Source organism: Halichoeres trimaculatus, unplaced genomic scaffold, assembly GCF_033239565.1.
Source record: "Halichoeres trimaculatus isolate MK-OKI-2021-1 unplaced genomic scaffold, fHalTri1.1 fHalTri1_scaffold_5, whole genome shotgun sequence".
Classification (NCBI taxonomy): Eukaryota; Metazoa; Chordata; class Actinopteri; order Labriformes; family Labridae; genus Halichoeres; species Halichoeres trimaculatus.
In genome coordinates, this window is record NW_027437183.1 from 32,708,712 (window position 1) to 32,814,380 (window position 105,669).

The 105,669-nt window shown below is 40.7% G+C and overlaps 10 protein-coding genes across 11 annotated transcripts; 3 read left to right on the forward strand and 7 right to left on the reverse strand.

Annotated features, from left to right (window-relative positions):
• Nucleotides 1-541: 541 nt before the first annotated feature.
• On the reverse strand, nucleotides 542-2,753 carry LOC141791036 (uncharacterized). Its single transcript, XM_074671224.1, has 3 exons — nucleotides 2,057-2,753; nucleotides 1,190-1,334; nucleotides 542-1,030 (listed from the first exon to the last, which is right to left on the reverse strand). Exons 1-3 carry the CDS (start codon nucleotides 2,481-2,483, stop codon nucleotides 703-705), a joined length of 900 nt encoding a protein of 299 aa, XP_074527325.1. The 5' UTR covers nucleotides 2,484-2,753; the 3' UTR covers nucleotides 542-702.
• A 345-nt stretch (nucleotides 2,754-3,098) lies between these two features.
• On the reverse strand, nucleotides 3,099-13,581 carry hps4 (HPS4 biogenesis of lysosomal organelles complex 3 subunit 2). 2 transcript variants are annotated; one of them, XM_074671223.1, is made up of 12 exons: nucleotides 13,173-13,213; nucleotides 9,703-9,793; nucleotides 9,484-9,627; nucleotides 9,257-9,364; nucleotides 8,976-9,092; nucleotides 8,442-8,536; nucleotides 8,268-8,340; nucleotides 5,820-5,944; nucleotides 5,040-5,706; nucleotides 4,835-4,961; nucleotides 4,175-4,286; nucleotides 3,099-3,873 (listed from the first exon to the last, which is right to left on the reverse strand). In XM_074671223.1, the coding sequence occupies exons 1-12, from the start codon at nucleotides 13,202-13,204 to the stop codon at nucleotides 3,702-3,704; spliced, it is 1,863 nt and encodes a 620-aa protein (XP_074527324.1). In that variant the 5' UTR covers nucleotides 13,205-13,213; the 3' UTR covers nucleotides 3,099-3,701. The 2 variants fall into 2 exon arrangements, with proteins under 2 accessions (XP_074527324.1, XP_074527323.1); XM_074671222.1 differs by lacking the exon at nucleotides 3,099-3,873 and adding an exon at nucleotides 4,477-4,503 and having other exon boundaries at nucleotides 13,173-13,581.
• A 3,046-nt stretch (nucleotides 13,582-16,627) lies between these two features.
• On the reverse strand, nucleotides 16,628-23,302 carry LOC141789872 (uncharacterized). The gene is made up of 7 exons (XM_074669377.1): nucleotides 22,980-23,302; nucleotides 21,099-21,273; nucleotides 20,901-20,971; nucleotides 20,648-20,827; nucleotides 20,478-20,575; nucleotides 18,915-18,989; nucleotides 16,628-18,834 (listed from the first exon to the last, which is right to left on the reverse strand). Exons 1-7 carry the CDS (start codon nucleotides 22,993-22,995, stop codon nucleotides 18,691-18,693), a joined length of 759 nt encoding a protein of 252 aa, XP_074525478.1. The 5' UTR covers nucleotides 22,996-23,302; the 3' UTR covers nucleotides 16,628-18,690.
• A 737-nt stretch (nucleotides 23,303-24,039) lies between these two features.
• cox6a1 (cytochrome c oxidase subunit 6A1) lies at nucleotides 24,040-29,786 on the reverse strand. Its single transcript, XM_074670625.1, has 3 exons — nucleotides 29,636-29,786; nucleotides 24,458-24,600; nucleotides 24,040-24,353 (listed from the first exon to the last, which is right to left on the reverse strand). The coding sequence occupies exons 1-3, from the start codon at nucleotides 29,733-29,735 to the stop codon at nucleotides 24,264-24,266; spliced, it is 333 nt and encodes a 110-aa protein (XP_074526726.1). The 5' UTR covers nucleotides 29,736-29,786; the 3' UTR covers nucleotides 24,040-24,263.
• Nucleotides 29,787-32,036: 2,250 nt separating this feature from the next.
• Nucleotides 32,037-33,385, forward strand: LOC141790344 (C-type lectin domain family 4 member E-like). Its single transcript, XM_074670166.1, has 7 exons — nucleotides 32,037-32,118; nucleotides 32,227-32,310; nucleotides 32,403-32,489; nucleotides 32,592-32,642; nucleotides 32,733-32,872; nucleotides 33,028-33,140; nucleotides 33,232-33,385. Exons 1-7 carry the CDS (start codon nucleotides 32,037-32,039, stop codon nucleotides 33,383-33,385), a joined length of 711 nt encoding a protein of 236 aa, XP_074526267.1.
• A 1,410-nt stretch (nucleotides 33,386-34,795) lies between these two features.
• Nucleotides 34,796-36,496, reverse strand: pla2g1b (phospholipase A2, group IB (pancreas)). Its single transcript, XM_074670660.1, has 4 exons — nucleotides 36,445-36,496; nucleotides 36,158-36,299; nucleotides 35,076-35,209; nucleotides 34,796-34,967 (listed from the first exon to the last, which is right to left on the reverse strand). The coding sequence occupies exons 1-4, from the start codon at nucleotides 36,494-36,496 to the stop codon at nucleotides 34,849-34,851; spliced, it is 447 nt and encodes a 148-aa protein (XP_074526761.1). The 3' UTR covers nucleotides 34,796-34,848.
• A 2,020-nt stretch (nucleotides 36,497-38,516) lies between these two features.
• LOC141790644 (phospholipase A2-like) lies at nucleotides 38,517-39,683 on the forward strand. The gene is made up of 4 exons (XM_074670659.1): nucleotides 38,517-38,630; nucleotides 38,790-38,946; nucleotides 39,048-39,175; nucleotides 39,481-39,683. Exons 1-4 carry the CDS (start codon nucleotides 38,591-38,593, stop codon nucleotides 39,603-39,605), a joined length of 450 nt encoding a protein of 149 aa, XP_074526760.1. The 5' UTR covers nucleotides 38,517-38,590; the 3' UTR covers nucleotides 39,606-39,683.
• A 474-nt stretch (nucleotides 39,684-40,157) lies between these two features.
• prkab1b (protein kinase, AMP-activated, beta 1 non-catalytic subunit, b) lies at nucleotides 40,158-47,422 on the reverse strand. The gene is made up of 8 exons (XM_074670658.1): nucleotides 47,067-47,422; nucleotides 46,660-46,786; nucleotides 43,369-43,538; nucleotides 43,183-43,276; nucleotides 42,944-43,058; nucleotides 42,627-42,760; nucleotides 42,456-42,524; nucleotides 40,158-40,297 (listed from the first exon to the last, which is right to left on the reverse strand). The coding sequence occupies exons 2-8, from the start codon at nucleotides 46,777-46,779 to the stop codon at nucleotides 40,220-40,222; spliced, it is 780 nt and encodes a 259-aa protein (XP_074526759.1). The 5' UTR covers nucleotides 46,780-46,786; nucleotides 47,067-47,422; the 3' UTR covers nucleotides 40,158-40,219.
• Nucleotides 47,423-53,773: 6,351 nt separating this feature from the next.
• On the forward strand, nucleotides 53,774-67,147 carry LOC141790202 (plasma membrane calcium-transporting ATPase 1-like). Its single transcript, XM_074669901.1, is given in 21 exon segments — nucleotides 53,774-53,800; nucleotides 55,611-55,872; nucleotides 56,173-56,370; nucleotides 56,802-57,059; nucleotides 57,512-57,637; nucleotides 58,060-58,191; nucleotides 58,633-58,788; nucleotides 60,112-60,326; nucleotides 60,581-60,641; nucleotides 60,644-60,822; nucleotides 62,339-62,580; nucleotides 62,665-62,902; nucleotides 63,059-63,238; nucleotides 63,580-63,667; nucleotides 63,796-63,902; nucleotides 64,338-64,529; nucleotides 65,010-65,223; nucleotides 65,327-65,538; nucleotides 65,611-65,718; nucleotides 65,855-66,040; nucleotides 66,983-67,147. Coding segments are annotated over 20 exon segments (3,408 nt in total). The 5' UTR covers nucleotides 53,774-53,800; nucleotides 55,611-55,676; the 3' UTR covers nucleotides 67,103-67,147.
• Nucleotides 67,148-75,892: 8,745 nt separating this feature from the next.
• msi1b (musashi RNA binding protein 1b) lies at nucleotides 75,893-99,745 on the reverse strand. Its single transcript, XM_074670936.1, has 15 exons — nucleotides 99,433-99,745; nucleotides 99,075-99,115; nucleotides 98,551-98,632; nucleotides 98,293-98,377; nucleotides 93,049-93,090; nucleotides 89,917-90,009; nucleotides 86,828-86,876; nucleotides 86,286-86,368; nucleotides 86,080-86,197; nucleotides 84,215-84,295; nucleotides 81,432-81,488; nucleotides 81,000-81,062; nucleotides 78,792-78,946; nucleotides 77,765-77,810; nucleotides 75,893-77,678 (listed from the first exon to the last, which is right to left on the reverse strand). Exons 1-14 carry the CDS (start codon nucleotides 99,489-99,491, stop codon nucleotides 77,769-77,771), a joined length of 1,050 nt encoding a protein of 349 aa, XP_074527037.1. The 5' UTR covers nucleotides 99,492-99,745; the 3' UTR covers nucleotides 75,893-77,678; nucleotides 77,765-77,768.
• Between the last annotated feature and the right edge of the window lie 5,924 nt (nucleotides 99,746-105,669).

The following is a 105,669-nucleotide window of genomic DNA, read 5'->3' on the forward strand; positions in this document are numbered from 1 at the left end:
TTTTTTTTCAGTTTTATGTTGTGCTTGATATTCACATATTTTTTCTTTACTAAATTATTTTTTTTCAACATTTACCTATTGTAATGTTTTTCACTTCATACTTTCTTGTTTGTTACTGTTACTCTGTAAATTCCCCACTGTGGGACAAATAAGCTCAGTATAATAAGCTGTCAATTGACCATAAAAGATTTCAGATGCAGGACAAAGTGGACTAAATTATGGATTCACTTTTTTCAAAATCAAACTAAAGTACAGAACTTGAGGAAATGCATTTAGTTGCGTTAAGTTACCATGTACAAGATTAGCACTGTCTCATGCCTTGATTCTGGGAAAGAGACAGTGGACCCAGGGAAGGCCAGTCTAGCTCTGAGGAAGATGAGTTACAAGGACATGGAGGGCCCCATTGACTGGGTTTGCCTTGTGCCCCCAAACCACTAAATACGCCCCTGCACACACACACACACACACACACACACACACACACACACACACACACACACACACACACACACACACGCTTCTGTCACAGTTCATCGTTGGGTTGAGCTTTAATAGTGAAAGAAAGCCTCCTTAAAGATACAGTATATCATATTCACTATTTACATAAAGGTTAATATAGTTAAAGATAACACATAAATTAATAGACTTTACATTGAAGTGCATTGAAAACTTTGCAGAACTCAGTCCTGTTCCAGCCCGGCTTCACCTGGAGTACAGAGCTATGAAAGGTGTGTGTATGAGGTGAACACCACCTGATCTGCAGGAGACCCCCGATCCAGCCTGACTGCAGCCCAAGACCAAGCCGAGCTGCAGGGGCCCATCCCCCCACACATCTCCATCAGAGTCCTGCAGAGCCCCCAGAGCGGCCTTTTCTCCAGATCCATCCCCTCTTGGAGAAAACACCACCCGCCGCATGTTCACCAAGCTGGGGCTCTCTCTGGCACCACCTGCCGCTTCCTGCAGGTCGTGGAAGAGGAAGAGCAGATCCACCCTCAGCTCCACCGTGTCACCGCGAGACCACAGACTGTACCTGCAGGAGGTGAAAGAAGACAGGGTTTAGAGCAGGTCTGTGAGCCCTTCAGGCTTCTTTCAGTCAGCTATCCAACACTCTGTGTGTCTTCAGAGGCTCTCAGGCTGATGGAGAACTCAGTGAGCGTAAATAACATCACATCAAGAGCTGAGTGTTTACCTTGTGGGGAGGTCACGCTTCGCCAAGGATGAGATCACAGGATGGATGTCCAGATGTTGAGGGTTGGCCAGTTGGAGGTGGAGCTCGGCTCGTGTTATTGTCAATGATAGATTGTCCCTGGTGAGGAGAAACTCCACATCTGTGTCTGAGGAGGAGAGGGAGGAGAAGGAAAGTCTATCAGTTTGGTTTGAGTGAGAGCTGTTTACATCACATCCTTTGGCGTCAGGCTGCACTGTGATAAATCCCAGGGATCAGAGTAATATCTCCTCCACATCGGGGATGTCTTCGCTCTTAATGCCTTGTTAATCTGTCAGCAGGATTTCTCCACACTGCTCCACAGAGACATTAAGCCAGCTAAGGCCTATTTGTATGCAGATAACATGGTCCTCCATACAGCTGAGTGAAATATGGAGGCTCAGCAGCTTTCACTTTTACATCTTATGACATTCCTGCAGAGTCACTATTCAACAGTGTTTTCATTAAGGCTTCTTTACTCTGTATTTTAAAGGAGGTGGAGCACTCTTTCATCCTGGCTTAGTGGGCATGCTCTCTGTATGGGCTCCTTTAATTTAAAGTGGGAGCTTGCACATGGCTTTAATAGCTGTTTACTCTCTTCAGCTGATCTCTGACTTCAGAAAAGTGATCCATCCTAATTAGGAACAAACTGACTCATTTGGAGATTAAATGGTCACAAGTTATGTGACCTTGATTTTAAATGTGATCATTTATGATGTTTGTCTGACTCGTTTAGTAAAAGGGCCTGATGCCTCATTTATCTGCAGAACCAACATAACCTTGTTGCATCCACAGCAGTAATAAGGAGGCTTCACAGAAAGCGTGTGCATAGCCGGCTCTCTTTTGTCTTACCTCCTCTCAAGCGACCTTGTATTCCCTTTACGCTCTTGCAGTTTAGTCCCTCCTGACAGCAGCGGTAAATCCTCCGAACAAAGCTGAAAAGATGTTTCCCGGGGAAAACCAGGCCCTGAGAGGCGCCCGGGGAAAAGGGTCGCACACGGAGCTGCAGCACTGTCGGATTATCCTCCTGAGTTTGTTTTGAGTTCTCCAGCCAAGGCGCTGCGAGCTCCGCGCACTGCTCCCTGTGCGTCCCCGTGACCCCGCGCCTCCACCGCCTCGACGCGTCCGTGCGTAAAGTTATCCCGGAGGATCCATCTGCAGGTTTGGGCGACTGTGACAGAAATCCAAGCGTGTCGACTGCGCGACCGAACACACCACTGTCACTTGTCAAAACAGGGAGGAGAAGTACAACAATCCAAATACAGCGCGAGTAAGCCATGGTGATGTGTCCAAATCCAGGCCCTCGGATCTTCACAGCGATGAACAGGCCGCTCCTCTGGTGCCAGGTCTCCAAAAATCTGCCTCCGGCGGGTTCGCCCTGTCTGCTATATACCTCACTGACAATGGGAACATCTTACCACTTAGAATTTGAATCCTGACCCTCCTCGCAGACCCTGCCCCTCTTTTTGTTCGTGCCCTTAACCACCCATTTGCCCCCCATCGCTTTCTTTTAATGCGCGTGCATAATGAGGCGCCCCGAAGAGCGCCGACCTCATCTATTCAAATTCAGTCACTTAGCTAATGACTCTAATGACTCCATATTCGGATCATCAAGAACGATCTTGTTTACAACACATGCGTGCAGAAAACAGTGGCACCAAACATGAGAGATAACATTTTGCGCGCTTGTGTTTGGCCTTTCCAAGAGAGGCTCGCGCACGTCTCTCTCTGCGGGTCTGTGGAGACCAGTCCGAAACAAAGACCCGAGCCCCGGGTGGAGAACAAAAGAGGAAGATTGAAGGGTCACATGCGGGCCGCTGATGACCCTAATAAGTCTGTGTAGCTCCTGTGGTTTCCAGCAACCATTTACAGAAAGCAGCTGACACAGGACTCAGGGGTGAGAGGATCATGGTTTCATTTAATATTCACTAACAACACTCTACAGAAAATCACAGTGCATCTCTTCTCAGTTCAAAATACAAATGAAGCTTTAAAAAGGCAAAACAGTTCAATAAAAATGGAAAAACTGAAATAAATAAATGTTTGGGACCAATTACTTTAGATTTTACGGATGTGTAGACTGAACGGATACAGCCTGTGCTTTAAAGGACAGCATGACTGTGTGCTGGAATAAAAAAAGAGGATGTTTAGTTTGAGTTTCCTATCAAATTAATAAGGTTATTAATTAATAAGGTGACAAAATGTGTGTAAACAGAATACAGCAAAAAGAAACAGATATCAAGAACACAAACAGCCTTTCTGTAAACAGTACTGCTACCCTCTGTGTCAGAGCCGTGTCAAATTAAAGTGGAAAAAAAAGCTTTGTTCTGGGTGTCAGTGCAGTAAGGTCATAAGAAAACACAGGTTGATATCTACGTCAGAGGAAAACTAGAGCAGCTACAAAAACACAGGAAGCTCGACGTCACGTTTTCAAGATGTCTCGGATTTAAAAGTTTACTCACAGGACAGTCCCTCCTACTTTAACACAGCTCCTCTATTACAGCAGGTTGACGCCGTGCTTCAGGAGCCGGTGCCGGGCTTTGGTGGGCAGAGAGAAGGCGCTGTCCTGGTGGTTAGGGATCCCAGAGTTCCTCACCGATCCTCCGTGCTGCTGGAAGTAAGTCTCCTGGGCCACGCTGCGGGTTCCATACACTGCAGCTCCAGCACTCCTGCAGAGAAATGTCCCACACATTTACATTTCAAGCATGTCGAATAATGAAGCCAAGCCGGTCGTACGATGAAGAGGAGTAAGAAAGACACAGAACAAAAGGAGAGTTGTGCTCTCAGTGAAAGCTGCATGCTGGGGAGTGAGGTCTGTGCAGGTCCGGGAAAAGAGCGTAACTCTGCAACGATGTGATGACAGAAAACACGACGTGACAAAACCGACCCCAGCCCCCGACTTTTACTGGAAGGGTCATGAAAGAAGGACACCCCCCCCAACCACCACCATCATGTCACTGCCGTACTGACCTGATAATAGCCTCCTGCAGAGTTTCAGTGTTATAGAAATGCGAGTGAAGAAGTGATGTGGCCCTCACAAAAGGACGCTCTGGGGCTCCCCCTGGTCGACCAGACAGGTTGGCTGCAGAGGTACACAACAACAAGAGAGTCAGCGCCACAGCGGCACGTTTACCTGGACAGACATGCCTGCTGCACTAAAGATCAGAGAGTCACTAATTAGTCATTAGCTCATGCAAAGACAAATATAAACAAACCATCTCTGAGAGGCCCTGTGCCAGCCAGGTAGAGACAGAGGAGGAGAAAATACTCACGCTAGAGGAAAGGTGAGAGCTGAGAGACTGGAAAAGAAAGGATGATCAGAGATAAGAAAAAGCAAGGAGGGACATACAAAGAGGGATTCAAGGTGATGAACATATGAGCGTCATAAGAAGAGGGGAATACAGAAGAGATGTGAACATGTTACAGGAGAAGAGAGGAGACATTTGAGTGTCATAGGCAAAGAAGAGATATTTATTTATGTTACGCAAAAAGAGAGACAAGTATGAGATTGAAAGATATGAGATAAAAGACATGAGTATTGCACAAGAAGAGAGATACATGTGTATGATGGGAGAAAAGAAAAGATGAATAACAAGAGAGAAGGAAAAAGAAGTGTTTCTGCTGCCTCACCTGTCAGTGTGCTCTGAATACAGTCAAAGTGGGCGAAGACGTACGGTCCTGGAGCCCCCGGAGCTACAGGAGAGACGTTCCTCAGATGGGCCTCCAGTCCGTTGAGGGACGCCAGGCTACTGTGATACTGAAACGGAAATTAAACTGATATCAGACCTTTAAAAATAAATCGCTCATGTTGAGTTGTTGGCTGGGTTCCTCTCACCACTTCCTCCATAGACGCCGTGTCGCTCAAGAAGTGCGGCTCTGCCAGCAGAGCCAGGACCAGACCTTTGACCCGGTGCAGGTACAGCATCATGGGGATCAGAGGACTCTCCTCTGGATTGTCAAAAGATTCAGAGCGAGGTGAAGGACAGCTCATCTCTGCCCTCTGCTCCTCAGAGCTCTCTCCTCGGCTGGCGTCTTCCAGACTTTTCTCCTCTTGTTCGTTTCCACATTCAGCCGCTTGGAAGTCACAGGCTGGCCCATGAGCTGCGTCTCCATCCTCCCTGTCTCCATTGAAACAAGGATTTTCTTCAGGCACTGTGCTGACTCTTTCCTGGTGCTCCTGGCTGCCTCCGCCTTCATTGCTGTTAAAACTGTGGTAATAGGACACTTCCAGCGCCTCCTCCTCTGCTTCATCAGAGTGATTTCCATTTGACAAAGACGACTCCAGCAGCTGTGGAGGGGGGCTCGCTGGGTCGCTGGTGCTCTGCGAAGTCGACGGGCTGAAAACTGAGCAGTCAGATAAATGGGGGCTGAAGGAAACCTTCATGTACGACTGGGAGCAACCTGGATCTGAATTCTCCGACTCTGTAAAGGTCATGTCGGACAACGTTCTGGACAGGCGGGTCCTGGTTGGGGGCGTGTCTTTGTGTGAGGACGAATGGGAACTGGAGGGTAGAAAACAGGATGAGATATCAGACACACATGAAGCATCTAAACAGCGTTTGTCAAGCACCTTCTGTAAACCTCTTCACTGACACTGGCTGAGGGAAGGGGGTACCTGAAGTCTTTGTCGATGGGGACGGACTGCAGGAACTGGAGCTCAGACATGGTCAGGTACACAGTTGTGTAGCAGACATCACCTCCAAACGGGCTGGAGGTCCTCTGTCCATTCAGCTTCTGAGCCTAAACCAACAGAAAAAGAGCAACAAAGACATCACATTATATTTACTCATGTTCCTGCAGCATCAGCTGCTGAACAAAAAAAAAAACGTAAAAATATTTTCATGAGCTGCATGACTGCCAGCTGACTGGTTGATGTCTAACACCAGACGTTCAGGTTAACTAAGAGGAAGCAGAGAAGACTGGACATGGTCTCAGTAAAATCATAAGACTTTGGGTTTAGATTCACAGATTCAGAGTCAATTACTCATCAGCAACACATTATTTACAAATCCAATACTTCCTGCCAGCTGTCGAAGGGCAGACAGCGAGCATTAGACTGATTTTCATCAGAACGACCACAATAAACAGCTGGTCATGGCTCAACATGTCAAACTGACTAAAGAGACCATGTCAACATTTAGTAACTCCATCCTGGACACCTGTGGTCTCAACAAAAACATACCTTTATTATAGGAATAGTCCAACATAGGGTTGCAAAGATGCAGAAAATTTAAGGGTTTTGTTGCTGTCAACTTAAATGAACCAAAAATAAAAAGCCAGAAATTTTTGGCTTGAAAATTTTGGAACTTTTATATTTTTTCTTGTAATGAACTGGAATGAGGCTTTAAAAAATAATTTGGTTAAATGACATGATTGAATAAAAATTCAACAGTGTAACACAAATCACATGCTCAAACAATTCCAAGATCATTTAATCATCAATCACTGCTTCACCAGCCCACAGCATTTCCACTGAGACCACATTTCTGGATTTGGAGTCTGGTATTTGATGGTCTGGTTTAACTTTAAGAAGAGGACAAATTCAAGTTAAACTATTTTCATTTTTAGAGGCTAGCTGAGACTAATATCTATGCCTGTATTCATGAAACTTGACTTTATGACTTGTTTTTGTTCATGTAAATGACACCATAAACAGTGAGTAACACAAATAAATGAAAGCAGAAAAAATGAAAACAAAACAAGACAATCATTTTCTAAGTTTCTCAGTTTACATGAGTGAAAAGAAGCAGGAAGAAGAACAAACTTATTTAATATCTGACACTCAGACTCAGTTTGGAAGAAATCCTGAAAATTCAGTTATGTCATTTAAAGATACTGTGTTAGGCATGTGTGTAGGGATGGGTACCTTTCACATGTGAAACGATACGATACCAATGCCCAGTACCTGGCAATCGGTACTGGTACTCAACAGTACCAATTTTTAGTACATTTTTGTGTTTATGTGGTAAAAAAATCAATTTGTTTAATAATAAAATATATTTTTAAAAATAAATTTAACATATTTATTCTTCAATGTATAACCTTGCAATGTTGTGTTCGTGTCCAGCATGGAAAATTGCCTACTCTTCCATCCCCTCACAGTCACAAGGATGCATTTAGGTACGTAAGCATGGTACCTTTTGATTTTACATGAATTGGTACCTGGTACTTTTGACAGAATTCAGTTGGTACCTATAAAAGTACCTGATTTGGTACCCATCCCTACATATTTGCAAGCATATCTGCTTACAACAAACCAAAATGTTTAATATTTATACATGTGTATGACCAGGTAAATTAAAGTGATATAAGTTACAGTTAATAACAGCTAATTTACAAAAAGTCCCATGAAAAGTTTCCAACTTTAAAAAATTCCTGGAATTTGCCATTCTAGCTCTACATTTTGCCATTTTATCATTCAGGATTAATAATTTTAGCATTTAGGAACCTTTATCCATAGCTACCTCATAAATAAGAAGAACACAACTGCTGAGACAGCTAATTGATTTTGTGCAAAGTCACAAAATGTATGAAAGGGTCAGGATGTTCCCCATGTTATCATTAAGTTGTTACACTTAATCAATTTTTTTGTTATCAACAGAGGTCTGTCTTGTGTTTTTGTACAGACTTGGACTTTTTTTTAAGTCTTAAAGCAGGGCGAAGTCAGCTCAGCTCTGTCTGTACAAGATATGCAGCACCTCCGAAGATCTACAGCACATGACAACATTTACTGGCAAACCACTGTTTTTATGGTTAATTATACAGATCAAACAGCCAAGATATAATGAGATAATGTGAAGTTAATTAGCTTTGGATGCTTAGCATAGCTAACTTGATGCTGGCTTCAGTTTCATATTGACTGCTCAGACCTGACTGATGAATTCATTTTCTCATCTAACTCTGAGCCAGGAAGTTGTGTGTCAAATTGTGTTAGCAGCGCTGCTCTTTGAGAGTGTTTTATTAAACTGTCCCTGAGGGAATCAGAGCACCGTGTTGATTCACATCTCCAGCCTGGCTCATCTGCTTCCTGACTTCACTCAGTGTTTCCACCACCCTGACCCACCTTGTTGTACGTTTCGTTCTCATGAACCATCACTTTCATGGTGAGCTGTGGACTCATCTGTGTGCTCACCACTCTGTGGGAAAGAAAAGGAAGACAAGACAGATTTGACAACCTGCCCTTTAACAGAGAGTATCCAGATGTCAGGTGGATGTTAGTGAAATTCAGAGGTCTCACCTTCCTCTGAACAGAATACAGCCTGCTAACACTAGAGGGCAGCGCTGGCAGGCCTGCAGGATGAGAGCCGCTTTGAGCAGGAGTAACGGGTCAACCTGAGGGCCAGAGTTAGAAATGTTATTCTTTCAGAGCGTGTACACGTTTATAAACCAAAAGTTGATAAATTTAAAGATTGATTATTGCATAAGATTTTTTAGTGGTGGTTTAAATATCAAGGTTTTCAGATTTCATGTTAACTATTTTATCTTGGCTCACACTTGACGTCTCTCTTTGTGTTTAACTGAACCCAGAGACATGACAGATAACATTTGAATAAATTATTTTAGCATTTTTTACTTGGTAGAAAACAAATGAAAGAAGACATCTCCCTCCTGTGTGTTCATGAGGATGAAGTGTGCTCTTTCACAATACCACAGATGTTAAGACACGGTCACATCCTGTCTGAAATCTGCACATCATGTGCGTGCAGTGACAGAAGCAGCACCACAGCCGTGTTAGCTAAGAAAGAGTTAGGAAACACAATGGAGAACATACATTAGTTGAGTCGAGGGTCCTCAGACAGCTGAAGATGTAGTGAAGCTCTGAGCAGCCTGACTGCAGGTGGGAGAGGTACTGAGCCCATCGAGCAGCCAGAGCCTCGTGACTGTTGAGCTGCAGATTAAGACAAAGGTGAAAATACTATGTAACGAAGAGCCAGTGTCCCCTGAAATGAAAACAATTTAAATGTGTGTCCCCTTTAAATAACTTTGGGCCAGACAAGTCTTAAAACGGGGTGAGCTTATAGTGAATGACTGTTATGTAATGGAGTAGAGCACCTGGTAGCTCCGTCTGACAGATCCGTTGTAGAAACAAAAGAGGTTTATGAGCTGATCCAGGAGCTCACACACACTAACAGTGGGGACTTCTGCTGAGCAGCCAAGAGCCTGAGCAAAATAAACAAAACCCACACTCAAAATAACGTCCACAAACTGAGGGGAGTGAGACATCAATGATCAAAAGCCTTCCTGAGACCAGCAGGTGGGCCTCTCGTCTGCTCACTCACCCAAACGAAATCATCTCTCATGCGCACAGCGAACTTGTTGCGGCGCAGCCTCAGCACGCGTACAGGGGAAAGAGACAGCTCAGAGACGCAGCGGGCCACGCCAGCCAGCTGACCACAGAGCAGCTCCTGCTTATCTAAAGAGGTCTGACAGAAACACACACACAACATCAAACATGATTCATCAGACTCATTAACCAGCACATTTCCTGAGGGTCAAACCTCTTCAGGGTAGAAGTAGCAGATCCCCTGTCTCGTAGGGTCGCCCTCTCCTTTGACCTTAGATCCATCGTAGAGGAAGAAATAAGTACACCTGTAAAACACAGCAGCAGGGCTGAGGTCAGAGGGTTACAGCAAACACAGTCACTGTCATTAGCTTTCGAGTAAAGTGGCTGGTTTCACAGAACAAAACACTGCTGTTTTATTCTTCTACTCTATTAAAGCTGAGATAAAAACAAATTTATGGTGTTTTGTGGCGGCAGCTTGGTTAAGGAATAAAAATGAAGTTAAACAGAGTTGAAATTCTAGGAGTTATGATTGATCATAAACTGTGGAAACTTCACAAAGAACACATTCAAACAATACTATCTCAGTCTGTTGCAGTCTTATAACACCTGTTTGTCAAACAAACACCTTTTGAGGAGGACATTTCTAAATATATAGTTTTGTTGGCTCAGTATTCCATAGTTAATGGCATATTGTGACCATAGACTTTAAAAAAAAAAAAAAGTTTAAAAGGACGTCATTTTGTCCAGCTCGAGGTGAGGTTGCCACGAAAACTGCTCCCCCTGGTGGCTGGCTGCAGTATAGGTCAAAAAATCCATCTCCCCAGTCATTGCAGATGGGCTGTGGTCAAACTTTAACAAATTAATATACCTCGCAGAAATGTTTCTCACGTCCAATTGTTGCGGTGATTTGAAGATATCATTTGGCTGCCTTGTATTCAAGTCCTCTTTTTTTCTAGGGATTTTTTTTTTCATTAGTTATCAGAGGTTAACACCAAGGTTTTACCTCATGTTTAATGATGATTGACAGCTGCTGTTCTTGTGTATTTTTGGGGGGTACTGTAAAATGTGTCTTGAGTTAGAGTCAAGAAGTGATTAGACTTTGGAAAAAAATAAAAAATTATTATTATTTTTGTCACCTGGCTCCACTCAGATTCTCCCAGAATCCCTTGCAGACTCTGGCTGCACAACAATCACCAATGGCTGCGCCTGTGACTGGGGAATTTTGGCTTTAAAACTGTACAATACATGATAGAGCCACGCAGTCGACTCTATATACAGTCAGTGACAGTGACATTTGTGATCTGGGGAAATGCATATTAACATATAGAGCATATCTTAAAACTCCAGGATAAAAGCTGTTTGAAGGATAAATAAATCTTAGTTTTTAGAACTATACAACTCCTCTATTCATCAGATCTGCACTTTAAGAAGTTTAGACCTTTTGTCTTTGAGAATATTAGAAAGAAATAATTACAAAATAAAAAAGTTAAATAATTTAAGATATTATTATCTAAAAGTAGAGGTCGACCGATATGGGTTTTTTGGGGGCCGATGCCGATGCTTTCCAAATTTGGGCAGCCGATGCCGATATGCATAGCCAATTTTTCCATTTTGATATTCAGGCCGATTGTTAAATAAATATATATTTATCACATTTTTGTGAAACGCAGCAATTTCTGAGCAACTAAAGAACAAGCCGTGTCCAGTCCTCTGAACATTTATTCAGCTTTCAAAACAATGAAATATTTTGTCTGAGTAAACACACAATGTAACAAGCAGTAGTAAACATTCACACTCTTCTTAAAATGTCAAAAAAGAAATTTAAACTTATTAATATAATTTGAACAAAAGTATGTAATGTATCCAAGTGGTTCCACAAGTTTGAGGTGCTCATCTTTTTTGTGCCTGATCAAAAATTGCGTCATTTTATACAATGGATCAAAAATCGGCTTTTTAAAAGAAAATACGGCCAATGGCCGATAGAGACACATGTCCAAATATCGGCCCGATATATCGGCCGGGCGATATATGTGATGAGTGATGAGTGATGAGTTCAAACTATGCGGTCATTAAAAGTAATTTACAACAAAAGAAAAATCTTTTGGTGTAAATTTCTTTCTTTCTTTCTGTTCTTAGTAATATTATATCACAGATTGTACAGGACAAACAGGAATGAGCTTTGGGTTTCAGCCTGATTGTTTTCGTTACTGTGTGAAAGGAACCAGTGTGAACTTGTGTTAGCTGTGTGATGTAAGACAGCTGTTCACACACACTGTAGAAATTTGTTCTATTAAAATTACAGGTAGAAATTCTATGTTATTTTACTAATTCATCAATCTGTTCATCCAATGCACATTTTGAGGCTTGTATTTATGATGTAAACCAGCTGCATGGTGGTGCAGTGTCTCACAGCAAGAAGGTCACCAGTTCAGGTGGGCCTTTCTGTGTGGAGTTTGTATGTAGTCTCTCATTCAATCAACTTTGTCACAAAGAAGAATACGATTATGACACATGCTTAAAAAAGAAAATACAAAATTTTAAGCTAGCTTGAATAAAAGGTCCCATAAAAAGTGTTAAATCGTGAATGGAAACTGGGTTTAAATAGAACAATAGAAGGTAATGATTGGGAAAGTGTATGTTTTAGATGTCACAGAGAGCCAGGATGTCAGGAAAGAGTTTGACTGGAAGGTTAATGTAAAGATCTTTGGGAGCCTGCTGAAAATGTGTGCTTTTATATTTTTTATATTTTAAGACTGTCTGAGATCAAGGAAACTCTAGAAACAGACACCCCCCTGGACCTGTTACTGCTGTAAATGTAGCCTGGGCACCTGTTCATGAAGGATCAGTGTTATACTCTGCTCATTTTGTTGATGACTACAGAGAAACAATCACTTTGTACTAGATGAGGCCTAATCCCCCTCAGTTGACCAATGGTTTCAAAAACATCAGACATGTTTACATGATGGTACATATGTCAACCAAACTATGGAGAACAGTCATTAATGATCTGAATTAGGACTTGAATGGTTTATTTTTTGGATGTATCCTTAAAAAAATCACAATATGTCGCCATAAATACATTTTTCAATGATAAAGTACATCAGGATAGGTAAATATTCGGCACATGTGTGTAATAGGTTTCTTTTGTAAACATGTCAACAATACAAGTAAAAAATAAAAAAAGTAATTGTCAGTAGCAATGTACAACTGGCATGTAAATGTTCCCCTCTGCGTGGGGCTACCCTCAGTTTGTATGAGGCCAAACCTCAGTGTGAGGCTTTTGTCTTTATGATGGTGAAGTGACTGAGTCTTTGAGCTAATGGGGAAAAAAAGTTACTTAAAAAAGGTTCAAAAACATTAAACAAGCTTCAAAAAATGCCACAAAACTGAATGATAATCTTATGATTCACTGGACCCTGAAACATTGAATGAACACAGCCATTGACTGTTACACACTGTGTGCTCTGGTCTCCATAAAAAAAAACATGAAGGTCTGCTGTTTGTTTCTCAATCCAAATTAACAAAATTAATATTATTAAGCTTATTAGAGGCTGGAGGGTTTAACACATTGCATATACATGGATCAGAGTGGTGGTTTATATTTCACCACAGAGCAGAGAGACTGGGGATTAGTTTGTTTGTGCAATAATAAACCAGAAACAGCACTGTCTCTGTTTATCTTACCTTCTTGAATCCGACGGCATCAGCTCAGCCATCACCGACAAACTGCCCAGATAACAGTCAAATGTTGCTCAGGCATCAGTTATCTCGTACCCATGTATTTCCAACCCAACAGGCTCAAGGTGCAGAAGAAGAGAAAAAGATGAAGTTTGTTTAAGCCGAGAAACTGTCGGCCTCCTCCAAACCGCGCGGGGCTTCCGTAGATCAGAGATGATATCAAAAACAGAAGTTACATGACTGGAGGTCTGTGGTGACAGTTTCTCTGCTCTGTTTGTTTTCTAGTCTTCAGTGAAAGAAGTCAGTCACAGACTTTCTGCTGCTGCTGCCACCTGAGGAATGTAGATCAGTCACACGCAGAGGGAGTCATGTGAACGGACGGAAGGCGTGCAGGGACAAACTAGTTCGCCTTTTACAACCGCTCTAAAACCCAAAACAACACCTGTGTGTTACTTTTACAAACAATATAATGTAAAGTCTGTATTTTTAACTTGCAGCCTCCTGGTTTTTGGTCAAATTTTGCTTTTCAAATTGGGACGTATGCTTTGTCTTGATTTCGATACAAGAGCATGGATATTAAAAACATAATGTACCCTAAACAAACAAACAAAAAAGTTTCAACGATATCTGAGCGCAGCGAAATACACAAAATATTCTGAATGTGTGTTTATATTTCATGATCAAGAGTATTTTCTTGATGACAGTATGTTTGAGGAACTTTGGGAAACTATTTACATACGAATAACAAACCTAAAGGAGCCACTGATGAATACAGAGAAGTGTTAAGGGCAGGAGACCTAACACTCCATTTTACATTTTAATTTTTTTTAACCCAATAAGAAAGGATATTAGGAAAAGTATCACAATGATATGTACCTGACTTCCCTAATAACTGAACACGGCACAAAGTAATAATTTCTGTCAAATACATTATAAGGTTAAGTCGTACTTTTTTTTTTAGAAATGATAATTTTAAATAAAAAGAATCTTCAAAGTAGACATCTGGAGGAATTCAGAGATGCTTTATATGCTGGGTTATGTTTCGTAGTCCATGCTAAAAAATATGGTCACATATTGGCGAATTTACAAAAAAAAAAAAAAAAAAAGTCCCAATACACCTAAATCCAGCCTATGACTCTGCTCTGCTTTTTAAACCCCCCTTTTAATAACGATCATGATCGTTATTAAAAACTCCAAATTTGGAGACCATGAGTAATGTCATATAAAATTCAGTTTAACAGTTAATCTACAATGATATACACTGATCTTTTAAAGTATCAACAACAACAACAACAACAAAAAAAAAAAAAAAAAAAAAAAAAAAAAAAAAAACACATCTTGAAAAATTGCATTTCTTCCTCTTTGTCGGAATCTTCAAACATTGAAGACCAAAACTCTTACTCAATCTTATATCTAGCATGAGCGTTTTAGCAACATTGTAAAAGTTTTTCTTAAAAAAGATTTTTCTGAAGTACCTACTGTTTAATGTTGCTTGATTATATGTCTTTTTCCTTAAGCATTGCTCTTCTTGTGTTGACCTGTGTAAATCGCTACATGCAGATTTACTCTTCAGTTTTATTTTCCTTCTCAACACAGGTCGTATGATTTAATACTTTCACATGGTAATAGAGGCGATTTATCTACCATTATTTTACACCTGGTTGCACTGATGTGTCGTTAGAATGCGTACATAACGTGTTTATTGTCCATCATACCTATGAAATCATGACAGATGGATCGTGCAGCGCTCGATTGGTGATGCCTTGTGGATGAGCGCGTGAGCGCGCGGAGCCTTATCAGCCAACGTCTGGATCTGAGCTCCGTCAAACCAGAATCAGCCGGTCAGGACAAAGAGATATTACACACGAATTGCAAACATTGTGAAAGAAAGGCTCTGGGTTTTCTGTTGGAAAGAGACTCGGTTATTGGAGGAACAATTATTTTACGAAAAGTCGCAACCAGTCCGCCATTTTGACTTGTGTGTGACCGCCGTGCATGAGTGCAGAGCCCTCTGAGAAACCTGCAGGGTCTCTGGATCAGGTCCAGAAACCGGCAGCACAGAGGAACTCTGAACGAACACACTGGGAACTGAAAAGTCCAGGGCATGTTAAGGTGTTGCTGTACGGCGAATAACCAGCAGATACACTCTCTGATCTATCAAGACTCTTTTTTAAACACACATCAGTATAAAAACTACAGCTGCAAGGAAAACTCCCCTGATCCTTACGTGTTCTGATCTTCATCTGTGTCACACCTGTACACAAACGATGTCTATAAGTCCATTATTCATAGACTAATACCAACGATTCTATATTGTTGCGTTTTTAATGGACACACCATGACAAAAATTAACAAAGGAGGGTGAAAAAGGGATGCAAACCCCTCAGCCAATGACATCTAAAAGATTCAGGAGTCAGCCCACCTGGAGTCCAATCACTGAGATTAGATTAGAGGTATGGTGAAAGCTGTCCAGTCCTGGTTAACACACATCAGATGCAAGTCCACTTTTCTCAAGAAGCATTACCCGATGGGAACCATCCCTTGCACAGAAGAGACCCAGGATGAAGAACTGTGGGCTTTCATAAAGCTAGACAGGGTTAATAAAGTATCTCTAAAAGCCTTGATGTTCATCAGCACGTGGTCAGACAAAGAGACTATAAATGGAGGAAGTTCAGCACTGTTAACTGCTGTCCCTGTAAGCGGCTGTTCTTCAAGGATGACTGCAAGAGCACAGAGAAAAATGCTTTTTATAAGGTGGAGAAGAATCCTCTGGTGTCATCTAAAAACTGAAACAAATCTGAAACATGCTAATATCTTTGTTGATGAAACTATGGTATGTAAAACACTAAACGAGAATGGAGATTATGAAAGGACACCATCAAGCTGCTGCTGTCCAAAATGAATATTGCTGCGTGTTTAAAGTTTGCAAAAGAGCATCTGGATGTTACACAGCACTACTGGCAAAGTATTTGTGGACAAATTAAAACAAAATTTGTTTGGCTGGAACACACAACTACAAAGCGCACCAACATCAAAACCCCATCCTAACAATGAAGTATGGTGGAGAGGGTATCATAGTTTGGGGCTGATTTTCTGCCTTAGGGACAGATTTCTATTACTGATCACATAAAAAATGAATTCCCAAGTATATAAGTCATTTAGCAGGAGAACTTGAGGTTATCTGATGAACAACTAAAGCTCAGAATATTGGTGATGCAACAGGACAATGACCCAAAACACAGAAGTAAATCAACAACAAAAAGACTTCAACAGAAGAAAATACGCCCTCTGAAGTGGCTCAGTCAGGGTCCTGACCTCAGCCTGATTGAGACGCTGTAGCATGACCTTAAGAGAGTGAATATTGCTGAAAAGTTTTTTTAAGAGAAATGGTTCAACATTCCTCCTGACCTCCTCCTGTGCAGGTCTGATTTAAAGACAGGAAACGTTTGGTTGAGGTTATTATCCATTTATCAAAACTAAGGGTTTACATACGTTTCCCACGCTGCACTGTGAATGTTTACATAATGTCTTCAATAAAACATGAAAACATATAATTATCTGTATGTTATTAGTTTTAACAGCCCATGTTCATCTATTGTTGTGACTTTGATAAGGATTAGAACACATTTTATGCAGAAATAACACTTGCTCTTAGAGCTGAGTATGGAGCATTGGACAGGATTGCAGATTTGTATCAAAAAATGTTTTTTTTTAATTAAGAACAAACTGATGACATGATAAATTATACAGTAGCACTAAAGTAAATAAATAAATAACACACATGACTGGCACTGATGTCACAGAGGAGATATCTTACATGTCAAACTAGCTTAAATATGAAACTATGATCTCCAGACAAATGTGAAAAAAGAGGAAGAGCAGATTATTAAAAGAAGTGAAAAAATCTGGCTTACACAAATACATTCAATGATGAATGAGAGCCGATGACATTTTCTCTAAGCGCCTAAAGGGTCATGATTATGGACTGACATCTCACAGCACATGAAGCTGAGGCCCATAACTTCACAGTGATGCAGTTTCCTATGCAAAGAGTAATGTCATTCAGGAGTCACACTCCATTTAGGCCTGGGACAACAGTCATTAAATCAATTAATCGTACGATAAGTGAAATGGACTCAATAATTTTGCCGGCCTCAATATATTGCCATGTACATGCATGTTTGTTTCCCACGTCTTTATCATCCAAACAGGCTGAATCATAATTATATATTTTATTTCAAGGTGCCTTTTAAGACACCAAAGGACGTGTTTGTTCTCATGAGAACTACAATTTCATTGCATTGAAAGGGTGTATTGCATTATTGTGATTATTTTTATATTAGTAGTTAATTTGGTCTCAAAATAATAATGTTTATGGGCAATAATTGTGAGACAATATATTATATATTATTATATCGTCCCAGGCCTAATTCTATTTAGTACCTCACTTTATTTTATATAAATGTCTCAGCGCTGGGACAAAAAGCCTGACAGAAAGTGTTTGAAAACAGTGGAGTTATTGCAGAGTTAACCGTCCTCAGTCCCAGGTTAGCGTGTATTTAACACGCTGCAGATCAGACTTCCTGAAAGTAACTTTAAAGTGAGCTAAAGGCAGAGGTAACAGCTCCAATAAGTGCCGATGTCCTGTTGATTGAAAGTATAACAAAATGAAAAAAAAAGGTAAAGAAAAGGGCATCAGCCTCTACGCTACTGATCTGATGCTAATGATACTGACCTTTTTAATGAAACATCAGCTGTTTCACTCATTCATTCATTCATCCAAACACAGTGAGCTGCAGCACATCGCTAACACAGACTAAATTTGTCTATCTTAAGGCATGTGATAAATTCCTCTGAGAGACGGGGCCTCACCTCAGAGATCCTTCCACCCTGAAGCCCACTGAGAAATATAAGCGAGTGTTGAAGTGTCCTCCTGCCTGATTTCATACAGCTGTTTTGAAAACACACATTCCGATCTTACTTATGACACCAGTTATCCTTTTTTTTTTCATTTTGTTTCCATGATCCTCTCTCGGATCGCTTGATCAGATCGCTTGCCTACCCTCTCTTCGTTTTACGTCACTGGTAGCTATGTTAATTTAAAGCAATTTAAATGCTCTACGTACACATCCCTACACACACATTCACACATCGCTCTGAGGCTGTGGTGCACACACACAAGGGCCTGGGATCAAACCACAGTCTACAGGTCAGAGGACGACCCACTCAGTCCCTGAGCCACAGCTGCCACTTTGTTTCTCTTCCAGTCACTTTTTCATTTTACTTGTTTTGTTTAATGCTCATCAGGTTTGTTGATCACTTGGACTTGCCTGCAGCTGTGAATGGGTGTGTGTTAGGCTGGTGACCTGTCCAGGGTGAGCTCCACCTTGTGCCAAATGACAGCTGGGATAGGCTCCAGCCTCCCACAGCCCCACGAAGGGAAAAAAAAGAAAAGATGATGAATGGATGGATGAACTGTCTGATCTTATTACGTTGAGCTAAAAAAGGCATTCCTTTTGAAAAGTCACATCAGCTGTTTATCCAGAAGTAAAATTTCTTTCTCCAGCTTCTTCATTTTAAGTGCTCTGAAAGCCATCTGCTGGTCTCGGTTCTCCATTTCCTTCCTGAGGTAGCTGCAGTAAAGAGCCTTAATGTCTTCTTTCCGCTTCTGTGACAGAAAACAGGGTCAGATGTGCTCACACTGTTCTTTATCTGCATCATGAACCAACGTGTCTCTGAAACCCTCACCTCTGCTGTCTGACCTCCTGCTGAGTGCTCAACAGCTGAGTTGTCTTTGTCCTGGAAGCTGCTGCTCTGCACATCCTGAAAATGGAAACATAAACATGCTACAAATGAAAAGATGACAACTAGGGATGCACAACATTATCAGCACATTTATCGGTATCGGCAGATATGAAAATTTCTGCCTATATGCACAGCTGATAAGGTGCTATTCAGTTAGGATTATTATTATTTTCCATCTGAAAAATAAGCTCCTTAAATAAAATGTAGCACTTCATTTATTTGCACTGCAGAGCTCTGTGTCTGTCACCAGGTTGTTACAGTAGCTCTAAAATAATCAAATGCAACTTGGTTATGTTTAAAAATGCATTGTACATTTAAAGTTCATGTGATCTAAAGAAATTATGTTTCTGTATTTCAATACTGAATGTCTTGAGTTTGAAAAAATGATACAGTTCTTATTTATGGTAAAATCAAATGTTTTTTCTCTTGTTTTATGTGTGTTTCTTAAACAAATAAGCCCGTCACAATAAGAGTAACATATAAATTCCAGTACAGGACAGACCTAGCTTTTTTTACAGTGACAAAAACAAACAAACTTGTGATTATCGGTATCGGTATCGGCCAAAAGGGGTTTCGATATATCGGCATATCGGATATCGGCAACAATCCAATACCGTGCATCCCTAATTACAACACAAAAAAACTAAAGAGAATGGGTTTTTCTTAAGTGTTTTGTTCATCATATAAATCAGGTCATAGGAGAGGAGTAGCCATTTTATTTTCTCAAAGAATCTTCTTTGAGCTCCTTTCAGAAACAAAGGACAATGAAGGAAGTTATTGACTTCTTTCAGTTAATGTATAAAGTATCAAAATAACACTAATCAATGTTCATGCTCCTCCTGGTAGCGATATATTGTTTTATAGGAAAATCTTTAATTTAATGACAAAAACCAGCTATAATTATACGTTGGGGGGACTGGAATGTACAAATTGACCTTAGACCAGATTCTTAAAAAGACAGTCCCCAAACCTCTCTACAAAAGAAACTTCAAGTGTACAAGTCAGAACTTGGTACAGGAGATCTTTGGAGGGACTTCTATCCCACAACAGGAGATTAAACTCATAATACTCACCCATGCTGTCTATTTCAGAAGTGATTTTTTTTTTTTTTTTTCACAAAAAAATTGTTTTAGAATTCATGATTTTGAGATCCCCAGCTTTGACTGGACTGATCATGCCCCCCTTTTGTTAAACTACAAATTAACACTGATTTAGGACAAACACTATGGAGGTTGAAGTCAAGTATACTTAATATATCACAATTTGAATTACAAATGAAAGCAAAAATAAAAACATTCCTTGAAATCAATAATTAATAAAAAAATAAAATTATCCAAATTAAATAAGGAACTGAAAGACCTTGAGACAAGGCATAAACCCAAATGTTATAAATTAAATGAAAAGATAAGAGCTTCAGTTTATCCATAGATTTTCTGACAGTCCTTGTACTTTCTCTGTTTTGAAAAGTAAACATCTATAACAAGTATCATCTCCAGCAGCTCTTACCCCTTCAATATGTGTGTCACTGACGTCTGTCTCGTCACTGCTCAGGCTCTCAGGTTCAGTCTTTGTCACAGGCAGTAGGAGGACCGGGTGACCTGAGACTGAGGACAAACACTGAGTTAGAACATGAAGAACTCCTTCAGGGGGTTGAAAAGGTGATGAAACAAACGTACCACTTATGAAGGAGCTTTCAGATTCACTCAGCGGTTCGATGCAGGCTGCTACAGGGAGGACTTCAGCTCTTAGCCGACTGTCTTTGTGCTGCAGCACATCCTCCTCTGCAGAGGTCAGTGACAGCGTGGCCGACCCCGCTTCCTTCTTCATCCTCATCACCTCCAACCTCCTTCTTTTGGCTGCAAAAGACAGATTTCCATGAGTAAACTAATACTTAGCTGAAATTAGAGGCTTGTAATGAAATAAATGTACCTGTTTGGACGATATTTTTGTGTTTGACTTTCACTTGCTGCCACGTCCTCTTGTAGCCACTGTCTGACACCCTGGAGAAACAGAAAGTGGTACGATCAAGTTAAATCGTATTATTGTGACATTTTGAGCACATCAGAATCCAAATGTTGGAAAACATGATACACTGATGAAATGTTTTCAACAAGGGGCCGCTCTTACGCGTTTATCCTATCAGCAATCCTCTGCCAGGCTTCCTCTCTCAGCCTGGAGGCGGTGGTTGTGTTGGATTTGGCGGTCAGTACTTCTCTTTCCTCTTCATACAGCTTCAGAATCAGCTCCTGCTCTTTGGAGCTGAAAAAGTGGGCCCTCTCATTCTTTCTCATCATGTGGAGATCTGTTCAAGAGACAGACATAAAACACAATTTAAAGACACACTGAAATGCATGGTGTCCATTACGTCTCTTTACAATTTAAAAAATGTATAACAAAAGCAAACAAGCAGACAAATATGTGGAAAATGTTACAAAATGGGTAGATAGTCATTTAAAAAAACAACTTATTTAATACCATTAGCTGCATGAAGTACATCAGAGTGGTACTCAACTTGACTCTCAACTTTTGATTTAGCACAGCCTTATCAATGGGGGCAATGGCAGTGATTATTGCTTTAGATCAGTGATGTCACATATCTTTGTTTTGATACACAACACCTTTAACATTACACTGTAATTTCATTGAGTCTTTGTATCTGATTTTGTTTCGATAAACAATGACACACAATGTGCCTTTAGGGGTTCATTAAACAGTACATCTGGAATACACAATGCAATTAAAACATCTGATAAGCACTGAGTACACAGAACAAATATGATTATGAGTTAACATAAATTGCCTTTGTCACATTTATTTTCAAACTGTGAAAAGACTTTATGGAAATTTTTGATGTTTCCAGTAGTGGCCAAAATCATTAGAGCAGTTGGCATATTTCAGAGGTTACAGTTGTTTGTTTTTGTTGAATTGGCGGGTTAAATATCTAAATATAAACAAAGAAATGTCTGCAAAGTCTTCATTATGTCTATAAACCATAGAACATAGTCATCATTAGGAGGTTTAGTTCATTTTCCTTTTAGTAAAGAACACTGAAAGTGATGGACTGGCCCTCTCTAGTCCAGAACTCAACCCCACCCAGGAAATCTAAGCGAGCTGTAAAATAAAGTGGACAGATCTATTGTACATTCAAAGGAAAGCCTTTGGCTTGAGCTGCAGAAGGTATGGGATAACATTAATGTTACAGTACAGAAAAATTTATATTGGGCCTCAATCACCAACAGTGCGTGCATGTGAACATTCAAAACTCAAATCTGGAGTTTCTCAATAAATTCTGGCTTAAATTAATCCTTACACTGCAAACAAAAACCGAACTTCTTTAGACCCTGTGTAAGCACAAATGATGATGACAAACCTTATCAGAAAATGTAAACACATACTCTTTCAATTAAATGCATGACACATTTAAATTACTTTCAGTACAATAATTTTTAAAAATAGTATTTAAAAGAATCCAATAATGAAAAACTATGAATTGACCAGATGTCTTAAATAACCATGAGACTGGTGCTTTTTCACCTTTTTATTTTTAGAATATGGAATCTTAAATAAATATTTAATCTAAAAATATAAATATGAGAGTGTACATGTTAAAATCTCACATTTTGATGTTAATTAAATCGTCCATCACTCCCACCGACTGATTCAAAAGTATAAGCAAATTGGTCAGATTTAAATTGGCTGGTACGCACGTGTCATAAATGTAACGGTGACGTGTACGCACCAATTAGTGAATGAGGCTCACTGATAGATACTACGCCAGAAATATGTGCTGCTGTAACTGCTGTAAAAAGTGGACGAACCAACTATTAAAGTTAAAAGTTGATAAAAACACAAGGACTCATTCCATCTGACATTTGATGTGCTCAGAGCAATCATCTGCATGTTTCATTATCATATTTTGGAGGCAAAGAGGTCGATATTTTCAGATCTGTCAGGTGTTAAATTATTTTTGCCACCACTGTTCATACATGTTTAGTAAAGTCCTCTCACCTCTGTCTACGTTCATGGGTTGTGATCGAGGCTTCGACGTGCGATTACTCCTCCCTTCGTGCTGAAGCGGCGGCGCGCAGAGATCCGAGATGTTTCAATGCTAGATTTAGTAAACAAATCATAACCTACGATCCGGAGACGCAAAGATCCCGAGATAAACCGATGCAGCAGTGCGTCACGGCTGTAGTATCACCACTGTTTACTGTCCAGGTGAGGAAAAAAGGAGAGGAACAAAGAGGTTAAATTTAGCAATGTTTCAACGAGCTTTGTTAACCCAGGCTTTTCTAATTCGGCTTAAAGCGCGTTCATGTGGCAGAGGTGGAGTCTGGGACAAAGAGTGCGTCACGTGATCGGATTAACTCATGTCATGGTTAGATTATATTAACGGTTCACCCGCATTGGATAGAGCAGGGAGATGAAAGACATTATTCCCTGTGACAATGGGCACTTTAGGAGAAATGTTGAATCATGAAGGAGGTGTGTGAGAATGTGTGTGTCTGCTCTGAATATGAACGTTAGAGTGGGTTCACACTGTTTTCATCTTGCCCACAGAAATAATTGTGTTTTATGAGCATATATTGTATGATCATGACCTGAAAAACATTTTGAAGATGAATGCACCCCCTTCTCTTGACATTAGGACACATGAAATTAAAAATAAATGCATAAAAACACGTGTTGCTGGGAATTCTTATTTATGGTTTGATGTGGCAAACAAAGCAGCTCAATTGAACAATCCTAAACACACAGAAAGAAGCTTAATCAGGGATAAGTGAAATGTGATTGCTCAAACTAAGAGTTTGATTTAATATCTCACTGTTGCAGAGATTTTTTGACACATTAGAGTCCAAAGATCATGAGTTACAGGAAACACAGACACCTTAACTGCTCCATTATTGCCTGTGAATGATGAAACGAGAGGAGCAGTCAAAATGTAGGCATATAACCCCTTCATCTGTTCCTGGGCTTTCATGACGCTGACACTTCGAGACACAACATGGGATCAAACACTCACTGTGTAGAGACACTGCAGACTGCAGAATTAAACAGAAGACGTGGATCGAGGTAATAATAGTTATTTTATTTATGTTATTTCAGTCTCAACAGAGATTTTGTTTAATGGTCCAGAGTAACGGAACGGTTTGTTTCAGGTGCCTCATGTAGAGAGCACAGAGGTAAACATAAAATAAAATAAAGGGTAAACTGTGTGTGGGAGTGTGGTCCAGTAACAGATGCGGATGAAGGACTGGTCCCTGTACCAGTTCTGAGGCAAGGTGTGAAGGTTTATTCATCGTGGCCCTCATAGCCGTCAGGGAGGGCGTTGACGTGCGGGTTGTGGAAAAGGGTTTTGGAGCCATCTCCCCAAGGGAAACGCTGTGAGAAGAAAAACAAATGTTGAGAAAGCAGGTCTTACGGATTAAAGTGTGGATTTAAGTTGTACTCCAACAGCCAAATGATGCAGAAACACAAAGTCAAACCTTGCTGCGGATGCGGAGGTGGCTGTAAGGGACAAACTCTGGCTGCTCGTGGCTGTGGCTCTGCTCTTTCAAGTACATGTTCAACATGCACACGGCCACGCCAGGGAGGGCCACCACAAAGGTGAGGATCTTCCAAGTCTTGGCTGGAAAAGAAGAAGAATCATGACTAGTTGAACCAACAAATCCAGAAACAGACAGACGCACAGAGAGATGAGGATTTCTAGCTCATAAGTTTGACACAAGAAAGACCCTGGATGTTCCTATCACCTGATGTCTCCAAAGTTTTACTCAAAGAATTGTCTCACAGCACAGGCTGAAACTCAAGTCACCAATGTCAAAACTTAAAGTGACGCTCAAAAAATGCGGAAAAGGATTGATAAACCCTGAACAGCCCTTTAAAGGAATAAGAGAGTGTAAAATTACAAAGAGGCTACGATGGTTCATTGAAATCATCTTTTGCTGTTCTCAAAGTTAAAGTCAGTCAAGACCAACGAATCTTTGAACACGAGAACTGAAGTGTCTACACTATTTATCTGTACAGGAGGCTGATAAAAAAACAGGTCACTGTGAAACCTCAAAAGGCCACAAAATTATCAGCAAGACAAGTGTAAAGCCAGGTCTTTAAATACAAACATTTATATTGAGTATCATGTTGGCCAGAGTCAGCCGTTAGTATGGACCGCTACCTTTCACATTTGAAACGATATGGTACCAATGCCCAGTACCTGGATATTCATATCAGTACTCAACGGTACCAGTTTTCACTACTTTTGTGTGTGTTTACGCTGTAATACATCTATTTTTTTAATGAAAATCACCTACTCTTCCACTTCCTCAGCCACAAGGATGTGTTTAAGGACCAAAACATGGTACTGGTTGATTTCACACAAATTGGCGCTTGGTACAACAGACAGAACTAGGTTGTTACCAATAAAAGTACCTAGTTCAGTATGGGGCTGAACAACAAATCGATTTAAAACCGACATCACAATGTAATAGAATGCAATTTTTGAATCTCGAAGGCTGCAATTAGAAAAAATACTTTCATGTACACAGACCTGGAGGGAATATAGTAACTTGTACTTGTTCTTCCTTAAAACCAGCAAAAGTCAATACCCTGTTTTTTTCTATCTAAAACCCTGTGAGCTACAGAGATCCATACAGTAGAAGGATCGTGGCTGGCAGAGCTGTACCCCTTGTTCACATTATTCTGTATGGTTTGTTACTCTCACTGACAACTGGAGGTCAGAAATATTTCAGTGTTACTTTTTCTTTTTCATTTAGAAAGTGCAGGAAAGACGTGTTTATAGGCCTGTCACGATAATCAATAAATCGATTAACCGAACGATAAATAAAAACGTCCGCGGTAAGTTTGCCAGCCTGGATAAACTGACACGTGCATGCATGTTTGTTTTCCTCCTCTCTTTCCACCAAAGAGGCTGAATGAGAAGATGGCTCACTACGTCTATCTTTCCTAACATCAGGGTGCATAGGTTCTATAGCGGATTTATAGCGGAGTGAGCATCTGTCAAAAATGCGATCTTTGGGGTGAAGACGGGGCTGCACACGCGCACACATGGAGAGAGCTGAAGCGAGCGTCCTGGGGGTAAGGAGGAAACACACGCTAATATGAGTGATGGCACGAAAGATACGGTTCTTAAGCCGCCTGCCACAGTCCCAGTGTGGGAATATTTTTTTTTTATCCGAATGAATAAAGTGTGAGCTCATGAACACCAACAAGCTGATATGTCGCATTTTTTTTTAAATAGTGGCGACGAAGAAGAAAAAGAACAGGGAGGTGCAGCGGAGCCTTGTTCTTTGACAATCCGCTCTTACTGAGGCTTTTGGTCGGCAAAGTAAATAGAAATAAAAGCGCCAAATGGTGGGCGCTCAAAGACAGCTACATTGCCAAAGAAATGCAGCCCTTCAATACGGTTGAAAGCCAGAAATGTTAAAAATGTTTGACAGACAGTACGGATTGACTGGGAAAAAGTACATGTTACAAACAATTCAGGAACTGTATAAACTCCCTTTATTTAGGCTATAATTTTTATTGTTGTTTCGTTTTATTTTGAGTTTCTTTTTTCTTCAGAGACAGGGTTTACGTTTTATTTTTTGATTAGTATTAATTATTTTCATTGACATGTATTTTTTTCTAAAAGAGAGTCCATTTCATTTTCATTGTATTTTTTTTCTCTTTCTTGTTTGTTAAATTTATTATATTTTTTGTTTAATTTATTTCATTTAAAAGATCCTGACCTTTTAATTACAGTTAAATACTCTTAGAAAATTAAAGTTTCTTGCTTTTGATATGGTGTACTTACTTTATTATCCCATTTATCATAATTACATCAATGAAAAAAAAATGGAGAAAAAAAATCAAAATAATATTGACAGTAATATCATTTATCTGCAATAATATTTTGGAAAATTATCGTCTAGCAAATACTGTTATCGTGATAGGCCTATGTTTTTCAATTTTAACAGTATCCTTTGCCCTTCTGGTCATACTATAGAAGCAAGATTGGTCAAAAAAAAGCACAATTAGATCATTTTCCTTGTTTTCCTTGTACCATGTTTTAACTTTCTGACAGCATGTTGCTCATGAACACAAACATGCACCACAGCTGCTAAATGAAAGCTATGCTATGCTCATGATTTATTGTTTTGGGGTTCAGATATTATTTATCAAACACTTTCTTCTCCTTCTTCATCTGTGCAGTAATGTCACTGAACCACACCAACAGTTCAACTTCTTGTACTGTTGGTGTTTGAAGATTTTGTCCCTAGGCTTCAGAAGTCATGAAAGTACCTCTGAGTTTGTGCGAGTAAATAAGAGACAAGAGGGACTTTAAAGTAGTTGCTTTTTGAATTATATCAGTCATTTGTGTGGACAAAGATTGAATTGGAGACCGTTTCACAAAGAATAACTATGTATAATATGTGTATGTATGCTGAACTAAAGGCAAACCAAAATCTTGTTGATGTTTAGAAGATATGAGCAACTGACCACAAGTCTTTATTTGTAGATATGCATCACACACCAAAGACTGACAGAACACATCAACAAGCGTTTCAGTTTTTGTAGAGATAGTAACAGTCAGCCTCCTCACTTTAAGATTCACACAGCTCTTAACCCTCTTCATTAAAGAGGATTCTTTGTTAGAGCATGTGGAAGGTTATGTGAGGTAAGGAAATCAGGGCTGACACATCATGTTAACACTCGAGCCCGACCAATTAATCAGGTCGATTATGCCTGTCACCGATTAATCAACATTAGCCAAAATGTAGCCGATTATAAAAAATGTTGCTCCACAGAGATTCTGTCACTGCTGTTCCTGTCTGTCTCTGTGTTGGGCTGTATGCTGCCCGAGTGCCTGCCCCCTCTGTCAACCAATATGTAGTGTAAGACTATAGAATGGTCTTAACGTCGTGTTAGTTGCTTTTTTGAGAGATAAACAGAGATAAATGGAACTGTTATTTTGTTATTTCACACTTCCACCATTATCTAATGTAAGAGTATAATACAGCGTTTTAACGTCGTTTAAGTTGCTCATTGTGTGTTTACAGCTTGACTTTTTTTTCTTCTTACTGTGTTTAAAGTTTGACTTCTTTATTTATTATTGTGTATACAGCTCGTTCTTAGTTATCATTGGTTTACACTACAGTTCTTATGTTGACAGTTTTATAGTTAAAGTTCCTTGTTTTAATTTAATAGTGTTCGGTCTCTGTCTTGAATCATATGGGTATGATAATAATTTGTGTTCATATACAGTATATATCCTGTGTATATCAATGAATTTATTATATATATCAGCTAATGTATTGCATATCAGCTGATATATTGGATATCGACTTTTTTTTTTACCCCAAATATCGGTATCGGCATCAGCCCCAAAAATCCCATATCAGTTGGGCTCTAGTTAACCCCTCACATTAAAATCAGCTGAGGCTCTGATCAACTCCTCATTAACAAGTGTTGAGTCTCTGTATGTCTCTGTGGCCACAGTGAGAGGTCTCATGCAGTGTCTTTGGATCAAACAAACTACGGGAGAGGGATGGATGTTTTTGAGTTTTCAATATAAGGTACAAGCGCAGGACCAAACTAAAAGTAGGAATTATAACCCTAACCCTAATAATTATAATAATAATTAGGAGAAATCACAAGTCAGTACAGCAGGAGAAAGGGTTAAAGGTGGGAGACTCCCTCCCAGATCAGGAGTGGCGATCTGCCTTGAAAATAATAAATTCATGTATGAGACGTCAGCTGAGGACATGTTCTCTATTACTTCATGTTTTATTAGTTAGCTTTGTAAACTCACTCAACACTTTAAGTTGGTAACAGTTTTATGTAAGACACCGTTTCTATTTACAATTCAGCCAAAATCTTTTGCTATTCTTGGCTTCAATTTAGAAAGCATTTTTGTTGTGCTCTTTTAAAGTTATACAAAAGAAATAACCTGTTATGTTAGTCAGAGCTTACTTCATATTCTCAGTACAATATTTAGCAAATGTAACAAGAGTTACGCCCCGAAAATCACTAAAAATATTTTCAAAAAACTGGGCACGACTAAATCATGTGCTGATGCAACCAACTGAGCAATTTGCTGATAATCTCATTTTAAATTGTGAATTGTGAAAAGTGGAACTGTTTCAAGATCACTTTTGAAGTCCCCACAGGAGCTTCAAGTTGGTTTGATGTTTGCTGTATCAAATCTGAGCTTGTTGTTATTGCTCTACTTGAGTAACTTTTGCGTTTCATCTAAAGTATAAAGTAATTCTTATCTCCAACTGGTTAGCTCCTAGATTTGCAGTGTAGGCATTTCCTGATAAACGCGGTTAAACAGATCACAGGAGGTATCACTCGGTTGTCATTGACCTGAAATGACTTCACTGTTGTTTTTCACAGATGTACTCTTTGAAAGCCTTCAAATCCTAAAGGAACAAAAATATACGTGGTGTAGGTAAAAATGTAAAAGATTTGTTTCGTTTACTAGTCAGTCACGTTATAGAGTTAGTGTTTTGGTTTCTTCGTCGAGCTCTTCTCTCCTCTCAAGGATGTTGAGCTAATGCTACCGAAGCTAACACTGGCTCAACAAGGTCACAGTCTAATCGATATTTCTCAAACAAAAAGTGACATCAAATGAAGCCTGGTGGTAAATTAAGAGCGTGTAGTACCTGCTTCCTCGCCGTGTCCAGCGGTAGCAGAGAGCTGTCGCCTGCTCTGGGTCAGAGAAGACCGGAGAAGGGCCTGAGAGAGTCGTCCGAGGGCCGCCATGTTTAATTCTGAGAGGAATGGAGCGACCGGAAACACTTTGTACTGCGAGGTCACGTGGCGGGAGAAATACTCTCTACTGTGCCACCAAGCGGACAGACGGTGATCTGCAGGCAGACTCAACAATTTTACTCAGTGAAGTTTCATGGGCCTGTGAAAGTTCATATAGATAATAGATAAAAAATTTAAAACACCTTCAAGACAAGTAGTGTGATGACGCACCAGAACAAAACTACAAGTCTTTTGGTAGCTAATGGATAATAAAACAATAGATACTGTCATCAAACTCAAGAAAAAAAAGCTATTACAATGATTTAAAAAAGCTAATTTTCTTGAATGCAATAACCCATTACCCGTCAGATCTTGCACTTTGAATGTTTTATATCTTGCGTTTACACATGAATTAAAACCATATTCAAGAGGCCACGTATGAGTTTGTGTAGTAGAAAATTTCTGTTTTCTTTATTTAACCTTTGCTCTGAATAATTGTGCTCACTGAGTGGAGGGTACCACTGTGTGCTGAACTTCAAAGGGCAGCTTTTTTTTTCTCTTTAAATTAATTAGGAAAGTAAAGGAATGTCTGTGATAACCTAACATCTAAAAAATGTGTGCTGCCAGTGATTGTAAAGCTGTAAGACAAATACAATGCTGGAATAATATATCCCTATAAGTTATGCTTGCTTAGAAAAATGATAGATTTGCTTTGAATAAATAAGCGTTGCACCCTCTGCACCTTAGAAATTCTCTTTTCAACTGTTTGCAAAGGTTGCTGTTGCTGTTGTGAGACGCTCCCTCTCAAGTAAAAAATTGGATGGATAGACAAGCATTTGACTCTGTTTTGATTTTATCTTAATTGTTGAGAGAAAATTGCCTTTTCAAACCAATAAATAATGATGCACCAGATACTCAATTAGCTCAAAGAAAGGGCAGTTTTATAGTGTTGCTAATCAGCATAGTGTCGCTGAGAGCTGTGCTAACTTAATTTGAAAAGGTTTTTTAATCATCAATAGCCTTTCAACACGATTAGCTAACACATTGTACCATAAGAACACAGGAGAAGACTGAATGTATGATTCATTAATGTTATCTTCATCAATAAAATAACTATTTTCTTTAAAGATAAGGACATCTTTAAGTAACCCAAAACTTTTGAACAGCAGTGCATTTGTTTGGATCATGTGCAAATAAAGGTGCAACTTAGATTTTATTTAAAAAATCTGTTTTTTTTTACATGTAGTTTTTAAGGTTTGTGAGCTGTTAAATCAGAAATAGTTTTTGGCATCCTGATGGATACAGCTTTGTTAACTCTAAAAATAAATAGTGTAAAGAAACAGTGAGACACTGACACAAAGTTCTCATTGTAGTGGGTGCATAATGAATGTTGATGAACATAGGAGCTATGAGGGGTTTATTTGAGTTGGAATGTAACTCTGTGACCCATTTTCATCCAACAAACAGATAATTTTTCACTGCTCTGCTTGTTTATATACCATTCATACCTACTTTTGAGTAATGTTCATGAACTAAAGATAATTGAAACATCAGGCTGTGACCTAAGTTTGATTTGGTTTAACTCACAGACACATATATTGGGTCATTTCAAATCTAAAATGAAATTAATTGGTGTAATATTGGTATTGATGTTTTTATTCTCTTTACATTGAAAATTAAAGGTGATAATACTCCTTATTTCTTCTTGTGGATTCAGGGAAGTGGATGAAGAATAACTGGCTTAGAGCCAAATAAAAAAAGCGTTTCTCTTCAAAGGGGAGGACTTTCTGTGATAACATGGTCAGAGTCCATCCAGAGAAATTCAGAGATAATCTGGTTCATGAAGGTGAGTGATGAATGTTTGTTCTTTAATCTAATCTACACATTTCTTTTCTATGGTTTGAATCAGTGATTTAGGAATGTTACATAAACATAACTATTTGCATTTATAACTGGTTCAGTGTGCAAACACGACATCAGGAATCTTTGTCGTTAAAGTGCATATTTTTTAATGTCATTGCTCTCTTAAAAAGCTTGCCTTATAAGTTAAATATGTTTATTAAAACAAATGTATTTTAGAGTGTATGAGGTCATAGTTATCTTTTATTTATGGAACTGTTAATAGTTAACATATTTGCCCTGAAAACAAACAGGATTTGTTTTTTTATTTGCCAATGCTCACAAATCTCTACACTTTGTCATAGATACATTTTTTGTGTTGAAGAGCAGCAGCATATTAAAATCTAAATGATTTGAAGAGTTCAGATGAAAATGTTTTAAAGTATGCATGTTGTCTGAAGTTTTGGGTCAGTGATGGAGCCTGAGTATCAACAATTCAGGTCGCCTGATAGCAGCCCTGTCTACGAGAGAGAGCACAGCATGCCCACCCCAAAAGGTGAAAGATGCACTTTTAGAAAAAAAACTTTGATTTTAAAATTCTCAACCTGATCAATGAAGAGTGTCTTAATTGTTTTAGAGTAAATGCTGATTGATTTATTCACAGGTCTGAAGAGCGTGGTGTATTATTTCCTCTATGGAGTCCTGGTGCTGTTGCTCTTGATTCTGCTCATGGTTACTGGGATAAAATGTAAAAACTGTGTTCACTTCAGTTCAGTTTATACATTACAAATATCAGTCACACTTTTTGTTTTTAATATCTCCTCATTTTGTGTCTGAAAGTCTCTCAGGTAAACAAGGACATCGCTGATGTGAAACTGCAGCTCACGAAAATCAGTACAGCAGGAACTGCAGCAGTTTCACAGTCAGGTGAGTGGTTTCATGTCTCCATACAAAGAAGAAGACTTCAGCTCACTTCATGTGATTTCTATGACTGCTTACTCTTCATGTTTTTATTCCTCTAACATAAAGGATCAGCAGTCCCTGGGACGGTCCCCTTACAGAAGCTTGCTCCAGAAAGAGGTCAACACAGAAAACATTACGACCAGGTTTCAGAAGTTTTGTTTCTCTTGAGCAGAATAATTTGACTTTTCTGAATCATGCTCCAAACAGGAATATGTAGGGAGGGGTGGTCACTTTACAAGACAAGCTGCTACTTGTTTTCCACCGCGGCTCTTACCTGGGCCCATGCAGAGGAGCAGTGCCGGGCACACGGAGCACACCTGTTGGTCCTGAATGATGTGGAGGAGCTGGTGAGTTTACACCAGTTACAAAAGTTAGCTTGAGACTGTTGTTTTTTCTTTTTTGTTAATAGGGGGACTCTGCCTGAACACAAACCTTAGAAAAAAGGATAAATAAAGACCCACAAGAGGGCTTTAAATGACTGCTGCTTGGGTTCTGTTTCTAGGACTACATTTCCAGAGTGATAGAAATCAAGTATAACTTCTGGATTGGACTGGTGGAAAGGGAGGAGGACCACTGGACCTGGGTGGATGGAACCTTCTTCAATGCAAACACAGCGTAAGAGAAAAGAGGAGCTACAAAAGTCCAAACTGAAAACAGTATCAACTAATGAACTCTTCCTCCTGTGTGTCTGTTTGTCTGTGTTCAGTTTCTGGGACGAAGGTCAGCCTGACAACTGGGACTTCAGGGAAAACGGGGAGGACTGTGGGCAGCTTCACGGCTCCACTATACGAAAGCGCAAGCTGTGGAACGACGCCGACTGTAGCCTGCCATACAGATACATCTGTGAGAGGAGGGCATGAGTGAGTCCAACAGGGTCCAACAGAGCGCTCAACAACATGGACAAGCCTGATGTGTTTATTAAAAAAAGGGTCAAATTTAGACCCAAGGAAAGAATATTTTTATATCAATGTATGATTTGAAGTAAGATTTATAAATATGAAAACATTTAAGAGGGGAATTCTGCTTTCCCATATCTTAAAACATGGTCATGAAGTAACAATGCTCAATGTTCAGACTCAACATTTTCAGACTTTTCTAAGATCTACATATTTATACGTTGTAGAAATCCCTTAAAATTTCAGTAAACTGATCAAAACAGTCCATTTGAAAAATATCTCTACAAGATCTTAGTGAGATTTGCTGAAATGATGAGGTCACCACATAAGAATGGCTCATGAAACATCAAGGGATGCGCCTCTTAAACCCAAGTCTGCTTGTAGCTCCTCCCCCAATATGCCTCTAGAGGCTTGGCCAATCAGAGGGAAGGGGGTTTGTTGATCAGGGAGCCTTAAAGAGACAGCAGCTAAAATAAAGCATTTCTGACAGAAACTGAAATAACAGTTTTATAAAATACCAGTGAGAGGATTTTTTTTTTTTTTTTTTAAGCATTTTCATGTAAAGCAGCTTCAGGGTAAGGAATAAAGGCTAAAAAAAAAAAAGCACTATACCCCCTCTTTAAGGGTCGGGTTATAAGCTTAAAGTCGATTTTTAAGATGACTGTTTTCCTGCATTATTTCAGGAACCTAACATTGTGACTTCGGACAAACTTGTATATCTCAAATTTGTTGAAGCTGCTGTGAGGAACTTTCAATTTGTCTTGCTTGGCACTGCTCTGCAGGCCAAAAAAGGGATTTCACAGTTTACTGGTCTGGTTCATTGCATGGCAAAGCAGAATTGTTTGAGGAAATGTTCTTTCTTTTGGTATTCAGTTATGTCAATCATTGTAAATATTTGCCGTGGGGGGAAAATGTTGAGAAATGTTTAACATGTAGTCAGTCACCTGTCTTACATATGAACCCTGGAAGTGGATCCTGGTACAGTACTGTAACAGTACTGAAACAGTCTCTTGTATTAATGATCACTGTAGGTCACAAGAAGCCAGGAGTTTAAACTTACATCTGGTTTAAAACCAGTTTAAAATTCCTCTTGGGCGCTTTTCAAGACTTAAGCTTGAAAAATGAATATGTTACTACCCTGTTATGTTACCTTTAAAGAAGAAAAAAGAAAGACATTTTTCTTTAAATCTTGCAGTTAATTTAATGTTGGTAGTTGAAGATCACATGATTAGAAGAGACAGAAAGGCTCAATAAATAATGCTCATTCCTGAGTTGTACAAATCTATGTCTCAGCCTGGCTTCCTCAGTTAAATAATACGTCTGCTTTTGTTCGATAATAAAATATTAACTGTGACAAGAATGACTTCTGTTCCCCTTGATGTATCCTCACAAAGACACACTCACTCCTCCTCCTCAGCTCACTCGTCTTATCTGCAGCGGTGGCTTGGCAGATGAGCGTTTTCTTTGTTGTAACCAGCCCTGGCGAAGCACATGGCTGCCTGCCTGTCACACTCACAGATGAAGTGTTCACACCCGTCATTGTTATCTAAAAGAAACAGAAGAGATTTTAGTAAAGAACTCCTAAGTAACATGCTATGGGTGAAGTTGTGACTGGTTATGGTTTCAAGTCGTTGAAGCTTCTTTGAACACTCACTCAAGCAGGTAAGAGTCTTGCTGTCCTTGTCACACCTGTAGCCGTAGGATTCAGTGTATGGGTTGTCAAAGATTGGCCAGCACTCATCATGCTGCATGGCCTCGCTGTAGCACTTGTCGTGGACATAACAGCATCTGAAACACACACAAACACAAAACTACCATGAGCAGATCATAATAAAAACCAAGATGAAAACAACAGCCCAGTAGAGGTCAGCTCTCCAGATCTGGAGTTTTTATATCAAAGGGTACAACTAATTCTAACAGTAGGAGTGTCCAAACTTTTTTCAGAGAGGGACACATGTAATTATGTGAAAATGAACAGGGACCAGCAGCGCTTACTGAATTTATTAACTGTGAAAGTCACTTATTTCTTTTAGTGATTTCTATAAAAACAGTAACTAAGTGGCTTCATCATCCATCATTTCAGACTGATAAACTCAAAACTCACCTGTCTCTCAGGTGTCTCTGATACTAGATGATCAGTGGTCAGTTTTCTGCAGCAAACTCTGCTTCTGACCAAGTAACATGTTCTCCAGTAGGGGGCGATGTGAGGAAAACATGTCAGGATGTTTTTATGGCAGGATTAGGATCTAGATTTTATCAAGACTGTTTTTAGATTCAGACTATTTAGAAAGTTTTTTCCCCATTATATCTGGTCCTGCAATCTAAAAAAAATAAAAAAAATTTTAGGCACAATTTTTGTCTTTTCCGGACCATTTAACTTTAATCTTGATTCGTGTCCTCTGATGTATTTTTTGAACTGTCACATTTCCACATCATGATAAATCCATTAATTTAAAGATGTCAGCTGTAAGTTGAATTTTTTTTGCAGAATTCACAGAGCTTTAGCTTTAGACAAGTACACAATGCTTAGGCCAAATGTATTTAAGTGAGACCTTACTAGATATTGTTTGGTTTGGTTTGTGACCAAAGCATTTTTATGACATAATAACTAAACTGTAGGATGAAAGCTATGTAATCACAGTAAACTGAGTGAACCAGAAAATGTGAACGGTTCAGAAGCCAAAAGTTAATCTACTAGGTAACAGCAAATAACAAATGAGGCTTTGAGAGCCGTACCTGTCGAGCTCATCCACAGGTGTGCCTGAACCTCCCATCCCACAGTAGCAGCCATAGTCGGCAAAGTCCAGAACTGGCCAGCTGTCAGGTACAGTACAGAGGATCATGGACCTGAACTGCCACAGAGCTCTGTAACCCTGCACTGTGAAACACAAGGAGACGTCTCAACACACTTCCTCCTCCACATGAAATCAGACGTGCACAACTCTGAGTTATCCTGGAAATTAGAGATTTTCTGATAGACAGTTTAACGCTCAAAGATGGGAGCTGCAAATACTCACTGTGGCATGCTGGGAGGCTGATGAAGAGGATGAGGAGGATGGAGAGTGTCAGACGCATTGTGCAGGCGCTGATATGATGCCTACAGTTGAGGGCTTTTATTGACCACTGACCTTAACAGGTGACCCTTTTTGGCCAATTGCCAGAAGACATGCTATCTCTATCTTTACATGAGCTGCCTTATGCAACATGTATGTACAGACATGATGCATGTTCTACATATACAGACACACAAACACATTATGTATAACTTTACACTTACAGTGTTTTTTAAATGTATATAAATAATTTGATACTGTGTCGAGTTGTATGGTTGCTCTCTAATTTAATCTTAACATGACCTGAGTCATGTCCAGCATCGTGGGAACTCTGACCAGGGCAGCTTGTTTGCACAGCTGCATGTGTCGTAACATACATGTAAAATGCAACCTGCATCTCAGAGCACAACATATCAAATCAAGATGATAGTGAATAAACAAACAAGTTTGAGCTGTTTCATTCAATACATTTGTCAAAGCATATAACCTGCTTCTGCTGCCTCAGTGAGTCAAAAATACATGATCAGACACAGATCACTTTGCCATGTTGTTTTCCTCTAAACCTCTTTTTATATACATATCATTTATAATATATTATATACCTTTGATACAAATTTGAGTTTTATACCTATCACATCAAACAGATGATGATCACAACAATAGCCTCTGTTTCTCCAAAGCATCAAACTGAGAATTATTAGACGACCATTCGGGCCAAACCCAGCCAAGATAAAACCTCTATCCATTATCTTTCTCTTTCTGGGTCACAACGGGGCTGTGACCTTTTCCAGCTGGACATGTCACCAGCCTGTCACATGGCTGACATGCAGAGACAGACGCCCATCTACACACACTCACACCTACAGGTAATTTAGAGACCAATCAACTTGATGAGCCTGTTTTTGGACTAGGGGAGGAATTTTGTCAGAACAACAAGCAAAAGGCACTTCTTGGTTTGCATCAACCATGTTACTTACTACAGCACCTCCCTCAATATACGACACAAACTAGTGCAATAAAATGGAATGTGATACCATAAGACAAAACTTAACCTGACTCAATTCAATATAATATACCATACACATTACCATAGGACACGACATGATACAATACCACACACAATACAACCCATTATGGTACCATATGTTATCAGACATTCAGATGCAGAACAATATCAACATGCAGCCCCAAAATTAGACAGTTGTGTTAAAATGAAAAAATAAAGTCACTAGATGTAATAACTTTTTGCCCTGAGTCAGATATTACATTTTAAGTTTTAATACATTTTTTTCAAATTTACATTTCAGGCTCTGCACTTTTGTCACATTATCAACCAGTTATTACATTTCAGGCTTTGTTACATTTTTATTATCATTCCATTTTGTTGTTTTGTTGTTGTTGCATTTGGAGCTTCAACAGGGCTTCTAAACTCTCTATCAGAAACAGTATGGTTACATCACAGAGTCTCCATCCTTATATTATATTGTCTATGGACACAACTTGATGCAACCCAGTATAACATCATAAAACACAATATGGTGGAAGTTGATATTGGTTTAAGACACCATGTCTGATGTGCAACACTAAGGTCCAATGATATGATGATAGAAGACAATACCTCTCATTACACTTGGATGGTAGAGTGTGGCTTGATGGTACAATGGTATAAGACGATAAGATGATTTACCTCAACATACCTCAGAGTATAATCAGATCTGGTACAGATGAGATACATGATAAGATGAATAACACTTGTGTTGATTCCCTTAAATGTGTCACTCATCATTAGTTAGTGAAGACGTATTGACATGTATGATTTTGGAGGAGAAGTAGACTGCATCTGTTTTTTATTTGGGCAGACACCGAGACAATAATCTCATCCAAAGACAAACTTCATGAAACAGCTTTCTCTATTAACCTTTTTGGAGAAAGCTGTTTCATGAAGTATTTTGCACTCATGGCTGAAGTCATAAAAACATGTTGAGGTAAACAAAACTCTGGAGCAGAAGCCTTTAATTTTAGCTGCCACCCTCTAGTTTCCGTCTTATCTCTGCTGTTCTATCGCCTCTCTTAAAAGAGCAGCCTGGATTCAGTTTCTGCTCTTCTGACTGCAGCCATGAATCTGTCAGGTCGTCTGTCCCTGCTGCTTCTCACAGGTGAGACTGAGTGGTTTTCTATGTCATACTTAAGTCCTCAGTCGAGACGTGATTCGTGCCTCTTAAAATTACCTTGTTTCTTTTATAACTTCTCTCTTTGTATCTTTGCTTCTAAGATGTTCTGTAACTGTTAATGTGCTCTTTTTTCTGACTCACCAGCTTGTGTGGCGAGTGGCGCCCTGCCACCAAAGGCCTTATGGCATTTTGGGAAAATGATTGAGTGTGCTCAGCCAGGTGTCAACCCCTTAAAGTACAATAACTACGGCTGTTGGTGCGGCTTTGGAGGGACTGGAACCCCTCTGGATGAACTGGACGAGTAGGAAGCAGACATTTCATTTTTTATTTTATTTCCAGGTATAATCTTTGTGAGAAAGGGAGCATGGGATTTTGCCAAATGTACGCCTTTGTCTCCCTTAGGTGCTGTCGAATTCATGATAAGTGCTATGAAGCCAGCAGAAAGGCTCCTGGGTGCTCGGGTCTCGATGACCTCCCTTATGTCATTGATTATGATTACACCTGTTCTAATCAGCAAGTGACCTGCTCAGGTAAGAACGAACGATGGCGACACACGTTTTTAACCAAATTTTCCAGCTTGCTAAGAAAAACTGAGTAAGAAATCGAACTCTTCCCTCTCCAAAGTGTTACATTAGAGTGTTAAACAAGGCTGCTCTTGTGAATCCATGTATAGAAGACTGTATGGATACAGCCAAGGATTAGGGTTTGATTCCCACTTTAGAGTGACTACACTTTAATAAAGTGCCTTCACAACACTACATGAAGTGTAAGTGAGGTCTGTGCTTTGCTATGATTAAATATCTGTTTGTCTCCTGCCTCTCTTTCGTCTCTGCAGCCACCAACAACAAGTGCCAGGCCGCCGCGTGCGAGTGTGATCGTGTGGCTGCTCACTGTTTCGCTCAGACTACGTACAACCCCGAACACAAGAACGTGGATCCCAAAGTCCACTGTGTCAACTGAGTTACACAACAAACAAAAACCACAGGAGACAACATAAGATCTTAAACAGAAAACTTTAATGATCATATTTTCCTTCAACAATACTGGATTTGAAAAAGTCTGATTTTGGGGAAAATGCATCGTTGTAACAAATAAAATAAAAAAAAGCAGGTTAGATTCTCATCTCAGTGAGTTCAATTTCAGTCACTGTGTCCTTGCCTTTATTTGCTGACACAAGCAGCAGCTGTGCTTGTCTCACAATATTTTCCACTCACCATCTTTTTTTAAAACTGCAGGTCACTCCAACATGCAAAGACACACTTTGGGATTTGAGTCTCTGTCCAGGCAGGTTTCCAGAGATACATCACATGTTTGGTATCACTTTATTGGACAAAAAAATAAAAGGAGGTAGGAGTGATAACATCCTCATTTAGAGTTTTTTTTATTAGAACGGAATTATCCCAAAGAGTTAAGCTGAAGGCGGAAATTATACAGAAAAATTGTGATTCTAAAAACAGGAAACAGGTTTTAAAATTTGAGATTACAGTTTGATTAAAAGCTGAAGAAAGTCAGGTAGCAGCTGTGCACAATAACAACAGATTACAAATCAAAGAAGAGCCTAACTCGTGTGTTGGTTAAATTGGCTTGTAGAGAAGAGTCGTCACGTATTTCTTTTTGTATCTGTGTGTCGCGCTGAGGACCATCACGCCATCCTGAGAGATACAGACAGGAAGGAGAGGATTTAGATACACACGAAGGTTTTAGCTCTGGACTTTCAGAGAGAGAAAACTGTCTGTAGTTTTTATCCTCATTCAATCTTTAGCATTTTAAACAATGATAAAATTAGGGAAAAGGTTTTATTAATCACCACAAATAACATAATTCTTTAACCCTGGAGAGCCCATCATAGTGTCAGTTCTGGGATTTCCATATTACTAAGCTTAAAAAAAGCCTCTAAAAAGCTTTTGCTTCAGTTGGTGGTAGATTTGAAGCTAGATACAATAGATGCATCACTCTTTTTGCATATGACACTCATATTGCATTTTTTACATAACCATAAAGAGCGCTGTTTCCTTCCACTCATGTGTTTGCAAAAATTCAGTATTAACAACAAAAACATTACAATCCATTTTACATTCATATTTCTAAGCCATGACACTTCTGTATTGAGAAAAATATGTGTAAAAGTTTAGTTTTTGGTTTATTTGGACATAAGTCTTTGCAGTTTATTAAAGTTTGGGATATAAGGGTTGTATTGTGTACAGCAAACGTTTTATGCATGTAAAAATGTAAAGTCATGTTCTGGCAGACTTGGTGTGGTGGTTCATAAAGGATTAAACTGTACGTTCAAGACTCAAATCCCTATGATACAGTGTTTATTATGCATGCAATGCAGCTCATGCTTGCAATTATTTGCTTCATGGTAAACAATGTTTTGTTAATACCAAACTTACATGTTACTAGATTTGAGAGGATCACTTTGGTAATCTTTAGTAACAGTGTTTTGTTCTCTTAGGCTGCTGCTCATAGCTCAGTGTTAAATGCCTACCTTCACTGGATCTTTTTATAAAGTCACAAACCTAAAAATGCTGTTTTACTGGTCACATATGGTTTATTTTTCTCATTAATATGATAAGAAGTGAGAATGTCACTAAACTATTAACTTTTTGGAAGTAAGATTTACTCCATGGCTTTGTATTTTCATCTCTGTACCCCATAGACTGTATATAGAGTGGACAGTGTGACTCCACCATTTATCATTGTACAGTTTTGAAGCCAAAATTCCCCCGTCACAGGCGCAGCCATTGTAGCAGTTGTGCAGCCAGAGTCTGTGCAGTAGAGACTCTGAGGGATTATGGGAGAATCTGAGTGGAGCCGGGTGACAAAAATAATATATATATATTTTTCTTTTGAGAGTCTAATCACTTCTTGACTCTACCTCCTGACATATTTTACAATCCTCGAAAAAATACACATGAACGGCAACTGTTGTAAAATGTGACGTAAAACCTTATTTTTAACCTTGTTTAACTAATGAAAACAAAACTTCTCCGAAAAAAAACAGTACTTGAATACAAGACAGTCAAATGATATCTTCATATCACCACAACAATCGGACGTGAGAAACATTTCTACGAGGTGTATTATTTTTTCAAAGTTTGACCACAGCCCATCTGGAATGACTAGATAGCTGGATTTTTTTTACCTATACTGCATCCAGCCACCAGGGGGAGCAGTTTTGTGGCAACCTCATTTCAAGCAAGGCAAGATGACATCCCATTTTTTTACAGTCTATGCTGTGCCCTTACTGGCCAGGGTTTCCAGTCATGTGTTGGTAGTTACGTGTACTGAGAGCATCCAGGTACTGTGTTATTGTAAGGTTATCTGAAGGAAAGGGCTACTCAGAGTTCAAGTCAGAAAAGACTTTTTAGAACCATCAGTGTTTTTTTTGTGTGTGTGTTATAGCTCTGTATAGCTCTGTCCAGAGTGCGTCTTGAAACAGAGGAATGGCGTTTTAGGTCCTCTGCTCTTGTATCCTGGACTTGACTGCAGAAAGACTCAAGTGTGAATGAGCTGGTCTCTTTAAATATTTTAAAGCAGATTGAAGGGGCTGGAGGAAGATGTATTAGACTGTAGACGCTTTGAACCATGACTTGTGTAATGTGATACAGAATGTGTTGACAAACTTTAAAATGTTGTGTTTTTGTAGCTCTGTCAGAATGTGCTGCTGCTGGTCTCGACCAGGAAATTCTTATTAAAGAGGATTAATCTCAATGAGGCTTTTCCTGTTTAAATAAAATTTAAACAGATAAATACATTTTCAAAGGTCTTCATATAAAAGGTAGCAGGGCTGAAGGGAGGGTGTGTTACCTTAATGGAGAGGGCGTACAGGTGACTCAGCATCACATGGTTTGGCTCTGGGAGCAGAGTGGGGTCACACTGAAGAGGATTCAGAGAGAGACAGGATCAGTTTCTCTCAGCTGCTTGTTTTCATCACAGATACTGAAAGTGCACGTCTGCCATCAACAAGTGCATACTTACAGAGACACCTGTGTCCTTGTTAAGAAGCACCTGCAGCAGGTGAGGAGGTAGGATGGGTGGGCTTTTGATCTTGTCTTCTGGTTTTATAACATAAGCATCCTGTATATACGGACCAGGAGGGGAACTGGACAAATCTGAGAAAGTTCAAAACATCAAAATAAGAGTTTCTTCATAACTACTCATCTTATGTTACTCAATGATTTATTATATAGCTAACAGTACAAATTTAACCAGCTTCATTCTTAAGCTAATCAAAGCATCTTAAAACCTCTAAGTTTTAAATCAGTTATGATTTGAATAGTTCATGTCTGACATACCTGAGATATCTGCAGAATCCTCTGAGTCAATCCTGAGGGCGTCAAAGACCTCAAAGTCAGTCCTCTTCACGTTGATGACATTATTAACTGTTCCTGTTTTAGCCGTCATCACAGCCTGAGGGAGGAACAGATTGTGTTGTTGTCGTGTTAATGACTTTTTATGAGAACATTAAAACACAGAGTACATCAGTAGGTTGTTTATTATAAAGTGTTGGTTTGTCTCTGAAACTTTCACTCACCCCTGTAGGATCCAGCGTCCACTGACCGTCCACACAGAACTTATACTGGTGCTCTCCCTCAGGCAGGTCCACGATAGCCACAAAGTTTTTCTGACTGTTTTTTAGAGGAGCAAAAAGTTTCCATCAGCACATTCATCAGTCCAAAGTCTGACAGCCTTGTTTGGCAGTCTGCGTGTGTCTAACTACCTTCTGTTGAGGGGGATCTTTGTGGTCCAGTTGTTAAACGAGCCAGACACAAACACTTCTTTGGCGCCTCCCGTCCACCTGAACACAGTGGGTCTGGCTTGTGTTGGACTCTTGCTTTCGCTCTCCAGGTCCTGCTGCCAGGCCAGAAACTCCTGCACTTCCTGTGGAGCCTGGAGGATGATCAAAAGTATTGTTGCCATGTCATTGAGCTTACTCAGCCTTTGTTACACTGCACCACACTTCTCCAATGAGCGGCCAGTTAAGGGGAGCTGGAGATGGACACTGCTGCTTCGTGAGTTCATAGGTCCTTAACTTGTTTTTTGTTCTCTGCCAATGTGAATCAGGTAACATGACTTTTCCTGCATTCTGCTGTTAAATTGGATACAGACACACTTTAAGAAAGGTTGCGAAATGTGAATTATTTAATTAAGACCTCTGATAAACCAAAAGTTTCATATAGCAGTCCAGCTTTGTAATGACTTCAGACTTCCTTCAGTTTGGTCTTGATCTACTCACAAAAACATAAACAAAGCAGTCAAAACTGTTGTTAAAAGGGCTGTAAGGAGTTTGAAAATGATCTTGAAAAAGTCTCCTTTCTAGATATATGCCTGATTGTGATCCACACTTTAAAATGAGATTATCAGTGCCAAAAAAGGTTATTTTGGAATGCTACTTGCTAGCTTCCTGATCAGATTGGATTAATTTACAGCATGCTGGAGTCTCTGACAGCACCACATTGGCTGACAAATTTAGTAGTTAAAATAAAGATCTGTGTTTTTCTCTGCTGAAAATAAATTCTTTGAATAATTTTGTAGTGATTGTGTAAACAGAAGACTGACTGTCAGATGGATAATGACAGAAGAGCAGAAGAAAGCTAAACAGGAGAGTGATAGAGTCATTGAAAAAAAGAAAATGTGTTTCAATCTGATCTCCATTTAATTCCAACACAAACACACGCCTTGGTAAAAGTCACATCTTTACAACAGCGTCTGCTGCTGAGGGCCAAAAGGTGTCGTTGCAGTCCAATTTAAATAGATCCTCTTCACAGCACATTTAGTTTGGTGTTTAAAGCTCCTGTAGGGTTTTCATTTATCTGTTCATGAAACAGACAGAACATAGTACCGGAGTTTCCCTGTGACCTGGAAAAGTTAAAATCTCATCACTGACAAAACTCAAGGTATATGCTGAAATCCTGAGGTTAAATTCAATACATTTTTCAAGACTTTTTAAAAACCTTTCAAAAGTCTTAAGACCTTGTCCCGACTTTAAGCTGTTGTTAGCAACTGATCTTTGACAGTTGTGGTTTGCATTTCAACATAAATTAGGTAAGCTGATAAGGAATAAAGCTTAAAAGAATAAATGAAACTAAAGGCAGGTTAATTGACATCCCCATTACCACAATGAGTAACAGCTGTTATTTAAGGCCAGCTTGCAGAAAAAAAACACAAATTTATTTTATCATTATCAAAATTTAGGACATGTGTTTGAGATTGTGTTATTTTCTTTCCATTAGCGCTACATACGGACGGCTACTAAACTACTGTATGAACTGTGCGTGTTGTCATATTAGCCTACGGATATGTTGGGCTGTTAGCGCTACACATAGCCCGTGCCTCACAAAATTACAACTTTGCTTGTTGTCATGTTTCAAACAACAGCGCTACGTAACTGTATTGATAAATACCCTATCTCGTTGCGTTGTATCCAGTAAAAAGGTGATTTGAACAAAGAAAATTTGTTCCAAAACAAACAGACGCTGGTCGGTGATGAGTGTGACGAGCAGAATTATCGTCCAAACACCATGTGTGGTTATTTTTGAAGGTTCAGCCCTGAAAACATTTTTGAACCAGGTGGACTATTTCCATGGTGGATATATGGAACTGTCTGTCTGGCGTGTTAGGTTAGCTTGTAACAGTTGCAAGGAGGAAATTAATATTCATGGATACTTTTGGAGTCAAAGCTTGAACACCAATAGGATTTAATACCTCATAACATCACAATTACGACTTTTTAATATTTTTTAAGAGCCTTAATTTTGCCACAATTGATTTATCAATTTTTAGTTTTAGTTTTACTTTTTAAGACCGCGCAGACACCCTGAAACTAAACAGTCCTATAGGTTTGTATTTTATGTCCGTAACCATCACCATAAGGTAGGTGTCAGACAAAGTGAATAATGAATCAGCCTCTATACAATTTGTTAACAAACAAGTGATAGAGTGAGTGATGTTTGGCTGTAAAAAAGCAGGATGACATAAATACATGTACAATATATTTTTTACAAATGAACAGTAAGAAGTTGGCAAAGAGGTTGTAGAACCATGCTGTCCACAGAAAGTGTCAAATTTGGAACATAAAATCCCTCACACAAGAGCTTTAAAAATGTCACAAAAGATGGACCAAATTCATAAAAATAAAGAACATAAAAATAAAGAAATTGTTATATAATTCTAATAGCATGGGACATAATGTATTTTGAAAGGGTGTGTGAACTTACGGAAGCCCTAAAAGGTCATGATTGAAAAAAAAGTCTTAGTTTTCTTGACACGTTTTCTTACTTAATGGAAAGCACTAAGAAGCTGAGAAACAGTCTACACTTACCTCAATCATGGAATGCAATTGTGTTTTCAATAAAATGAGAAAAAATAGATGAGACGACTCAAGAATGAGTTGAATTAGTTACTTAGCCCGAATGAATGACTTATTTTTCCGGAGAGCCTAACTTATTTTTTTGTCATTATCTCATTAAACAAATCGTGTTTTCTCAAGACAATGGAATAATTCACCTTACCATAGTGAGAAAACAGGATCATGAATTCTTGTGATCTTAAACTCAAATCAGGAGGTTGACAGCTATCATTAGATATGAGACGATAGCATGGTAATCTGCCTTTCTGCTGCTGCACACATGACAGAGGTAAGCGTAGCCTAAATCTGTGTTTTCATAAAGACAAAAAAGCTCATCTCAAGAAAACATAGAAGATGAGATGTGTGTTTTCATATCCTTTTGGGGCCTCTATAGAAACTCCCGCTTTGTCACTTAAAATGACATTTTCGGGGGATTTTCCAGCCTCAAGTGCTGTATTTATTGCAATGGTTCAAGTTAATTGGGGCAGACCATGATACTTTATTATATTAATGACATTAACTATGGTCCATTCATGGTTTATGTGCAACATCATGACATGTGTGACCTACTGATAAAGCACATCTCAAAATATGGGACCTGTTAGTTGACTGTGATCATGGAAATCTAGAGTCCTGTTATAGAGGTGTTATCAGTTATCAGACCTTCTGATCCTCTCTCTGGAAAAGGTCTGCGTCCTCCGTGCTGTCCAGCAGGATGTTTGGTCGTGCCTCCTTCCCTCTGTCCCCCCCTCCGGAGCCCCGGTCACTGCTGCTGTTCCCCATCCTGCTCCTGTTTGACACACACACACACACACACACACACACACACACACACACACACACACACACACACACACACACACACACACACACACACACAGATAAAGACAAACCAGGGTCCAGTCAGCATCTCTTGACCTGGTCCCGATCAGACCACCTGAGCCTCACTGTTTACCTGTTATTAGCATTTTTAGCTAGTTGAAAAGAGCAACACGTTGACAGTTGGTAATTTAGTTATATCAACAACGAAGAAAAATACATGGAATCAGATTAATGTTGAATAAACCCACCTAAATGTCTTCAGCAGCTGTTATATGGACGCAGGTTTCTCAAACGGGAGCTTTTCTGGACATCTGTCTGCGGTTTGGAGCTCGTCCTCTGCCCGTTGTTGTTTCCGTCTTTGAACAGAAGTTTTCTTCACGGAGGCGGAGCAGCTTCTCCGTCCCACCAACACAGAAACCGGCACAAAAACGTGAAGAGTGCTTTCTTCTTTCCTCCTGCCTTTTTTATTTGCTCGCTTCCAGAAATAAGATTGTTGTGCGCATTTTTTTGTAACCGTTTAGAGGTAATTTGACCGTTTGTCTGTCTCTTTCTGTCCGTCGTGGAGAAAACACACCTCTTCCGCCTCCTGTCTGCGAGCTCAGGGTTAAAATTTAACCCGACTGGTGCCAAATGTTCTGCGATAATTTTGTCAAATTAAATCTAAAACTACAGTTTTAAACTAATGCTGCCACGCCAGGAAAAGGGGATTGCTATCATTATATGACGTGAAACTTTTTTTTTGGGCATCGTTCTCAAATGGGAGTACGTGAGGGTACTCCAGGGGATAGCAAGATTCAAAACAATAAACAAAACAATAGCAACCAGGCTAAATTCATTTAACACCATTTACTCAATCAATGTTAGAAGCCAATATAAGTTTAAGTGGACACTTATAGTACAGCACTGTGTTTTATGTCTTTTTTCCAACCAAAACTGCTTGCCATGTTAGGTTACTTAACATAAAAAATAAAAAATAATTATAATTTTTTAAAAATTACGGGGGTACATCAGGGAAAATATTTTGAGAACCTCTGAACTGTATCTTGTTGAGCCACTGTAATGTTTTGGGCCAAAACATGCTCAAGTGCCCTCTTGGGAGCTAAAATGCACTAAATGCTCTCACTGACAAAATATTCAAAAAAAATACCCTCTTTGGTGGAAAAAAAAAACACAACTGCCCCCTTGGCTGGTTAAAACAAAATAAAACGCCCCTTTGGAAGGCAAAAAGCATATCAAAAGTGCACTTTTGGGAGGTAGAAACACAAACTAAAGTGCCCCCCTGGTTGGCAGAATACAACTGTGCAACCTTAAAACTACTCTTTTAAGCTATATAATGTGCCATATGTACATGTCTAAAGTGCCTTAAAAAAAAACATGCAGTACTTAGTGCAAAATTCTGTGCATGGCACTGCTTTCTAACCATCCAAAAAGTTATTTTGCTCACAATAATCATTCTATCTTCTTTGTCTTCCAACTGGTGCCAGTTCATGTGGCCACTCAGTAAATACAAAGTGTATGTGACGAGTTTGTCTCTTCTGTGCTACAGGAGTGATCAGAAACGAATTTAAACATACTTCTAACGCAAGTCTGTTCTGTTAGAGACCATTAAATTCAGCGTACTGTTCCTTTAAAATGGCAAAATAATGCTGTTACTGAGCACTGTGGATGATGATATAATAAGTATGCAAACAGCACGAAAGATTTTGAAATCCACAGGGCTATCACAGGAAGTCACCCCTTCAACTTGTGAATTTGAACATGTTTGTTGTTGATAAAGTTTTTTGGATCACAAGTTATTTTGAGTGTTTTCTACAGTCTACATAGAGATTTAGACTCCTGCTGTTCAGCAAAACAGAGTTCTTGGTGCATATCTGATCTGATTTTTCAAAGACCTTCTCACGGCTCTCTTGTTTCATGTTCTTCAGTCTCAACCCTGCGAAAACAGCAGAGTCATCAGTATTGTACAGCTAAGGTCACCCTTCTCTTGCTTACTTGTATTAGCGCATTAATGTAGTTATCCTTCCAGTTTGAAAACAATCAGCTATGACAGAAATCCTCTTGTACTTATTTTACCATTTAAGGTTTAAATAGCCTCCTTATGATTTAATAAGCAATCAAGAGCATCAACATGGGGATTGAGTTGTTATTATACAGTTATTTCTGATGCTTTAAAATGCTGCTGGCATGTAAGGGTCAAACAAGGAATGCACACAGCCAAAAAAAGCCCTTTTCCCACAGTAAACATTCTTATTGAGAAATGAATTATACCCTTTGTTATCTAACTTTCAACTAAAACACCCTTTTCAAAGACACTGCATTCCATTTACATTACCAGTTATATTATGAAGAAAACAAAACAGTATTTTATATATGTTTCCACCTTCAGTGATTAATACAGGGCAAACTTTCTGTAGTTAATTTTTCTTCATTTTTCTATTTTTAAATTTTTTTAAATCTTTTTTGTTGGAAGAGAGGGACAGTATTTCATTTTTTCCATATGTCATATTGAAGATAATTGGTAATAAAACTTTTGAATCTTATCTTCTATGAAGGTGAAAATATACTGTCAGATGAACAAAAGTCCAAGTCAGTGATGTGCAGCCAGGTTCCTGTGTGTTTTCTTTCATTGTACACTTTAGTCACCAGAAGTTAACAGAAAAACAAACTTTCAAACAAAAGCAGATTCAGAGATGAGTTCAGCTGTAAAGTGAGACTCCACAGCTGGAGTCAACCTCTCAGAGCTGATCTCTGCAGGAAAGCTTCACCTCCTCACTGCCTCCAGCACCTTACACAACACACCACAGAGGGAAAGTTACCCTAAACCCAATCAGAATGAGATTCCCCTACACCGGCCTGGAATTTGACCCCAGTTTATCTTTTCGTCTCATCAACAATGAAGTTCATTTACAGGGTCCTTTGTGTATCCTCGCTAACGAGTGTCATAATAATTTGCAGCATACAGGTCAGCCGACACAACAGAACCACTGTTCAGGGAGTCTGGGTGTTTCTGGTCCTGTGCATCACCAGCCTGAGGGTAAAGGGTGAATCTGTCTGGGTGAGAGGGTTCAGCAGTGTTGTTATCAACCTGCTTCTTGATCTTGGACTGATAGAAAAAAGTTTTTTTGGTGTTTCAAATGGCTATTTTGTATGACCCATTTCTATAAACTCATTATAAATATTGTAAACTTGTACTTTATGAGTAGTAATATGTTCAATAAATCAAATGGATTGAATCTCTCTCTTCCTCTCTTCTCTCTTCTTTTGCCATCAGTTATCTCTCAGCATCACTTCCTTTCTAGTCCCTCCGGCGCTCCAGTGGCCTTCCTTGGTGTCATTCTCATGTCTCTTCGCTGCCTGATTTCTCTGCTCCATCGTTATTGCTCCATTGCCTCCTTCCCCTCACCACTGCCTCCTCAGTCCCAGAGTCTCCAGCCTCTCTGTCTTCACTGCCCTGAGGGAACTGATCGTGAACACGAAGCCGTCTCCAGATCATAGCCCTGAGAACCTGAAGAACCATCCTGGAGACTTAGGAGATCCCCCCTTAGAGGAAATTTGTCTGTATCACTTTGTTCATCTGCTTCTGTCTGATTTGTTACCAAAACATGTTATAAGTGCTTACTTTAAAGAAGAAACTGTTTTGTGCATGGACACTCATTTTCACGTCACAACAAATCTTTAGGGTGTGCACACGTTGGAGTATTTACAAAGTCAAAGAAATGATGTCAAAGCAAAATCTTCAAACACACATACCTGTATATTCAGCAGATTAGATTACTGGAATGATCTGTTTACATGTCCTTCAAAACAAGCTCATCAGCAACTCTAACCACTTTAAAATGCCTCTACAAGAATCCTGACAGAAACAAAGACCTGTGATCACATTTCTCCAGCTTTCAACTCCTCTCACTTGCTTACTCTCTATCAGGGAACTGATTTCAACACTTCTTTTCCAGTTTATGGGCCTTTCTGTAGCTCAGTGCCAAAATTTCTCAAACATGTCTGTGACACATAAGCCAACAAGGACTAAGAACATCCAGAACCGGCCCATTAAGCGTTCTAAGAGCTGGGGAAAAAGAGTTAATCAGTGGATAAAGACTTTTTTAAAGAGTGAGTATTCTGCTGGCCAGCATTGTTAACATGTTATAAAAACAATGCTGGATGTTCATATGGTGAGTGCAGATTGTCAAACCTCTACATAGTCATTTGTTGCAGGAATCCATGGTTCTGCATGAAAAGTGTTTAAAACGCCCCGATCAAAAAAAGAAGAAGAGATCTTCACGAGACTTGCTGAAATGATGGGGTCACCACACAAGGATCTCCTGACTGGATCATGACACGTTAAAGGTGTGTGACCTCATTCACCAAGGTCTGCCCATAGCTATGCTCCATCAGGCCTCAAGAGGGCTGCCCAATCAGAGCAGGGAGCCTTAACCTTGTAATAATGAACTTATCAAATTTGATACATGAGTTTCGAAGACTTTGATCTCATAACGATTACAAATGGTTTCCTTAAAAACCTGTTAAAATTTTTTAAAAACAAAAGTATTCTAAGGATTATCTAAGGATCATAAGGATCATCATATCACTACTGACAGCTGAAGTTGTATTTTGACCCTATTCAAATGGCTGATCAAATCATCCGCACACTCCACTTAAATGAAAATCAATGCTAATTTTCAAGAAAAAAAAAAATCTGATTTTTTTAAATATGAAATATGCTTTGAAAGAATGTACATTTACTAAAAACTTTACCAAAAAAAGTTACCAAAAAACCTAGTGAATTAAATGTGACACAAAAATTGTTTCATTAATAGAAAAACTTAAATTATTTATCTTATAAATATAAGATATTATACAACAGATATGCATGATGGTGATATGCTAATAACTCAAACCTTAACACGTTGATGATTTGTGTTTCCATTTGCTTATTGAAATCAACTGGCTCTGGGTGGATGCCCAAAGAAACTGCCAGCAGATTGTTTGCCAGAAGCTGCAGAAGCTAAGGCTATACCACCAGGAAGAGGGGTCAACCCTGACACAGCTGAGAATGAATGTGCACAGCAGCACTCAGACATTTCTGGACTCTTTGGCAATGCTGTGAACGTGGAACCAACTGGTTTTTAAAACAGGATTAAGGTCCTCATTGATATAGTAAGAAGATATGTGCAAGTGAAGCTGGAGCTACTGTAACATGTGTATGTCTGGAGCTTGATGTTACTTGTTATTCGAAGATTTAACATTTTTATGATGTAATGCTATTGATGTGTAATTTTTTTTCTTTTCTTTTTTTTCTTTTTAAACCTTTTTTTTTTACTTTGTTCTTGTCAGACAAAATGTTGGTGTGCAACTTTTGTAAGTTTTACAGATGGCTGTGGTCCCAGGCTTTGGTCTCAACTCTGCTTAATTTCTTGCCTCCTCAAGAATACTATTATCTATCACATATAATGCTATATTACATATATCATATCATGTTATAACATGACAAACTAAGGCAGTTCAGCACCACGGACAGCACAGAAGCCCTCAGTCTTCAGTACAGCTCACTTGTTGGTAAAAAGGATTTTTTTTCTTTTGCACTGTGGATTCATTTGGCACTGTTCCCCTGTTAAATGGCTTGTGTGGCTGCACCATAACATTGTCACAAGTATGATCATACTTATTACAACTATGCTGATGTGCCAAAAGATGAAATAACTCTTTATTTGTAAAACTTATACTCAGGTATAACTTGTTGCTCCATGGTCCTCATTCTATAAAGGGCCATTTCCTGATAGGCTTAAGAGTTAAATTTATGACTTTTTACTCATAAATATACAACTTAATTCTCATAAAATTATGAGATTTATCTTTAAATTAACTGTTTTTAACGTGGCCCTAATCCTCTGTCCTGGGAATTTATACAGATTTTTTTTTTCTATATTTAGACTGTTTTGACGTGCATACATTTTTAGCCCCAGATGTTTCTTATCCTAACAGAGCTTTATTCTTTTACAAGTAGCCTCTGCACAGTCCAAATGTCGTTTAGCGAGATCTTACAAATAGACTGTTGTGAAACTTCAACTCATGATTTATACGGTGTAAGAGGCAGGTTTGGTTTTCTCCTAATTTCTTTCAGATCAATTAGTGACTGTTTTTATTCAGTCGTCCTCAGGAGCCTTCTGCTGCTCCTCTGACGCCCTCTGCTGGCAGTGGCAGGTCGCTGCAAATGAAAGCACGGCGTCTCCTCTGGGCGTCCCTCAACTTTCCCAACAACCGTGAAGCGCAGCCTGTCATCCCCTCCACCACATCAGCAAATCTGGCCCCAAGCTCAGGGGGAGAGCAGATTGTTAAATTCACAACATCTTTAGTGTATTATGCTGTCACCTCTGTTGGATGTCCGAGATGTTTTTCCATTGTTTACATGCAGTGGTACACTCTTTTAATGTGGGAAGAGCATGGCCATAGACCGCTTCACACACTAAAGCGTTAACGAAACCTGTAACATTTTCGACAGTTGGGAAGTTGTGATTTTGAAGCAGTTGTAGCTTTTTTGACTCTTTGTCCTGTATTTTCAGTGTTTTCTTGCACCGTATTTTCAGCAAGTGTTGTTTTAACGTGTTTTCCCTAAGTATCTCCTAAAATTATAACTAATAGTACTCTACATTGCAAGCTTTCTGGTAGGATAAGGTTATTTCAGATGGTCTTGAGGGTGTCTATTCAAATGAACAGCTATATATTTAAGCAGTTTACATTTCCATGTTAAAAGTCCATGTTGACAATATATGAACGATCAAGACAACATGTTTTTTTGAAGATAATAGGTATAAAAAATCATTATTGATGTACTTATTTCATTTAAAAAAAAAGTCATCATACAGTTTTCACCAATCAGAGCCCTGGATTAGTTTGACATCATCGAAATCATTCTACGGGGTTTCCCACTCACTGACGATATTCAGTTTTCTGATTATTACTTATATTTAAACGCGCAGAATATAAGGTAAGAACAAATGTAACTTTATATTAATTATGTTTACGTTAATTAATTAGATATAATTACAGTAATCGTGATTACACCAGTCCGTTAGTTAGCGCACATTGGCCAACTTTGTCTAAAAAAAAGCAGACATACTCTGTTTGTCTCCCTTTTCCAACGTTCAACTTGTGCTGAATATAAGTTAACTAAGAATTAAACTGCATATTAAGTATGTTTACGTAAATTAATAAGATATAATTACAGTAATCATGATTACATCAGTCCGTTGTCATTGGCGCTACTTAACGTCAAAGGCCTGTGCACTGTTGGTTAGCTCACATTAGCTAACGTTGGTCTAACGGAAAGAAGCCATAATCTTTTGTCCTGTCAGGGCCCGATAAAGTTTCCCTAAACTCAATTGAACTGCAATTTATTATAAAATTTAATGAAAAGGCTTTATTATTCAAACGTTACCGAGTATTGACTGATTTTAACATCAGATATACTGTGTAGAAGTGCTGAAATGTAAAAATCGTTATGCTAATGGAACGTTAGCTGCAGTGACGTAGTGTGAGAACCGGCAAATTTAACTCAGTAACCTGCCAGTAATTCGATTCACTAATGCAAAAACAAGTTACAGACACCAACGGGACCCAACGTTTAGGTTTTTCAGCCCCGATATATTCCTACAACTATTCTGTCGGGATGATTAAAGGCTAAAGATCTAAAAATAGTTAAGTTTCAGATAAATACCAAGTTTAAATACCTCTGTGTCAGTCCGCTATGTTGACAAATGTCACGATCAACTGTATGGACTGGGTTGCGCACAGGATTGGTAGATGCGTAACTCCGGATACCAACCTGCTCCTGTCCTTTTCTCCTCTGTAGTCTCACTTTTTCGTTTTTAAAATGTTTGTTTTTCTCGTGAACCCCAGTTATGTGACATATTTTGTTTTTATCAGTATCTTTGGAACACAAAGTTGCCCAAGCTTTTACTTTGTGTTGACAACTTCTGATCACTAAGGGGCATTGCAGTCATACAAGAATATTTCCAGACTTTCATATTTTGCACAGTTTGGATCTATAATTCACTCTACATGAGTCTCTGGCTCACACTTCCTAAAAGAGAAAAAATGCAGATATGTGCATATTACATGTAGAACTTGAAGTCTGTAAATAATGTGGTTTCAGAGCTCTGACTTGAGATAGGTGAAGGTCTTGGGCTTGACCAGTCACCAGATGATCTAGATGATCTGTCCATTGAGTGCTTGAATCCCTGCTGGGTTGGTACTTTTAGACCACAGGGTCAAAGGTCATGATAGCTCTGACTTAAATGCTATCATGCAAATGTCATTCTGCAATATTCCAGATTACAGCCGAAAGCACAGAGGTCACAACCTATGAAGAACGAGTATAAATGCTTTAAATTTACACACTAACTGCCACACACAGATATTTGTTTTGGACAAACATTGGAGGAGGTTTGATCATGTTATTTCTATCTTGGCTCTGTTGCTTCTCTCTCAGCTTGTTTTAAGTATTAACTATCAGATGAATTAAATTTAGAAAGAGAAGAAATCCCTGTTCTTTCTTTTAACATCACATTATTCACCGCAGCGGTCAGAAACTGTATATTGTTATAAACAGTATCATCTAAAATATTTGGTGTGCAAAAACTTTCCTTTATGATTCAAATGAACTTTGGAGTGTAAACAACACATGTAGCCAGTTTTGACTTTAAAGTGAATGAGGGTCCTTTGTGTAATAAGTTGACTACAGTATGGAATGGCAGTCTCTCAGTACCTCTCTAATTATTTTTTTTCTCCCCCTGCAGTCACAGAGTACCCACTGAGCCAGTGTTTATTTGGAAGGCCCCTGCAAAAGTCCCTGAAAAGGAGACATGGCCAGCCACTCTTCCCGAGGGGCCAAACGTGGCCGACGTGGTGAGGCCCCCCATGGAGCAGGGTTCAGATGCTCACTACAGGAGCTTCGCTTACTCATGGAGCACAGGGGACCAGAAGCTGTGACCAAGATCCAAGAGCTTTATGGAGATGTTAATGGACTCTGTGCAAGATTGAGGACGTCACCAGTTAATGGTAAATATATTCAGGATAGTGCTGGACAATATGTCAAAAGAGATGTAACACAACAAGATCAGGCCTGGTATGAAAGATTGATCTTTTTTTTCACTCTAAAAGCAGCTGGACGTTGTGTTTTCAATGGGGACACTTAAGGGTCATTATATTGAGATAACTATTGTAATGTTGGATAACTGCTGACTGTCAATGTTGGATTTTCTCCTTGTAGTTTCATGCATGTATTGTGGTTTTAGTCATGCATTATGTATGTTGGATTGATCAGAGGACATGTTTTAATGCTTTGTCTCCTTTTTTCAGGTTTGAAAGGAAGCGCAGAAGACATCAACCGAAGAAAACAGGAGTTTGGACAGAACCTCATACCTCCTAAAAAGCCAAAAACCTTTCTGCAGCTCGTCTGGGAGGCTCTGCAGGACGTGACACTGATCATCCTGGTTTTGGCAGCCATAGTTTCATTGGGCCTTTCTTTTTACAGTCCACCAGATGGTAACAGACAGAGTAAGTTTATCTACACACTTAAGGGTTGCTCTGCTGTTTCAATTCAAACCTTAAAGAATTAGCTCTTTGTGTATCTCGGCCATTGGCTTGTTTTTGAGCTAGCCTCTTGCTTTGGAGAGGATCATCTATGGTGATGATGCATTGGCAGAGCAATCATTTGATCAGGTCATAACATTTCTGTGCTTTTCTCTGTTTGTCTTCTGTTGAATTGGGGGGCCAAAGTTTGTGGCTGAGTTGGGCCAACTACCTGTAATATTTGTCAGCCACAAAGAAACTTTTGGTTAGCTCATCTGTCCCTTTAACACAAGATGGCTCTAACATTAAGCTTGATGAATACAGGGGACAAATGTTGATCTGCTGCAAAGAAAATCTCCACAAACATTGACACTGTCACTGAAACTTAAACTGTATTCTGTTTCATCCTCATTCAGATTGTGGCAGTGCCGCTGGAGGTGTGCACGAGGAGGGTGAAGCGGAGGCCGGGTGGATTGAGGGGGCTGCCATCCTGCTGTCAGTGGTGTGTGTGGTCCTGGTGACGGCCTTTAATGACTGGAGCAAAGAGAGGCAGTTCCGTGGCCTTCAGAGCCGTATCGAGAAGGAGCAGAAGTTCACGGTGGTCAGAGGCGGGAAAGTGATCCAGCTCAACGTGGCTGAGATAGTGGTGGGAGACATCGCTCATGTTAAATATGGTAAAGACCCAGAGCATCTGCTTATTCATCCAAGTGCTCACAACTGTTCCAAAGTCACAGCATAAGTGTTGTGCTTTTGAGGAAGCACCTCCGGTCTATTCAATAATCCTGTAACTATGATATTTAACCTGGTGCTATAACTAGTTCATCACTAATTCATCCTAAAATTGGTCCAGTACCAACATGACAGTAAAACTTCAGGCCCAGGCACCAGGCTGCTGAGTTTTTGAATTGTAGAACTGAGTTGTCACCATACAACTGGAAAGTCGTATCAATAACCCTCAAAGAAACCTTGATCACCACTTTTTCCTGAAATTCAGAAATGATGATGAAGATCAAATCACTGTTTTTGTTTGGATTTGCTCTAGCTGTAATGTGACCCACAGGTGTTGTGTTGGTGATGTAACATGGCCTGGTGATGGCCTGCAGTCATTGAAGTGTTTGTGTTCCAGGTGACCTCCTTCCTGCTGACGGTGTGTTGATTCAGGGCAACGATCTGAAGATTGATGAGAGCTCTCTGACTGGAGAGTCAGACCATGTCAAGAAGACTCTGGACAAAGACCCCATGTTGCTGTCAGGTGCCTCTATTAGTATTATTCATCTAAATCATCTGTTAAGTCCTTAATGACCTGATCTATAACTTTCAGCTCTCACAAACAATTTCTGAAGTTAATTCTCAGGTAGATTTCAGTATCTTTTTTGTTTTCACACCTGCACACTGGTATTCTGAGGAGTAGTTAAACATGAGTATCATCGTGGTGTTTTTTTGTACAACATGTCAATTCCATTTCATTTGCTTAACGGGACTTAGCTTTCCTTACAGCCTGCCCTTTGTAGATCCTCATTTTTTGAGTAGATGAGTTAACACATTTGTGTTGCAGAATCTAAACACAGAGCAGCAGAAGAAGGATGCCCTGTAAAAAACTCTGATGTACTCATAATGTGGTTTGTTACCTTTGGACAGTAATACAACATTGTAGCTCCTCTCTCCTGCTCTCAGGTACCCATGTGATGGAGGGCTCTGGTAAGATGCTGGTCACTGCTGTTGGTGTCAACTCTCAGACTGGAATCATCTTTATGCTGCTTGGTGCCGGTGAAGAAGGTGATGGGGAGATGAAGGACAACAACAAAAGTAAGATCATCATAGAAACAAGATCAGACTTCTCTCTATGACTTCTCGTTATCTCATCTCGTCCTGTTTTATTGACTAGAGCTTATATTTTGGTGCAAGTCTTTAAAACTAAAGAGGAGTAATGTAGCAGCACTGTAAAGTGACTGGCTTAGACCAGATGAAATGAGTAGAAATGAACCTTTTTTTATCATTTTACTTTTCAACATCCTGCCAAAAGCAGCTGGTTCCCACGTTAGTTTAGGATCACCAGCTGTCACTCTCTTTTTTTGTACCTTGGCTCTTTCTTTTGAATGAGTTGGTATTTTAAACCTGGCATCAGTCTCGTATAACGGTTGGACCATATAACTGTTAACTTTGCTTGGCATGAATTGTCTGTTGAAGTTGTGATGGTTTGTTCTCGAGCAGATGAATGTTTTGCTTGATTCTTTTTGCCCTCTGTAGGAAAAGACACGGATGGAGCCCCTGTTGAGACGCAGCCTCTTGAAGAGGACGCAGAAATGGGTCGAGTGGAAAAGGAGCAGAAAGCTCCACCAAAGAAGGAGAAGTCGGTCCTACAGGGAAAGCTGAACAAACTGACTGTGCAGATTGGTAAAGCAGGTATGAAGATAAAAACACAAAAATGATGCAGAGATCTTTATCACATGGGCTGCACGGTGGTGCAACGGTTAGCACTGCTGCCTAACAGCAAGAAGGCCCTAAGTTTGGACCCCGCTCGGCCTGGTGGACCTTTCTTTGTGGGGTTTGCGTGTACCCCCGTGCATGAGTGGGTTCTCTCCGGATACTCCTGCTTCCTCCCACAGTCTAAAAACATGCTCGTCAGGTTCACTAAAACTGTCAGTAGGATGTGAGTGTGTGTGTGAAAGGTTGTCTGTCCTCATGTGTCAGCCCTGAGATAGACTGGCGACTGGTCCAGAGTGTCCCCCACCTCTTGCCTCGGGACAGCTGGGATAGGCTCCAGCCACCTGCGACCCTGAACAGGATGACTGGCATAGGAAATGAATGAATGAATGAATGAATGTTTCTCACATGTAGGAGCTGAACACCACATAACTTCTGGAACCAGTGATTTGCTTCCCTTTTATCACCCTGACCTTATTTAAGTGGCCTAAAATTATCTGTCACCTCCTGGTTTTACTGGACCTGTTGTGGTTGCTACTAAGCTGAAAATCTTTAGAGTATTACTGAATTTACCCCTGGAATTTATAAAGTATTTCTGATTCTGATCCTTTCAAAAACAAGAGCTCAGTCCTGAGACACTGTGTAAAATTCCAGCTTTACTAAAATGTGACACTGATTTGAGGACTCTAAGGGTAGAAATCTTACTTAAATCTTGTCTTGAATATCAGCACATTAATCAACAAAGGTTGTGTTGTTTTGTCATATGTGAAACAAAAATGCAGGAGTGTAATTTGTAGCATATTTAAGTATTTCTCGCTTCAATCTGACAGATCGACATTTTTATCCACAGGGTGTCAATCTGTGGAATATGAGCAGCAGTTAGAGGCTGCATCAGTAAAAAAATATTTTCACAGTGACAGTCATGGCTTGAGCTCTTGTGACAATATAACTTGGCCGCACACTTACCTGGCTTCATGCAGCAGGTACGAAAGCATGTTTCAGTTTCTCCCATTTGTGATAAACCTTCACCTGTAGCTCTGTCCTACCATGAGCTAAGCTCAAGTCAACCCCACAACTGATTTCTAGGATGGAGTCAGCGATGCTGGTTTTAGATTGTGATGATGACAGGGGCCAGTCAAAGTTTTGCTTTCATTGAATTTAAAGCTTGAAAGGCATTGAGGTATAATTTGACTTGAGCTCACTCTCACCACCTGTGTTGCAGATGTACCCTGCCCTGAGTCCTTTTTGATGGGCCATAAAGTTTGTGTGAAATGTAACTCTCCTCTCATTGTTCATGTACAGGTCTGTGTATGTCATCTCTGACCGTCCTCATCCTCATCGCTCGCTTTGCCATCGATACCTTCTGGATTCAGGGCGTTCCCTGGTCAAAAGCGTGTGTGCCCATCTACGTGCAGTTTTTGGTCAAGTTCTTCATCATTGGTGTGACCGTGCTGGTCGTGGCTGTGCCTGAAGGTCTCCCTTTAGCTGTCACCATCTCCCTGGCTTACTCAGTCAAGGTCTGTCTACTCAAGGACTGTATAGTCCTTTTTTAGTGGACCACCTGAGTACACTGAGGCTGATCAAGTTCTTATCCTTTGTCTCTTAATATGTGATTTTAGAAGGTTACAGTTATTCTGGATGAAGTCTACAAAAGTGCTAGAGGGCTCTGTCTGTCTCATTCAAGACAATCCCTGACCAAATATTGTTCCTTCTGACAACTTTCCGATTCGTGCAGATTAAAGCCCTCTCCACTACTATTGTCTCATTCCAGAAAATGATGCAAGACAACAACCTCGTCCGCCACTTGGACGCCTGTGAGACGATGGGAAACGCCCAGCAATCTGCTCTGACAAGACAGGCACCCTAACTATGAACCGCATGACTGTGGTGCAGGCCTACATGGCAGAATGCTTCTGTCAAAGGGTGCCAGAACCGGACCGGATACCTGCCAAGATCCTGGACCTGCTCGTCCAAGGAATTGGGGTCAACTGCGCCTACACCACCAAGATTATGGTAGGCTGTAAAAATAGCCTTCCATTCAGGAAGCACCGTGATTAAACATTTGGCCTAAAGTGAGGGATGGTTTGAACTAGGGCTGTCATTTTAACGTGTTAATTAGATTAATTAATTACAATGCAAATTAACGCGTCATAAAAATTAATGCAGATTAATCTGGATCCCAAACCCGCGAGGCGTTCAAAGACGCACTTATTTTCAAATGTCTAGCATTTACAAACCGTTTGTCCTACATGAAAAAAGTGGTATTCTCGTCTGATTTTCAAATTTCCGACGGTCCCTGAATGTATCACACCTAGCAACATGCTTTGAACCGGGGGAAGAGAGAGCGCGCTTAAGGGGACTGCCATCCACATCTCGTTTATTCACACGTCCTTTTTGAAAATCTACAGAAAATCAACCGTTTGCTCTAGCTCAATTCTGTAAAAAACAGGTAATTTTACACTCTTTACTGCATCAAACAAGCCCTGAATAATAGAAAAATGTCTTGTATTTAAATCTAAAGAATTCTTTGAAAATTTCCTTCCATCTTCCTGGTGTCATGTTTCAGCTTGGGGCTGCTCTGCACCAATCAGCAACAGTTTGTGTGTTCAGAGCATGTTAAACTGAAAATACTTCTTTGATCCAAGACTTGAATTAAGTGTTTTGTACATAGTTCCTCACAGTTTTAGCCTTTAGCCCTGGTTCTCATGACCTCATAGAAGTATAGAAGTTCATATTGCAGTGAAAATTGAGTCCACATCGCGTAAAAATGTGAACAGAAGCAAAAAACGTCCTAAAAATCAAATCAGCTTATCTTAGGTGCAGGACTGTGTAGATTTTGTAAAGATAGAACCATAAAACGTTTTTCATGTGTTCCTTATGCCTCAGGGTACCTAAAAATGTGTTGTATATATTCCCACCTTATTTTTAAATGTTTTTTAATGTCTTTTAATGTAATTTTAATGTCCTGGAATTCAAATTCTTTATTTTGGGACCTTAAGCAGATATGAGATTAAAATGCGATTAATTAGATTAATTAATTACAAATCCTGTAATTAATTAGATTAATTTTTTTAATCGCCTGACAGCACTAGTTTGAACTGCTGCCAAAGAAGCTTAGGATTCATCTGATCACTGGATCCTGGATTCACAGCACAGATCAGAGTACAGAAGAGACTAGTAGGATGCATATGAGGCTGATCAAGTACCAAAAACAGCATTTCACCAGTTTTTATTCCATCCTTTTTTTGCTTCGACTGCAGCAAGAAATAATTTTCATTGTCTTGATTGATAGAACAATAACCTTTAAGCCCTCTTTGTAAATGATGAAGACTTGGCTGACATCGTCTTCAGATACTGTCTCTTTATCCTTTAGTCCATCTAGCATGCTGATATATCACTGTCATTGTTAAACTTCACAGCTTCCTGTAATCTCCACATATATACTTATACATTAAAGAGGCAGGAATTAAAAACACAATGAGACACGTTTTGACTTTAGTGACATCCACTCTGCTTCTGCCTCCTGCAGCCTCCAGAGAAAAGAGGTGGGCTTCCTCGGCAAATAGGAAACAAGACTGAATGTGCCTTATTGGGGCTCACCCTGGACCTACATCGGGACTACCAGACAGTACGCGACGAAATCCCTGAGGAGAAACTGTTCAAGGTCTACACCTTCAACTCTGAGAGGAAGTCCATGAGCACTGTGCTCAAGAACTCTGATGGCAGCTATCGAATGTACAGCAAGGGGGCCTCTGAGATCCTGCTCAGGAAGTAGGTTCACGCACGGATGCTCATTGTTCACCTGCTCTGCACTGTTGGAGGGAAACAGTCTTTGACTCTTTTCTGTGTTTACAGATGCTGTAAGATCCTCGAGGAAAGTGGTGATGACAAACCCTTCAAACATCAGCACAGAGAGGAGCTGGTGAAGAAGGTGATAGAGCCCATGGCTTCAGATGGTCTGAGGACCATCTGCCTGGCCTACAGAGATTTCCCTGCCTCTGAAGGCGAGCCCGACTGGAGCGATGAAGCCAACATTCTTACTGGACTCACCTGTATCGCAGTGGTCGGCATCGAGGATCCTGTGAGGCCTGAGGTGTGTGTGCCCTGTCTGTACAACAATAACACAATCTCACAAAATCTCAAGCTGTAGTCAAGGGAGAGTTTTTCTCTTCGGTGTTGTGTCCAGGAGTCTTTGTAAGCCTCACCATTAATCAGCCTTTATTTCTTTTTACTGTGCTGTTCTCATCAGGTCCCAGAGGCCATCAGAAAATGCCAGCAGGCCGGGATCACAGTGCGAATGGTGACCGGGGACAACATAATTACTGCCCGAGCCATCGCCGTCAAATGTGGCATCCTGAGACCTGGAGATGACTTCCTGTGTATGGAGGGCAAAGAGTTCAACCAAAGGATTCGCAACCCCATGGGAGAGGTCAGACAGCCACAATACACCACAGGGACAGCCGTGTCTGCCCAACACTAAAGCCCCTAAAAGAGGAAACGCTTAATGGCTTATTCTGTGTTTCCGTATTTTGATGGTCGAGAAGGCTGCACCCTCCTAAGTTTTCATTTTTTAGCCTGCATTGAAAACAGACTGAGTTTCTGAAAAATGAGAAATGTTTCTGATGTATCGCAGCAGACATCTTTTTCAAATTTCTTACCCCAGGATCACAATCTCTCAGTTTCTTTTTCTTATTTTTGCCCCCCCCCCCACAGACTGCTCCACAGTTTTTCTACTCCAACACCTCATTACATCTTTTGTCTTTCCTGCAGATTGAGCAGGAGCGCATCGATAGGATTTGGCCCAAACTCAGAGTCCTTGCTAGATCTTCTCCAACAGACAAATACACTCTGGTGAAAGGTTGGACACAGTTCATCCAGCTCAGTTTATTCACAGAAAACTGCCAAACACTGTTTTTTAGCCTCTAATGTTTATGTCATTGTCAGTCCTGAACGTCTTCTGTTGCTGATTGTTGTCCTCTGTCTCAGGTATCATCGACAGCACCGCTCTGGAGCAGAGGCAGGTTGTTGCTGTTACCGGAGATGGAACTAATGATGGTCCCGCCCTCAAGAAAGCAGACGTTGGCTTTGCCATGGTGATTATCCCAACATGGCTTCCTCTGTAAACATTCAGCTAGGAGGTTTTAAGTAATTATGACACCAAACTAATGTTTACCTGATATCTAGGGGGTCACCCTGGCCTTCCATGCTGTGCCTCAGCACATTTCAACCCTAAAGTCCAGTTTGTTTGGCCAGTGTGACCACTTCATACCACACTCAGGCACCGTACACCTCCTTGTTCAGTACACTTCCTTGGCTTTGGCACACTTGGGAGAGGTGTGCTTTCACTTCAGATCCCAGTCTCAAGGGTCGACTGGGGTTGCAGGGGGGTTGCAGTCGTCCTCGAGTTCAGCACAGTACGAGTGGCTGGTTAGACCTTGCCCTAAGGCTGCATCCTAATGAATATTTAGCTTGTAGCTCAGGCTTGATGTGACCAATATTTCAGCTCACCTGCATGTTTTGTTCTGCAGGGCATCGCTGGGACGGATGTGGCCAAGGAAGCGTCTGACATCATCCTGACTGACGATAACTTCACCAGCATTGTGAAAGCTGTGATGTGGGGCAGAAATGTCTACGACAGTATCTCAAAGTTCCTGCAGTTCCAGCTGACTGTCAACGTGGTCGCTGTCATCGTGGCCTTCACTGGAGCCTGCATCACCCAGGTCAGAGCCATGAGACTCCTCTAGTGCACCTACAGGCTGGAAGGAAACAAACAGCAGTAATGTTTGACAGTCTGATAGGTCAGTCCAAACTGGCAGTGATGGCTCTAGAGGAGAGGATGGTTCAGACTTTAACCAATCCTATTTGGGTCTACGTTTGAACAAGAAAAGTGTTCTTTCACATCCTTTCAGTGCACTAGTTTAATATTATGTTTTATTTTAACTTAAATGAGTATGTCTTTATTTGTTCTTCTCTTAAAGTTTTTTATTATCATCATAATTATCTTTATTTTTTCTTCCTACCACTTAAGCTCTAGTTTATTCTATTTTTGTCATATCAAATGTGTATTTACAATAATTGTACAGAGAGAGTGTGAGTCAAATTCCTTGTGTTCTTGAGATACTCGGCGAATAAAGGCGACTGATTAATCGTATTCTGATTCTGCATTGGCTCACATAAACGAGGCGTGTGTGTGTTTCCAGGACTCTCCTCTGAAAGCCGTGCAGATGCTGTGGGTCAACCTCATCATGGACACTTTTGCATCGTTGGCTCTTGCCACAGAGCCGCCAACTGAGGCGCTGCTGCTCAGAAACCCTTACGGCCGCAAGAAGCCTCTCATTTCCTTTACCATGATGAAGAACATCTTTGGACATGCCATCTACCAGCTGACCGTCATTTTCACGCTGCTCTTTGTTGGTAGGTGACTACACCTTTAAATGAAATATTGTAAATGGTTTAAACTTTGGGATGATGGTGCTCTCTGAACCTGTTGATGATTCCTCCTCACTCCTGCCCACAGGTGAGAAGTTACTCCACATCGACAGCGGCAGGAACGCCCCACTTCACGCACCGCCCTCTGAGCACTACACCATCATATTCAACACGTTTGTCCTGATGCAGATCTTCAACGAATTCAACGCTCGCAAGATTCACGACGAGAGGAATGTCTTTCGAGGGGTCTTCAACAACCCCATCTTCTGCTCCATCATTCTGGGAACCTTAGTGGTGCAGGTAATCTGTGAAGAGCGTTCACTGTGTGACCTGGTGAAAGCATGGCTCATGAGGTGTTTCTTTCTCTATCAGGTCATCATTGTGCAGTTTGGAGGTAAACCATTCAGCTGTGTGAGTTTGAATGCAATGCAGTGGCTGTGGTGTGTTGTCCTGGGCCTTGGCAGCCTCCTGTGGGGACAGGTGAGACCCAGATTGTTTTTCATAGCTGATAGGAGATTTGAAATCATCCTATTAAGAGGAGTGATGTCACAGTCAGCATCAACAGAAACCTGTTGTGTCTGATAAGGACAGAATATTTGTGTTGTCCCCCTCTCAGCTGGTGTCCAGCATCCCCACAAGCTGGCTCAAGTCTTTGAAGACAGCAGTAGTTCGCAGGACGCAGAGGCCGGACAGCCCTGAAGATGAGCCACAGGAGATGAAGGATCCAGACGAGGTTGATGATGCTGAGATGAGGAAGAGCCATGTGCTCTGGTGCCGTGGCCTCAACCGCATTCAGACACAGGTATGGTTTTTCCCTTGACAGAAAAATCCGAACAGGTGATCCAGCCATCTTTATTCTCATCAAAATGATCAATTCTAACAAGGATTGTTTCAAATAGTGAGAGCTGTTTGTGGACATTAGTATTTCAATCAGGACAGACTTATACACCAGAAAGAGTTACAACACATTTAATGAATAAATGCAAAGAAAAGTTTGGCAGTTAGACTCATCAAGGGTTAAGCAAAATTATCAATGTAGGGGGTACAAAGGCGTTATGAATTACGAGTATTCCTGATGGAGTCTAGATACTGGTGGTGGTGGTGGTGGTGGTGGAGTCTTCAGAAGGCTGGATCTGGAGGATTGGGTGAGGACTGTGGGCTGAGGAGCAGAACTGAGCGATGGAGACTGGAGGTTCCCAGGGAGAGGGAGGGTCGTGAGGAAAGCCTGAAGACAGCTGACAAGCAGAAGAGACGGCATTTAAAATTTGACAGCTATGAAAGAGGAGAAGCGGAGTGGCTGTGATTGGAGAGATAGAAAAGTTGACACGCCCCCGATCAGCTGATAGAGAGAAGCGGGAAAGAGTGAGTGAAGGAACAGAAGAGTGTGAGCACCCGGTCCTCCTGACTGAACTTTCTCTAAGCTTCATAAAGAGAACAGGCTAAATGCTGCAAACACTCCACGATCACCTGTCTCACCTCCAGTTGCTGAAATTTAAAATAATTTAAAACAAAAAAACTTTAAATGTAAAAATGTGAACCAGCGCTGGATGCTAGTTCAAAGTGGTTAGCATGTTTTGTTCAGTTGCTAAAGCTGACATGCTAGCTGGTTTGTTGAGGTTTGTTGTTTGGCTGTAGCTGGGATCACTGGTCTTAACTGTGTGTTGGGCATTGTTGCTAGAGTTTAGTCATGTACAGAAGGCCAAAGCCAGACCTGATCTTAACTCTGTTTCTTTTTCTTCCTCAGATCCATGTGATGAACTCCTTCAGAGACGGCTTGCCTCATGAAGGGCTGCAAACACACAGGGTTATTCACAAGTCCATGGGCCACCCCAAGGTCCCCATCCCTGAGGGGACTCCCCCGTGAAGCCCCACTCCCAGACCTGAGAACTCCCTGTTCTCTGTTCTCTGTTCTCTGCACTCTCTGTTCAAAGCCTGTTCCTTTCTTTCTTTCTTGTTACTGTTTAATTGTTTGAAAAGATGTTGGAGATGTTGTTGTTCACATACTGTTCCTTTCTTTCTTTCTTTCTTTCTTTCTTTCTTTCTTTCTTTCTTCTCTTGTTTAAAAAGATGTTTAAATAAAAGTTATTAAAGATGCTGTGAGGAGAACCTGTTTTAAATGCACTTCCTCGCCACCTTGTGGCCCAGAGTCTCTGCACAGTATTTAAGTTGTCACTTAAGCGCTTTAAAAACCTGAATCTCTAGAATAGAAAAACTTTACTGTCTGTCTTAAGTGACAGAAATTACTCTTTGAAAGGCTCATTTAAAAGACAACATTAAAAACAGATTTTAAAAAAGCATACACTCTTTTCAGACAGTCTTCAACTTGGGGGGGGGGGTTACTCTACAGTTATTGTAGGGGGGGATGAAGGGTTTTATGTGGTTTATGCAGAGGCTGTCAGCCGATCTGCGCTCGATTAGTCTCCCTTAAAGGCACAAAATGACACAATGGTCGAGCCGCTCTGAATTGAAATTGAATTGTAAACTGAATCTGCCTTTTGTGAATTAAAATTATATGCTGTGTTTTTGAGTTTAAAGTGTAAAAAAAGTTGAGTTTTTCTGTGTTTTTGAATTTAAAGGATAAAAAGAGTTGAATTTTCATAGGTAAAATACAATTTCAAATTCAAAAAATTGAATAAATCAATTAAAATCAATTTTAAAACATTTAATTTCATTTCACATCATGCTTTTCAAATTCAATATTTAAGTTCAAATTCAGTTCTGGTGGCACAAATATAACCTCATAGATGTTTAAGAGTCTGAAACATTTTTTTTTTATCTTGTGAAATTTTTCTTATGTGGGAGAAAAGTTTATCTGAAAACAGAATTCGCTTTACTTCATTCACAACTTCATTTGTGTATTTATTAGTGCCAAAAATGAGCTGCACTCATGAATAAGCTATAAGCTAATAGAATAACATGGAAGTTTATTTGTCATTGCAACAAGTACAACAAAATTGCAAAGCTACTGCAATAGCTACATCAATGTTTAAAATGACAGATGAAGAAAAAAGTGATAACACGTTTTATAACAACAACAACAATAGCCTAATAATGATAATAATAATATTAATGATAATATAATTAATGAAAAAATGTGAAACATATTCAAGAAATCATAGAAATTATCTTCTAATGAGGTCTAAGGAATGAAATGCATGCACATATTTTGCAGGATAACATTTTGGATTAAAGATGTCACAATATTACTTGAAGTCCGTGATTTCGCTTGTTGTTGTTTTGTTTTTTTTAATATTACCCTTCGAGATCACGCACTGTATCCATGGCAACCAAAGGCGTGACCTTTGAACCAGGTCACCTTAACGCTCTGAACTTGCATTATTTCATTCTGTAAACAAACTGGACTGCTGTAGGACCTGTGGCAAACTGCTCGGCTAAAAAGCAAAAATCTCAGAAAAACCGCAATCTTCATCAGAAATTGCACACCTGGACACCTAAGAAGAGGAACACCTGTGGAGAACTTGGTATTGAAGGATTTCGTCGGGAGAAATGGCGTCTAACGGACACCGTGCTGACCACCAGCCTCTGCTGACCGCGGTCACTCGACCGCCAACCATGTGGACTAGTGAGACATCCTTAAGTTTCCACAATAAAGTGACTCATTTATCTGAACTTAACTCATTTGATACTTTTTACTGAAGGTTTTGCTCATTTACGTCAAAGTGTTGAGTTTAAAGACAGTAAATCAGAGTTTTAATGTAGGCTAATGCTAAGGGATTTGGAGTTTTTGGTTTCAAACAACGTTTTCTTGATATAAAAGAATTTTTCTCGTTAGAAACTTTCTGATTTAACAGAAACAAACCGTGAAATTAAATCCTCAAGGTGTACTGCTGAGGAAATGACTTTATTTCAGTCCAAAATTATTTAATGTCTTCAATTAGCCGTCAAAATGTAGCTAATGATCAAAGATGGCGACTTGGCCTATTGTTTTTTTAAATAATGCTAAAATTATGTTTTGGTTTTCACTTGAGGACAATGGAGGGCAGAATAAAAACGAGGAGAAGAGTGTCTGAAAAGAGCCGCTACTTTACACACATGATTTACTTCTCATATTTTTGTTATTAAATCAGATAAGAAACGATTTGGTTTCAAGAGGCAGATACTTTTATCCAGCTGTCATATTAAACTTAACTTTAACTATAATTAACACTAGTTTGAATGAAACACTCATTGTAGATGTGCGTACTGAGCTTTGTCCCACATCTGTGGACCATATGATCACAGCCCAGTTTTACATACAGATAACTGCAGACCACAGTGGTTGATACCTGCTTCTAAAACACAGTTTGCACCGAGTCATGAAAAACCTCTCTTCTTTAAATTTAATCAAATACGATCATGTCTTCTCTGTGTTTCTGATGTGCTAGTGTTTACTTCAGATTTGATACAGCGTACTGAAGTTTGCTCTATTGTTAGCTTTATATTCTGTCATTATAAAGAAGGATGGAGATGTTTTGAAAATAAAGAAACAGATCAGGAACAGGGTCATGAAGAGAAAGTGTTGATGAAAGACACCTCATTGACAGACTGATGTTTTTGATGCAACATCAGCAACAAGATACAGAAATCTGTTTAAAAACATTAAACTTTACCTTTTTAATGTTCTACTCAAAAGAAGTATAACCTTCTTCTGTTCTTTTTAAATGATTAATTTTATTTTAAAAGCTTTCCCACAATTAATCAAATGATATTCATTCATCTCTGCCTTATAGAGCAAAAAATGATAAACCCTGTGATTCTGTTCTGACCGTTATTGATGGATTAGAGCATCTTTCCTGGTTGAAGGTGTTTCTGTGAGTTAGACTCATTTGGTCCAAATTCTCATTTAATCTTCTGTCTGAGGCTCTGATCTACAGCTGGTACTTGGTGGTTTTCATGGCTCACAGTCAGAGCTGCTGATCTTCAGTCTGAGTCTAAAGTAGACTTGTGTTTGAAAGCAGTGAGTCTGTTTCAGAGTCCCTGTTCTCTGCAGCTGTTTGCTGCTCTTTAGAAGCTCTAACACACAGGTCTGCAGCAGTGGCTGTGAATATGTGATTATTGAAGGAACAAACAAAGATCAGCTCTGTCTGCCAGCTTTGTGTCTCACTCTGTTTGATGGACGCTCACATCTCAACTTTGTGCTGTTTTCTTTGTTTTTCAGACTTTCAACTTCCTGCTCTGACTGCTGCTGCTCCTCTTCCTGCTCCTTATGCTCCTGCTCTGACTGCTGCTGCTCCTCTTCCTGCTCCTTCTGCTCCTGCTCTGACTGCTGCTCCTCTTCCTGCTCCTGCTCTGACTGCTGCTCCTCTTCCTGCTCCTGCTGCTCCTCTTCCTGCTCCTTCTGCTCCTGCTCTGACTGCTGCTCCTCTTCCTGCTCCTTCTGTTCCTACTCTGACTGCTGCTGCTCCTCTTCCTGCTCCTTCTGCTCCTGCTCTGACTGCTGCTCCTCTTCCTGCTCCTTCTGCTCCTGCTCTGACTGCTGCTGCTCCTCTTCCTGCTCCTTCCGCTCCTTCTGCTCCTGCTCTGACTGCTGCTCCTCTTCCTGCTCCTTCTGCTCCTGCTCTGACTGCTGCTCCTCTTCCTGCTCCTTCTGCTCCTGCTCTGACTGCTGCTGCTCCTCTTCCTGCTCCTTCCGCTCCTTCTGCTCCTGCTCTGACTGCTGCTCCTCTTCCTGCTTCTTTTTCTGTGGCTGCTCCTGCTGCTCCCTCTTCTGCTGCTCCCTCTTCTGCTGCTCCCTCTTCTGCTGCTCCCTCTTCTGCTGCTCCCTCTCAGGACGACGTTGAGGAAATGGAGGTTGAGTATTACCAACCAGATCTCTCTGACGTGGAGGACATGGAGGTGGACTACAGTGGACCGGATGAGTCAGTGTCCGTGAAGAAGTCAGTGGGCAAGGATGGTGGTTCTGAGCCCACAGGCTCTGGATCTGCTGGGTCCACAGACTCTGAGTCCACAGACTCTGGGTCGGACTCTGGGTCCACAGACTCTGGGTCGGACTCTGGGTCCACAGACTCTGACTCTGGGGACAGTGACGATGAATCTGAGTCCACGGACTCAGGTTCTGACTCTGGCTCTGAGTCTGGAGACAAGGGTTGTGGACTAGATGACTCTGAGTCCAACTCTGACTCTGGGGTGGAGACTGGTGAGGAGGACGAGAGCGACGAGGACGAGAGCGACGAAGACAAGGAGGATGACGAGGAAGAGGAGGAAGATGATGAGGAGCGTCCTGTGGAGAAGAGGAGTTGGGCTAAGGAGAGGTCTGCAGACTGATTCTGTGGACCTCCAGGAACCATCAGTCCACTTTGGTAGGACTGGTGTAGCCCCAGCTGTCCTCCACGTCTGCAGGGACAGAGATCCAGAAGAAGTCCTGACATCTGACAGAACCTTCTGGACCCGGAGTAGCATCTGGCACCAGGACCTTTTCTTTCTTTCTTTCTTTCTTTGAAGGGAGATGGACCCTTTTGAAGTCTCACCTTTGCGTCTGGCTGGGTGAGCTCACCTGAAGCAGTCTCTGCGTCTTGCGGGGCTGTTTCAGTCCCAGGTAGCGTCTGGCGCCGGGACTCTTGCAGTTTTCTTTCCCAACACGATGGAAGCTTGGCTTTTCTTGGATCCTGAGAGCCGGTCTTTGCGTCTGGCTGGACTGGCCATGCCTCAGGTAGCTCTTGCGTCTGGCAGAGCTGTCGAACTCCTCGTGTTTAAAACAGGAACCTTCAGCGTGACCGTGTGGATGGACCAAATGCAGAGAGGAGAACCTGGAGGAGAACCAGCCAAGCAGGATTTACGGAGGACGTCTCAGGAAGGCTCCTCCCACTCATGAAACATGGAGGAAAAAAAGTAAGTAGGAGCTTCTGATTCTGATCAAACATCACTTCTTTCATTAAAGCAAAGACTTTCTGACTAACCACTCTCTGTCTCTCCCCGGCTCCTGAGGACGAAGAAGGTAAGGACCAACTTTTCAGCTGAAATATAAATCTGATCATTTAAAGAGTTTCTGTCTGTCTTCCTAACCCTTGGATATCTCTCTGTCTCTTCTTCCTGAGCGGCGGGGATTCGCCGCAGATGAAGAAGGTAAGTACCAGCTTCTGACGTGTGAACAAAGTGATGTTGGAGAGATTAGACTGTTTTTATTCTCAGCAGCAGAAAGTGTGTCTGAGTTAATTTCTTCCCTGTATTAATGCTCTTATGTAAACCTGCTGTAAATCTGTTAGAACCTTGTTGGATGAGATGAAACTTGTTTTTTGTCTGGTCTCAGTCTGACACACTGACCACAGCATCCTCAGACTGTGATGTAAAGTTAAAGACCTAGCTGTGTGTTACAGTCTGTTTGTCCTGATCATAGGACTCATTAACAGTCTTATTAACCGTTCTTTATCTCACTCTGCTCTAAAGTCGCCTGAGTAAACAAACAAATAACAGCTTTTAGTTTGTGTAGTCTCACCTGTGTAGTCCTGTATAGATGACCTTTAAGTCTGACTCACCTTAATGTTTCTTTCATACTTGTTTCTGTGAATGAAAAGAGTTTGATAGTTGTTGGTTTTAGTCTGTGTTACATTAACACAGACTGACCCTCTGACCCTTTTTGAAAGGACTTTTGATTTACTCGTTGATGTTTGGAGCCTGCCCTCAGTAAGATCACTATGAATACAAACAAAAAAAGAGAAGTCTGAAAAAGGTAGAGTTTAATTTAAATGGATTCATTTTCCTTCACAGCCAGGGATGCTGCTCAGCTGTGTGCGTTCCTGATGATGCTCTGCAGCTTTTTAACACATCAGCTGCTCACTTATTGAAGTCAGCTCCCTCAGATGCTGGACCTGCAACAGAGAGCCTTGACCAACATGATGATGACCCACTCTTTCTGGCGGCCAGGAACTTTTTCTTGTTTTTTTTTTTTTTAATATATTGTTATTTGTCTCTTTCTGTTGATGTAGGTTGTAAACAAAGTGTTAAAATGTTATGGTTACAAATGCTCATGTTCTACTGTCACTTCTTGCAATGTTGAAAACATACTTATAAAAAATCTTTAAAGAAAAAAACAAAAATAAGAAAACAAAAAATATAAAAACAAACAAAAACAAATCTAAAAAAAAAAAAAACAGTAACTCCGCCATGGTGTCTCTTCTGGGTCACTTCTGCCGGTCCCAAGCCCGGGTAAAGGAGGAGGGCTGTTATTTTCACATTTCAAACACAAGGAGGCCGAGGCCTGAGAGTGCAACTAGAAACTTCATTTGAATTATTTTATTGATTTGAAAAGCATCATCATCATCATCATCATCATCATCATCATCTGCCACTTATCAGGAGTCGGGGGAAGCAGCCTAAGCAGGGAAGCCCAGACTTCCCTCTCCCAGGCTACTTCGTCCAGCTCTTGTTGGAGGATCCCGAGACGTTCCCAGGCCAGCCGGGGAATGTAGTCTCTCCGGCGTGTCCTGGGTCTGCCCTGGGGTCTCCTCCTGGTGGGATGTGCCCTGAACACCTCACCAGGGAGGCGTCCAGGAGGCATCCTCATCAGATGCCCCAGCCACCTCATCTGGCTCCTCTCAACACGGAGGAGCAGCAGCTCTTTTTCCAGCTCCTCCCGGAGAGCCAAGCTTCTCACCCTATCTCTTAGGCAGAGCCCGGCCACCCTATGGAGGAAGCTCATTTCAGCCGCTTGTTCCCGCCATCTTGTTCTTTCGGTCACTACCCAAAGCTCATGACCATAGGTGAGGGTGGGAACGAAGATCAACTGGTAAACAGAGAGCTTTGCCTTTCAGCTCAGCTCCCTCTTCACCACGACAGACCTGTGCAGAGTCTGCATTACTGCAGACGCTGCACCGATCTGCCTGCCAATCTCTTGCTCCATCCTTCCCTCACCCGTTAACTAGACCCCGAGATACTTAAACTCCTCCACTTGAGGCAGGATCTCCTCCTTGACCCAGAGAGGGCACTCCACACTTTTCCGGCTGAGGACCATGGACTCGGATTTGGAGGTGCTGATTCTCATCCCAGCCGCTTCTGACTCGGCTGCAAACTGATCCAGAGAGAGTTGGAGGTCACGACTTGATGAAGTCAGCAGGACTACATCATATGCAAAAAGCAGTGATCCAGTCCTGAGGTCACCAGACCAGACCTCCTTGACACCCTGGCTGAGCCTAGAAATTCTGTTCATAAAAGTTATGAACGGAATCAGTGACAAAGGGCAGCCCTGGTGGAGTCCAACCCTCACTGGAAACGAGTCCGACTTACTGCCAGCGATGTGGACCAAGCTCTGGCACTGGTCGTACAGGGAACAGACGGCTTGTAACAAGCAGCCCAACACCCCATACCCTGGAGAGCTCCCCACAGGACTCCTGCTGGACAGCATCCCTCACCGCTGGTGTCAGGCACCAATCACCTTACGGCCACAGCTCCAATCAGCCGCCTCAACAATGGAGGCACTGAACACTTTTGTGTGGTGTAGGAGAGAAATAACATGCTGAATGGATTAACAATGAATCTCTTTGAAGGAATTATGTACCTTTATTTGTTCGGGGATGAAAGTTGATATTTTGAAGGAATAACAACGTTGTATGTATGATGTATGCTAACTGCTAGCATATTGATGCAATTGCTAATCTACGTTAGCATCAAGCTATCCCCAAGTACTCTATAACGTTTTATAACGTAGATTAAGAGCTATATAATATGTTTGGATTAAAAATAAATTTTGTGAGCAAAGCTATTCTATTCTTCTTTCTACTCAACCCTCAAATCAATCGGCAGCCAACTCTTACTGGAATGCATTGTATGGGGAAATAAACTGGAGAGGGGTGTGGCTGGTTACTGAGAAGCTGCTCATTCACAACAAAGTCAAAGAAATATCATACAAAATCTGTCATAATGTGTATCCGTCAAAAAAGACCCTGGAGAGATTTGAATTAAATATAAATTATAACTGTGACTTTTGCCAGACGAAACCAGAAACCATCATCCACCTCTTTTATCAGTGCTCGTACAGTCAAAACGTCTGGTCTCATATACAAAACCTAATCCATAACAAAACCAGTCACAAGATCGGCCTCCAGGAAAACCACATCCTCTTTCACTTTAAAAACCCCTCCATACCTCAAGACCTCTCCTTTTTGTTACAGATTATCATCATGCTGGGCAAATTTCACATTCACAAAACAAATTGGGCAAAGAACAAAAACAAAAGGAAAATACTTTGAAAATTAACTCACAATACTTCAATAGAGTAACAACATCAATCAACGACAAAGCCATAAAAATAAATGACTTGTTTATTAAATACTTAAAATTCCTTGATTAAATCCCCCTCTGCTCACAATATGGATGAATACGGTTTGTGACGCTTTGTGTTAACACTGTAATGTGAATAAGTTCACCCATCCTAAAGTGCTTTACCACTAATTATATATTATTATTTATAATTAATTTAACAAATTGTTCATTTATTAAATTAATAATAGTTATTGAGTCTTTAATTTTTTTATAGGCTTTTGTAAACTGGTGTATTTTCTTGTGACTAAGTCTCATTAAATTCTCTCAGTACAATCTAATGCAAACATAGATCAAAATCAAAAGTCTCAACTTCTGCAGATCTGAGAGGAAGGAAACATGGATTATCAAATGATTGAAAAGCTTTTTTATTTGAGAAGAAACGCGAGACAGGACACTTAAATGGAATGTTTTAAAATAATTTATTAGGAATTTTAAAAAGTTTTTTTTTTCAAAGGAATAAACATTACAGGAAAATAAAATCAGAAAATGTTACAGTGTTGACAAGATTGTTATTTCTCAGTGAAAACAGCATCTAAGTTTGAACTACTGTTGTAGCCCGCAGCAGTGTGTGTGTATGTGTATGTGTGTGTGTGTATGTGTGTGTGCATGTGTATGTGTGTGTGTATCAAAATGTAAAACCTGGTGCTCTGTGGGTCGAGAGTGCTTTGTTTGTTCTTTACCTAATATTTGAAGGAGAACACATTTAACGTGATCAGCCAGTGCAACATCCTAGTAGCTCTGAGCTTCGTAGTTTTGGTCTAAAGTACCGGTCACATTGCTACAGTCTGTGACCTCCAGTGGATACACAGCAATGGGATGGAGAGGTGGGGGGGTGACAGGTAAACAAGAGTTAATGAGACCCCTCCTTTGAGACCCATCTGCACTCTGACAGAAATGTTAATGCAGTAACAAAAAAAGAAAAAGTCAGATTAAAAGTTCACATTTGAAATGAGGTACCATCCCCCCCAAAAAGACAGCACATGGCACATTGGAGACCAATGTGTGAAAACCACATGACCTGCTCGCGCAAACATCAACACACCTGCAGAGGGAACCAGTCTGAGCAGCGTTCGCTGTGACGACCGCTCCCCCTGCACACTTCAGTCCTTCATGTTCCTTCACAAACAATCATCACATATTGAAAATCACAGTTAAAACAACAATATGACAAAGTAAGAAAACAGCACGAGGAGCTTTTCACGCCCAAATATCCTCGAGAATAAAGATTGTTTTCCAGACGCAGCCTCTCGCTCCTCTTCTTCTGAAATTAAATGACACATCTGTGACAGACGTCTGGAGAGGAAAACAGCGTACAGCTCATCTGCAGTCGACATCAAACACTCTGAGACGTTCTTGACCTCCGTGTGAAACAAGGATATGTCACAGCCAGACTTTCCGACACGTTCAATTTGATTAAAGAATCAGTCATAATTTTCTTCTTCAAATCCTCCCATACACAAAAATCAGCTGCCCCCCCAGAAACCAGAGTCATATTTACAATATTTTACAAAAATGTACAGCTCATGTAGGCCTATTACGTAACTGTGACTAATGACCGTAATTAGTGTAACAAGTTTCTGTTAAAAAAGTCCTACCAAGATATACACTTTGTGACACATTTAAAGAAATAGTATTAATCACAAATGTTTTGTTAAAATTCAGTATGAACTACTGACAAATATACAGGTTTCCAGTACAAATTACAGCTCCAGACCATCAAACACCTGGAGATTCTTCTGTCCACAGGTCACACGACCCGAAAAAACAAAAACAGCCGAAACACAAAGAGAAACAACGCAGCCGTCAAAGAAACAAAGAGTAAAACACAACAACAGAAAAATGACTAAGAGTACAGCCTGTGTGTGTGTGTGTGTGTGTGTGTGTTTATGTGTGTGTGTGTGTGTGTGTGTGTGTGTGTGTGTGTGTGTGTGTGTGTGTGTGTGTGTGTGTGTGATGTTATTGCATGTAGTGAAAAAATTTCGCTCTGCCTTCAAACATTTCCTTCTCTTTCCCTGGAGGTGGAGTTTGGTGAAGCGTCAGCAGGATTGGCGGGGTTCAGGCTGACACCAGGGTGGAGGGGTTGATGGTTCAGCTGCCCCGGCAGGAGAGGTGGGCTGGACCGAGACCGAGCAGATCAGCTCCAAAGCAGCTTCAACTCCTTCCAGCTCTCAGTCTACAGCGCTGTTCTGTAGAAACAAATAATGCTGTGTTAGCTTTAAACTCCATCCAGTGTTATGAATAAATGAGGCCTGTAGGAGGCGCTGTGACTCACTCTCTCAGTGGTAGCCGTTGGTGAAGGCCGTGGCGATCAAAGGGCCCTGTGGGAGAGAGCATCCACATTATTATTCAGACATTTTCTGTTACAGAAACTACACATTAAACTGAAATATCACAAACAGATGTGCAGAGGACGGTGGACTTAGAGCGGGGAACTGAGAGAGGGGAGGTGTCTACATTTGATTCGGTGGCCTCACACATGGCATGCAATTGAACTGCAAGGTCTCTCCGGCGCCTTGACCTCTCTATAGTCCCTTAAGGTGGCAACCTCTATACTGGCTCTATTTAAATCTGATCATAATCAAGCTTATGAAAAGAATTATCCCTTGAACGACCGTAATTAATATAAAAATGAGGCACCTGGTTTTGTTTTGTACCAGGATAAAATCACATTTAAAGGTGCAGTAAGTAATAATCTGCAGAATTTAGTACAACACTTTCACTGGCATCAGAATACAATCCTCATAAGTTAATTTAAGTTAGCATTTCAAAGTAATTTGTTTTTGTTAGCTTGGATTAAGTGTTTCACTATCTAGAATCTGACTGCCAAGTATTGAGGTCATCTTTATTACCTATTTCTACACACTGTACCTTTAACTCTCCTTTACGAATGTATACTTTAGGAGTTTGTTAAGACTTCACATTGGCTTGATTTTTAACACCAGAGATTTCATCAGCAGTCCTTCTTAGCTTAGCATGAAAAGCAAAAACAGTTTTTTGAGGTCTGTAAAATCTATGCTATTTCCTCCTGTCTCCGGTCTTTGTGCTCGGCTACCTTGACCATATTATCCCCCTATGAGAGCACTGTTTTTAAAATGTTTAACTTTTTCTGACACAAAAAACCTCCATCCCACCATAAAAAAACAACAAGAAAATAAGGACATTTCCACTCTTGAACCCTCACTCTGCTTTAAGTTTAATGAAAAACTGCAGTAATTTCATTTACTGAACGTCAGAGCTTTGGGTTATAAAAGGATTGGAGAAAGGATCTACTCTAAAATTTGCAGAGCGTTTCCTCTCACCCCCAGACTGTGGCTGAATCCGGTGCTCGGGGCAGGGCTGGCAGCGCTGAGGTAACTGCTCACAGCTGACTCCTGACCGGCCGTCCCATAAAGATCAGCCATCGGCCCCGGGCTGCTCGTACCCAGAAATCCTGCTGAGCGAGACGGGGTGGAGCCTGAAAACACAAACAAACAACAAAGTTTGATTCTAGCATAAAAAACTCAAATGTGTCAAATCCAAGACTTTAAGTAACAGCCAGGTGGGAAAAAAGATGGAGGACAGTCAGTCAATAACATCTGAACTGATAATTCTCTGAAGCTTCTGAATTTATTCTTCACCTCTGAGGAACTTTTTATCTGATAGTATTTCAGTCTTTTAGCTCATTGTTTTAGTTGTACAGCCCACAGCTTTACTCTTTATCTCACTCTAACAGTTCTCATAAGAGTTATCATGTCCTGACCTGCTGCAGGCAGAAAAACACCATCAAACGATAACCACAGGATATTTTCAACTGGCCAGTGACTACAATCAACACCTGAAGGGATGTTTGCATAAAACTGAATCATGAATGAGCAAAAGTTTGTAGGAAAGTTTGCCAAAGACAGCTTGAAGGAGTCGTAATACATCGACCTGTCTGTTTTATAGCTTCACTCTGCTGCCCCCAAGTGGCCAAATGGGCTGCTGCAGGGTTTAGTTTTCTCACTAAGAAGTTTTTATTTCCTCCACCAAAGAGGTTTTGTTTTTGGGAGAGTTTGTCTGTGAACAACATAAATCAAAAAGTAACAAACAGATCTTGATGTAATTATCAGGAAATGCCCAAAATGGGATAAGAAAGAAGTGATCACCGTCTGGATCCAGGACTTTTTTAAAGGATTCTTTATCATTGTGAGATAGGGCTGTTTTCACCATATGTGTATATAACTCCACGATAAATGGTCTGATTGCTTTGCAAAACAATACAAGACAAGGTCACCATAATTTCTGACAGATGTAAAAGTATGATCCAGATCCTGACAATATTCTGAATACTAAGATCCAGAATATGAAATATGTCCTGGGTCAGAATAATTTTCAACACTGTCAGGAAACAAATTATTGTACAAACTTGCAACTAACACCAAATTGTAGCAGACAGTCTGCTGAAAGGGAGTATAACATTAAAGTAGGACTAAAGTGTTGATGACAATCACAATTTGCTTGGTGGAGGTCTGTGCTCTCTGAGTGCTTCACTGGTTTTCTTCTGCTTTTTCCCTCACAGGGGGCAGAGTCACAATGAAGCATACATACTGAGTAGTGCCTGGGTGAATGGAATATTAACAACTTGGAGGATCCAACTCCTAACATTCAAAATGATGATTGTGTAACTGTAAAGTTAAACTAAAAAAGGGTGTCCAAACTCTGGCCAAGGGACCAATCATGACCTGAGGTCCATTTTCATATGGCCCCCAGCTTTCATCTCATAACGTTTCAATTATGTCACTGAAATTAATCATGTTCTGAATGATGTGTACATTCAGATATTACATCAAGGTCACAAACAAAAACAAACTCTATCTATAAGTTCTCAGTAAACTACATTTAGACTCTGCATAGGCTACTTGTGTAAAGCTAAAGCTCTGTACATTCTGCAGAAACTCAACAACTCTAACAGCTGACGTATTTAAATGAATGGATTTATCATGATGTGAAAATGTGAGAGTTCAAAAACACATTAGAGGACACAAGACTAGACTGAAGTTAAGAAATGGTGCAAAAACTAGTTCAGAATGCAGTCAGAAATACTTGAGGCTAAAAATGTTGTTTCAGGTCAAACTAGTCTGAATCTAAAAACAATCCTGATTAAATCCAGATCCTGATCCTGCCATAAAAACATCCTGACACATTTTCCCCATATCGCCCCCTAATGGAGAACATGTTCCCTGGTCAGAAGCAGAGTTTGCTGATGTTTACGCAGCACGTAACTCTGCAGAAAAGTGACCGCTGATCATCTGGGATCAGAGACACCTGATGGTTACTGATTTTTTTCAGAAATCACAGAGAGAGAGATAGTTAACGAATAGAGCACTCATATGTTACTCTTGCGTTGGAAAAATCTGTCAGTAAGAGCTGCTGACCCTCTTTAAAAAAAGTTTGGACGCCCGATAGTCTCTCCTGTCTCCTCTAATATTCAGATGGATGTTTAATAGACTTCAGTAGTAGTGATTCTCTCAATGGTGGGATGCTCTCACCTCTAACTACTGCTGCTGCCGCCGCTGCTGCCGCCATTGGTCCGTACGCTGTGAGAGGAATGGCTGAAGAGATCACAGAGAAAAGGTCCAGGTTAAAATGTCTTGGTGTGTCTGCACACAAAACAGACTTACAACACAACTAAAAGTCTCGCTCCAGTGAACTTTATAAAGATATTAACTGAAGATGGTGTGAAATAGAAACAAAATAAAGTGTCATTTGGAGAATTACTGGTATCAAAGTGGAGAGGTCACTGGAGCGAGCCTTTAAAACAAACAGAACAGGTTCCTCAGCACTGTCAGCAATCCTGCCTTCAGATAGAGACCGAGGAGGACCGACAAACACAAACATGCAAACCAAAGAGGGGTCAGGTGTGGTTGTGAAGCAGACTGACATCGTGCTGCTTGTAAAGTCCAGAGGAGGGACTGACTGACCTGTGAGCTCAGGGGGGTGGGGTGAAGTCAGAAGGGGAGTCCTCTCTAAGTGGAACTCTAAAACAGAAACATCAGAGTGCTGTGAGACACACACCACCACCGCCGACCGCCAGCAAGGAGGACACACACACACACACACACACACACACACACACACACACACACACAGGTGGGGAAACACCTCAGACAAGGACAGGAATGGAGAGCACATATTTAAATACACAAGGTTTGAGGATGTAAACAGGAGTTAAAGGATGGAGGAGTGTCGTTTGGTCATTAAAGTGATGTTAAGATCAAATAAAAAAACATTTAATTCAGAAACTGTTGTCATAAAATCATTAAACTGAGAGTTTGGCTTCAAATGTTAAACATCTAATTTTGGAAACAACTGCCAAATCACCTTGATACACTCCAGTGAGACACACTGCACACTCTCACACACACCTACAAGCTAAGCAGATGCATTTCCACTCCCTGATATTTACAAGCAGCCATTTACACTCACAATGTTTCACGTGTTTCTATGGAAACATGTTTGTATTTGTGACAGTGTGTCTATTCTCTGACACTAAGATCATCCCCTTTCACCTCAAACCACTCAATTCAAACAACAACCTACAGGGGTTATTACACTACACTGACAGTAGGTGACAAAAAACTGGAAACAGAGCAGGTGTTTATGTCAGGGGTCTCAAACTCATGGCCTACGAGCCGGATCAGGCCCTACAAAACAACTTCATACAGCCCTAACTTGATATCAGTTTGTTCTTCCCTGGTCCCACTGTATTCATGGCAGAGTTCCCTGTCAGTGGGACCCCTGAAAAATATCCGTTTTTTAAATTGACCCTGAATGCAGCATGGCCAGTCCGTGAACCCAGGCAGAAAACACATTTAGCACGCTGCCAACGCCTTCAAATCGCTGTTTACCTCCTGAGACCTGAGCTTTTGTCTGGCGTGTGTTTTTTTAAATTTCTCCTTGCTATTGTTTTAAGAAAGACATAATAGTGTAATAACTAAACTTGGTCTTTGCACGGGAAGCTATTGGTCATAACTTTTATTATTAAGTTGTTAGTATTATTGTACATAAATACACAGTTTTTTTTAGATGAAATGGTGTAATGTTGTAATATCATCACATGATGACATGGGCAGTGTCCCCAAATGTGGCTAAAAGGTCAAAGTTTAAAGAAACAAAGTATCATGAGAGGCAGAAATGTAATGTTCAAATGTGTATGCAGAATCTTAGGAGGTTGAAGTGAGATGTTGCTTTCAAAGACGAAACGAAAAGTTGATGTGAGACACAGAGCGTTTCAGGAGAAGTAGGAGAATAATTATTTCTGTGGGTTAAGGTTAAGAGGAACAACACCTGTCTTATAGGCAAAGAGAAGGTTTATGTTCTTCAGGGGTACAAAGTATAACCTTATGTGTGAGGGTCTGCAACCTGTGGCTCTTTGACTCCTTCGCCGTAGCTCCTTGTAGCTTTGAAATTCTTATTGAAATAAAGAATTTAGTTTTTTTTTTTTGTAAAATGTTTTTCCCTATATGTGATTCTTTCAACAAAATAATTGACTTTTTTGATTAAGTTTTTTTTTTTCAAATTTCTTTTTTCAATTTCTACAATTTTTTGCAAATTATTCAAATAACATATTTCTAAAAAAAAAAACATTTTTTTAATAAAGCAAATTTATGAAATTTTGGCATATTTTTTAAAATTTGTAATATTTTGAATTACTTTTTTTCAACTAATTGAAATGTCCTTACTTTTGAAAATTTATGAAATTTGCGATAGTACTTCTTAATTAAAAAAAAAAAGCAAATTAGTTAGAATTAAAAAAAACTAAGACATCACATGTACAATTTTATAAAAACAAAAAAAACTACTCATTTAGATAATTATTCACTAGATTTTTACTATGTATAGATTTTATACACTTTTTTGTCTTTATTGTGAAGATTAAGAAGATTTTGTGGCTCCTGAACGACTTAAATCCAGGAGAGCTGAGGCAAAATGACTCCTATGAAAATAAAGTTGCAGACTCCTGCTCATGCAGCATTATTCAATTAAACGTGTGAGGCAGTATGCAAGTACACTGCACGCTGCACAGCTAAATAAAAAAAATCTGTCAACCCAACAAAATTTACTTCAGAGAGATAGAAAGAAGGCAAATCAAAGAACAGGTCCAGATTTAGTGAGAAGCTACACTGAGGGTTTCAAACTACCACCTCCCTCAGAGCAAACGTGGCCCAGCTGTCTGAGAAGAAGAGCTCTCAGGTGTCTGACACCGAACATTCAGCAAGAAAAGACAAATATGAGTGTGAAATGATTCATGTTGAGGAGGAAAGTTATTCAACAGTTTGTTGAAGCCCTGAGTTTGAGACCTCTGCTTTATGAGAAAGAAACTATACAGAACAACAACTGGCAAAGTTTGTATCACACCGTTTGTTTCACATAAGGTGAGATTAAATGATTTTCATTGAAACAGTTTGTGTCTGGAGTTGTTTATAGTGCTAATTTATGCACTGTTTTTTCCTTTTTTGGTAAAAAGTAGCCTGGATATGTAAATTAGTTGTATCAAAAATAAAGACACAATGATAATTTTGGTGTCAGCGCTTTCACAACATAACAGGTAACCATCATAAAAAACTCTGCTTCTTATCTCACCAATCACTTTATATCTACAACACAAACACCTGCTTACTAAACAGCTATGACTGCATCTCGCTGTCAGTGTGTCAAAAACAACATCCCACAGTATCAGGAGCAGAAAATGTGATGTGATTACCAGGAAACTGGTAGGTATATCCAGGAGTGATGCCAGCGTAGCTCCGGCTGGTGTAGGTGGCCGTCTGGAAGCCCGGGTAACCTGTGGACAGATACCATGAAGAGTTAAGAGAGACCATGCAGGTTCAAGGAAACACTGGAAACAAACAAACAGGGAGAGGAGTGTGGTTGTGCTGCCCTCCAGTGGTGAAACCTGGTAGAGTCAGCGGTGCACAGGTGGATGATATTCTACACCTGTGGTCTGGATTTCTTCACAGGAACAGGACTGAGCAGCTTACTGTCTTTGTTTCCTGTTTCACCCTCAGTTGGCTCATTACACAGATTTCCTTTGTTACAACCTGACACCTGCGCAGCTTGTGTCACTGCAATGCTCACCTGACAACACCACCACCACCACCTGTCACCAGCAGGACAACACAACCACCTCTGGACTAAAACATGGGCACACATTTTTATAAAAGTGTGTTTTTATCTTCTCTGACCCACACTGAGCTCTGACACGCCGCAGACAGGGTGTCGTTCTGAGGCTGAACAGCAGGTGGCAGCATCAGCATGGTAAGATAAGACGCCTGCCTTAACTATCAGCAGAGAATTTGAAATCTGTTAATGAGCCGGCCCAACAGCAGAGGATGAAGTTCAGGGCAGTGAGAGGATTAGAATTGTTTTAAAGGGCAAATCCACAAATTTTAAATCTGGAGTTTGGTTAATTGTGGTGGAGGTGTACTCCTCAGCTCAAGGTGTAGAGGGAGGTTGTAAGAGATAAAATACAGGACTGTGCACAGATTAGGAAACTGGAAGAGAGGATGGGGGAATGACATGTAACTCAAGCCTGCCAAGCCTGCGACTGAGTTTAGGATTTATTTTCAGAGAAAGACAGTAAACTCAGGTGGTTTTAGAGGTTGTTTAGTGAGACACAGGTTGTTTTCTGGAGGATTACCTTAACGTGATAACAGCACATTTCAAAATGTGTTTGAAAGCAGATAATGAAGGCCCCTGGGAATATTTGGTCTTTTCTCGGCGGGGTCCAAATCTGTCGTTTGTCTCAAGTGTCAACATTTGTTCATTAATATAAACTGTTTTTTAATCGGGGCGCTGTTTTGGCTGAGCGTTTAAATCATGCACCCAATGTTCGGGGGTTATAGTCATGAACCAGGTGGCCTGAGCTCTGTTTTGGACATTTGCAGCATGTCATTCCCCAGTTTCCACCCAGTCTCCTGCTCCATTTACAGTGCTTTTCCTTGAATCACAGAGGTAAAAAATATCAAACTTTCATATTGACTCTGATTTATTTTTCAATGTTTTTTCATATTTGGAGTGTACAGATGCGTACTGTGTGTGAATGCAGGACGTATTCCTGTGCATGTGTTTGACACATTCATAAACTCTTGACTGTGGGTCTAAAAACTCAATGGAAGTGTGAGGAGAGTTGCTCATTGCAAGTTTAATGTCATGTGTCCCTGTGCATTGCAAAAACAAACACATAAGCAAGTGTTTGCGTCCTGTTTTAAGTCAAAACGATCTTTTAGACTTAAGCAACTCAGGCGTCTATGTGTTTTTAAGTGTCTTGAAATAAGAGATTTTTAGGACTTGTTAGTGAATGAGGCTCAGATAAAATCCAATAAGACAGTTTAAATAAAAGTTGGATGTGAAAATGTGGTTGACATGCAGTTTTTGCTGTGTAACGCTTTCAAGCTCACAGCTGAGAGTTGTTTTTTTTTACACTCTCGGAGCCGTGCTGTGGGTCATCTCTCCCCACATGACGCCTCATGAGACCTCTAAAACAGCTGTGGCTCTGGTTCAGGACTAGTTATCTCCTGGTTAACTCTTGCAGCCACATCCTTCCTGTGGGGATCAATAAAACCTTACCCAGCATACCAATGCCCAGCATGAAGGCGTCCATCCCATAGGGCATCACACGAGAGCGCCCCCTGGCTGAGCCCGTGGGGGACATCACCTCCTTGGGTTGAGCTTTCTTACACTCCACCTGTTCCCGGATCAGAGAGAAACCAGAACTTGTAGTTTTGACATTGAGCGGGGGGGTTATGAAGCTGTGAAGGTGTCAGAGTGTTCACCATTTTGTTGTTGATCTCGTGAAAGTGAATCTCGCAGACTTTCTCCACCACATCCTCGTTTTCGAACGTCACGAAACCAAACCCTGGAGAGGAAACGTGTGTGAGTGGGGAAGTTTTAGAGTGTGGAGCATGTGGACGGCGCTGTAGCTAATAGTCTCCAGTAATCAGCACTGTAATAGCCGCTTAACACATTTGCCCCCCTTCCCCCCGTTCAACGCTGCTGTTCTGCACTCATCCCTTTCTTCCCTCCCTTCCTGGCCAGAAGGCCCGGGCAAAGCTGGTAGGCTGTCATAATCGATCAGTCCCAGGGTGGGGAGGAGGTGCTTAAGGAGGCTTTATCCTGATCCAGATTAACGGACTGGCTAATTAGACTAGCCCTGTTCGTCTCCTCCAGATCAGCCCACAGGAAGAGGAGCAGTGGGGGGGCCGGGGTAGGTGGAGGGGGATCGATAGACACCAAGGAGGGACTGGAGGAAGAGGAGTGGATCGACAGAGCGGTGTAGGAAGTGAACAGGCAGGCGGAGAGGGTCAGTGCGTCTCACCTCTGTGTCTGTTGGTGGTCTTGTCGAACATGAGCATGGCATCGTCGACCTGGGGGGACACAAACAAGACAGTTTTTTCAGCCGTGGCTCTGCCTCTTTCTTTCTCTCCGTGTCCCTCGCCACACGGCATATTGCCTGACCTCAGCCCTTCTCAAGTTCTGCAGGGAGGCTCAGCAACAGATGGACAGAGAGGAGGGGGGAGGAGGGAAGGGAGAAGAGCGACAGGTTACAAAAAGGAGGCCGAGGGGGGCAAAAGACAGAAAAATGTGAGGAAATACTGTATGACAAGCCTGGACGGAGCACCCAGCCCGCAGACATAATGGGTGGCATTAAAACTTGGAGTCTGTGTTTGCCCCGGTCACAATCCTCCTCTCAGACAGGCCATAATCCGCCGCCTTTCTCCCCTCGGAAGTTTGACATTCCCATGGCAACAGTACAAAAAGTCTGTATAAAAGAGCTCGAGCCAACATCAAATATGCTTTTATGAATAGTGAGAGGGAAGGAGGGCGGCGGTGAGACAAAGGAGGCCGCAAAGAGAGAAACTGTTCAGCCAGTCACAGCGGAAAGGTGAATCCTGCGGGCAGGTGGGGACTCGATGAGTGGGAGAGCTGATAGCGAGAGGAGAAGCGACAGGTGGAGATACAGAGAAAGGGAGCACAGAGACCGCTGGAGGAGAGAAGGAAGAAGAAAAAAAGATTGGGTCAAAGTGGAAAGGGAGGAGAAAGAAGAGACAAAAGCCCAGGGAGAACAAAGAGGCCTGGAGGCTTTGTTTGTTGGCACAGTCAGCCATAATTCCTCCTCCTCTTCTCCCTTTGACCTCTCCCTCCGGCCCGGCCTCCCTTTATGGAGCAAAGACACAGGTGTCTGTTCTATACACACACACACACATATACACACACACACTCAGAGTTTCTTATGTCAAAGTTTACGTGCTCTTCTTCACTCTCTGTACATGTTTACACTCCGGTTGTCACACAGACGTCCAAGTAAACATTTGGTAAACGAATCTGTGCTCTCAGTCTATAATAAGTTTACTGGATAAGGTCCACCGGACAATTTGTCATCGACACATACTCACACACACTCCCAGCTAGCACATAGTGTGCTCTTGTGTGTGTGTGTGGACCCCCAAGGGCAGTTTGCCTACAGAAAGGTCAAAGGTGAAGGAGGAGTGTCAGTGTGAAAGGGGACCTGTTACTCTGATGCCTCTCAAGTCACTGCTTCCTGCCAGCCTGACATTTGCTCAACGGCTGACACGTTCAAATCCCTAACTCTGAGACCACACCAGGAAATGATTCTTGTCTAACCATTTGCATTTTATCTAAAGAGGCCTGATGTGGCGTCAAAACTCCACAAACTTTACACAACCACCTGGAAACAGGACGACAGCGCTGTTTGCACACTTTCTGATCCTCACTTTGAGTCGGTAAAACAAAAAAAAAACAGTTAAAATAATTTTAAGAGTTTATCTGGTCACAGTGTTGACTGAAACGACACACAACAGGCCTTCAGGGTGTGTTTAAGACACCACAACAGCGCTCCAAGTTTCTGTTTACAAACCACAAACTGAGATGAATCCACATCATTAGTCGATATTTCAAACACTGGGCATTTACTGGCGAACTGTCGGACAATATTCCCTCTTATCCCCGTTTTTCTCCACCTCTCATCTTCCCTGTTATCCCCTGCCCATCCCTCTCCGCGCTCCTTTGTCCTCACCAGGACGGGACACAAAAGGTCCAGTGAGGCAGTCTAATCAGGAACTTCCATGGATGGCTGGAGCCCACATTTCACCGTCCATCCCTCGATATCTCTGTCCGCAAAATTCATCTCCACGTTATGATTGAGGAGGGAGCGTGAGGGAAACTCGAGGCCAGAGCTGTGGAGGGCCACGAGGTGGGAAACACAGCGGCCAAATCAGAGTCTGAATGAGAAAGTTTTCAGGTCGGTGGATGTCCACCTGCAATCTGCTGGAAACGTGTGAATAATTGATGGTTTGTCTCATTCGATCCGCACGTGAAAGTTCAACTCGAAGGCGGTTTTACTTCAGAAGACTTTCGTAGGCGCCTGAACATTTTCCATTATGCAGATAAGCTCAGAGCAAACTAACAAAATATTTGCCGAGCTTTGTACAGAGGCATAATGGCCCTCGTAAACCCCCCGACACACACCCCATCTTTGCCCCAGTTCCCCCTCTTACGCCTCCACAAACCTCTCTCAATCAGCCCCCCCTCCCCGCTCGGAGCCTTTGTCAGCCCATCATCTGCTATCTGCCACACGTCTCTCCAAATAACCGACCTGGACAAACTTCATGCAGAAAACTTAAAGAGACAGAGCGATGTCTGGGGAAGATGCGGTGTGAAGGTAAAGTGAAGCAGTTTCTCAGTTTGTGTTTTTAGTTACTGAACTCCTGAATGACCCCCACCCAACACACACACACACACACACACACACACACACACTCATGCAAACACCCCCGAACGCCACCTCGTCCCTCCTCCTTCAGAACAAAACCCCCTCACCAGCAGAATTACTTGGGGACAATGGGCAAGCCAGGTCACCACGGTAACGGGCCAGGAGGGGGTTGTGGGTAGGAGCAGCTGTTACATCAGATTAATTCAGATTCTGATAATCCCTCCTCCTTCCTCACCATCACCACACACTCACTACAAAACTTTTCTGCCCCCCCTCCCTCTGCTCCCTCCTCCAGTCCCCCCGAACTTCGCCTGCTGCTTTCGAAGCCTCTCGGCCTCGTTACTTCTCCCTTCCTGCTCCTCTCGCAGCGTTTTCTCTCCCTCCTCGTTCTCGCCCACCTCCCCCTTCTCGCTGTAACCCCTTCACTTCAGGGCGCTCGCTCCACTCCAAGTGAAGTTTTTCTCAAAAAGAGTTTGCAGTGAATCAGAGTCGGCCGAGCTGCTGGGACGTGATACTACTGAGCTGTTGATTTCTCTCTGCGCTGACAAAAACTTATGTGAGTCCATTAAAAGGGAAATTTAATCCGTATTTACCCGCTGAACCACGCAACAGAGAAAACATGGATCATTTCCCAACATAGTGACAACTTCAGCACAGTTTCAAACAGCACGTACCTTCCCGAACTGGTCAAAGTACTGTTTGACGTCCTCGATGGTGGTGTTCACCGACAGGCCTCCTACAAAGATCTTCTTGGTTCGAGTCACCAGCTGACAGAGGAGGAAAGAAACACGTGATTCAACTTTTTCTGCAGCAGCTGTCTTTCACTGAGTAAAAAATACAGAAATCATCTGAAAATCAGTTTGTTTTCATCCTGAGGTCTTTTACAAAACATTAAAACAAGACTTTATTGGGGGTTTATTGAGTCTTATCCTATTTTAAAATAAAAGAAATACGTTTAGCTGAAAAAGAAGCTGATGAACCACACAGTGACTGGAGGTACAATCATTTTGGCCGAGGAACAGAGTTAAAATCACTGATTTTAAAGACAAAACTAGCTGTAAGGTCGCTCCTCACCTCCTCCAAAAACATAAGTTAAACACTCATCATCCTCTCCTGAAGGGTTCAGAAATCTTCACTTTTCTTTCTTTAGAAACAAAACTTTTAGAGGAGCTGCTAAAAAAAAACCATACTGAACTTTTTATTTTTGGATATTGGGGAGTAAAAATCAAAAAAATTAAAGATTTGACTCTTTAGGATTATGTACCCTCAAGAAAAGGACTCAAGTCTTATTTATTCTCCTTTTTAGGGAAAACAGCCATTAACTAGGGATGGATACCAAATTAGGTACTTTTAGAGGTACTGACCGAATTCTGTCAAAAGTACCAGGTACTGATTCACATGAAACTAAAAGGTACCATGTTTAGGTACCAAAACGCATCCTTGTGACTGTGAGGGAGTGGAAGAGAAGGTGATTTTCCATGCTGGACATGAACACAGCATTGCAAGGTTATATATTGACGGATAAATTTATTTGTTGTTTTATTATGAAACAAATTGATATTTTTACCACACAAACACAAAAAGTACCAAAAATTGGTACGGTTGAGTACCGGTACCAATTGCCAGGTACCGGGCATCGGTGCTTTGTTTCAAATGTGAAAGTTACCCATCCCTACCCTTAATAAATAATTTTACGAAGTTTTTTTTTTTTTTTGCTCTAAAGCAGTTAAACTCAAAGTTTGTACTCCTCCAGAGTCCAGCTCTCATGATAGTCCATTTCACAGAGTTTTTCTAAAAGGTTCAAAAAGTGTAAAATTTTGTCCAGTGAGATATCTGAAGCTGCAAGTAGGGATACAAGGATGCAACTTTTAAGACCAGATACCAACACTGATACTGATCCAATCATCCTGTGTTCCTTAATATGAGGACAACACTGAGAATATTTAGGGTAACGTCAGAGTTTCTCAATTTCAAACCAAAATTAGATAAAAACATAATTAACCTACTGAGTTTTTGTCTGGTTTGGGTTTTTTATTTCACCTTGCTATTATGTGTAAGACTAAAGTATAGTATAGTATAGTATAGTATAATAACTAAACTTGGTCTTTGGACCAGAAGTTCGCTTGTTTGTGTTATGAGTTCACTATAAGTGATTTGTTAAGAGTGTTTCTGAACTTAAATACGCTGTTTTGTTTTTTTTCTCACTAAAATGGGTGTAATGTTGTGATTTCACCAAAAGTTGACATGGACATTGTCCCTTAATGAGGCTAGCAGGTCAAAGTATTAAAAAATGAAGGATGATGGGTCTGAGAGGCAGAAATGTAACGTCCACATATGTGCTCGCTGCATCATTGCTGTATGGGATTATAGAGGTGAACAAATCATCTCTTTGTCACTGATATTTTTAATTTCTGAGTCAGTATCAGAGCGATACCTGATACCAGGATCTGAACAGTGCATCACTTAGATAAAAAGTTGCATCATCTGCATCTAATGTTATCTTGTTTTCTGGTTTCAATCAAGTCAGGAGGCGTACACCTCCTGGAGATAAGAAAGTGTTGGACAGATGTTGGTCACTCCTTTATGTGCTTTTAATCAGTGGTTGTAATTTACCTTTAACACTTTGGGATTTGCACCATAAAAAATAATTTTAAAAAAATAGAGTTTTTTCCACTTCAAATTTATAGTTTCTGTCTGAGTAATTTGGTTGCGTGCTCTCGAGTGTTTCCCTTTGAGTAATCGTCCCAGGGATTTGAATCCAACCTTCGCCCCTGTTTTCCTGCTCTTTCCACTGTCCTGTCCTCTCTGAACAAAAGCCTGGAGAAATAACTACAACAACAACAATAATTACATGAATTTCAAGATGGCCTTTTTATATATGGTTTGCTTTGCTGCACAGAGATCTATTATTTAAAATTGTGGTCATCTTTAAGCAATTTCATTATTGTTTCTGCCTCGTGTGTGATGTTAGCTTTCCTTTCAGCACACACGTAATTTGACAAAAAGCATGTTTTCTGAGAGCTCGACCACGCCTCATTAAACATCCAGCACCTGTGTTCATTCTGCATTTCTTCTACTTTCTGCAAAGCTAGAAAGAGTAACATCAAACGCCACAATTTTCATTCAGCTGCTCGATACTTCAGTGACGTGCTTCAGCACACCACTTCAGCGTGGCTTTGTGTGTTTCTGAAACCAGTTCCTGAGAATTTGTGAGGAATCAAACACAGGGGTCAAAACATTAAAATATTTTCTCAAGAAATTCACACACAGCTTTGTAAATCTGAGTCATTTGCAGGGACTAATGGGACCATACTTTCTACCTCCTATTCGTTAAATCAGGCGGTTTCAGGATTTAATGTGTTGTCTGTGTTTTTTCTTTATGTAACCGTCTTGTGTTTCGCTTTCTGCAGCTGGCTCACAAAGTGTCTCAGAAACCAGCGTAACAGCCTGTGAGCAGGCACTTTAGCAGATTTGTTCTGTGGATGTAGAAATGATGAAGCTACACGCTGAACTCCATGTTCTCTGTACCAGATCTCCTGCAGACTCAATCAAAGCAGCCTCTTCCTCTCACCATGCTGTCGTTAATGAACGAGACAACGAGGCTGAGATCTGCACAGAGCTTTTCTCAGATATAATACAGGTGTCCCAACAAAAGAGAGCGTCTCTGAAGTTGGGAAGCTTTTTTGTTGACACTCAATCACATAACAGTTCAGGGATGTCAGCGCTGATCGTGTTCATCAGATTACCAGGCATTAGCCCCAATAAGAGACTGAAACCTCCAACCCGCAGGAGGCCGTTTGACTCACCTTGGGCTGAGCTCTGCGAGGGAATGCAACCTTAGGGTCGATCTGCAGGAGGAAATACAGACACAGAGAGGAGACGGTGAGTGCTGTGACATGAAACACGTGAAGAAGAAACCTGCAGTCTTCTCTGGATCTCATCTCTTATTTTTTTAAAGACTCCTTATTAAATCCTTCTCATGACACAGCACAAAACAGAAGCTGAATCAGTGCGTCAAACTCCAAAACACCTGTGTTTAAGTTATCATCGTGGGCCTCGCTGTGCTGGGAAACAGAACAAAAAGACGTTTCATATCATAACCTGCTTTAGATGGTAAAGGAAGGTTCCGCTTTTTATCACAGGCTAAAATAAAAGTGGTTCAATCTACCGTCTAGTTAATGGTTTTTATCAAAGGGTTGGTTCCAGATTTAAAAAAACATGCTTTTGGTTTTATTTACCTCGGTTTTAAATGATCTGCGGGTACGAATTAGCCAAAAAAAAAAACAATCAAATCATGCTGTCAAAGCTGATGAGTTAAAAAGGCAGCAACACTTCTGGAAAGAAATTCTACTATTTATATTTCTATGTTGTGAGTACTTTTGCCTAGGTTCAACTGGCTGTAATCGTATTGATATGATGGTAGAGAATCTGTGCAGTCACTAAAATACACAGGTGGAAAGTTCTTCTCTTAATTTAGGAGGAAAGAGCCCTCTGACAAGTCTAATTTTTATTGAAGTGAATGTCTTTTTGTGACGTTCCCTCTGAAATGTTATCACAGATTCCTACAGGAGGATTCAAAGGATGTGTAAGTGTGCCTGCCTGTGTGTGTGTGTGTGTGTGCAGCTGCAGCTGTGCTCAGGTGGAATGCATGGGACTGTCCGGTGAACCCCTGCCTCTCTCGTCACCAGCATGTGACATGTGATCTCCTGGAATCTCACACGAGCTCTACAATCACAAACACGCCTCACCTCAGGAGGAGGAGAGGAGGACGAGAGGACGAGAGGGAGACAGAGGAGAGGAGAGGACAAGACAGAGGGGAAGAGGGAGCTGTCAATCAAACCACACCGACAGCAGATCCACCCACTTTTTGTTTGTTTGTGTTTGTTTGTTTTTGCCTCCCTCAGATTTTGACGGAGGTGATGCCAAACAACGGGGAGCGTGCGTCATCCGGTATGCTTTAAGGTTGATCCGGATCGTCCTCTACCCTGCTGCTCCTGATGTTTACACCCAAGAAAAAGAAGCAGCTTAGCTCCTTTTAGAAGTCAACCTCCTTTAATGTCATCCAAACTCTAGCACTACTACAAAACAGCAGGATTTAAACATGACTGAAGGCCGAGGTTAAGATTTGAGAGAGCGCCACACCATGCTTTGAGGATGCAATCATAGACAGGCTGTAAAATTGGAATTTGAGACCTCTATATTAGTCTAAACTGGTCTAAAAGAGCTAAAGAACAACTAGACTACACCACACTGTACTGCTGTTACACTAACAGATGGTGAGACAGTACAGCGCTAAGATTAGTCCGTAACCATGAGAGGGTAGAGTTCACTACAGTAGAGAGCTACGAACAGCCTCTGTGGTAAACCACATGCGTTTACCACAGGAAGGCCAACGGTGTCGTTTCTACTCGAATAAAAGTTCACCGCAAGATCTTTTTCTTTTTTTTTAATCTCTTTTTCTAGAGAGCAGAGTGAGAAGACTAAAGGCTAAGACTGGAGGATCAGATGCAGAGTCTCTACTAGTTTAGTTTCTATGGTGGCTAGACTACTCTGATAGTCACCTCCGGTCACCAACCCTCCTGATGTCCAACACTCCTGTGCACATTCAAAAACAAACAGACACACACACAAACAAACAGAATCAAACACATGGCAGCACACAGCAGCATCCAAGGGGAGGAAATGTGGACATTAAACAGGTGATGTGGCTGAACAAAGGCAAGAGGGCATCGTTTCAATTCCCCTTTCTCTCAAAGAGTGTGTTTTTGATGTTCTGCTGGAGAAGGGAAAAGTTTGGACATACTAACCAAAGACCTGAGCACCTAAGCGCTAACATTCAGGATCCACCAGCAGGAGCTTCATCTTACAAAAGAGTGCTAAGGGAACTTTTCAAATGCAATTTTAGTGAATTATGAGAAATTTCGTAACAGGAAGCTAACATTTTTAGAATCAAAACAGCTGCAAATTCACAGAACCAGATGTTATCACTGAGTGTAGAAGTAGAAGACTTATTTTTGTGTATTTTATAAGGTAATCAAACTCTTTAAGGACTGGACCTTGCAGAGAAAAAATTTACCCCAAGGAGAGTATGAGCAATCAAATAACAAGAGAACTTTGAGTCATCTTTAGAAAAATAACTTTCACATTCATCTACTTTCTGAGGTGATTTGGGGTCAAACCCCTTCAAAGTGCTCTTTCTCCACATTATTTTGATTTCTCAAAACCAAAGTGCTTTTACATGTCATTAAAAATGTCTAAAGTGGATCTTTGGCTTAAAAACACTCACAAGGACAGGTGCTGTTATTTTAAGTCAGCCGTACCTAACCTTTCTGCTCTCTCAGCGAGGTAACGAGGAAGAAGAAGCTGAGCGTAATTCCCAGAGAGAGGTTTATGAAATCAGGGCAATCCCCTTTGACCAACTCCATCCCAGCTATGCAACAGTTGGCCGAGCGCGCTGCCTGTCACAGCCTGAGCCGGGGACACACTTAACCCAACGTGCCGAATGGGCCGCCCTCGACATCTCTGAGGAACAACTCAAGCTTGTTGACTTCAATCCTATTAGTCAGAAGAGCCATACTAATCACAGATGGAGTTATCCTCCCCCCTTCTCCTCCTCTCCACACACAGGTCGGCGGGGAAGTGGTTAATGTGGGGGGCCACAACTCTGCAAAAGAGCTGTGACTTTGCTGTAAAACTCTCCGCTGTGCACCTTAGAGCTGCATTTGAAAGGGAACTTTGTCCCACAAAGGTGCATTTTGCATCGGCCGTCACTGACTTTACAGATAGCAGGAAGCAGAGAGGGCACCCAGAGGGGCGACTAACACAGCAGCCGTTACATAAATCACAGTAAAACCTGCTTTTCCTACACCGGTCAAAACCTGAACGCATCTGTCCTTCAGCACAATAAGTACCAATAAATTCCTCTGCAGCAGCACTGTATTTGCTCTTTAGCCTCTCGGCTGTGCAAAGCTCTGTTAATTCCAGTGCCGGAGCGGTTCAGTCGGTCACAGCATGGCACATTCTTTCTGTTGCCACTGGAGAACTTTTTCTTTCTAACAGGATAACCTGTCTGCATGGGAGGGAGAGGGGGAGAGGGGGCAGGGTGAGTGGTCTGAAAAGGCCTCTACTCAACTCACCACCCAACCCCTGTGGATGATCACTGAGGCCTCTCCACGACAAGAAACACACTCCGAGGCCTGCACAAAACCTCACCGACACACCCAAGGGCCAGCCGCAAGGAGCCCAGATGATCACGCCTGAGACGGAGAAGTCGAACTGGACAAACCTTTTGTCTTTTTAATTTGTCAAGGAAGGATCGATCAGAAGAGATGATTGTTTATACTTTTCACTAACGGTCACACACATTAGCTTGATACCGCAACATAACGCGGTTCCGGCTCATGTGATGAACATGTGGCACCAAAGACGAACATTTCAATTTAAACATAAAACAGATTCATCTTCATTTTGAACTCTTCAGTTCATTAGATATCATAATCTATAATTATATGACTATCTTGCTGATAAAAATGCATCTCAGAATTGTGCACTGTGACTTTAATGTTGTGTGCATTGTGTATCTTGTAGTTATACATCTATTTCTTATTTGTTTCAAGAAGAAATAAAACTAAGCTTGATACTAAACTGTGTTATTATTCTGAATATTTAAAATCAGGTAAAAGCTTTTATTTTGATAGGATTCCTCATTTTCTAGCGGGTAAGAAAAGATGTTAATGGATGTTTTTATTAGGACGTGTCATAAAGAAACAGCTAGAAGCACAAAGTCAGTGATAATCCGTGACTGTGAGGCTAATAAACTTCAAATTTTCCCTGTGAATGAGCTTTTTTTTTTAACTAGATCTGAAGTTTATCTCACTCAAAGTTGTGGTAACCAAATCACAGCCATAAAGACGCTCTAAAATTCAGTATCACGACCTGGGCTCTGTGCATGCTGCCTCATGTATAGCACCTAAGACTTGTTTGTAAATGATGTGCATTGTTATCTCCGTTTTATTTTGTGTGGCAGAGCCATTCTTCAACTGCTGAAGAGGGGGGGTCACTATGGAAACAAACCCCATGGTGAGTTAGTGGCGTCCAACCATGATGGTGCTACTTGTCATAGCTGTCGTGCCTGCAAGTGACACTGCAGCAGTGGGGCACTGGGGGAAACCAAGAAACACTAAATTTAGTTAGACTCTTCCATCAAACGGCTCCCACTGCTGCTAATTTTGGATTTATAATAAGAAAAAGAAAATCTCATTTCCTTGAAACTGCCTTCAACTCTTTTTTTCTCTCCTTCTCCAGCACCTCTACTTATCCTCCAAAGACTGGAGAAGGTGCACAAAAGGGGAGAGGAAGAAATAGCCTCCCCTCATTTCAATACAGTGACTAACCCGCAGCCATCACCACTCCCACAGAGAAGGGAGGCGGGGGCAGTGGTCCCTATGGTGACCAACGGACCACATTGTTCCCAGACCGGCCCACATTCATTACTGACAAAAAGACACAATCACACACACACGAATACACACTGCAACACTGGTGATTAATGCATTTCAAGTTAGGATTCACACAGGTGAAAGAGCCTGAAAGTGTCACCACCAGAACAACCTCAGAGCTCCTCTTCCTCCGTTTGTTTGTGGCTGCTCTCACACCTGACGCTATCAGGTTGCTTTTCTGCTTCCAGTGAGAAACTTTTTCTTTTAAGGGGTCAATTCTGCCTCTTGGGACGGGAAAGAAAGAAGCAGTAAGAGGGCTTTGGTGAGACAAAATCAGAGGCCGTCAGTGAGAGCCACCCTCATCCGGTTCCCCTTGTTTCTGTGGAAAATGACACCGGCTAACATTTTCTCGAGTTCACGACTGCCTGAATCAGGAAAAGAGCCCACATCTCATGTGTGGCTCCAGAAAACACCAGTAAAGTGGAACCTCAGTAAATATGTAAAATAAATGTAGCAATGTTACACCTCTCTGGCGGATTATCGGAAAATCCACTAATCAAACACTGAGCAATGGGATTAGCCGCTGGTGGGAAGTAAATACAGAGAACTCACTGTTTTTGAGTCCAACTCGTGCCTGGTCTGGGCCAAAACTTTATCCACACCGGCCTGATCAACAAAGGTGACGAATCCAAACCCTCTGCAGGCACCAGGGAGAAAGAGAGGAGGAGAGAAGGAGAGGGGGATAGAGGAGTATTAATGACACAGAAACTGATGTTGACATGTAATGATACGTTATGAGCAGAGAGGAATCACGGAGGTCAGATAAACTTTCAGCTCCAGCGGAGGAGCCGGGCTTGCAGATCCCCTCACCTCGAGCGCTTAGTAACCGGATCTCGCATCACCATACACTCCTTCACCTCGCCGTACTTGCAGAAGTACTCCTTCAGACCCTCTGGAGAGCAAAACAGAGAGATGAAACATCAATACATGATGTACACTAGAACAGATAACTTTACAGGATTTGCAAAGTGTTTGGTTCAAGTTTTTCACTGCTGAGATTTTGTGCTCCAAAGCTCATACACCTGTCTAAAACTTCAACCCAACTGTTAAAATAATCAACACTCAAATTACATAAAATCATCCCAGTAATAAAATCAGTAAGTTATTAATCAGATTTTTTATGCGCATTTAAGAAACACTCATTCATCATATGGTGGCCCTGAATGGCTGCATTCATTCTCAAACAGCATTCATATTCAAATCTTCAAAAAGCCAAATCAAATACACAAAGTCTACGTCAACACAAATATTAGGAATGAGATCTCACTCTTTCCATCTTATCCATGTCTGGAGTTTTAAACACACACAGGTAGTTTATGACTGTGGAGATTTACCTTGTGTTGTTTGCCAACTGAGTCCACCTATGAACATTTTGCTGTGGAAAAAAAAAGAGAACAAAATTTAAGTTTTTATCTGAGAGAGAAAAAAGAATTTATTTAGTATGCTGAAAATAAAGTTTATGTGCTGTGTGAAAACAACTTGTTGTAGAGGTTTTAAAGTGGAAGTCTGGAGAGTTTTAGAGAGTGTCTGATTTTAGCTTCATAAGGGCTCCCTGTGGGGAGGTGTGTGTGTGTGTATATGTGTGTGTCCTAGCATAGAATACCAGGTTTGTTTCCTAGGTGTGTGTGTGTGCGTGTGTGTGAGGTTGGAAAAAGTTAAAAAAAAAAAAAAAAAAAAAAAAGTTTTCCTTACCAGGGGTCGTGAGGGGAGTCCGTGCTGGACAGGCTGCTCTGGCTCCCTTCCGTCTCCATTCCGCGTCCTCGCCGTGTGTGTGAGAGTCTGTGTGTGACTGCTGCTGCTGCCGCTGCTGCGTGCGTCCGAGCCGAGCCGTGCCGTGCGGGAGAACAGGCGGAGAGTGAGTGAGAGGAGCTGGGCGGGTTTGGCCCGGGGTGACAGAGAGGGGAGCGGGCCAGATGCAGGCTGGGACAGACTCCACCTCCTCCTCCTCCTCCAGTCAGTCAGTCCCCGCTGCTGTCCCTCTCTCATCCCACCACCGAGGAGGAGGCACGCGGCTTCAACGTCAGAGCCCGGCCGTTAACCACAGTGCTTCCGCTACGACTTTTCAAAATAAAACTCGAGACACATCATAGTCCGAATGAGCGTAAGCTTTATGGACCAGGTAGGGACAAATACTGAGAATTTAACACAGAATTAACTTTACTCAAAAGAATGACCAGCTCTCTGAGGAAATCTCAAACCCTTTCATTCTTAAAAACCTTTCAAATCTGTTTTGAAAAAGTATTTTTATTGATGTGCTGGCCTGAGCGTGTATGACTTTTGTTGTTGTTTTTTTTAATTTAATCTTGTCATCTTTACACTTCCATTGTACTTTCACTTTGTAAAGCCCTTTGTAGCATGATCTTAAAAATGCAATATAAATAAAGTTTTTGTTTGTTAGTTTATTTTTTACCATATCTGTTATCAAACACAAAATGATAAACAAATATCTAAATGATGTCAAGTAAACACCAATCAATTTGTATACAAAAATGGGGATTGCAAATTATGCTTTAAAAATAACATGATAAAAAAATATATATATATATACTTTTTTTAAATAAAACATGAGCATTCAGATATTTTAAAAAATCCTGCACTTAATGGCAGCACCTGCAGCCAAATAACTTGAAGCACTTTTGTCACACTAACTTTACTTCCTGTTCTAATTCTTTCTTGTGTTGTATGCCACTTTGGACAAAAGTGTCTGCTAAATGAAACTGTAGAACTGTAGAAACTAGACAGGCAGTCATTTTGGTATAGTTGGCCTACAACTTTGCATAAAAGGCTGACAGAAGGGATTCTCTTTTCGTAAGAGGTACAGTTCTTGATTAAGTAAGGTCTTAAACATCTTTTTAGCACATAGATCTGCTGTGACACATTACTTTGTTATGTAGGTGTGATGAGTGTACAAGAAGGAACGTACGGTTTCCTATATAAATAAATTGAGTCTTTTTTCTAAATATAAGTAAGTAAACTAATGCACATCAGCTATCTGATTTCCAGTAGGTGAAATTCTTGCATCTTATTTAGAAAAAAAATAATTAAAATTTGCTCATCAGCATATAAGTAATTCTTGCTTTACTTTACTGATCAGCGTGATCTGTGGCTGAAATAGAAATCTTTTCAAATTTATGGGGCAAATGTAAAGAAATGCAGCAAATTAATTTTTCAATTTGACATTTTATTCTGATACATTATTTAAGTTTCTCTTTATTTAAGAAATATCCAAATATAAAATTCTTAGAGGCAGACTCAAGGAGCTTACCTGGTCTCACAAGAATATGGGGGAAAAAAAAAAAAAAAACATAAAAAACATTAATATTATTATCAAGGTTTTACTTCTTAAATGGTACAATAACAATTACACACTATAAAATGAAAACATGAAAACCAATTTTGTACTGATTTTATGTTTGTTCTAAAGTAAAAAAATAAATAAAAATGTCTCCCTGCTTTTACCGAGAGCCATAAGACCTTTATTTTGAAGGCAGAGTCTTTACACTTCCTGTTCATTTGTCCCTTACTTTAAAAGACTTGAAACATTTTCTTTACAAATTAAGAAAAGTGTTAAAGACAGCATTTACAGCGACAGCAGTGAATTTTAAGGAGTTTGATTAGTGGTTGTTAGATATCTGCATGGACAGCATCAGATTTAAAGGTTTAGAATAGAAGTTATTTATCAGATAATTTGAAACTCTTGCTGTCAACATGGTCCAAGATGAAAAACACCACAGATACAGTATTCTCACTTATAACAGGCTGTTAGTTGGTAAAATGTGTTGAAGCAAAAAGCATCAGTTCTTCATCTGATGAAAAAAGAAGTGAGAGATATTTATTTTATTTATTTTATTCTGAAAGGAACAGCGTTAAGTGTTTTCCCTTCAGATAAAAACTAATCCATTTAACTTACTTGATTTGTGTTCCTTGGTCACCTTCAATGATACATTTTTTGGTTTGAACACATCGTGTATATCTCAAATCTGTTCGAGCATTGTGCTGAAAGAGGAGGTTTGTGTGCTCATTCATTGCTTGGGGTTTAAGTATTTAATTAGTACCAAAGCCAGCTCCAGCTAATCTTCTCAACACTGACTCAACATGTGACCTGGTAACCAATGTGAAGTCCAATCAATAGCCTGAGCGGCTCAAAGACAATGACAGCTTTGACTTACAGTGGTTGTAACTGGACGCTGTCCTACCAGAGGCTGAGTTTGGTTCAAAGTTGGGACTGTGAAGTCTTGGGGCAAACTGACCCTTTTCCAGAGTTAGAGCTTCAGTGTGTGATGCAGGATGTTTGGACACTGATTTAAATTTGTGGTTGTCCTTCTTGAAGCCCTTTGTGATCATTTAGCGCCCTGCGTGCACACAGGCCTCCTCTATCCTCTGCAGACGAGTAGATGAAGCTCTGGAAGTGGGACAGGGGCTATTTGGACAGGAATTAAGGGGTGTGTTAAATTTCTGCATGCATGATCAATGGGGTTGAATGGCGTGGATGGGGGACACTGGGCTGAGGCAGAGACAGTGAGCGAGCTAGCGGTGAGAACACAGACAGCAATGGCTCACTAATGAGACATGGACAGTGCGGATTGTATCTCATTACCAATCAACACAGCTTTGAGTTCTCCGGAGAGGGAAAATGCATGTGGTCCATTTTGATAAACCGGGCCTGTGAGCCGCAGCATTAGTCACAGCCGTATCTGAGCTGCTGGAAACCCGCACACATTGCCCTCTGTCCGTTTTGGTGAGGAGTTTTCTCTGAATAGTACAATGGGACTTAATTACAGGTCAGTGGCATGTCTCAGGGAGATAGAGGGAGCTCTGTTACGCGTCCAAATACAGTATAATGCCATCTTCCCAAGGGTGGGGTGGGGTAACAAGAGCTCCACACAAAAAGGTGCTGATAGGCTGAACCTGAGAATGGTATAAGGTGATCCAGGCAGAGAAAGTGAGCATTTTACACTGAAAGGGAAAGAAAAGATAAAGGACTACATTAACTCTCAAAGGTTTCCTCCCTTTCAGTTGCCCCCTCTCCTTTTTCACTCCACTTACAACCTTTACTTCCTCACAACTTTCCTCCACAAAACAAACCTGAATCTGGAAGTTTAACACTGTAACTGCAAACGACATTTCATAACATGTTCACTGTTTGTCAAGAAGTGATTCAGTTATTATTTAAAAGTTAAAAACTGCATCTAAATACCTCAAATGTACATTTTATTTACACTCCTGTGAGACTCAAGCTGTCTCCTCTCTGATACGAACACATGAACATTAAGTAATGATATATTTTTAGTAGCGGTGAGTGGTAATAAAACATGGAGTCAGATAAACATATCAGCAGATGCGCTAAATGACTGTTACATAATCTCATAATGGTGGTAACAACCATCCTGCATTAATCAGAGTCTGAAATTACAAAGTGCTGAGCAAGTATTTTATGGTCATAGGAGCATTTATATAAAGTAAGGATGCCAAACCGTTACTGCAGTGAAAATAAGAATAAAGTATTAGTCCTGTCAGGTTAAAAAGAGTTTATTTTAGGCATTCTACTGGTTAGAAAAGTCATGTTATTAGTATGACTGCATCTGTTTATGTTCAGTTTTGAGGTCCTTGTAATTATTCAAGGTTATTTTGGTTTTCCCATCTTAGGCGGCTAATATTTCTTACATTACTTTACGGCTTATCAAAATAAAATTGACATAATCAACAAATTAAAAGCTTTCAATACTTAAACATTGTCAAATGTTAAATCAGATGGTATTAGTTATTTAGTCTTGTGAGTTTTTTTTTTTTTTTTTTTTAATCAAATTTGAAGCCCAAAATCTTTCATTTCAATACAAGGAGTCGGTAATAAGGGGTGAAAATGTTACCAAATTTCACAGAGAGAGAAATGGATTTCCAAAATTTGTTAAATTACTTCTGGAAATGTTTCCCCTAAACTGTAAAACTACTCGAATCCCAAAACTAATTCTCTTGTTGCCCTTGCTGGAGCTTGCCAGAGTGTGACCACAGGTGGCCCTTGGTTGTTTTTCCAGATATGATAGACACCACAAACCTTAAACTATGATTATTAGCTACATGCCTTAAAAAATAAAAAACTTATGATGACGTCACTAAAAACAATGTTTTTTGAAAACTCTGACCAAAGTGAAGAATTTGGAAAACTCCAGTTTAATGGTTTTGTGTGGATGGGGGTAAACAGAGTTTTCCGTTCTCAAACGTCATGATTTGCCTGCTGTGTGTGAACATGAGTATTTTTGAAAAAGAATGGAGGGCAATATTTGTTTCTGAAAATACCCAGCGATGTGTGGACAAGGCTTTGGGCACCCATCATCTTTCCTGCAAGTTAGATGCTCGTTAACACAAATATCTAATCAGCCAATCACATGGCAGCAACTCTGAAGTGCTGAAGTTCAAATTGAGCAACAGGATGGAGAAGAAAGGTGATCTAAGAGAAGAGACTTTGACGTGTCATGGTTACTGATTTGAGTGTTTCAGAAACTGCTGATCTACTGGGATTTTAACCCACAACCATCTCTAGGGTTTACAGAGAATGGTCCCAAACAGAGAAAATATCCAGTGAGCAGCAGTTCTGTGGGACAAAATGCCTTGTTGATGCCAGAGGTCAGAGGAGAATGGACAGACTGGTTGGAGCTGATAGAAAGACAACAGTAACTCAAATAACCACTGGTTACAACCAAGGTCTGCAGAAGAGCATCTCTGAACACACAACACGTCCAACCTTGAGTCAGATGGGCTACAGCAGCAGAAGATCACACCGGGTGACCCTCCTGTCAGCTAAGAACAGGAAACTGAGGCTACAATTCACACAGCAACACCAAAACTGGAAAATAGAAGATTGGAAAAACGTTGCCTGGTCTGATGAGTCTGGTGGTGTGATGGTTCGGGGGATATTTTCTTGGCTCACTTTGGACCCCTTAGTACCAACTGAGCATGGTTCACAGCCTACCTGAGTATTGTTGCTGACCATGTCCATCCCTTTATGAGCACAGTGTACCCATCTTCTGATGGCTACTTCCAGCAGGATAACGCTCCATGTCATAAAGCTGGAATCATCTCAGACTGGTTTCTTCAACATGACAATGAGTTCCCTGTACTCAAATGTCCTCCACAGTCCCCAGATCTCAATCCAATAGAGCACCTTTGGGATGTGGTGGAACGGGAGATTCTCATCATGGATGTTCAGCCGACAAATCTGCAGCAACTGTGTGATGCTATCATGTCAATATGGACCAAACTCTCTGAGGAATTTTTCCAGGGCCTTGTTGAATCTATGAAGGTAAAAGGGGGTCCAACCAAGGGGCAACATCCAGTCAGTAAAAATGAAGCCTATGAGGAAGTGTTAGAAGTCGCTGTTCGTCGAGAATTCTCTTGAGGCTGGCTGCAGAAAGACCGGAAGTCTTGAGCACACCCAGCCATAAAAACAGACTTTTAAAGCATTAAAAACAGGTTAAAAAACGTCTTGGGTCTGAAACGCTGATCAGCACACAGTGAGTGGATTTTTTTTTTCTATCTCTGCGATTTAGAAGTTATTAGCATTGTTTGATCGTCCAATCAGAGGCACAGCTCAGGTCACATAACCGCCAGACACCCTGTAGCTGCTCTAAGAAAAACTCACAGCCAGCGTCATAGCAAATGTGGCTGCGTCCACGGATTGGCTTCATTTCACGGTTTCAGGAACGGACGGGTGACGTCAGGGATGCTTTGTCCATGTTTCATACAGTATATGGGTCCAATCTGGTTCTAGAAAGGTGTACAAAGTAAAGTGGCTGGTGTTTCATAGGGATTTGAAAGGAATGGACAACTAACAACTAACAACTAGCAAACAAACAAACCAATAAATCTGTGAGTTACCGAAGAATGAAGCTACAAAAATATATTTTAGCACTCTATTACTTTATTTTCAATTTA

Excerpts from the sequence above, each read along its gene's own strand:
- msi1b (XM_074670936.1), bottom strand. The coding sequence starts at position 99,491 with ATGGAGACGGAAGGGAGCCAGAGCAGCCTGTCCAGCACGGACTCCCCT. Across the intron at positions 98,633-99,074 it reads CAGTTGGCAAACAACACAAG|AGGGTCTGAAGGAGTACTTC; the intron begins GTAAATCTCCAC and ends TTTGCTCTCCAG. Across the intron at positions 84,296-86,079 it reads GCTGGGCATTGGTATGCTGG|GTTACCCGGGCTTCCAGACG; the intron begins GTAAGGTTTTAT and ends ATCTGTCCACAG.
- LOC141791036 (XM_074671224.1), bottom strand. The coding sequence starts at position 2,483 with ATGGCTTACTCGCGCTGTATTTGGATTGTTGTACTTCTCCTCCCTGTT. Across the intron at positions 1,335-2,056 it reads ACAAGGTCGCTTGAGAGGAG|ACACAGATGTGGAGTTTCTC; the intron begins GTAAGACAAAAG and ends TCTCCTCCTCAG. Across the intron at positions 1,031-1,189 it reads AAGCGTGACCTCCCCACAAG|GTACAGTCTGTGGTCTCGCG; the intron begins GTAAACACTCAG and ends CACCTCCTGCAG.
- LOC141790644 (XM_074670659.1), top strand. The coding sequence starts at position 38,591 with ATGAATCTGTCAGGTCGTCTGTCCCTGCTGCTTCTCACAG. Across the intron at positions 38,631-38,789 it reads GTCCCTGCTGCTTCTCACAG|CTTGTGTGGCGAGTGGCGCC; the intron begins GTGAGACTGAGT and ends CTGACTCACCAG. Across the intron at positions 38,947-39,047 it reads CCTCTGGATGAACTGGACGA|GTGCTGTCGAATTCATGATA; the intron begins GTAGGAAGCAGA and ends TGTCTCCCTTAG.
- hps4 (XM_074671223.1), bottom strand. The coding sequence starts at position 13,204 with ATGGCTGAGCTGATGCCGTCGGATTCAAGAAG. Across the intron at positions 8,537-8,975 it reads GGACCCTCGACTCAACTAAT|GTTGACCCGTTACTCCTGCT; the intron begins GTATGTTCTCCA and ends TCTGGCCCTCAG. Across the intron at positions 5,945-8,267 it reads AGAACGAAACGTACAACAAG|GCTCAGAAGCTGAATGGACA; the intron begins GTGGGTCAGGGT and ends CTGTTGGTTTAG.
- LOC141790344 (XM_074670166.1), top strand. The coding sequence starts at position 32,037 with ATGGAGCCTGAGTATCAACAATTCAGGTCGCCTGATAGCAGCCCTGTC. Across the intron at positions 32,119-32,226 it reads CAGCATGCCCACCCCAAAAG|GTCTGAAGAGCGTGGTGTAT; the intron begins GTGAAAGATGCA and ends ATTTATTCACAG. Across the intron at positions 32,490-32,591 it reads TGCAGCAGTTTCACAGTCAG|GATCAGCAGTCCCTGGGACG; the intron begins GTGAGTGGTTTC and ends TCTAACATAAAG.
- cox6a1 (XM_074670625.1), bottom strand. The coding sequence starts at position 29,735 with ATGGCGGCCCTCGGACGACTCTCTCAGGCCCTTCTCCGGTCTTCTCTG. Across the intron at positions 24,601-29,635 it reads TGGACACGGCGAGGAAGCAG|CCAAGACTTGGAAGATCCTC; the intron begins GTACTACACGCT and ends CTTCTTTTCCAG. Across the intron at positions 24,354-24,457 it reads ACCTCCGCATCCGCAGCAAG|CGTTTCCCTTGGGGAGATGG; the intron begins GTTTGACTTTGT and ends TTCTTCTCACAG.
- LOC141789872 (XM_074669377.1), bottom strand. Across the intron at positions 20,828-20,900 it reads CAAAAATATCGTCCAAACAG|CCAAAAGAAGGAGGTTGGAG; the intron begins GTACATTTATTT and ends TGTCTTTTGCAG. Across the intron at positions 18,990-20,477 it reads GTGACACACATATTGAAGGG|GATGTGCAGAGCAGCAGCTT; the intron begins GTAAGAGCTGCT and ends TTCCATTTTCAG.
- pla2g1b (XM_074670660.1), bottom strand. The coding sequence starts at position 36,496 with ATGCGTCTGACACTCTCCATCCTCCTCATCCTCTTCATCAGCCTCCCA. Across the intron at positions 35,210-36,157 it reads CCTGTGGATGAGCTCGACAG|ATGCTGTTATGTCCACGACA; the intron begins GTACGGCTCTCA and ends TGTGTGTTTCAG. Across the intron at positions 34,968-35,075 it reads CAAGACTCTTACCTGCTTGA|ATAACAATGACGGGTGTGAA; the intron begins GTGAGTGTTCAA and ends TGTTTCTTTTAG.
- prkab1b (XM_074670658.1), bottom strand. The coding sequence starts at position 46,779 with ATGGGGAACAGCAGCAGTGACCGGGGCTCCGGAGGGGGGGACAGAGGG. Across the intron at positions 43,539-46,659 it reads TCCAGAGAGAGGATCAGAAG|GCTCCACAGGAAGTGCAGGA; the intron begins GTCTGATAACTG and ends ATCATCCTCCAG. Across the intron at positions 42,525-42,626 it reads ACAAGGACACAGGTGTCTCT|TGTGACCCCACTCTGCTCCC; the intron begins GTAAGTATGCAC and ends AATCCTCTTCAG.